The sequence below is a fragment of the Vombatus ursinus genome, unplaced genomic scaffold (assembly GCF_900497805.2).
Source record: "Vombatus ursinus unplaced genomic scaffold, bare-nosed wombat genome assembly UNPS02009132.1, whole genome shotgun sequence".
Taxonomy (NCBI): Eukaryota; Metazoa; Chordata; class Mammalia; order Diprotodontia; family Vombatidae; genus Vombatus; species Vombatus ursinus.
In genome coordinates this window covers 1,739,220-1,883,398 of record NW_020948910.1, presented here as the reverse complement: position 1 = coordinate 1,883,398, position 144,179 = coordinate 1,739,220, and the positions used below count along the sequence as shown (strand labels likewise).

The 144,179-nt window shown below is 36.8% G+C and overlaps 1 protein-coding gene across 2 annotated transcripts; it reads right to left on the bottom strand.

Annotated features, from left to right (window-relative positions):
* Positions 1 to 25,470: 25,470 nt before the first annotated feature.
* On the bottom strand, positions 25,471 to 142,432 carry SHPRH (SNF2 histone linker PHD RING helicase). 2 transcript variants are annotated; one of them, XM_027850653.1, is made up of 30 exons: positions 142,355 to 142,432; positions 127,477 to 128,162; positions 124,182 to 124,311; positions 117,074 to 117,292; positions 114,031 to 114,109; positions 113,148 to 113,298; positions 110,698 to 110,803; positions 109,198 to 109,454; positions 107,380 to 108,060; positions 102,485 to 102,736; positions 101,807 to 101,885; positions 92,477 to 92,640; positions 92,106 to 92,362; positions 89,237 to 89,358; positions 83,777 to 83,865; positions 82,499 to 82,591; positions 81,333 to 81,440; positions 79,420 to 79,562; positions 74,797 to 74,970; positions 74,380 to 74,442; positions 73,029 to 73,254; positions 70,287 to 70,430; positions 69,544 to 69,645; positions 60,286 to 60,357; positions 57,604 to 57,792; positions 36,045 to 36,137; positions 35,224 to 35,310; positions 32,420 to 32,598; positions 27,629 to 27,709; positions 25,471 to 26,298 (listed from the first exon to the last, which is right to left on the bottom strand). In XM_027850653.1, the coding sequence occupies exons 2-30, from the start codon at positions 128,128 to 128,130 to the stop codon at positions 26,202 to 26,204; spliced, it is 5,091 nt and encodes a 1,696-aa protein (XP_027706454.1). In that variant the 5' UTR covers positions 128,131 to 128,162; positions 142,355 to 142,432; the 3' UTR covers positions 25,471 to 26,201. The 2 variants fall into 2 exon arrangements, 1 of the variants encoding a protein (XP_027706454.1); XR_003568152.1 differs by lacking the exons at positions 25,471 to 26,298; positions 27,629 to 27,709; positions 32,420 to 32,598; positions 35,224 to 35,310 and adding an exon at positions 54,079 to 54,230 and having other exon boundaries at positions 36,054 to 36,137.
* Positions 142,433 to 144,179: the final 1,747 nt, after the last annotated feature.

Sequence of the window (144,179 nt, the reverse complement as noted above, 5' to 3'; positions counted from 1 at the left end):
AGGGATCTTTTGTAAGAAAAAAGTCCCTTGGAATTTCCACTTCAATCAAGTCTTTTGGTGCGAGCAGATGATGGTGTCATTGATTTCTGTGTAAGTGTTAATAACGTTGCTGCTCCAAATGGGATCTTCAGGTGCCATGGATGGCATCCTGACATTGGTCTTAAAAGCAATCATTCTTCATAATACTCCTCAAATCAAGTAATTGACTGAGGGCATAGCTCTGAGCACCACCTCGAAAATCATGTTTTAAGATTCATTGTCAGACTTTTGCTTCCCTTGCTGGGAAAGACTTTGTACTCAGTGACATTGATGGGCAACATTTTTTCCCCATAGGATCATAGATTTAGGCCAGAAAGAACCTTACAGGCCATCTAGCCCAACACCCTCACTTTTACAAATGAAGAAACAGGTCAGAAAGGCAAAGTGATTTGTCTGAGATTGTACTGGCAGCAAGTGATAGAGGCTGAGTTTGAACCCAGGATCTCTGCCTCCAAAGTCAGGGAATTTTCCACTGCCCGATACTGTCTTTTTTTTTTTCTTTTGCTAGGCAATGTGGTTAAGTGTATTGCCCAGGGTCACACAGTTAATAAGTGTTATGTGTCTGAGGTCAGATTTGAACTCAGGTACTCCTAACTCCAGGGCCAGTGCTCTACCCACTGCGCCACCTACCTGTCCCTCGACACTGCCTTTTATTAATTAAGCATTGAGTTTGAAGAAAGTAGTAAGAAATGGGCTGATCAGTAAAGGCTTTGTATCAGAAGTGGCACCTGAGTTGGGCCCTGAAGGAAGCCAATGATGATCAGAAGAGGGCATGAGGAGGGAGTGTATTATAGGTGTGAGGAACAGACTGTGTGGATATATGAAAGGTAGAGTACAGAACAAGATTAGAAAACAATCTACAAGTCTACTTGGGATGGAGGATTGTACTTTGAAGGGGAATAGTATAAGGTAAGACTACAAAGGTAAGTTGAGGCTGGAACTAGAACATAGAGGGTCTTAAAAGCCATGTAAGGAGACAATAGAAAGGCATTGATTGTTTTGGATCAAAGACATGGTCAGATTCCTGCATTTGAAAAATTATTTTGTATTTCAGGTATCCTAGTCTCCAACTTGCGTTAGGACATCCCCTACATACATAATAGATGGATGCTACAGCCCCAGAAGACTAACCCAGTTATGAAATACCTTGTGGGTCATCCCAGGATCTATAACTAGGGTTAGTCACCATGCCTTGGTTTTCTTTTGGTGGCCCCGGCCCAAAGGCAACTGTCTCTGATAAAGTCAGAATGTTAACTTTCACTTAGAAGTCAAATACATAGTTAAACAAAGAGAGAGAGACAGAGAGGGACAGAGAGAGAGAGAGAGACAGAGAGAGAGAGAGAGTGAGAGAGAGAGAGAGAGAATGTTTCAAGTCTTGGTCCTGGCATGGGCACAGACAGTTTCTGCCATTACCACATGGCCGTATCAATCAGAGTCTGTTTCAACAACAGTCAGGGGTTGAGTGTGGAGAGGTAAAAACCTTTCTAACCACATCCCCTCAAGCATTCTTCTGTCACCATTCTTCTTTAAACTCAAGTAAGCTGGATGATGCAATGGATAGAGAGCTGGGCCTAGAGTCAGGAGGACCTGAGCTCAAAACTAGCCTCACATATTTGACACTTACTAGCTGTGTGACCCTGGGCAAGTCACTTAACCCCATTGCCTAGCCAAAAACAAGAATAAAAACAAAAACAAAAACTAGCCTCAAGCACACTTTAGCAGTGTGACTCTGGGCAAGTCACTTAACCTCTGTCTGTCTCAGTTCCCTTAACTGTAAAATGGGGAGCATAACATCCAACTCACAGGGTTGTTGTGAGGATCAAATGAGATAATATTGGTAAAGAGCTTAGCACGGGGGTAGCTAGGTGGTGCAGTGGACACAGCACTGGTCCTGGATTCAGGAGGATCTGAGTTCAAATCCAGCTTCACATAATACTTACTAGCTGTGTGACCCCGGGCAAGTCACTTAACCCCAATGCCTAGCCAAAACAAAAAAAGAAAAAAAAAAAGAAAAAAAAAAGAGCTTAGCACAGTGTCTGGCACATAGGTGCTTAATAAAATGCCTGTTTCCTTTCATTAAACTCTATTTACCACTACTCATCTTGCCTGACATCTGAAAGACAAGCTCATGTTAGTACCAAAACCAAGTGAAAGAATATTCTAGTATAAGTCAGAGACACTATCCTCTAGTTTCTGGGATTATATCTCAATGTTTTCCCTTCATTTGGTAGCTGTGTGGAGAATGGATTGCAGAAAGAAGAGATTGGATGCAGGAAGGCTAGTTAGGAAGCCTCAAAAGAGCCTGAAGCAATAGGGCAGTGGCTTTGTGAGTGGCAAGGACGGGGCAAATACAAGAGATGCAGCATGATGTAGTATGTAAAATGCTGGACTTGGAGTTAGGAAGATCTGGGTGAAAATTTTGCCACGTACTAGCCGGATGCTCATCAGCAAGTCACTTAACCTTTCTTTGCCTCATTTTTCTCATCTGTAAAATGGGGAGAACAATAATATCAATTGAGATAATATATGTACAGCTCTTTGCAAACTTTAAAGTGCTATATAAACATTAGCTATTATTAATATTGGCCTGGAGTCAGGAAGACCTGAGTTCAGATCTGACCTCAGATACTTACTAGCTGTGTGACCCTGGGCAAGTCACTTCACTCTATTTGCCCCAGTTTCCTCATCTGCAAAATGAGCTGGAAAAGGCAACAAATGGAGTTGTTGCCAAACAGTGGTTTGGCAAACCACTCCAGTATCTTTGCCAATTAAAAAACAAAACAAAACCCAAATAGGATTACAAAAAGTCAAACATGGCTGAAGTGACTGAACAACAAAAACAACATTATCAATGTTAATTCTATGTTATACACAAATCTACTGTATTATGTATAATATAATGCTGTATAACAACATCAACAATGATGATGATGATGATGATAATGATGATGACTCCTCTTATCTTCAGCTTCCTTACCCATAAAATGAAAGATTTTAATCCGATGGCTTCTGAAGTCTCCTCCAGCTCTGTATCTATGGTCCTATGTTGTGGACACTTTGTTTTAAAGTGGAAACTGAGGAAACTGAGTCACAGAGAGGTTAAATGACATGAGAGATGCTAAAGTTAAACATATGCTTCTAACTTCAAGTCGAATTCTCTTTCTGTTATACCTTCCTGACTCCTTTCCCTCTCACCATCATTTGACATTTTAATATCAGGATAAATTGTATTATAGAGTCTGACTCACTCTGCCTGTTCAGAATCTCTCTGCTGTCAATAAACACAAGAATTATGAACGTTATTGAGTGGACTTTATACATCATGTGTAGGGGGAAGAACCCTCTCTCAGTGTTTACATTAGATGATGAACCATAAACATGCCTACTGCAAACATAGCTGAGTAAATCAAAGCAAAAATCTGCTGCAGAGTTGTACCATCTTTCCTTTCTCCTTTGGTACCTTTCCTTTTTCTCTTTTTCCTTTAGGGTCTGCTTTCAGTAGTAGATTACCACTGAGACAATTCATCGCTGAAGTAAACTCAAAGGCAGAGCTTGGGATGAGAAAACTTTCTAGTAACAGAATCTTTGATACTTTGATGAATCCTTAATACTGATGTTGGCACATTCTTTACCAGTGCAAGTTACAATCAAATCACACCTTCTCAACTTAGGTGACACCTATCCATGCTTTCTCTTAAATCCTTCATAGAAGATATATCCACTATATTGGACAGCTTCCTCTAAATCTCTGAACATCTTGTGGGTACCAGTAGAATTCTTGGGTAGTACATTTATGATCCCTTGACCTTGATATATGACTGGTCCACCTCCTTTTTATCATATATTTCCTTGATATCATTTAATGCTACTTTTTAATGTGGTACCTAGGTGGCACAGTGGATAGAGTGCCAGGCCTGGAGTCAGAAAGACTCATCTTCCTAGGTTCAGATCTGACCTGAGACACTTACTAGCTTTCTGACCCTGGGGAAGTCACTCAACCCTGTTTGCCTCAGTTTCCTCAGCTGTAAAATGAGCTGGAGAAGGAAATGGCAATCGACTCCAGGATCTTTGCCAAGAAAACCTGAAATGAGGTCATGAAGAGTCAGATATGACTGAAGCGACTCAAGAGCAACAAGAAAGTATCCTTTTCCTTCTTTATCACCACGCCACAACTCTACAATCAGGCTTGTGACTGCACCTCTATCCAAAATCTGCTCTTTCCAAGAATCCAATTCTTGATGCCTTTACTGCTTGGTAGGACTTGTAAGAGCTAGTCTTCTTCTGGTATGGCTTTTGAAAACCCAGGCTCTCTTAGAGTCAATCAACCAACATTTACTGAGGGCTCAGTATGTGCCAGATGCCGGAGTTAGTGCTGGGAATACAAAGGCAAAAACTCATACCACGATAAGGCATCTTTGGAATAGGATCTCAGTGGAGGTTCATCATTAAAGAAATATTAAATCATAGTCTATGATATCTAATAAAGCAACAATAAAAACTGATATATATATATATATATTTTAAAGTCTTATTGGTACCTTTTGTTTCTATATTACAGTTATTACTATTTAACCACTGTCCCCTACCTTGTTCTCTGCACTTGTAAGGGAAAAAAAGCCCGTTAAGCAAAACCAGCAGACACAGTGACCACATCTGATAACACTCCACCCCCCCCCCCCAATTTGCATCTAAAGCCTATGGCAGGAGTTCGTAACCTTTGTTATTTCATCTGGGGACTTGGTGAATCTTAGCAATCCCTTCTCAGAATATTTGTTGCCTTCACTTAAAAAAAATTATTCATTTTAAACTTAAATACAAAGATGCAAAAAGAAAAGAACATTTTCACATACACAGCACAACAAAAAAAGAAAATTCAATATAAAACCATGAATTTCCATTTCACACTTTACTTTTTTTTTAAACTATGTAATAAATACTACATACCATTTATACCCTATTTTTCTGTGCTTCCTTCTAAGGTTTTTTTTGTTCTCAGCTGTGCAATTTTTATTTTTTTTTCTCCCTCCCCACTCTGCGCTAGAGAAGGCTACCACTAGCCGCAAATATGTATATATGTACACATATATTGCGTCTAGTGGTGTATATACATACATATGTGCATATATATGTATATATGTAAAATCATACTATACATACTTTTATTTATCAGTTTTTTCTCTGGAGGTGGATAGCATCTTCCTTCATAAGTCCTTTGTGGCTGATTTGAGTATTGAAGATACTCAAAATGACTGAATTATTCAGAGTTGTTCTTAGTACAATATTGCTCTTATTATGTACTACATTCTCTTGATTTTGCTCATTTCACTCTTCATTAGTTCATGACTTCATTAGCAAGTCTTCTCATGTTTTTCTAAAATTCATCAGTTCATCATTTCTTATAGCATAGTAATGTTTCAACACAACCATATACCACAACTTATTTAGCCATTCCACAATTGATGGGCATCCCTTCAATTTCCAGTTCCACAAAGAGAGCTGCTATAAATATTTTAGAACATGTAAGTTCTTTTCCTTTTTCCTTAAACCTTGGGAAACAGACCTAATAGTGGTATTGCTGAGTCAAAGCGTATACACAGTTGAATAACTCTTTGGCCAGAATTCCAGTTTGCTCTCCAAAATGGTTGGATCAGTTCACCCAACAGTGAATTGGTGTTCAACCAACAGTGAATTAGTGTCCCAATTTTTCCACGTCCCCTCCAACATTTGTTGCTTTCCACTTCTATCACTGTAGCCAATCTGGTAGGTTTAAGATGATATCTCAAAGTTGTGCTAATTTACATTTCTCTAATCAAGAATGATTTAGAGCATTTTTGCATATGACTATATATAGTTTTGATTTCTTCACTGAAATCATATCCTTCATCCTCCATCATATCCTTTGACCATTTATCAATTGGGCAATGACTCGTAGTCTTAAAAATTTGACAAAGTTTTTGATCTATATTTGAAATATGAGACCTTTATATGAGAACTATCTATAAATTTTCCCCCCAATTTTCTGCTTTCCTTCTAATCTTGGCTACATTGGTTTTATTTCTATAACTTTTTAATTTAATATAATAGAAATTATCCATTTTACATCCACAATTCTCTCTATTGTTTATTCATAATTGTTCTTTTACACGTCTGATAGGTGCTATGTTTCATGTTCTTCTAATTTTCTTGTGATATCTCCCTTTATATCTAGTTCATATACCCATTTTGATGTTATCTTGGTAAATGGTGTAAGATATTGGTCTATGCCCAATTTCTGCCAGACTGCTTTCCAGTTTTCACAACAATTTTTCTTTACCAAATAAATCCTCCTACAAATTCTTATCCCAAAAGCCTAAATCTTTATGTTTGTCAAACACAAAGTTACTATAACCATTTGCTACTGTGTGTTGTATGTCTCCTCTGTTCTACTGATCTGCTTTTCTATTTCATAGCCAGTGTCTGATAGTTTTGATGCCTTCGTTTTTAATTGAAGGGAAATATAAATTTCAGTTAGCGAAAATAAACATTTTTACGGGGCAGCTAGGTGGCGCAGTGGATAGAGCACCGGCCCTGGATTCAAAAGGACCCAAGTTCAAATCCAGCCTCAGACATGTAACACTTACTAGCTGTGTGACCCTGGGCAAGTCACTTAACCCCATTGCCTAACCGCCCCCCCCCAAAAAAAAACAAAAAAAAAAGAAAATAAACATTTTTAGTTAGTGAAAATAAAGAATTTTTTCCCATCTAAATTCATTGACCTGCATAATTCTAAAAATCTCTGGCCTATGAATTCCTAAAAGATCATTTTTTTTCAAATATTAAAAACAATTTGTTCCTTTCTTCCAAAAGCTTTGATTCTACCATTCTGAATTACAAGTTGGGGTTTGAACTTATAGAAAGACTTGAAGCACACAAACAAAAAACTTGGGAAAAGAGATCTTCTAACATTGCCACCAGGAATTTAACAATCAATCAATCAATCAATCGACATTTATTAATCACTTATTATGTATCAGGCCCTGTTCTGAGCTCTGGAAATACAAAAAGAAGCAAAAGACAACCCCTGCCCTCAAGGAGCTGAGTGACACTGATTTTTGCTATAAAATAATGAATAATAAATTGATGGATCTTTGGGTTCACAGATGCAACTGTTCCCTTAACTGATACAGATAGATGGCTATCACTCATCCTGTGTGATTCTTATCTACTTCTCTCCACATATCCACCAGAGAGGATATAACTGGTGGGACTGATTGCCTTTGGTGTGCTTAAGATCTCGGGAATAGTTACCCAATATCACCCTCTCATTCCCAGTACACAAGTGGCCCACTTCTTTATCTCCTCAGTGATGTTTTTTTATACCAGTGATTGTGTGCTAGTTATCACTGATGATACAGGCTACAACCTATTTATGTCCACTATGTATCTTTCCATTTATTGTCTTTTATGTTACTCATAATTCTGATTTTTCTGAGATTATGATGTTCCATGATTTGCATCCATAGCCTACTACCACACTGGTGTAATTGAGATAGATTTCTGTGCCTTTGGGAATCAATGAAAGCCCTGGGCAATTTCCCAAAGCAATTCAGCTCAATCTCTTTCTCCTACTGAATTCTGGGACAAGATCCATAGTCTAATTAAAAACTAGCAATTGATAGACCAACTCAGTGGATTATTTGTCTAAATACATGTGATATTTTTAAAAAAACCACACATTATTCCCCTTCTGGCACTCTTGGGTGCACTTAGCCTGGCCTTCATGCTTTTCTTCACATACAACATTCCATCTTTCACCTTTATGCTTTCACCTGAGCCCTTCCCCTTGCTTGGAACTCCTAGAATCTCTGGCTTCCTTCAAAGCTCACCTCTAGTACTATGTCCTACATTAGGCCTTTCTTAATTTCCCTCAGTTTCTAGTACCATGTTTGCCCCACTCCTCCTACAAATTAGCTTGCATTTACTTTTGTGTATATTTTGTATTTTCTTATATGTGTATGTGGTGCGTCCACTAAAAGAATGTAAACTCTTTACATGTAGGGTCTATATTATGTTATCTTTGTATACCTAGTGCCTAGCACTGTGCAAGTTATATGGTATAATAGGCACTTAATAAATGCTTGATGGATCAATTGGACAATATACACTTTTCATCCATTTTGGTTTTTCTTCTGTAGAAGGTTAGATTGATTTCATGCTATTGTTGACTATACCAAAGAGGTTTTGTAGTGTTCTGGGTCTCAATATCCTTAGGATGATGAAAATTACAAATGGGAACATTTAGAAAATGTCACCATCAATAGATAATCCTTTTGCTTGTGTTATCTTTGCAGGACATACTCTATGACATTGGCAAATACCTTAGGTGAGTAAGGGTCTCCTTGTTTTATACTCCTCTTGTTGTCAGTCCTCAACAGGTCATTGCATAAAGTCATCTCTACGGTCACATCTGTCAGAATCTTATATAATTTAAATGCTTGGGTGGGAAGTAGCTGGTTTGTAGAGAGTCTACAAGTATTTGGTTTTACTATGTCAACTTAAAAAAGTCAAGAAAAAATAGACTCAGAAGGATCTTTTCCTTTCTGTGTTTGTCAGTTAGATAACCATATTGGTCTTGTGCTGATGCCTCACTTTAGTGTAAAAGTGACACATTTCTTGAAGGCCATAGAGCCAAGTTCTGGAAGGTTCTACCAACTTAGAGAGGCTTCAAGTATTGGAGCTGATGCCATACTGTTTCTGCTATTCAAGGACTAGCCTAACTAAGTTGGGAGAGTCTCACCAACAGAAAAAAGGCAGGCTATCAGATGATTTTTTTTAACCAAATTGAGCTCAGAAATGGACAGAAATGCAATGGAAAACAATAAAATTCTTATAATGGAAAACAACAGAACTTGCCCATATGAGATAGAAATTAAGCAGGTCAATGTATTTTTATGGAAACAGGTTCAGGCTTTCATTTTCTATTTAATCAATGACATCACAGCTCATACTCACATTGCACTTATTTAATTGAGCCTTATTGTTCAGTTGGTTTGATTCATTTAGCATTTGAGTGCCAAAGGCTGGTGGCATTGTGGCTCAGCTGTTTTGGGGAATGGAAAAGCTCAATTGAGGATGCCCCTTTTATTGCTATTCATAATGCCAATTGGAAGGCTATTTAATTCTTTATTAGAAACTAGCAATTTCACTGGGTTTAAGTATATTTGTAGGAATGGCAAGTGGGTTATAGTGTTGGGTTTCTAAGTGATAAGTCACCTTTATTTCATAGCAAAGAATTCTCCATGTGGTTATGTATTATGTATTATTCAGTTATTCTGATCTCATGCCAATCTGTTCAGTGAATGTCAACGTCAGCCAGCATATCCAGATGCTACATTTTATTTGGTGCTGCCAGAAAAAGAGGCACAGTAATCCACAAGTGCTGATGCCATCCATATTGCAGCAGGGGATGCCTGATATTTCGGCAGTAATTCTGCCTTAGCTTAATCCATTCTCACTGTGGGTCTTACATGCTTAATTGGCTTTCCAAATGTCACCGCAGTAATCAGTTTTTTTTTTTAAACAAATTTTAATTTCAGTTATGGCCTGAGAATTCAGCCTCTGGGTTACTGGAAAGGAAGATAAGCTACTTTCCTGTTTTATAAGGATTCCTGGTATTTATTCCAGGTCTAATCAGTTTAAAGAGTCAGCCACCGAGGAACCATACTAATTATTTCCCAGGACAAAAGGGGCAAGTGGGAGTGGGAAACACAACTATAAGTGGAAGATTTCTCTTTAATACTTCTTTATTTTTCTAAAAAAAAAGAAAAATACTGGTATTTAATTAACTTGTTAGAGGCAAGTCGTTAGACCCTACATATGAGTGATTTCAAGATTAAAATAAAATAGAAACAAACATTTTTCAAATACAGTGGAGGAAGAGAATGCTTTAGATTTTCTTTTGAAATGGGAAGGATCAATTACATGGAAATTTAAGTCATTCTTCACACATTTAAAGTTGGGTAGTAAGGGAGCATGAGTTATTCCAAGATACTTTGAACCTCTGACATGGGAAGGCAAATAACAAAGCATTTGATAAAGTTTCTCATGTTGCTCTTGTGGAAAAGATGGAGACATAGACTATTGTACTAATGGTACAATTAGATGGACCCGGACCTGGGTAAATGGTCAGACACAAAACAGTCATTGGTGGTTCACTGACAACTTGAAAATGGTCTCCAGTGGAGTTCCTTAGGGATCTTTGCTTGGCCTTGTGCCACTTCACATTTTTATATTCAGTGACTTGGGTAAATGCAGAGATATCATGCTCTTTTTCAGGTGATGCAGTGCTGATAACACACTGGCTGACAGAATTAGGATCCAAAAACATCTTGACAGACTAAAGCACTGGCCCAAACTGAGAAAGATCAAAAGTAATAGGAATGTCTTTTTTTTTTCCAACTTCAAGCGTGAAGAGTATTTGAGCCATATCTGGAATAGACAGATGGGGAATGACAGAAGCTTTTGTTTGCATCTGGCCCCACATAAATAGAAGCACACATCCTACTGAGGAGAGAGAAAAAGAGAGGAAGAGGAGGAGGAGGAAGAGAGAGAGAAAGAGAGAGAGACAGTGAGACAGAGAGATAGAGACAGAGACAGAGAGAGATATGTCACTAGAAAAGAAAATTATGCTTGGGGTGTGATCGACTGCGTGTGCTCAGCAGAAGTGAACTGTGAAATGGTTAAGTAGCAAAACTGCCAAACTGTATTATGTCTTGAAGCTTACTACCAGTTTGTCTGTAGAATGTAACCTAGATATAAATTGAATTTCTGAATCTTGTTTAAATTGTTCTGTTAACACACGCTGCGATTCTCTTATGCTTATCATTATTTTTCTTGTGAATAATATCATTGTTTTTCTTGTAATAAAATATCGCCAATAAAATGACATCACCAATAAAATAATCGATCCTTAAAGTATGAATATGAAAAGTAAAGTTAAAAACAAGCTAACAAGAAACTGGAATTTGACTCAATATAAAGAATACAGTTTGAGGCAAATAGGATCATATGTAATTTTGAGTCCCTTGTAACACTCCTGCAAATACTTTGTTAGGGTTTCTCATGCATTGTGGCCCATCATCAAATGGTAAATTTAAAAAAATGTCTCCTGGGATAGGCATGGAGATGGAGAGGTACTTTAATATTATGTTGTATCTATGACTTCAATAATCATGGGTACTATGTCCAAAAACATAGATCATTACCTAGCCATTCTCCCTCCCCCGAATCTGTACAACTTTTGTCATATCCTATAGTAAATCCATTCAAATGCATCCATCTACTATTGTGGGAGCCTTCTTCTAGAATGAATGCCATTTTTTGGATAACAGTGAAGCACATGGGAGATCCATCAAGAATCCCTTAATCCTCGAGCATTTTTATTTTTTCCAGGTATACATTTCCCTGATGATACCCTCATGCTGTTTTCCTTGCTTAGAATTGAAAAGGACTTTAAATTAGTAATAATTCTAAGTCTAAAAAAATGTCTTGGATCTTTTCTATGTATTAAAACATCCATTATTCTTTGGATGATAGGGGAAGAACCCATTTAAGTTTATTATAGCATTAAAGAAAACAAGTAAGAGTTTATGGAAAGCCAAATAGATTTAATGTAAATCTACCAGAAGCAGTATGGCTATTCCCATCAATGACCCTTTAATAGACCACCAAGGTCATTATCTCCATGAGTAGGAAAATTGGCATCAATTTATATTTCACTTGAGAGAACCTGAAAGAGGAATTGCTTACTAAACACTGGGTAACCATCTGTACATACTGGGCAATGCTATTCCCTGAAACAGATCAACACTGTGTAGCAAAGGTTAAGTTTGTCGGATAGCTCCATGGAATGATACCAAGAAAAAAGGAATTAAAGGTAAAAAAAGGATATCCCAAGTAGATGAAGGAGAGAAACCCACCACACATATAATGAATAGCAAAAATAAAGCCACTGACTAATTATATTAATCAATTAGGTGAGTCTTTTTTTTTTTGGAAGGGTAATCAAATACTTCTTTTGAACTCAAAATTAATTTTATTTAAACATAGAAAATGTTTTATCTTTAATACAAGCCATGCTAGCATAGCCACCTAGTTAAAAATAGGACAGAGAATGAAACTGATAGTTACATATAATAAAGTTCAAGTCAAAGCATAAAGAGCAATACAGTAGGAAATAGGATACTGATAAGTTATCAGAGGAAAAAATTATTAGCAACAAAACAAAATTAGGTGTATGACATCATGTTATTTATCGCACAGCATTCAGAAATAGCATCAGGACAATGAAAGACATGGAAAGCTACTAAAACATTAAGGTATACAGCATGTAATAAATGGGTCTGGATCAAGTTTTTTCATTCAGTTGAAGGGGACCTTGCTTTGCCTTCAATTATTTGTCTTTCTTTCAAAAATCCCAAACTTAAATCTTTTTGTGATAATGCTGAATGAAATTTTTCAAAGTTTTTGACCTTGAATTCCAATCACTATGAAAGAATTATCTGCAGTCATTTAAATGTCAATAGATATAAGCATGATTTTATACATTTGGCTATTTGGACTTTTCTCTGATTTTATTAAAGAATTCTGTTAATTCTCAAATGTAAGAGTTAAAGTGCTAAACTCAACTTGTATTTCAAATGGGCCTTCCTAGACTGTTTCATTTGTATTTGTTTCCTAGCACATAGTAGATAATCACTACTTATTGACTAACTGAATCTAATCCAATGAAATCCAATGAAATGCATATATATATATATATATGGGTGTTTTGTGTGTATATATATATGTGTATATATATGTGTGTGTGTGTGTGTGTGTGTGTATATATATATATATATAAGTATATATAGGCAATTGGAGTTAAGTGACTTGCCCAGGGTCACACAGCTAGAAGTGTCCAGTGTTTGGTCTAAAGTCACATTTGAACTGAGGTCCTCCTGACTTCAGGGTCAATGCTCTATCCACTGCACCACCTAGCTGCCCCAGAAATGCATATTTTGAAGTACTGATAACTTATAATAGAGGTTAACCAAAAGGTATACAATTTTTATTTTAGTAAAAAGTTTGGCACTTAATTATGCTCATAATCACCATATCATACAGATAGTTCACTGTCATAGGAAGACACTAGTGTAATATCTATGAGCAGTATCCAAATATATTAAAATGACAAAAAGCTTTTTTTTAGTCAAACACTCCAAGTATAACAATTGTTCACAAGACATGTCTGTATGCAGTATACCTCTTTCTGCCTCATTTTTAAAGTATGCTGAATCCCATGAATTTGAATATTCTTATTAAAAATGGACCTTCAGAGTGAACTTCTTGTGAGTTTTAGTTTAAATAATTATCCTCTCTTAAGTGAGCATATACGGAAGTTGTAGAAATCAGCAGATAGGGCATCAGGAAGACTGGAAAGTGCATTTTCGAGGTAGATGTTTTTAGCCCATTGGGTGGAGAAAAATAGTCTCTCTGTTTTTGTTAAACCACTTCACAGAGTTCAATGTCCCTTTGCCAGAGCCTAGTGAAAAAGGTTAAATGGTGGCAAAATCATTTAGATGTTTATCCAAAAATATTTGTTTTCAATATTTATTATGTGCCAGGCACTGTGCTGGGTAAAAGAGATACAAAGGAAAATAAATAATCCTTTTGAGTTTATATTCTATTGAGGGTCAGAGGATGTGACCAGAAATAAGTAAATACAAAACATGTTCAAAATACAACAGAGTAATTTTTTTTGGTGGAGGAAGTGGGAAATCCTAACAGCTAGAGGAATCAAGAATGAGATATTTTAGTAAGTTGTACTTGAGCTAAGAACTGGAGAGTTCTAGGAGTTTTAAAAGGGAGAGGTAAGGAGGGAGAACATTCCAAGCAAGTATGGTGGACAGCCTGTGTAGGGGCATTGAGATGGAACGTGAAGTGTCCCACAAGAAAATAGCTAGACCAGTTTAGTTGGAATGTAGAATGAGAGCAATGTACAACCATTCTGGAAAGATAGATTGAAACTAGATTGTGAAAAGCATTAAATGCTATATAACGGAGGCTTCATTTTATTCTAAAGGAAATAGGAAGCCACTGAAACTTCTTGAGCAGGGGAATGGCATGGTCTGACCTGTGCTTTAAGAATATCAATTTGGCAACTGTGTGAATGACTTGAAGAGGGGCAAAGCTTCATGTAGGATGGCCTATTAGAATATTATTGCAATAGCCCAGGGAAGAGATGATGATGGCTTGAATTATGGTAGTTGTGGTATGGAGAGTAAATTGGAATGAATAGACTGATATGAGAGAGGAGAGATGTCATGAAGGTAGAACTGATAAGACTTGCAAACTTACTCAATTTGGAGGGCAAGGAAGACTGAAGAGTTGAGGATAATTTGGAACCTAGATTTGGAACCTGTGTAACTGGAAGAATGGTGGTATCTCAATAGTACCAACTCCAGAGATGGCACTTCTCCAGAAATGAAGGTATTAGGAGGAGTGGTGGGTTTAGGGTGAAAGATTATGATTTCTGTTCTAGATATGTTGAATTTGAGATACCTAGGGGACATCCAGGTGGAGATGTGCAGCAGGCAGTTGGAGATAAAGGACCAGAGGTTAGGCAAAAGGTAAGGGCTGGCTGTGCAGAGCTGGGAGTCGCTGCATAAAGATGATAGCTGAGCCAGTGTGAACTTAGACTACCAACAAAGATATCAAAAAGTTAGATAGTTTTTTGTGCAATTAACTTGATAGAGATTACTGATTGAGATACTGTCTTAGGCAGTTTGTTTTTTTGTTTGTTTGTTTGTTTGCTAAGTGATAGAATAAGCTAATATTTTCATGGTAGTTATTGTTGTTACTAATATTATTACTTTTTGTCCACTGTGACTACAAGTACATTCCTCATTTTTGGAAGACTTCTCTGAGAAGAAACATGTATTAAGTTGATTTATTGAAATCCTTTGTGCTTGCATGTTATGAGTTAATAGTTTTTCTTTGTAGCATAGTTATCTGTCGCTTCATAAATCTGAATATTAAAAGTGCAACAGATTTTTTTCTCCCTTCCTTTTGTATAACTTCTGTAAAAAGTTTTGCCACTGTTCCCCTCAATGATAATAAAAGCTTCTGTGGAGGTATTATTGTGGAGGTATCTGAGCTGTGCAGATCACCTGCTTTGAGACAACTGCTACCTCCCCATCTCACTGATTGTACAGATCTGTAGGTTAGTGATGAGGACTAGCTCTTCACACATAGGTTTCTCTTCAGACAAATAAGCTTGAAATGTATGCTAAGGTCAAAAATCATGAGTATAACAAAGACCATGAGCTAGGCTTATGTGCTTAGGTCAAGTAACATTCTGGGATCTTCACTGGTTCTGGAGTCAGGTAGACCTGAGTTCAAATCCAACCTCAGGAACTAACTAAATTACGCCTGAAGAATAGGGTCCTCACTGATGAGGCCTGATATCAGAAGCAGAGCTTTTAAAAAAACAAAACAAAACTACGTAAGCAGTAGCAATCCAGTTTCAAATTGCATTGCTGCTAAAACCTCATCCTGTGACCCTGACATGGAGACTGGCTCTTCTATTGACATGGAGAAGACTAGCACAAGACCAGATGAAATTCTATAGGTCTGGAGGAGTATGCCCTTTATCTGTAACCCCACAGTGGACTCATGGGAAGCATTTTACTCTAGAATTTTCTATACACCCTAGATTCAGTTGCAATTCACCTTTGAAATATTTCCAATGTCCTTCAAGAAGACTCAGCAGAAAATAAGTGAGTCATACTTGATTTTTATTTTCACCTTTTAGTGGCACAGGCATAATATTTCTTGCATAAACTCTTCGTTTAAAGAGCATTAGCTGCTAAGTGTTGGGAAATGGGCAGAAGAATCTATCGACCTTTCCAAACTTTGGAATTATCCCTAGAAAACTAGAATAGGTACTTTCACATTTTTACTTTATAGTCTTCTTAGCTTTGAGAGGCCTACATAATGGTAAAAAAGAGAGTAAGAACACATGTTAAACTGGTGATAACGATAGGAAAGAAAAGCAAATGGTTATTCAGTTTCTTCAGTCAGCTACGTGATTTCTTTGGGTCTTAAACACAGAGTGGGTTGTTATTCACATAGCTTTTATAAAGTTTTCTGGAACTTGAACTCATTGTTATGCTATCCACCGGTATTTTTGTGAGAAAAACTAAATGGAGAATCAAACCACATGTATCAGGGTTTTAGAAATACAGATCTAAAAGAGTATTCAAGAGGTCAACTAGTTCAAAATTCTGTCCCTATCTATGATTAGACTGCATTCAGGAAAACAAAGTCCTCTAGTCTTTTAAAAAAAAGCCTCCAAATATAATTTAACAATCTTCTTGCAAATTTACTTTTTTTCCTTTTGCCTTATAATGCTTCCTAATATCTAACCAAAGTCTGTCCTGGTGCCATTTTTGCTCTTTATCTCTTATCCTGTCCTTATTAACAATGAAGACTAGATATTCACCACCCCCATGTCTGGAATGCTCTCTTTACCTCTGACTCCTGGCTTTTCCTGGTTCATGCCCTACTCTCATCCCTCTCAACACTGCTAGTGCCTTCCCTCTGAGATGACCATCTCCAGCTGTCCTGATCTATATCTTGCCACTGGACCCAGTTGGCTCTGGAGGAGAGAGTGAGGCTAGTGACTTTGTACAGCCCTGTCTCACTTAGATCCAATTCACTTGCAAGTCTTGATATCACCCTCCCAATATCATGGTCCTCTTTGAGAATGAAGGACAAACATCAATCAACAATCTGTGAGTAGTGGTAGCTGCCCCACTGGGGACCCAACTGGCCACTTCCAGTTGGGCAATGCAGCTCTTTCCTTCCTTCTTTCCTCCTCTTCTTCCTTCCCTCTCTCCTTCTCTTCCTCCCTTCCTCCTTCCCTTCCCTTTCTTCTTCTTTTTTTTTTTAAAGGACCATGACTTAAACCCAAATCACTCTGGCTCTCATTGATTGGCCAACAATAAGTTCCAGCCCAAACCTAAATTGGTCATTGTTTGGGCTCTGATGGCTCACAGTGAGTGTAAATAGCAATTGTTTCATTTTGGCCAGAAACTCTGATGGTCTTTTCCACCCAGGCTGATTTTTTTTTTTTTTGACTAGGTAAAAGAGGCCATTCTTTGCCTTACTTCTTACCTACCCTTAATGACTGAATGGGCGTTGCCTCAGACAAACTGAGACCTGGGAAAGTCCTTAGTTTAAAAAGGCCAAGGTCTCCCACTGCATCCAGGGTCATCTCCAGTCATCCTGATCCATATCTTGCCACTGGACCCAGATGGTTCCAGAGGAGAAAGTGAGGCTGGTGACTTTGCATAGCCCTCCCTCACTTAAATCCAACTCACTTGAAAGTCATGGCATCACCTTACCAATGTCATGGTTCTCTTTGAGAAGATAAACATTATCTTCCATTTAAGCTATATATAGCCTGAACCAACCCTGTATTCTTGGTATAAATATAATGTTATACTGTATAAGCTCTCAAAATATGTTGATGTTGCTCTTTTGTCTTTTTTTTTTTTAAAGACTGAGTCTCAAAGTTCAGAAGTCACTCAGATTTGACTCCATTGTTGACTGGCAAGGAAGCTTTGAGCTGGCTCCAGCCTGAGCCAGTTCATCCCTTCTTAAGGTGACCTCCTACTCTCAGGTCCTCAGTATATTGAGGCTGGACTCATAAACACTGGGTTGATCTTAATGCTACTGCAGCTCAAAACCCCTAAACTCAAGCAAATTCTTCAGTGGTAGACAGGTATGTGCTGTCATGCTTGATGATGCAGCATCTTGTGATTTTTTTCCCCCCAATTATTTTTGTATCAGCTTTGTTTTGTCTCCCTGATTTAGGTATCAAAATATTATTTGTATGATAGGAGTTCATGACTTTTATGACTTATTCTTTTTCTAATATTATTTAAATTTTCTTTCTTGTTCTATTAATCTGAGCATTTTGACTGTTGTAAATATTCATCTATTTTATCTGTTATCAGTATTGTTGTGTATAATTGGGCAATCATTTCCTTTATCACCTTTTAATTTGTTGAAAATTTTCATTTATTTTTGATACTGGCAATTTTGCTTTTCCTCTTTTAAAATTGGTTTATAGTTTATTATATAATTTTTAAAAAATCCAGCTCCTAGTTTTTTTTAAAACAATTCAATAGTTTTCCCCCTTACTCTAAATATGTTAATATCTTCTTTAATTTTCAGAATGTTTTTATATTGAACTTTTCTGATTTGTTGCTTTTCTAAATTTTGCATGCTCAAATTATTTTTTCAATCTCTCGCAAATGGATGGATGGAAGGATGGATGGATGGATGGATAGATAAATAAAATTTCTTCTAAGGATTGAATTGACTACATCCACAAAAGTTTTGGTTCATTGCCTTATTGTTGTTGTTTTCCTTGATGAAATTATCTATTGTTTCTATGATTTGTTCCTTTATCAAATAATTCTTATGAATTTATTTCATTTCTGATTAATGTTTAATCTTTTTAAAAAGTACATTTATTGAATATACTTTTATTGCTTCATAGTTTATAAAAGTTGTATTTAATATTTCTGCTGTTTTGAATTTGTTCATAAGATTTTTATCCTTAGCACATGTCAATTTTTGTGAAAGTGCTGAGAAATATGTACTCTTATTTCCATTCAATAATTGCCAGAGATTTATCATATTTAACTCTTTAAAAAATTCTCCCCATTTCATTTTTATTTCTTTCTTGTTCATCTTTTTGTTAGATTTGTCTAGTTCTGAAAAGTACATTGAATTCCCCAACTTTTACAGGTGTACTGTCTTTCTTCCTGTAATTTGACGGACTTGCCTTTAAATATTTAGATGTTATACTATTCATTGCACACACATCACATCATGATGTAATTTCACTATCCATTGTGTTTTTAAGAATAACATAGAGCCCTGTTTATCCCTTTTAACCATTTCTATTCTTATTATTACCTTGAGATCATAATTGGTTCTCTTGGCATGAGTTTATCTTTTTTTTTTTTTTGGCAATTGGGGTTAAGTGACTTGCCCAGGGTCACACAGCTAGTAAGTGTCAAGTGTTGGTCTGAGGCCGTATTTGAACTTAGGTCCTCCTGACTTCAGGGCCGGTGTTCTATCCATTGCGCCACCTACCTGCCCCATGCATGAGTTTATCTTAAGTGTAACAAATTCTCATTGTAACTGTTTTAATCACATGATAATTATTCTTTTCATTTTTATTCTTCTAGCTTTGTATTAATTTACAAGTTGGTATTCTGAGTGTGCCCAGAGGATTTACAAGTGACTACTGCATCAGGAACAAATGCTTTCCTCTCTGCTAATTATAATCATTCTCTTTCTATGTGTCTATTTTTCAGTGTTTACTCTGTCTGGAGCCTTCTGATTCTTTTCTTGAATAAAGTATTCATGGAGCCTAAAAGTCTTGAGGTTAACACAGCATAGTGGAGGAAAGGGACTAGGGAGTTAGGAAGACCTATCTAGGTTTAAATATTACTTCAGAAATAATTAGCTGTGTGACTCTGGACAAGTCACTTCACCTCTCTGACTCAGTTCCCTCATGTAAAACAAGGGGATTATGGTGACCTCTTAGATCCCTTTCAGCTCTGAATCTGTGAAACTATGATCATATGATTTCTTTCATTCCCTACTCTTGAATCATATTTTTCACTGTTCTCCCTTCATTCCCACCTTCAGTGACCTGAAGTCACTGAATATCAAAGTATATGTTGACTTAATTTGGAGGTGGGTCTTATCAGGTCTTAGACTTCTACTTCCTCTTCTGTAACAGATGTTGGCTTATAAATTGCACTTATTTTCATGATAGTTTCTTTCTATGTACCTATTTATTTATAGGGTGTCTCCCCAGATAGCATGTAAATTCCTTGAGGGCAGGGCCTATTTTTGTCTTTTTGCCTTCCTTTACATTTCCAGCTTTAACACAATGCCTCATACATAGGAGGTATTTAAAAGATTTGTTTGGTTGAAATACCTAACATAATCACTGCAATATAAGGTGACAAAATAATCCCACGAAATGCTTTTTTTTTTTTGTCTTCAGACACACAATAAAACCAACTAGTTTGTTTTCTAATTTTGTTTATGGTGACAATGTCAAGGATTGATACAATTCAGTTTCTTTAGTAGTATGTACATTCACTGGTCACTGGACAAGATGACACATTTACATATTACTTATGTATAGAGCACCAACAGCTAAGTTAACGTTTACAGAAAGTATAAAAATTGTGATTTTTAGCACCTTCTGCCTTGTTTCCCTGACATCATTACTGTAGAAGTAGTAGGGGGCCACAGACAACTGAGGGCTAGTTTGTATTATTCTTTTTCATGGGTTGCCATGGCCAAAGAAGTCATTGCCAAGTGGCTAGCCTATTGGTGAGCAGCTGTCCCATAATTAGTCAGCTTGGACCTTGGAAAGCCGTCTATTGCTGGGGCAATAGTTGAAGCTTTTCCAGCTAGGTGGATTCTACCAGAGTTTTCACCATCCTAGTATAGCTTTCAAGAAACCAATGGTTATTATCATGATGCCATGACGAACCACTGGAACAGGATTTTGTGGAGGAAAATGTCACTGTAATGGTATCACATGTTCATTTTGCTGGGCAAGGGGCCATGAAGCAAGAATATCCTGGAATGTGGACTGCTTATTGAGTCCTGGGGTTTCACCACTTCTTAGCTATGTGATCTTTGGCAAGTTTTTTCTACTCTTTCAGCCTCAGTTTTCTCATCTGTAAAACCAAGAAGATAATAATACACAAGCACCTACTTCACATTGTTGTCATTGGAATCAAATAAAAGAATGTGATGTGCTTTAAGACTATTAGACGTTATCCTGGTGTAAGGCGCTGCTGTTATTCTCCCGCGTTTTCATTCAGAGGATTTTTACACAAGTCTTAGTTTCTACAAATCACAGAGTCATCACATAAAGTCTTCCAGTTTATTTTACTATCATGGTGGGGAAGAGAGTATCATTTTAAAAATGGCAACCACTCCTACTCCCACACCTTCTGCCCTTTCTAAAAACAAAACTAAGATGCAAACTTAACAGAGCTAGCTATTCTAGCACAGTTTGTCAAACCTCACACTGCTGCTGTATAGATATTTTCTTTTTACAATACGTTAATGCCTTTTTGATCAAACCAATACATGGCACGTAGCAATTTTCTTCCAACTAGGACAGAAAATATTTTGCCAACTCCATCTGCTTAGTTTTTGCTGAGTGGGAGCAGACTGTATAGTTAAAAACTAAGTCCTGAGAAATGTCCCTTTTTGTATAATGGAGATTGGGTAACTATTTCTATTTTAACACATTACTAGCACCTTATCCAACATACAGAATAAAGAGGTGACTTATCAGTGACCTTTATCATAAAGTGCAAAGGGCACAAAACCAGCCATGAAAGAAACTGCTTAATCTCTTTACATAAAGGATGAATACAAATAAAATTATATATAACTTGAAAATGTCACTGCATAAATTAAATTCACTGTCAAAGTGAGTCATTAATAGCCCACTGATAAGAAAAAAGAGATTTATTCATACTATATTTTACTGCCAACTATCACTCTGATACAAAGAACATGAACATGGAATTAAAAGGAGATATGAAAATATGAATGGTAATTTGATTATTTGCAAGGTTTTTATTTTGTTTTAAAGTAGAAAATATTGCTCAGGCAGTTTTACTCAAATGATTGAACATGGTTGTTTTATTTTAATAATTCAATAGATCAATCATGTTAAAAACATTTTGATAGATTAAAGCTAGATCAGACACTGAAACATACCCTTTAAAAAACACAGTCTCATTTGCATTTACTAAGGAAAACACCTCTTCTATGAAAGTTAAGGGAAAAAATATTCAAAGCTATAAAACAGGTAATAGAGCTCTCTTTATCTATGGAATTTCTGAGGCAGGGTCTGAAAAAGAGTTAAGAAGGAGGTAGGTAGGCTGAAATAAAGGAGAAAGGTTGAGTTAAGTATAGAAAGCAAGATTTGAATACAGAAAGCAATGAAAAGGACACAGGCAAAGGACTAAGAAGTCCAAATGAGGACCCAAGCATGGTGTTTAGAGGTCTTAGAAGGAGAAAAATAAACAAAATCTCAGGTCTTTGACCCCATGTCCTATCCCAGCTCTGCTACTTTCTACTTTTGGGACCCTAGACAAGACACTTAACCTTTCTTCCTCAACTGTAAAATAAGGGGCTTGGACCAGATGACCTCTAATGCTACTTCCAGCTCTAAATCTATCAAATTAGTAGAGACATATTAATTGGATGATTGATACAATTGAAAAGAAGCTAGATTTATAAGAAAAACTGGATTGGATCTTTGTAGTTTAAGTAGAAAAGAGAGGAAGACATTATAGACTGCAAAATAAACAGCAATCAAAATTGCCTGGCTTGAGAATAAGAGACCTGGAAAGACTCCCATGTCCTTGGTCTATATTTCCCCCTCTTTTTTTTAAGGCGCCATAGCTTGAGAATGATGTGGAGAACTTAGGGAGGCTTTAGGAAAGAGAGATGATTAAGGGGTTTGAGAATGTGATCTCTGAAAGAAAAGCAAAGGAACTGGAGAAAGAAAAAGCAGAGGGACAACTTAATAATGATTTTCATGAATACGAATGGCTATTATACAGAAGATGATGACCACTCTCAAAATTCCCACTGAACAAGGGTAAACAAGTTTTTTAACGTTGCAACATGAAAAATATGGATTAAATGTAAGAAATTCCTGACAATGACTGCTGTTAAATGCTAGGATAGGCTGCCGAGGGAAGTTGCAGAATCTCTTCCTCCAAAGTTCTCTGATAACAGAATAGTCTCAACTTTATGAGACACTATCAGAAGGCAGAAGCATAGACTAAGATTCAACTGGTATACTACTTTCTGGATAGCTATTCATCTGTCCTTTAATTTGCAATGGTCACAGACACCCGTCCTGGGATATTTCAAGTTCCCTACAGACTAATTTTGGGATTAATATCACTGCAAGTTACCAACCCCAACAGAGTTGGGATTCCTGCCCCTATCAGTGGGTCATAAAGAAATAACTTTTGTGAATTGTACACAGTTCACTGATGATTATATTATGCTGGTAAACAAATGGGCTCAGAAACTCTTTGGGATCCAAGGTACAATATAAATATTAAGTGATAGCTGAGAATACTTTGAAGCTATAGCTTTAATAAAAAAAAAAAAACAAACCCGTGTCTCTTGGTAAAATACCCTGGATTCTTTATACTGTATTGGTGAGGTTTCAATTTTTATGTCAGTAAATTTCAAGTTTTGATGTAGCTTGTTACTGTCACATATCACTTGGCTAAGACTCTTTTCTTTTATTTCTATTTTTTATTGCATTTAAGTAAGCCTATGGCTACTGAATACAGCTGGTGTCTCTTGCTTTTGAAAGCTTAGCCTGTGGATTATTAAATGAAGAAAGGGGACTTAATCATACTGAAGCTCATGAAGAGAAAGGGAAAGAAAGGAGATTTAACAAGCTGTTGTAAATTGTTCTCTTGTCCATGAAAACAGAGAAAAGGAGATCACTTGGCTTGATAGCACTGCATCTTTGGAATACAAAATAAGGCATTACATATTTTGATAAACATTGGGAGATTTAAACTTCTGTGATTATATATATCTCGAATCTCAGTCACTGACATTAGGTCTTGGTCGACACTATTAATACAATGTGAAAGCAAGGAAATGCTTTCACAAATGCTCTACAACTAAATACACAGATTTTCCTGCTGCACTCAGACGAAAAGTTGGAACTTTAAAAGTAAGTACAAAAAAGTAAATTTGTCCTACAGTAAGGAGATGCTTCTGAGTTAGGCAAAATAGCCTTACTATATATATATCTAAAAATCTTCATTTGCTTCTAATTTGGATTTTTTCATTCCAATAAGTTTGACAGTACTACTGACACTGAAATAAATTTAATTTCTGTAAAAGACTGAATAAGTTGACCTAATTTTCCTTTACTAGTTCATTCCTATAGTATATATTTATGACATAAGAGCTATGTATAAACATATAACATATAAAACCCAAAAGGGGGTGGATTGAGGGAAAGCAGTTTACAGAGATAGTCTGGAAGCTTCAGAAGAGGGATATTTGTCTAGAATAAGCAAAAATATATGAAATATATTAAAGAACTGATACACTTAGGTAGGACTTTATTCTAAAAACTATGCTGAAGGAGAGAACTCATCCTAGTACCTTTGGTTGGGGTATATAAGAGCTTTAGAAAACTGAATGTGAGTTCCATAACTCAGAATATTAAAAATTTCCCATCATTTCTACCTCTACCAAAATATCTTTGTTTCACCTTTGATTTCTTACACATATAAGGAAGAGCAATTTGTTTTCTCTAAAATTCAAGCATACCAGATAATGTCTCTAAAAACCTAGCTCTGGAGAGAATATTGAAAGACCACAAAATAAAAACCCTAAACATGCTTATAATTAAATTACATCCATTGGATTTCATGCCCTTGATGGACATATTCTGATCCCTGCTAAGACAGCCCATGCATATTTTACTTCATTTGAAGAACAGGCACCAAGACTGCTTAAATGGATTTTCTTTAGTTAAGCCAAATGGGGTTGTTTATTAGCCCAGAATGACAGAAAACACTCAAGCCTCTGATCAGATATGCTGCTTGCTCTAACAGCATCTCCACCTCTAGTTTTCTGAGAAGCTAAATGTAAAAGCGAATGAGACACTAGGATGCCAGTGGATTACAAACCAGTCTGAGAGCTTGAACAAAACAACAAAAACTTGAATATTTTGATTGTGCCAAATGACTAGGAAGCAGGCACTTAACTCCCTTGTCCAGGTCATTCTTCACAGAAGAAATATCATGTTTTGATTATTTGCTTACTTGAACATGATACTCTATTGTTCCAAAACAGAAGAAACCAGTCTAATTTTTTTTGGGAGTGGGGAGGGTCTCATTTGGAGAAAAGAGCAATTGAAATAGATTAAAATACATTTAGTGGATTAAAAAGCACAGTCACATCATGCAGAGGGGGCAACAACAACAACACATAATACATTAGTACAGTTTAACCCTCCCCATATTATCAGGTTACAATCACATCAACTATAAAACATAAAAAGTTATAATTAGTAATATTTACATAACTACATCAACATTAAAAAAAACTTAACATTAGAAAAAATCTGAATCAGAAAGAGTTTTGTAACATTCTAAGTAAACAATAAATACATTTTTAAGACTTAATAGAACTGCTGAGACTTAACAGAACTGCTCATGCTAATAAAACCAAGTATAAAATGAAATAAAATTTAGCTAAATATTCTTTTTTATTTTGTAAGAAAAGAAGTTAAATTCTTATAAGTCAGCATAAACAACATGGCTTATTTAAGGGGTTGTAAAAATGTGTAAAATACTTGGATTTCAGTGTTTTGATTTTTAAGAGGAAGATATACATATATATATACATATATATATATATAAAAGGAAAAACTCAACATGAGCAACTTCGTGCGAAGAGTTCTGTTCATATGAAATTACTGTGCAATTTCTATATAAGTTACATTTTAAATCCACTTAAATACTAGTAATTAGGATAATTTACCACTTATTTAAAATACTACTAAGAGGAAGATTGGTGAGTAGCATAATAAAGATACTAGAATCTCTTCCTGCCTAAAAGAACATTTATGTTGACTCAATTCTAGGCCAATTTAAAACTAGAAAAATTAGTTTGCTCGTTAGTTTTGTAGCTTTCCCCTTATTCTAACTAATCAGAATGAAAAGAAAAGCATAGTGTGACCCCCTCCTTCAAAATTATACACTAATATTCTTTGGGACCAAAATGGAATTTTATGTATAGTACTAGAGGACTTTATATTTCGTATGGATTTGAAAAGGATTCACCAACCACAAGAAAATGGTGTAAATCCCCCAAAAGAAGCATTTATCTATCATAAGAATAGAACTGGGTGACATCTACTGGAATATATGACTTGTGACTTCACTTGCACTAAAATCTATTTTTAAAGACTGTGAATACACGAAAGTTTCTGAGTTCAAACGTATGTTAAGTATGATTCATTCAAGGTCTTCAGTTTCTTCAGAAAATAGGTCCGCAAGATCAGCCACTGTCAAGACTGAAGCCTCTGACTGCTTCAATGATGAGCTAGTATGGCTGTAGAAATTTTAGAGAGCAGAGTGAGATTAGCCAAAATCAATTCCCTTGGGAAAGAAATTCTGTTTATGTAATAAATAGCACACAATGCAAAGAGTTATTCTAAAACTTCTGCTATCTATACTCCAATGCATATCTAGAGGAATCTAGGTGGTAAGATAACTGTTTGTTCAAAAGCAGTACACACTACTCTATTTATTAGTTGTAGTCTCTTTTTTGAAAATGTTCTATGAGGAGTTTAAAAGGCATCAGTGAGGCTTGGACCATGTCTCCTCACTATCCAAAGTTAAACTGTCTCAGAGAATTTTAACAGTTTTCTATTCTGAGGATTCTTAAATAAATCAAAGATGATTAGTAATGAGAAATCAACAACAACAACAACAAAAAACAAGTAAAACTGAAGCCTAAAGCTAACTTTTATTTTACTGATGTGGTAACCTCTTTTCTTCCTTTTAGACTTCTAATGGAAGAAAACAATTTCTGGCTTCAAATCACTATTCTGCTCAGCAGAGCCACTCCACAGAAATTACCCCTTTTAAGGCAATATTCTACTTCTTGGATTTTCTCCAATCAGACCTATCATACAGGGATGTCGTGAGGTATCAGTTAATGCTTGTTAAGGACTTTGAAGAGGAAAAACGTATGGTACAAGTGTTAAGAAGTTTTATAATTCCCTAATTGGAATCGTTTGCTGACCAAATCAAGTTTTATTACTATGGTACAGTAGCTTTTGCTGTTAACAATAAATAGCTGAATTCTATGCTCACACTCTCCCTTTTGTATATGACTATTAGACATACAAAAAACAAGTGTTCATATTTATCCATACTAGGCTAAGCCTTTCAATTTTGGGAGGCAGAAATATTTTTTTCACTTATAAATTGATCAAGGATAGCTTTATAATCTGATAGTTTTAATACACATTTTAATCAATTTATAAATATAAACATATATTTCCAATTTATTATTTTATGTTTTGACTTAAAATTCAAAATTAAAGTGAAACCAATGTGTAACCAGTTTTTCTCCTCCATTAAAACAAAGAGTTTTAATATAGTTAAGAGTTTTAATATATTTAATATTGCATGTAATATTGCATTTAAAAGGCACATATGTTTTAAGTTTGTGAATTAAATGTGAAAATATATTAGAGGAGACATAATAACTGCTCTTCTTCCAGGTTAAATGAAGATGAATTATTTTGCAATTTATAAATGATTCTTTTAATGAAATTAGTCATGCCAAATAAAGAAGTCTTAAATTTGTGCTTCTTCACACACACACATATGTATGCTTGACAAAACTGTTTTTTTTAACTGATCATTGTTACCTCCTCTCAGCCGTTTTCAACATTGCCTGCATTCTTTCTTCAATAGTTGCTTTAATTAGGAATCTGTGAACAATGGTAGGCCTATAAGATGAATAAAAATGAAAATGTCATAGGGATAGGAATAAAGACTGCATCGGTAGTTTTGTTAGTATAGGGAACTCCCAGGAGAGGAAACTCCCTTTACCAATCAATATAGATTGATACCTTTTCTGTAATTTATAGCTTTAGAGTTACTTGGATGACTGTGTGACTTGTCCAGGGTCACACAGCTAGCATATGTCAGATGCAGGACTTGAACCCTGGTTTTCTAGGCTAAAGGCCTGCTCTCTATATACTATAACACAAGCTTCATGTTAAAATGTAATAAACATACTAACTAAAACTAATTAGTCACTAACGAATCAATATTGCATGTCATTCTTTAAACTGTCAAAGCAAAATACTAACGTGCATAACAGTTAAGGAAATAGCAAAAATTTCTAAACAGAAACTGATATTATTTATATAGGAAATAAATGTCTTATAATAGTCTGTTGTCACAGCAATGTCCATAGAAAGAGTTTAAGTTAATGTCAAAAGAGAGGGGGGAACACTTAGAGAACTTTTTTCCGGCACAGTACTACTGTCAGTTGCTCAAGGGAAGTGATTTGTATAAAAAACGTCTAAACCAAGTTTAGCACCCTTCCTTTCAAAACTGACTCTCCTTTACCAGCTTCCCCATTTCTGCCAATGGCACTGTCAGTTTTCTGGAGATGTCAGCTTGAAACTCTTTTGGGGGGGAAGAGATTGGTCAAAATGACTAAATGGGGAACTATTCTGGTTTTAGGCTATAAAACTTCTTTTTATTAATGATAACATAAAATAAATGGAAAATCAACATGCATATATTTTGAAATTTCATGTTTCCTCTCTTGAAAAATGTCAGGATTTAAAATCTAACTTTATTTGTCATTTCCTAGAATGAACAATTTAGACAACAAAAGAACAATTGCTGGATCTAGAGTCAGAAGATAGAAGTCTGAGGCCCTGCTCTGGTATTTGCTACCCGTGTAACTGTAAATAAATATCACTTCTCTGAACCTTTCTTATCTACTATTGATAATAATGATAATAATATCTCCATTTTTAGAGTGCTTTACATATTATTTGATCTTCCTGAAACCCTGTGAGGTAGGTGCTCTTCTTACACTCATTTTACAGAAGCAGGAATTGAGGCTCAGTGAGGTTAAACGCCTTGCCCAGTGTAACATAGCAATGAGGTATCAAAAGTGGGATTGAATCCAGGCCTTCTTGACTCAGTGTCAATAAATGCCCATTGGTACTTCTCCAAAATGAGGACCTTTAAGATCCCTTATAATTCTAATATTCCATAATCTGATGGTGACAGAATACATAATGAGTACAAACAAGAATCTGAAGTGAAAAGTAATATGTTTAAAAAAAAAATTCAGCTCTGAAGCCTGCCATCCCCTTGTATTTTTTCATTGTTCATTACGTTTAAAATAATTATTTAGTAAATTGGCTTTAGCTATGAACATATTCCTTTCATGTAAAAGATTATCATAGCATTGTTACACTAAATTTTCTTGCCCCGCTGGTCTTTTGTCTAAAATTAGACCCCTTCCCAACCCCCACCCCCAAACAAAAATAAAACTAAAGAAAATAAAATTAGATCCCATACTTTGAAAATTGACTGGTCCTAATTTTTAGACAGGCAGACACACCTACTTGTTGTGGGGTTATCCAGGGATTCCTGTCTAGGCCCTATGATCTGGAAAGGAAGGAAGAAAAACCTGCCCTAGGTTAAAACTTTATTCAATTTAACAAGCATTTACTAAGACCCTAATACTCAAAGGGTATCATGTAGACCTGGCCTTTAATCTGTAATTGCCTGAGGCTGAACTTTGATCCCAGATACCTGAAGAAAAGAAACATTATTCTACCATAGTTCTATCCTACTGACATCCCTTTTCCTCCTCCTTTTTTATTTTATTTTATTGTTTTGCTTTTTGGTGAGGCAATTGGGGTTAAGTGACCTACCCAGGGTCACACAGCCAGTAAGTATCAAGTGTCTGAGGCTGGATTTGAACTCAGGTCCTCCTGACTCCAAGGCCAGAGCTCTATCCATTGCACAACCTACCTGCCCCAAAATAAATCTTCATTTTTTGGGGGGGAGGGGCAAGGCAATCTGGGTTAAGTGACTTGCCCAGGGTCACTCCTCCTCCTTTTTTTTTAATAGCCATGAGTTGCCAACCTTTTGGGCTTCTGTTACATGCCCAGTACTTCCAAAGGCCAAACACACATATACGTTGCTTGGTTTAATAATATTGCAATTAAAATGCCCATTATGGATGCATTTTTGTAAATATGTATTGTACTGAGAAAAAAACATTGGGCAACATCATCAATCTGATATTTATATCCAGGTATAACTGAAGAGAGATCTTCTTGTTACAAGATTCACTTTGTGCACTGGTCTAAATCTAGCAGATCCTTAGATCTGACCTAGATAGAGGCTAGCCTTTTCCTCAGGGCAAAAGTTGAGAGGGAGAATTGTTTGTTTTCATCTGAATTTGATCTACTTTCTTTCATATGTAGTCTGGACAGTTAACAAATTGTCAACTTTCACCCAAATTATGGTGTTTGCTTTCAATTTCATTGCCAACTCCAGTCTTTCCAGCCCCAGCTGACAAACTTTTTGGGGATCCAAGGGATGAGGATAATTTGAAAAATTAGGAAGATGAGGATCAATCAGGGGAAGTATCGGCATTGCCCACACTACAGATAAGGAAAGGAGCTCTAAAGGACCCCTGGAGAGTCTTCTTGGCTTTCTAATTAAAAGGCTCTCAGACTGTTTTAACACAAGTTAAAGAAGCACAAAGTTAAAAGGGGCCTCAAAGGTCAATTATCACAATTGTTTCTTAAAGCACAGATACCATCTACAATATTACCAACAAGTGATAATCCAGCCTCTGCTTGAACAGTTCCAGTGATTGAGAACTCATTACTTCCTTTTTTTTTTTTTTAAGGCAATTGGTGTTAAATGACTTGCCCAGGGTCACACAGCTAATGAGTGTTAAGTGTTTGGTCTGAGGCCGAATTTGAACTCAGGTCCTCCTGACTTCAGGGCCAGTGCTCTATCCATTGCGCCACCTAGCTGCCCCGAAATGGCAGAATATAGGAATTTTCAGAGGCTCTTCCAAAAAAACTCAGAGTACCTAGCTCTCCTTCTTTCTTTTTTTTGCTAGGCAATGGGGTTAAGTGACTTACCCAGGGTCACACAGCTAGTAAGTGTTATGTGTCTGAAGCTGGATTTGAGCTCAGGTCCTCCTGTATCCAGGGCCAGTGCTCTATCCACTGCGCCACCTAGCTGCCCCCTTGAGAACTCATTACTGAAAAAGGCAGCCCATTTTCATGTTGAGACTGTTCTAAATATTAGGAAGTTCTATTAAAAATATATCTAACTGATTTATGAGCAAACAAGAGATAAAGAATTATGAAATGCAAAATGGATAATTTTGATTACATTAAATTGAAAAGTTTTTGCACAAACAAAGCCAATGCAACAAAGATTAGAAGGGAAGCAGAAAGCTGGGAAACAATTTTTACAACAGTGTCTCTGATAAAGGCCTCATTTCTATAATATATAGAGGAATGAGTCAAATTTATAATACAAGTCATTCCCCAATTGATAAATGGTCAACGAAGAAGAACAGGCAGTTTTCAGATGAAGAAATTAAAGTTTATCTATAGTCATATGAAAGAATGCTCTATATCATTATTGATTAGAAAAATGTAAATTAAAACAATTCTGAGGTATCACATCACACCCATCACATTGGCTAACATGACAAAATAGGAAAATGATAAATGTTGGAGAAGATGTGGGAAAATTGGAACACTGATGCATTGTTGGTGGAGTTGTGAATTGAACCAACCATTCTGGAGAGCAATTTGGAAGTAGGCCCAAGTGCATACCCTTTAATCCAGCAATACCACTTCTAGGTCTATATCCCAAAGAGATCATAAAAATGGGAAAAGGACCCACATATACAAAAATAGTTACAGTAGCTCTTTTTGTGGTGGTCAAGAATTGGAACTTGAGGGGATATCCACCAATTTGGGAATGCTAAACAAGTTTTGTTATGTGAATATAATGGAATACTATTGTGCTATAAGAAATGATGAACAGGCAGACTTCAGAAAAATCTGGAAAGACATATATGAACTGATGGTTGAGTAAAATGAGCAGAACCAGGCAACGGTGTATACAGTAGTAGCCACATTGTGTGATGACTGACTTTGATAGACTTAGCTCTTCTCAGCAATGCAAAGATCTAAGACAACTCCAAAAGACTCATGATGGAAAATGCTATCCACATCCAGAAAAGGAGCTATGGAGTCTGAATGCAGATTGATGCATACTATTTTCTCTCTTTTTTTTCTTTCTCATAGTTTTTCCCTTTGGTTCTAATTCTTCTTTGTAACGTGATTAATGTGGAAATAGGTTTAATATAATTGTATATGTATAGCCTATATCAGATTGCATGCCGTCTTTTGGAGAGGGAGGTGAAGGAGCAAGAGAAAATTTAAAACTCAAAATCTTATAAAAGTGAATGTTGAAAACTAAAACTAAATAAATATGAAAAAATTATATCTAAATGAAATTTGCTTCAAGGCAACAGATGCCCTCTGGAACCATACAGCCTAAGTCTAGAGAAAGAGTTGGATTATTTATTTAGTTTTCTAAATATTTAAAGTCAAAGTGCTTGACTTTGTTTTCAGTCTTACTTTGTTTGTCCAATTCGGTGTACTCTTCCAATAGCCTGAAGCTCATGCGCAGGGTTCAAAATAGGTTCCACTAGAAGAACATGAGTTGCTTCAATGATATTTAAACCATTGGAACCTGTGTGCAGGGGAAGCAGCAAAATATTGATCTTGGGATCATATTTAAATGCTGAGAGGTTTTCCTGAAAGAAAAAAAATAGACAAGTATTTCAAATGTCACCACAGAAAACTGAGATGCTCATTCTCCAAATCAGCAGGATGCTCTGTGGCACCCAGATAATGAACTTCTGTGAAATGTAAAATATTTAAAATGCATCATTTTCAAAAAATCAAAACCTAAATTAATTCAGTGCTGTAGAAAAGTATTCTATGGACCACGTTGGCCACACAAAAAGTATAATATGTATATATGTATATTTCATAGGGGGCTTTCCTATATTAAATTTTCACAATTAAATATATTTACTTTTAATTTTTATTTTATTTTATTATTATTATTGTTATTTTTTTTTGCTTTTTGGTGAGGCAATTGGGGTTAAGTGACTTGCCCAGGGTCACACAGCTAGTTAAGTGTCAAGTGTCAGAGGCCAGATTTGAACTCTGGTCCTTCTCACTCCAAGGCTGGAGCTCTATGCACTGCGCCACCTAGCTGCCCCTACTTTTAATTTTTAAAATTTAATTTAAAGGGGCAGCTAGGTGGCGCAGTGGACAGAGCACCAGCCTTGAAGTCAGGAGTACCTTAGTTCAAACCTGACCTCAGACCAAACACTTGACACTTACTAGCTGTGTGACCCTGGGCAAGTCACTTAACCCCAATTGCCTTAAAAAAAATTAAATTTAAAAAGATTAAGTAACTACTGTTTGCAGAGCAGTCTGCTAGGTCCTGGGGTGAGATACAAACTTAGGTAACATATAGTACATGCCCTCATGGAGCTTACCATCTTAGAGGAATAAGAACTATGCAATGATAACTATAGTAATATAACATTATAGGATGTATCAGGATGGTGTTAATCAAAATACTAAGTGGGCTCTAAGAAGAAAGGCTTGTCACTGATGATGGATAAGGAAATATTTAATAGAGGATATTTCCTCTACTGTACATCCTTCCTAGAGGGTCATCAGAGCGGCCAGGAAGACCAGGCTAGGGAGATACAGAAGATTCTCAAGCAGAAGTGGCAAGATGGTTGATGTATAAAGAGCAGAGCAGATTGAGCAGATTTACAAAGAGAGATTGAGTATACAGATGTACAAATCTCAGAACAGTATGAAGGGAAAATAGAGATGGGAAAGAGGAGCACTTGTTACAATAACAGCAATTAGAGTCTATGCCAGGGTGGTAGAAACAGTAATAGTGGGAGCACATAAATAGTAGAGATATTGCTGAAGAAAGCTTGGCAGGTCATAGTAATTGATTGGATCTCTATGAAAGACAAGGAGTCAGAGATAACATCACAATTTTATATATGGAAAATAGGGTGAATTCTACAGACAAAAATAAAGAAGTTGGAAGAGGTTCCAAACATAATAAACTCAGTTTTGGACAGAAGTTTGAGATCTTGATGGTACATTCAGGTAGAGATGACCCAAATACAGCTGGAGATGTAGAGAACATCCTTGAGACTACCATGACTGTGCTGCATTTCCACCTTGAACTTCTCTCAGCTTCTGGGACCTTCTTACTCTGGCACATTTCTCTATCATCACAGCTTCCTCCCAATGAAGAGTTCCTTCTAAGGACTCCATTTTGAGGACACAGACAGAATGGCCATATTTCACTATCCTCTCAGATATGCTTCTGTCCCTGGACTGTGCCACTCTTATCCCAGCCTCCCTCACCCTGTACTTTTTAGCTCTCTTTTCTGTGGTGTCTTCTGTCAATTAGAATATAAACTCTTTGACAGTAGGGACTGTTCCCTTTTGCTTGTATTAGTAGCTTGGCAAATTTCCTGGCACATATTAGGTGCTTAATAAATGCTTGTTTATTGACAAGTAAACAAAATCCTCCACAACACTATATGCACTTAATGAATATTTGTTGAACTGAAAGATGAGAGGGCTGCTTCAGACTGATAACCTAACAGCTCTGAGTCCAATTTAAATATCTCTAAAATATAGATGTTAGAAACTAGATCAATCATTCCCAACCTCTTAAAAAATAAGGAATTCTTTTTACCAACAAAAAAAATTATGAGCCTATAACTCAGAAACTGCATAATGAGAAAAAATTTATATGGATTTAATAACACTTTAAAATGAATTTGTATTCCTATTAATCATATCTAAATGCACTAAAAAAATAATTATTCCTGTTACATATTTTGTTGGAGCTAAATAAAGATCACTATGATAATGCTTGGTGAACATATATAGGTTCAGGGACCCCATGGCAAACCATGGGTTAGTGGTCCACAGGTTGGGAATCACTGGACTTTATGATGTCTTTCATCTAGAATCCCAGGAATCTATGATTCAAGTTCTAAAGTGTCGAAATAGAAGGCCTGTGAAAATGAGAAGCGCAAACAAGACGATAATATTTTATCTCAATAATTAGGTGATAGTAGGTGTGAGTGAAGAGACTGATGGGACTTGACTGTCATTTAATTACTTTAATTTTAAGCTGATGATCTATATACAGGTTAGCAATTAAGAACTCTATGCTATACAATCTACCTGATGGGTGCTTACTAATTATTTGCTGACTGATTTCTTTTTACTAAGTAGATTGGTTAACAGCAGTATCACTCTACAAATATAGAGTCCCCTTTCAATAACTTATTTATACATACAAAATTTTGTCAGCATACCTGAAATCTGTGAATTCCATTGATTTGTGAAAACACCATGTTGTTATCATACAGAGCTTTTGAAATAATGTCCAGCACATCTTGCCACTGGAACACACAAAATAAAACAAAAACTACTATTAAGTATTAGCCTTATCTTAAGGATACCAAAAATTGTCACCTAGGCATATTAACTGGTTATATCTTGAAAAAAAAGAAAGTTGAGGTTTAAAACACACTAGAGAGTAGTATTGTTTAACTGATTAGCTACAACTGCCTTTGAGAATTAGGAATAAAGAGATTAAAATGAAACAACTTGTTTTAGAAATAGAATGAAACCCAGCATCCTTATTCAGTACTTTATTTACCACATCAGCTTCACCCTACCCTCTTACCCCTCCAATACACACACAAACAAAACAACAACATGAAATCCATCAACCTAGCATGTTATGTGAAAGAGTAGGTAGGCAGTGTATTAAGTTTGAAGGTTACAATTTGTAAAATATTAAAATGTCTCAAACTTAAAATTATGAAATAAAAATCATGTCTTGTTTCTGTGTGTACATTTATAAGAATGGACTAGATGACCCCCCTTAAAAGTCTCTTCCCACTCTGAGATTCTGTGAATGGCTCTCTGAAGTGATATCAGATTACTACTGCCATCATACTGTCATGTAGAATTTGTCTGATTGACCCAAATCTTAAAAAAAAAAATCACTTAACAGTCATTAACATTTAGCTAACGGATCTGTCACATGCACGCAGATTAGAGAGTATTATCAACACTTTATAAAAGAAAAACAGCCAAATCAATATTAAAAAGGAAATATTGATTATACCGTTGAGAAGACGAGTGATTTGGCACCTGGGTTTTTAAACTGGATTCTCTTCAGAGTTCGAACCACAGCTTCTACTTTTGTAGAATGGCTACCCTTTGAACAAAATGAGAAAATATATCACCAACACCAATCCAAAGACAGAGAAAGGATAAGCAACAAGGAATACAACAGTTAAGTATATATGCAGTAGCTACAGAATACTCAATCTAATCCAACTCAATTAGAAATTATCATTAAGCAAATATTGTGTACAGAGAGCACTGTCTAAGGTGCTAGAGTTACAAAGTTAGATAGGACATAGGCACTATTCTCAAGCATCTTACAATCTAATAAGAGGAGGGGGGAAAACATGATATAAAGGGAAAATGAGACAAGTGCAAAAAAAGAAAGAAGCCCAAGCAAAAGACTATGAGAAATGAGTAAATGATCACTCTCACCTGAGAAATGGAAGATGGAAAGAGCATAAAGAAAGATTTCTTGGGAGAAGAGGTAACTAAGTTGGGCCTTAAAAAATGGGAAAACTTCAATAGATGAATTAAAGAGAGAGAGAATCTACTCTACAAATGAAAGATGATGGGACAAGTCAAGAACAGGTGATGATGTCTTGTGGAAGGTTTCATAGGTTCCCAAAGTAGGTGACACCGCCCCCACAGGGCACTGGAACGATCCAGGGGGGTAGTAACAGTTGAAATGACACGAACTTCAACAAAACCATTAAAGGGTTAAAGAAAGTAGATCTTCAGGGAGGTGCTGAGTGATTTTTTTTTTTTTTGAAAAGGGGGCGGTAGGCCAAATAAGTTTGGGAACCTCTGGTAGATGACAATTTAGAATATAAGTGGAAAAGTTTTTGCACAGCCAATGCAACCAAGATTAGAAGGGGAGCAGAAAGCTGAGAAACAATTTTTAATTAATGTGTTTATTGCAACTCATAGAACTGCAGAGTGGAGAGAATGCTGGACCTGGAATCGGGCAGATGTAGGTTTGAATCCAGCCTCAGTCACTGACCAGCTATTTGACTCTGGCAAGCCACAGAACCACTGTGTGTCTAAGCTGTTCCATTTGTAAAATGAAAGGGTTGAATTAAAGAACCTCTAAGGTCCTTTCTAGCTCTAAAGCTAGTTTTCTGGCAATTTTATAAATTTTAAGTGCAGAGTTCCTCTTTTTCCCCACTGGGGTCTGATGTTTTATACTCTTAATCATATTAACCTGAATTCCTCAACAGACATAAGGAAGGTTATTGACATAGATCAAAAAGGCAATGAGACATTGTGTTCACTGGTCTTCTCCAATGCTATATAGCCACATTTCCAAAAATAAAACTACAAAAAACAAAAACATGTTTTATCATTCTGTTCATCACAAAAAGTGACTGGCCTTGAATAGATGGGAAAATTGCCCCTCACTAAAAGCATTTTGTAGACCATACTGAGGAATAAATTTGTGTCTTTATGTGCTTTATTTTTCTGATACAATAAACATTTTTAGGAGGAACTAGATTATATGAGAGAGGGCTGTAATTATCTTAAGGTGAAAAAAATTCCCAAAGCACAACCAATAATTGTGAGAACTTCCTGTTTCCCTTCCACATCACCTCTTCATACCTGTCCCCTTTCCTTCACTCACATAGCCCCTGACCTCAGTCAGATCCTCATTATCTTTTGCTTAAGACAATTATGCCCCTGATTTCAGCCTTTCTAACTTTTCAGTCCAACTGTTACACAGAGGCTAAAATAATATTAAACCACAGTCTGGTCTGGTCATTTTCCTGATCAAGAATCCTCAAGGGCTCCCTACTGCATCGAGGACACATTACAAATTCTTCAGGCCCTACACACTTTGGCTCCAGCCTAGCCTTGCTTTTTCACAGTTTCTGTATTCCAGCCTAATTAGCTGGTTTGCTCTTCCTTGCACTCAGATTTCCAGTTCACAGCTATGGGTTTTTGCCCAGGTTGCCTCCCATGGCTGATACACACACCCAACTCCTCTCGCCCTTTTACAGTCCTCATCTTCCTGGAAGTCCAGTTCAGGTGCCATCTGCCTTTTTTTTTTTTGGAGCAATTGGGGTTTAGTGACTTGCCCAGGGTCACACAGCTTGTCAAGTGTTTGGTCTGAGGTCAAATTTGAACTCAGGTCCTCCTGATCCAGGGCTGGTGCTCTATCCACTGCGCCACCTAGCTGCCCCGTGCCATCTGCTTTTTGAAACCTTTCCTGATCCCCCTAGTTGTCAGAGCTCTCTCCTACCTGAAATTCTGTTGTACTTCCCTGTTTGTATGTTGAATAATGCAAAGTCCCCCAAGGGCAGGGATACTTTCCTTTTTGTCCTGTGTCCCAGCACAAAGCAGATGCTTAAGAAATGCTTGTTGAATAAAAGTGACAGCAGTTAAGTAGGAGAACCAGCACATGGTCCATGTGTACAAAAATTTTTAAAAAGTGAAAAAGGGCAATGCAAAACAACTTTTAATTGTCAAGAAACAATATGGTATAAAGAGAATAAAAAAAATAAGGGCAATCTGCACCAGAGGGAAAAGAATAAAAAATCCCCCCAGAGTAAAAAAAATTCAGAGGGGAACAAGGTAAATGCTTCAGGATTAATATGGCTCTTCTCCTGCTGCACACCTCCCCCTCATTCATCTGTACAGTTCAGTATTAAAGACACTGTTTAGAAAGATACACCCAAGCTTCCTGCCAGGGCACTCTATGAAAATATTTTCAAGGAAGACCATAGCAATTCCAATACCATCTTTCATTTGCTATGAACTATATTCCACATTAAGGTGATGGCTCTATGAATAATTAAAAAAAAAGCACTTCCTCCACCTCCAGATAGGTTAAAAAACAAAACAAAACAAAATCAACCTTGCAAAAATACAGAACTACCTGGCCCCAGCACACTTGCTCCTCCAAGCTTTGAAGGGTCAATAACAAGGAGTTCCAGAATGTGAAAACCCTGCCTGGCAAAGAGCCCCAAGAAGCTAGGGCCAGTAGGACTTAATTCCTGCTTCTTACATATGATGAAAAAGTGATTGGGGGATCCTGAACCTGGAAAATAAGGAAGGGCTCGTGGTCAGTAGATGACCCTATCTCGGTGAGATTTCTGTAATGTGAGTATGTTTACTTTGGGCTACCTTTGAAAACATTTCCAGTAATCTCTAAAGTAGCTGTGCTAGGCAAAAGGAGAATGATTGAATTAGGATCATATTAGGAAGGGAAATTGTGCAATTAAAATTTTCACATTCTATTCTATCTATGGAGCAATGTTTGGAGCGGTCCCATGGTTCCCACATGAAAAGAAATAGATCACTGTGGATTATTTTTTCCCTCTGCCTATTTATTTATGATGACTTTTTAAATTCTACCAGTATAAAAACATAGATTTCTTTCCTTAAATCACAAGAGATGATTTTTTAAATAACCATTGCCTATGCATTTCTATTTAAATAACAACATTTTGTTTACAGGGTTCTATGACACCTCCGCCCCCCTCACTTCAATGCTACGAGCAATAAGAAACAAATTAAGGTTGCAACCTTTAATGTTACATGTGCTGTTTATAACTCACAAAGAGTCTGGTTTGAATCTATTCATTAATTACATGTTCTGAACCTTTAACAAGTATCAGTCACGGAATTTGAGTTAGAAGAGATTTCAGCAGCAATCTGGGCCAATCTGTACACAAAAGATACCCTTTAAAACACACCTAACCACTAGTCAACCAGTCTCTGCTTGGAGGTCTCTAAGCAGAGGGAGAATTCATCATCTCTTGAGGCAGCCCATTCTACTGTTAGAAAGCTCTAATTGTTAGGAAATCTTTCCTGACATCAAGCCTAAGTGTATCTCTTTGTAACTTCCACTTATTGCTGCTCCTGCTTCTGCCCTCCAGGGCCAAATGGAACAAGCCTACCCCTCTTCCATATGACAGCCCTTCAATCTCTTTAAGACAGCTACCACATTCCCCCTAAGTTTTCTCTTATGCAGGACAGACATACCCATTTCCTTCAACCAATCTTCATAAGATAGGGACTCAAGGTCCTTTATCATAAGGGTAACTCTCCTCTAGACACTCTCCAGCTTGTTCTCATCAAGTTATGGTGTCTAGATCTGAACATGGAACTCCAGCTGAGTTTGGATGGGAGCAGGGTACACTAGGATGGTCACCTCCACATTCCTGGGAGTTATTTCTCTTAATGCAGCATAAGACTGCATTAACTTTTTGGCTGCCATATCATATTTATCTACAAATGTTGTGTACAGATCTCTGTTCTGCTCCTGGCATTTTTCCTGGAGTTGCTGTGCAGCAAACACCCTATCAACCATTTCTTGGCCCTTTCTGAAGCCACACTGGCTCTCAAGTAGAAGACCATCTTCCAGGTGAAGGATCAGCCTATTAAGGAGGACTCTGGCAAGAATCTTGCCAGCAATTACTAAGTCAGAGACCCCCCACTCCCACCCTGTGATTGCCACAGGACAATCTATTTCCTTTACTTTTATAGAGGTGGACAATGGAGGCAGAACTCCTGGGGGATAATCTCCTCTTGCCATATAACCTGGAAAATTTCAGTCAACTTTTGTATGAGCAATGGACCCTCTCTACCTTGTAAATCTCAGCTGGAATAGAATCAGCACCAGGTGCTTTGACACAAACTTCCTGACTCCAGGCCCAGGACTCTCTACACTGTGCCACCTAGCTACCATAGAGGATATAACTATGAATGCTTATAGACAAGCTGCCAAATAGCTACAATAGAGGGCAGTCATCTTTGACTTTGTCTTGATACACACATACACTTCTCGGTCTGGCATTTACAGCATTCCACATTCTGGCTACGGTCTACCCCTTCTAGTCTTATTGTACAGAAATCCCCTTCAAGCACTCCACATTCCACAAACAACCTCAATACCTAGTTGTTCTCTGATCCTGCTCTAAACCACTAAGTTGGGTTCATTCACACAGACTGTCTCAACCATCTATGGGAGGAACTCTGTTCATCACTTCACCTATTGAAATCCTCTTCTTCCTTAAATTCAGGTCAGGTATCACACTAAAACCTTTCCTAATTCCCCCGAGCTCATAGTGATCTTTACCCAAATTTTCCTTAGGTGCTTGATCTCTCCTTTGTCTTTATCACATTATATATTTTATCATACTTTCTTGGGCAAATCATAACTCCTGCACACCATCATACTGTATGATCTTTATGTGAAGGGAGTATGCAATTTTTAATCTTCGTGTTCCAGTGTCTAGCCCACAAAAAGTACTTAATAAATGTTTACTGGATTGAATACAATGGTAGTTCAGCTGAGAAATTATTTCCGAGTAAAGAATCATGGAAGGCTACAAGGCATAAACATCACTCAGACGGCCTTAAAAATGGCTAGGATTTAGACAAGTAGAAACTGGTAGGGGAGGGCAGCATTCTAGGTAGTGAGAACAGTAAAGGCACCAAATCGGGGAATCATGGGGTAAGTTTAGTAAATTTAAATATGGAAGGAGTGCTATTTTGTTGCAGGACACTATCTCACAGCTGCAAAACCACAATCTAATGGTGAATATGGTGAATATTGGGAAGAGAAGGTTTGTGCTCAATGTAAATGACTCTGTCCTCTGTTTACATTCAACTAAGGAATTTAAGAGAAGTTGCTGTTCCAGATAATCATATAAATCTGACTACCACCTGCTACAGTGTTGTTGCATCTTTTGGAGCACACTATCCTTCGTGCTTTATGGATTTGCACATTTTTGAGTTTCATCCATATAAAAATACTAGTGAGAGAGATAGAAAGAACTGGGCTGAAAGCAGGTTGTGCTATCATTTGAGCTCAAGACTTGTAAGAAAACAAGCCAGTGATACTGTTCATTTTGCTGCTTCTCCAGTGAAGATAAGGAAGTTGGTTAATAGCACTGCAGTTTTGCAAATTTAAAAATAACTGTAATTTTACTTTTATTTTATACCCAAACAAATACAAATACTTTTCATGAGGACTTTTGCTGAGATCGAATAACTACTGCTAATGAAACAAAATAGGTGCCAAAAAACTACAAGCCTACAGCCCTTTGCCTTTCTAGAAGACAAAGTACTTAACAGCTTCAGACTTCTGAGAAGGAAGTAAAAGGTTCTGGAAAGAGCAAAAGAGATCCATTAACACAAAAGAGGATATTTTTTAGAGTTTAGTGTGGAGGTCATCAGAATCTTAAATGAAGATTGGAAATGTCATGAATCAGCCTCTCATTTATCATAACAGGGGCACCTAACCAAATTTATTTTCATCACCAAGTTAAATTTTATCTGGAGTGACTCTATTGTGAGAGCCTTACAGTAAAATCCTCAGAAGACACAGTGTGAGGCAACAGTTTAGCAGGTAGCAAGCAGTAGAGAAGAAAGATCACTGAGTGGACACATAGTGCCTGGCACAGTCAGCAGTTAAGAAAAGCTTGTTGAAGGACTGATTGGACTAGAAGTTCCATCCTGGCTCTGCCACTACCTAGTTGTGTAGCCTTGGGTAAACCATACCACCTCTCTGACTTTTAATTTCCTACAAACTAACATCATAGGTTGTGAGGAGAGTGCTTTGTAAACTTTAAAGTACTACAGAATGTGAATGAAGAGCTAGATGATGTGTAGGTCTTTTCTAGCTCTAATCCATGGAAGTCATTTTTATCTGGACAGAATGTCAGACTATATGACATTACTACTGTAAATAAAACATTAACAGGAAGGAAAGCTACTATTTTGTCTCTGTGATGTGTTAAATAGATAAAAACATGATTAATTAGAATGATAAAACACTCCAATGCTGGTAAAACTAAGGCCCAGTTTGAATGGACAAAATGGATTGAGGGTTTTGCTGACTGCTGACTTCCCTTCCCCTCCTTGATGGGAATATGAGCAAACTAGAGAAGGCATGGCACAAATGGAATAAGACATTAGCAGCCAGTTTGGGGAATCTATTAGATTAGGTTTCAAGACAGATCTATATAGGCAGTAAATATAGCACTCTCAAGTCTGACAAGTCCTTATTTGCTCATTCATTCAACAAACATTTACAGGGTACCTCCTATGTGCAAAGAACTAAGACAGGTGCTAAGGAGAACAAAAAGACAAATTAAACGTTGTCCTTGCCCTGCTGCTCATATTTCTTCAGAATAATTTGCAAATTATGCTTGTAAAAAGGGCTGCCAATCACCCACTGATCTGTTTTAGAAATACTGCCTTTGGGCAAGTCATTTAATCTCTCAGCTTTAGTTTACTCCTACAAAATGTGGGAGCTGGACTACATCAGTGCTTCTTAAACTGTAGGTCAGGATCCCACAGTTTAAGAAGCACTGAAGGGGTTGCGAGTGGGAAAAGTTTAAGAAGCCCTGGACTAGATGACCTCTAGTATCCCACTGCAGCTCTAAATCTATAATCTTATAACCAAAGAAAGCATCTCTAGCAACAGTAACAATGTCTTCTTCACATTAAAAATAATGCATAGAAGCTCATGTTAGATATTTTCCTGGCAATCTTTGATCCTTGAGGCAGCTTGAGCTCTTTTTTTTTTTTTTTTTAAAGTGGAATCTTCTGAATGGAAACACATGATTAGGTGGAACTGCCCAAAGCAGGGGTGGGGAACCTGTGGCATTCTAGGTCCTCCGGCACGGCCTTTTGACTGAGTCCAAGTTTTACAGAACAAATCATTTTATTAAGGGGATTTGTTCTGTGAAGTTTGGATTCAGTCAAATGGCCGCACTCGAGGGCCTATAGGGCCACCTGTGGCCTCAAGACCACAGGTTTCCCCACCCCTGGCCCAAAGCTTTTTTGACTCTATACCCATATATAATACAACACAGTTCAACAAGAAGACTGCCTCCTACACTCACAATTTCCAGGACGCTTTCCTATAGTTCAGCTCAGGAATCAGAATACTTAAAGCAGGTTAACCTAGGCAAAGAGCATCAGTGATTGCAAATTCAAGTGAACAGAATGCAATCACCTCTATTACTTAAAATAAATGAGACTTTTAAAAGTACATCTTTTACTCCAGGGTCTCAGAGTATATAAACAAAATTTATTTTAAAATAAAATCAACCCTGATATAAACAGCAACAGGGGTGAAAAAATACTGTAACTGGCAAGTTACATTTGGAATACAGCAGAGAAACTCTGGAGTTCTGAGAAAAATGAGGAAAACCAAAATAACAACATACTAAATAACTATAAAAATATAGTAAACAAATATAATAAAAAATAAAAAGATAGAAAATAAAAAGATCCACAAAAGGAAGCTGAATTCTTATTAATGGGAAAAAATAAGAGAAGAGAATGAAACATTTCTCCCACAGCACAGAGGAAGGGGAATCACTGGACAGAACAGCATCTACATTTTCAGACAAGATTTCTACATTGGATGTTTTTGCTTTTTTTCCTTTCTCACAATGGGGAGCTCACTGGGGATAGGGGTGGTAGATGAGTAGGAAATGACTACAATATAGAAATAAAAGACATCAATAAAACAAAATTTAAAAATATCCACTTAAAAATATTCAAGGAATATATAATTTCATTGAAGCAGACTCAGTAGATGGTCTCTGAGAGTTGCTATAGCCAAAAGAATTTATCATTTTGAAGCCCAAACAGTGATAAGTCTCTCTAAACTTAGTCACCATTGTGGATAGACATAAATAAACATCAGATATCTACAAAACTGAAACAGCAAAACAGAAGTCTTCTATGTTGGTTTTTCGAAAGGAGGGCAAAATTTGTAAATCACCAGTTGTCTTTAACGTCATTTTCTCTCATTTCACTGATACAGAAAGTAATTCAATCCAATCCATCCAATCCAACACAGACTTAGTAATGACTACTATCTGCAAGACTGTGTTAGTGCCTTGGGTACATAAAGACAAAATGAAAAATAAGTCACTGTACTCAAGCAACCTGTTTTCTACTGGAGGGATTCAACATGTAAACCAGAAAAGCATATACATGATCATTTTAGGAGGGGGACAGCAAAAACTAGAGAAAAATGAGCTTTGAGAGAGAAGTGAGGAGGGAGTATTTTCCTATGCAAAGGCTTAGAAGAAGGAATGGAATTTTACGTTGGGGACAGTAAGCAGGCCAATTTGGCTGGAGCAGGACGATGCACAGTAAACCTAAGAGGGGAAGATGAAGCAAGATTGTGAGGGGCTTTAAATGTTCAAGTGAAGGAGTCTGTCTTCTATTACAGAGACAATAGGGAGTCCTTGGTGCTTCCTGAGCAAAGCTATACTATAGGCTGACTTATGCCTTGGTTAAGACTCCCTCTGCAACTGTACAGAGGATGGTTTAGAAAGGGGAAGCTAGTGGTCCAATTAAGACACAGATGTGGGAGTAAGAGAGAAATCATCTAATAAAGGGCAATCAGGCTCTCCTTAGAATCAGAGATTTTCACATCCATCTAGAAGGGACCTCAGAAATCATCTTGTCCAATGCCTAATTTTATAGCTGAGGAAACTGAGAAGCAAAGAAGTAAAGAGACTTGCCCAATGTCATGTATGGTCAGTAGCAAGAAAAGTTGGAATTCAACCTGGACCCTCCAATTCTAAACCCAGTGGGGCTCTTTCAACAGCATCCCACTCCTTCTCAGAGGGGACTGGCATGGCTGAATTTATCTGAAAAAGTTTGATATGATGTTACATTAAAAAGTGGTTATTAATACTGCTGAAACAGTCTACATTATTCAGCATGATTAAATTACCCTTTCCCTAGTAAGAGTTCGAGCCTCAGCTGTATAAAGGATGCCCACAAGGCTTAGTGCAGTTTTAAACTATAACTTCAGAAGCATAAAAGCATCAAACTAACAAAATATACTATTTGAAAATTTATTTTTCTTTTATACTTAGTGAATTCTGAATAACACAATTTTAATTTAAACACAATTTAAAATAAAAAACTTAATTTAAACAATTTTAATTTAAATTAAATTTAAAATTTAAATGGGGCGCATTGTCATTAGGCATGGTATGAGGGATAGTTGTGGGACATCACTTTCTCAGACCAGTGGACTGACAGAGGAGGTCCTCTTGTTTGTCCATCTCACTCACATGATCTATTTCCATTAGACTTTTTCTTGTGGTGCCATATCAAAACTGCTGTATATGTATTAAAACCTCACTTTTTGGATGATATTGAACCTAGGATTACAAATGCAATCTTTTCAGTCACTGAGCAGTAGATAATGAAAGTTTTTACAAAATTTGAAAATCTGTTATAGTGATGTGTAACACGAGATAGTTATAAAGGACTGAATTTTAATAAGAAACTCAGTATTTTTTAAAAATCTAAGAATTAACCTTTCAACTTTGGGAGGTAAATTTGTAATATTTATGCTTCTGAAGTTATTAAAGCTTAAAACCGCACTGAGATTTCTGGGACATTCTGTATTGATTTAATGAAACTATGACCTAATTAAAAGAATGTGAACAGGAACCTATGACAAGAGTCATGATTGATAAAGTCTTTAGACATTGGTAATATCATGAAAGGGTGATGGTTTTATTATTAAAAACAAGGTTTCAATCATTGCTATAGCTCTTACTACTTTTGTCCAAAGCCATCAAATTTTAATTTTTAAAAAGCTACTGCAGAAGACATTGGTACTAGTACCATGCATGATTTTTCTTGGTCCTTACTCTTCCTAACAGTGATAATAGCAGATGTTTTCATAGATATGACCTCATTTGACTTTCATTTTCTTCTTTAAGAAAATTATTATTTATCTTTAGCACTCTTTTCTTTTCAAATTTTGAGTTCCAAATTCTCTCCCTCCCACCCCTTCTCCATCCACTGAGGGGGCAAGCAATATGATATCAATTATACATGTGAAATCATGAAAAACATAACTCAACCTTCACAACAGATATGACAGAGGTACTACAGAAGGACATAAGATTATGTCCATTTAAGGGATAAGGAAACTTCTGGCTCACAAAGGGTAAATGACTTCCTAGGGTAACAAAGGCTGGTGTACATCAGAGGAAGGATTTGAACACAGCTCTCTCCTGACATCAAGCTCAATGCTTTCTATTACATTATGCTGCTGCTGCTGCTGTTATCTGCAGGCCCTTGAAAGAAATTGTTTTCACAGACTATTCTGTTTATTGTGTAGTCCTGACCTTTCCCTCCAATAATCTAGCAGAGGCAACTATCTTTATCATAAGAGATGAGGGTGCTCTGTCTGCTTGTGGTCACAGCCTGGAGTAACATAACAGTGACATAAGGGACATGAAGCCTCTCAAGAGCTCTGACAATTCCTGTGAGTGTCAACTCAATCATAGGTAAATCACTGACCTTCACAACTGAGCACAAATAACACTTTCATCTCCTAGTGAAAACAATCTCGACAAACAAACTAAATGTCCTTACTATTCACTGATGCTTTGGCCAAGGAGGCAGTTAGGGAAGATGGATTATATTTTCAATTGGAATGACTAGGAATATTTGGGTTGATCCTCAACACATTTTCTCTGGGACTCCATGGCTGTTTCTATATAGATGCTTCAGTTCATTCATTTTTTCTACTTTCTATTCTATGCCCCCACAAAAATCCTTTTCTTTCTTGCCCTCCTCTGTGTTCCAATTCTTTTGAAGTGAAACTAATTCCTTCAATGGCCCTTTGCTGGTTATAAAATTTCGGGCCTACAAAACAGTTTCAGCTGGGAAGTGTTGGCATGCATTGTTTTATTTCTGTCTGCACCTGTTCTCCACATGCTGAACAGCCTATCTATGTTGGTGGTGCTAACAGTGACAGTCAGATCAAATTTAGTGCAGTCATGCTGCATGTGAGCTTGGTAGGGATGGGTGAATACTGGTCCAAGTACATGCTTGATGCCAATGTTGGGTACTATGAGCATTCACAAGTTGCTACTTGGTATTACGCTTAATTACTCATCTAACTTTATGAAAGATCACAGCTGCCACAGGTTGTAATAAACTGTCTCATTGCTTTTTCTATAATTTTGCATAATTATTTCAAAAAAGTAAAGTTAGGAATTGCAGAGAGCTTTTATATTTTCTTCAAGTTAAGCACACTTCTGGGCACTATCTGTAAACACATGCAACTCCCTGTCCCTTATTAGTAACAATGTCCTTGCACTCCCAAATAGCACTCTGCTCCACACTAAAGATGTTAATTTTATATTAAAGCTATTTGTGTCTACTACTAGACTCCAATTAGTATGTATTTCTGAAGTGCCTACTATGTGACATGCACTATGTTAGGCAGTGGGGATACAAAGAAAAACAGTCTTGCCCTAACGAAGCTTATATTCTATAGGGAGACAACATGTATACATATACAAACATATACAATGAATACAGGATATGCTATTTTTTTTTTTTGGAGGGGGAGGCACTATCAGTTGGGTGGACCAGAAAATGCCTACTGTAGGAGGTAGCATTTGAAGTGATTCGGAGAACACTAGGTATTCCAGAAGATGGAGGGAAAGAGAACATTTGAGTGAAAGGGTGTAATGTATTATGGAGAGGTAGGCTGGAGATGGGTTGGAGTCAGGTGGCAGAGAGCTTTAAATGCTAGAGTATAAAGTTGATGCCAGAAGCAACAGGTAGCCATGGAGGAGAACGACATGGTCATACCTATGCTTTAGGAATATCACTTTACCAGTTATGTGGAGGATGGAATGGATAGGGCAAAAGACTGGAGGTAAGGAGACCAATTAGGAATCTATTTCAATAGTCTGAATGAGATGTGATAAAGGCCCAAATTAGGGTAGTGGCTGTGTGTGAAGGAGAAAGAGAAAAATATGAGAGATGTTATAGAAGTATAATTGACATAATCTGGCAAGTGACTGAATAATAATAACAATAAGGCACAGTAGATAAGAGTGCTAAACCTTAAGTCAGAAAGATGTGAGTTCAAATCCAGCCTCAGACACTAGCTGTGTAACTCTGGATAAGTCATGTAGCCTCTGTCTCAGTTTCCTCATCTGTAAAATGGGGATAATCATAGTACCTACCTGGCAGGGTTGTTGTGAGGATCAAATGAAATAATATTTGTAAAGAGCTTACCATAGTCCCTGGCCCAGAGTAGGTATTATGTAACTAATTATTCCTCTTCTCCCTAATATTAATGATGATAATGATGACGAGATGACAACAACAAACAATTACTAAGCTTTAAGATTTGCAAAGCACTTTATAAATGTTACCTCGTTTTGTTCTCACAACAACCCTGAGAATTAGTCCCACTATTGTCCTCATTTTTCAAATGAGGAAATTCATGTTCACAGAGATTAGTGACTTGTCCACAGAGACACTGCTAGTGAATGACTGAAGCTGGATTGGAACTCAGTCTGTACTGGAAAGTGAGGCAGGAAAGAATCAGGAGTCAAGGATGACTCCAAGGTTGTGAACTTAGGTGGCTCCCTCCATAGAGAAAAGAAAGGTCTATAAGGCCAGGAGCTGTGTACTCTTCCAGCATCCAGCACAGTGCTGTTACACAAATGGACACTTACTAAATGATTCTTGTTGTTGCTATTGTTGAATTAAAGGGTAAACAAACACTTCATAAAGTGAATTTAAGTTAAAAGCCCTTTCAGTACAATGGGTTTACTACTAGATAAACAAGTTATTATGGCTCTAGACCAACTGTAACAGAATACTAAGACTGAATTGAACAGAAGGGAAACTGCATAGTGGATGTAAAACATTCTAAGATGTTTATATTTGTGTGGCACACATTCTGCGTAAGATTTCATTTACTAACAATGTTCGTGTTCATTGTCTTCTGTAGCTTCTAAAATATTTTAGACAATTAGATCTGTATTTGTTTGGGAGTGAAGTTTGTTTAGTTTGCCAATCTACTTTATATTTATTTGAAAAGTTAGAATTTTTCCAATCCACTTAAAGATATTTAATCACTTTTAGCAGTGACTTCAATGAATGACCCTTAATCAACTTTAAAAAAACAACAGAATGAAAGCCACATAGAAACTAATAGAAAGTCTCTTGGGAATTTCAAGAGAATAGGTATTTTTCCTATAAGATGAAGAGTAGAATATTTTTATATCAGCCTGCTGAAATTGCAAAGGATTAAAAAGTTGGAAAGAAATTTGATTCATTGTGGGTGAATATCCACATCTGTGCAGTATTTCCCTAAGGGCAAGGAGTCATTTATACCAAGGATCCTTCCCCACTAAGGGGTCAGGGCTCTTGCTGGCAAGAAATCTTCTGTATGTAATGCAGCCAGATTTAGGACATAGTGAGCACACCACGTGGGGCATGTATCCTGCCAAAGAGGGCCTCTTCACAATCCAAAATGCCTGGTGTCTGTCAGAACTTGCTGGGGAATTTTGTTTGCTTTATGAAGTAACTACTGAGTTCCAGAGGTCATTTAGGAGTACTGAAAAAAAACTGCCATGTGTATTGTTAAAGTAAGTTAATGCAGAAATGGTTTTAATGTTTCACTCACTTAATGTAAGTACAGTCATAAAGAACAGATTTGCAAATCCAACTTACAAACTGCAATTTGCAAATAGACTTCCCAGATCAGGTAATGGGGTTGTTAATGTAGTACAGTATCGCTGGATTCCAAATAACCCAACAAGTAAAGGTCTCTAATATTCTTTCAAAATATTCTTTTAGATCACTAGAATATTTATAATCTATACATCACTGCATTCTAGAGGATACCATTTGAAATTATTTATACTGTTAAGTTTCTGAGGTAGGCCTGACATGAAACTCTGGAGTAAAATGTGCAGTATAGACAATAATAATTTCCATGTTTCAAATAACTTCTCGAAGACTGGTTTTCTAAAATGTAAGGCTTGCTGGACAACATTCTTTAAGGGGAAAAATCCTGAATTTGGAGATGGAATGACCTAATAATTCTTTGATTTAAAAAAAAAACTTAATAGATATTAAATGATCAAATACTGTATTTACTCATATAACAATGGGTTCACTTAGGCCATTTTTTCAGCCATAAAATAGGGGAGGTGGCCACTAGGTGGAGAACTTCCTGAGGATCAGCAGAAAAAACAGTGGGAGCATGAGAAGACAGTAGGCAGAAGCAGCAGTAAGAAGCACTTGCAATAGCACATGGACATCATGACAGGAAGCAGCAAGCCAAGATGGCAGAGGAGGCAGAGGCCAATGTGGTGGGAAGTAGTCTGAGGTGGGCTGAAGGAGAGAGGAAGGGATAAATCCTTTTGCTTCATAAGAGATGCCATGTTGGGCCACCTGTGTGCCCTAAAGAACATTTATTGGAATTATCACATAAGAGGGCACCTAATATGCAAGCACCTTTGGTAATTTTACAATCCTATCAAATGTTGTCAATTATTTCTCACGTTTGTTAATAGTAATAAAGGAAAAAGCTAGAGCACAAAAAACAAATAAATGGATAAATATTGACTCCTGCCCAGCACATCATCAAATATAACTGTTTCTGACCTCCATCTCAAGCTTTTGAAAAGGCTTCTACCAAACGAACAGGTATTCTGTGTCAGAGATCAGCAATTCAGGTTCATAAAGGCTGTGCTATTTATTCATTGATGGCTATGCTAATCACCTCCCAGATCTCACTGCATGAAGTCTGATTGCCAGGTTTTATCTGTATTAATAACTTAGATTTGATTTCAGGCTTTAGTAAAATGTCTTAAGCTAGGGGACAGCAACTTTCTTAGCCCTGAGCACCAGGTGTACTGGTAAGGAAAGAAATGCTTGGGTATTCCCGCAAACCTACAGAAAGAGGCAGAGAAGGTAGACAGGAAAGAAAAAATGGAGAGTAGCAACGAAAAGAGGAAAGAGATAGTGAAGGGGGTGGAAAGCTTCAATTTCTCTCTCCCCACTGTCTACAAGAATGCTCATCATCTATCCTCAGGTACCCTTCCCTGACCCTGTCAGTACCTCAGGCTGTTGTCCTACATCTTTCCTTTCCTTCACTAGTAAACTTTCAGAAAACGAAGTCTGTACTCTGCTTCCTCATCCTCCACTTCTTCCTCAGCACCTGTAATGGCTTTTTTTTTGTTCCCGACGTTCTACTGAAACCTTTCTGTGAGATCACCAGTGACCTTGGCCAGTGCCCACACTGCTTGAACTTTCGTAGCAGCTGACAAAACCTATTTCCTCTGCTTCTATGAACATGGTTCTATCTGCTGATTTAATTCCTGGTCTTTCTCACTGTTCTACCTACCTGCCTTCCTCAATTCTTCCTTACTCTCTGCTGCCTTATACCCTTCTTTTGGGTGTTTTCTTCTCTCATTAGAATGGAAGTTCTTTGAGGATGGGGACTTTCTTTTTGCTTGTATTTGAATCATCACTGCTTAGCATAGTATGTGGTGCAGCGTAAATGTTTATGAAATGATACCTTGATTCCTTTCTTCCTTCTTCCCTGAGCAAAAGTGTCCTTTCCTCTTATCCCTCAATAAGGATCATTAAGTGGCTTAATGATCTACTGGCAGCAATGAGGGGGTGTAGTAAATAAAGCAATGGGCCTGGAGTCAGGAAGTCCTTAGTTCAAATCTGGCCTCAGACACTTACTAGCTGTGTGATCTTAAGTGGGTAAGTCACTTAATCTGTCTGCCTCAACTTCTCCAACTGTAAAATGTAGACAATAATAGCACATATCTCTTGGAGTTGTTGTGAGGATCAAATGAGATGATATTTGTATGGTGGTTAGCACAGTGCCTGGTGCATAGTAGGTGCTCAATAAATACTTGTTCCTACACCCAAAGGACTATAAAACCATGCATATCCTTTGACCAAATAATACCACTACCAGCTCTGTATCCTAAGGAGATAAAAAACAAAAAGTAAAAGAATCTATGTGTACAAAAATATTTATATTTTAGTGGTGGCAAAGAAGTGGAGACTGAGGAGACACCCATCAACTGGGGCATGCCCGAACAATTTGTGGTACATGATTGTGATGGAATACTATTGTGCTTTAAGAAATTACAAGGAGGATGTTCTTGGAAAAATCTGGAAAGACTTACATGAACTGATGTAAAGTGAAATGAGCAGAACCAGGAGAATACTGTACACAGTAACAGCAATATTGTATGATCTTCTGTGAATAAATCAGCTATTCTCAGCAATACAGTGATCCAAGACAATTCTGTAGGACTTACGATGAAAGATGCTATCCATCTCCAGAGAAAGAACTGGTAGATCAACAATACTTTTTCTTTATTTTACTTTTTTTTTTTTGGTCTGTGTTTTTTTTTTCCCACAGCATGACTTACATGGAAATGTGTTTTGCATTACTGCACATGTATAACTTATGTCAAACTGCTTGCCTTCTCAATGGGAGGAGAGAATTTGAAACTCAAAATTTGAAAAAAATGTTAAAACTGTTTTTACATGTAATTGGGAAAAAAATAAAATATTAAATAAATGTTTGTTCCCTTCCCTTATGTAGAAGACTATTTATATATGTAATTCTTGACCTTCCTCCTCAGCTTGAGTCCAATACTTCTAACTACTTTTTAGAGACTTAGCTTGGATTTCTTATTGGCAGATCTAAATCACTATGTCCCAAGGTAAACATCTTTCCACTAAAACCTATCTACCTCCTCTTTCTAGGAGCCACCTCCAGTCATCCTGATCTATAGCTTGCCACTGGAACCGGAAGGCTTCAGAAGAGAAAGTGACGCTGGTGATCTTGCACAGCCCTCCCTCACTTACATCCAATTCACTTGTATGTTATGGCACCACCTTCCTGATGTCATAGTCTTCTTTGAGAATGAAGGACAAACAATAACACTGCCACATTCCCAGTTATACCTATTAGAAATCTTACAGTCCTTCTCCTTTACATCAAATCAGTTATTTAGTCCTATTGAGTCTACTTCCACAAAGGTCTCTTGAATCTCTCCCTTTTCTCCACTTACAAAGTCACAACCCACACCTTCAGCATATCCAGTGGAATAGGAGTCCCCTGAGGGCAAGGACTATTTCATGTGTGCCTTTATATCCCTCGTACTCACCCACAGTGCCTGATACAGAGTAAGGACTTTATAATGTTCACTGAGTTGAATTTAATTGTGTCTTACCTGGACTACTGCAATAGACTTTCTAACTGGTCTGTCTACTTCTAGTCTCCTTTCCAATTCATCCTTGGTACAACTGACAAATTAATCTTCCTAATGCACAAGTCTGACCATGTCTCTTCCCTGATGAAAAAGTATCAGTGGTTCTCTATTCCCTGTAGGATAAAATACAAAACCTTAGTTTGGCATATAGGGCACTGTACAATCAATAAATCAACAAATACCTGGTAAATGCCTATTAAGTACTAGCCACTGTGCAAGGCACTGGGGATACAAAATAGAAAATGAAAAGAGTCCCCACCCTCAAGTAGCTTACATTTGATCACCTAGCTTCAACCTACCTTTCCAGCCATATTTCACAGTAATTCCTCAGCTTTGCTACTTGTTAGCTGGGCAACCTTGGACAAGACATTTGATCTCCTCTGACCTCATTTTTCTCATACATAAAATGGGAGGACTGGGTTAAATGATTTCTAATGAGTCTTTCCAGCTCTAAATCCCATGATCCTTCAAATACTCTATGTTGCAGCCAAATGGGACTACTAGCTAATCCCCAAATTTGCCCTGTACTTTATTGCCAGTATGGCTGTGCAGGCCACTTCCCATGTCTCAAATACATTCCCTCCATAGCTACGTGCTGAAATCTTCCTTTTTCAGCTGAGTTGTGATGGTGAATGCCTATAATTCCTAGTACTACTGATGGATTGGTTGAGCTCAGTAGTTCAGCTATAATGGACTAAGCCGATCTGATGGCTGCACTAAATATGGCACCAATAAGGTAAGCCCCCAGGTACAGGGGAGGTAAAACTCCCCGGCTGGAAATGATACAGGTCAAAGCTCCTGTGTCAGTCAGCAGTGGGATTGGGCCTGTGAGAAGCCCCTGTACTTCTAGCTTGGGCAAGACAGGGAGACCTAGTCATCAACAAAAAAAAGTAACTCTTTTTCTTTCTATATGACTTAAGTCATATACTGTCTCCTTTGTAGTCTGTGATCTCCCTCCACTGAAAGTTAGTTGTCCCTTCTCACATTTTCTTATGGTTCTCTGGAATTTTCCACTTCCTTTATCATGTTCTACTTCCTACCATATTTACTTATGCACCTGTTGTAACCCCACTATTAGACCGAAAGTCCCTTGAGGTCAGGGACAGCACTGTTTCTAATTCTTATATCCTGTGTGTTTAGCATAGTTCTTTGAGCAAACTAGGCACTTAATTAGTGGTAAGGAATAGAGGGAAGAGAAAATTAAGTATTACATATGATGAGGACTAATACTACCAAAAAATATCTTAAGTGCTACTTAGGAGCAGCGGTGAAATCATACCCTTTGACTTAATAATTTCATTATTGGGAATATGCCCTGACAATGTTATCAAAGATTTTATAAAAGCTGTTAAAACATTATCCTAGCAGCATTAATTGTAATGGCAAAAAACTAGAAGCAACCTAATGCCTAGCAATAGGGGAACGGTTGAACAAAGGGTGGCACATTAATGTAACAAAATGCTATAGCATTAAGACAGACAAGTATGAGGTATACAAAGAAATTTAGAAGGAACTTTATGAAACAATACAAAGTGGGTAACAAGTAGAACCACTACACATGAACTACAATCACATAAGGAAAAATTTTAAATAAGAATGAACAAAGAATCTGGATAAAAATCTTGAGAAAATGAAAAACATGAGATTTTCTGCATTGAAATTAAATGTAAATAGTAACTAAGAAAAAAGATACATGCCAAACTTACAGCAAGCACAGGAGCTACAACACCAATAAAATATTCAGGTTTTACTAGAGATAACTAAAAAAAATAGCCTCTGTGAAATGATTAACATTTCAGTTCCACTTTTATCTTTACCTTTTGCATATAATAACTTGCATCAGCATCACCTGTCTAAACTTTTAACAAGAGCAACTGACTCTACTCCATTAAGAAAAATGCAGACCTTTTAAAAAAAGCCAGAAAGCATCAATATTGTTGTTGTTCAGCCGTCTCAGTCATGTCTGACTCTTTGTGACCCCCATTTGGAGTTTTCTTGGCAAAGATATTGGAGTGGTTTGCCATTTCCTTCTCCAGCTTATTTTACAGATGAGGAAACTGAGGCAAACAGGGTGAAGTGACTTGCCCAGGGTCACACAACTAGTAAGTGTCTGAGGCCAGATTTGAATTCAGGAAAATGAGTCTTCCTGACTCCAGGTCCCGTACTCTATCCACTGTGTCACCTAGCTGCCATAACATCAATATTAACAACTCCCCAAAGGAGCACTAATGGAAATTATTACTCTCTATGACCCAAGGCCAATGCTGATACCCCTAGATTCTCCTTCCCAACTTTGCTGTAACACAGTATAGGATAAAATACAAACTCCTCTGTTTAGCTTTTTAAACTTCTACAACCTGGCACCAACCTCTCTTTCCAGCCTCACTGGATATTACTCCTCTTCTCACACTCTGTGATTCTGCCAAACTGGTTTTTTCTTTCTTATGTGCGTGCGTGCACACACACACACACACACACACGAGACTCCATCTTACTCCCATATCTTTGCACTGGCTGTCCCCTCTGTCTTCCCCCTTCCTTACTTCCACCTTGCAGAATCCCTCTACTCCTTCAAAATGTGGCTGAAGCATTGCCTTTAACATGAAGCCTTTCCTAAGCCTCCCAATTGCTAGGACCTCCCTCCCAGAAATACCTGGAGCTTAACAGCTTAGTATTTATTTGTATTTATTCAGCATATCCATTTAAATGTATTTGTTGTCTTCTCCAGCAGAATGACAGCTCCTTGCTAGCAGGGATTATTTCATTCATTTTATATGCATCCCTAGAAACACAGTTTCTGGCACACAGTGATTTACTGGAAAGAGAAAAGGATTGGTAATCAAAAGACTTGGGCTCAAATCTTGTCTCTCCTACGTAATATCTGTATGATTCTGGATAAGTTATTTAACCCATTGGTTTAAGCCTTTTCATCCACAAAATGAGGACTAACTCATCTCTAATGTTCCTTCTGAGAGTAAATCTATACTCCAATAGCTCATGGCCTCCCTCTTGTGGCAACCTTTACTCACTTAATGCCTACATTTTAAATTCAGCTTTGCTACAAAGGAGTAACAAACATCCGATGCCCAGGTCAAATGGGGAAAAAGGAGAAAAATTTCTATAAACAAGACTCCTATTTAACCACAAATCTTATCTACTTACAGAGGCTAAGAAGGTGACAAGAAAACAGAACTCTTTAACAATGCTCCTTTTTCTGCCTCAAGTTTCAGGGGTGTTTGTGTTTGTGGCTGTCCATGCAAGAACAAGGACACTGCCTCTGGTCTTCTGCAAAATGAGAAAACCTATGACAAAGCTAACGCCTTCAGAGCCGCCTGGCAGAGACAGAGACTGTGCCTTGAATGACTGTTAATGCCTGTAGCCTCCCTATCCAAATCTTTTCTGATGAGTCCTGTCATTTGGCAGACATAGTGGCTCCCATCGTTTTGTTCCAAATTGTGCTTTAATGTGCCCTTGAATTATTGTTACCTTCACAGGAATATCCTCTTCCTGGTTTGCAGTCTCTGCAGTGAAGACATAGGAGATTTCTTTATGTGAAGTTGTCTGTCGGCAGATGGCACACTTAATTGAGCTTCGGCGGGTGCCCACGCTATACTGCTCAATGATAATGGCAACGCATTCATTACAAAAACAGTGCCCACAGGTCAGTACTGCCCACTAAAGGAAAAAACAAAGAGCAACACTTTTGCTATCAAAGATTCCAAAAATGTGAAAACATTCAAATTTTTGATCTAGGTGAGAAGGAAAAGTTTGAAAGTTATAATTCTAACTCCTTAATAATGAACAGCCCTAATATTCTTTAAATACAAAGTAGAAATACAACATATGATTATTTTTGTTTGTTTCCTTTTTTAAAGAACCTATCTCTATCACCAGCAGGCTCAAATATAAAATTCTCTGATGTCCAAAGCCATTTGTTACCTGACCCTCTCCCACCTTTCTGGTCTTCTTATACCTTACTTACACATACTTTGTGGCCAGTGACACTGACTTCCTTGCTGTTCCTCACACAAGACATTCCATCTCTACACTCAGAGCATTTTCACTGGCTGTCCTTAATGCCTGGAATCTCTCTCTCATCATCTCTGCTTTCTGTCTTCCTTCAAGTGCCAGCTAAAATCACTCGTTCTATAATAAGCCTTTGCTGATCTCCTTTACTGCTAGTGCCTTCCCTCTGTAGATTATCTCCAATATACTTTGTATATCTCTGGCATGTATAGAGTTGTTTGCATGTTGTCTCCCCCATTAGACTGAGCTTTTTATGAGGAGACATTATCTTTTGCAAATCTTTGTATTCCCAGCACTTAGCACATAACAGGTGCTCAATAAGTGCTTACCTGACTTATTCAGGCAGAGCCTGGATAACTACTTTTTACATCTGTCCACCACCATTTTCCTGCTTAACTTTTGGAGCACATTCTCTGTAGTCAACCAAAGCATCCTCCCATTGTCCAAAAAATGCCAGAAATTCTACCTTTTCTACAAAGCCTGGAAATTAAGGGACATCTTTTCCTGATCATCACATTGTCTGATTATGGAACTCACATTTATCTTTTCACTAACAGCCACAAAACACACACATGGACTTTTTTAATATTAAAAATATTTGTCTTTTTGTTCAATATTTGTATAATTGCACATAATGATGTACGTAAGTTTGTTTGCAATGATCTCCCAAAGATCAGAGATCATGAATTGTCCATTTTCTTAGTTCTACACAGACTGGATGATGGAACTATACACATATAGGAAGACATTTGGTGAGGAAAGGTGTGGCACAGTGTGAAGGGCACCACTTCTGGAGCCAGCAGATATATGGGTTTGAGTGCTACCTCGACCCAACTAGCCATGTCATTCTAGTCAAATCATTTTTCCTCATTCGTAAAATGAGGATGCTTTGTAATATATCATGTATTATACAGGGAGAGGGAACAAACTTACAATTTTGGAAACAGGTCCACAGAAGTTTAAGTAACTTACTCAAGGTCACACAATTTAGCAAGTGACAAAAGCAATATTTGAACCCAGGTCCTCTGTCCCCCAAAGCCAGCACTTTCCACTGTTTCTATTCTTTAAGATTCCTCCTACAACACTATATATGGCAAGAGTTTATCCATCCTGTTGATATAAATATTGTTGATGTAAATATTTTACTCCTCTGTAGGAAAGCAAATACTACCTTCATCTTAAAAGCTTCTGTGAACTAACATGCACAAAAGAAGGGTTACTGACATTTGTTGATGGGTACAATACACTTCTAAAAGGCATTCTAATTCACCACAAGAAAGAAGTTATGTTTTTGATCTGATTAAAAACTGGAACTCATGGCATTTTAAAAGAGCTAAGTACAGTACAGAGCTCCCCCAAAAGCCAGGCAAGTATACCTTTGTAATATCAAATAAACACATTCTTTGTGCTCTATTTCTAAACAACTGCCAGGAAACCAAGCAAACACACAAATTCAAGTCAAGCTTATTCACATTTCAAATTAAATCCTTGGAATAAAGCAAGGAATATAATTATACATTCTCAAAACTTGATTTAAAAAAGATGGCCCACTCTAGAAACGTCTGACCTGCAAGTAGTAGACAGAACACAGTTGTTGTCAGAATCATAAGACCTGGGTTCTGATACTAGCTCTTCCACTAATTAATTAGATGACCTTGTGCACAATTTAACTTTCTCTGGGTCTCAGTATTCTCCTCTGTAAAAGAGAGAGCTTGGACTAGATGATGTCTACCGTTACTCTTAGTTCTAAAAACATGCATTTTTTTCTAAGTAATAACAGATGGAAACTAAGAGATACATGAAAATGTTTTCTCCTTTTATTTTTATTATCTTTTGTATAATCCACAGCCCTCAAATCTCAAGGATTTACTACAAATTGAACAATCTTGAGCACTGGTAACAAGGGGCAGTGCAGAAGGCAGGCACTATGCATAGGAAACCTGCCCCCAGTCTCTGTAGTGGCACTTAGCTATGGGATCTTGGCCAGGTCACTTAACTCCCAAGAGCCTCTGTTTAATTACCTGTAAAAAAAGGGATAATGATATTTGCCCTGCCTAACTCTAAAGATTACTTTGAGGTTCAAATAAATTAATATCTGCAAACTGTAGACTGTTATATAAACGTAATACACTATTATTTTACCTGTTTCCCCAGTTGCCGAGCACAGATTGGACAAGGTTCTGGATTTATTCCTCCAGTGGTCTTATCTTGAGACTATAAAATATTAAGAAAAAAAACTATAAAAATACATCAAATGTTTTCAGGCCTAATCATGCAGCTGAAATATGACAAATAATCCCAGAGCTCACATTAAAGTATAATTCAAAATCAATCATGTGGTCCCATCTCTTGTTGCCTTTACTATTCCAAATGTTACTTAAAAGTATGGTCTTTCTGCTTTTAATGTGTCCCACTTCCAATTTCTCCTCCATATTCCTGCTCTAGTAGTATTTCTAATGTTGTAATTCTGTGATTCCATAATGTGTTATGATTATATCACTATAGGTTACCCAATATCTAAAGCATAAAATAGAAAGCTCATAGCACTCCCTTTATTTTAGATTCTAGGTAATATGAACCATTCTCCATTTCCCATTTCCCCTTTTATGCGTTTAGATTTCACTTTTTTTGACTGCCAATCTGTAAATGTCTTCCTTCCTTCAAGGCCTAACTTTGATGCCATTTCTTCGATAAAATAATCTCTTGATACCCTCTGCTCTCAGGGTAAAAGTGGAAAGTCATCTTTTCCTTCTTACACTTCTCAGGACATTTTATCTGGCTCTTTCCTTTGTACTTTCCCTTGTGTCATCTATTTATATACATGCTATCATCCAGTCATTAGAATGTAAGCACTTGGAGAGCAGGACTTGTGTCATTTTTTATTTATAAATATATTTTTACACACACATACACACACATACATACATACATACATACGTATATTTATTTAAAATCTCCAGGACCCAAAACATCTTGCAGGTATTTCATAAATATGTGATGACCTGAACTGACAACATTATGGAAATAATGATTTCCCTGGTATAATATCAGAGGCATAATTAAGATATAATCTGAACAATCTTGGTAATTGACACATTCTGCTATCACTAAGGCCACAAAATATTTCCTTAAGTGGAATACTAGTGCTCTATTTCAAAATCAGTACTTTAAAAACTTTTATGAATATGCTAGGGAATACAATTTGAGGTAATATATGATATAACACTGCTAATTTTTCAAAATTCCATTCCAGTATGGATTCTACTGCAAAAGAATGTTGTTACCAATTAAGATGTGAAAATAAAGGAACACTGTGACTATGACGGAAGTCTTCTTATTTATTTTATGTCAATACTTAGGTCATTAGTTGTAAATTTAAAAAATAAATTCAGAAAAGCAACAGTTTGATATGTATTCTAATTATTACTAGCTTCTAAACAGAATCTTTTTACTTTCTTTAGCAAAGCAAAAGAAATTAGAAGGAAGGAAAAGAACTTGCTGATGTGGAAGGAAAGACTTGCAAATTAGAACTGAAAATAATATTAACTGTTCAAAATCTCTATTAAATAATTCAATGCAAGGGTACAGCCCCCAAGGGGAGGACTTAACTGAATTTCCTAATGAAAAATTAAATTAAATAATCACCTAATCCTTTAGGGGTTGGATGAAAGGGATAGTAATCTAGGTAAAGAAATAGAATCATTTATCTGGAAATTATCTTAGGAGATATTTTTAGAATAACCTTAATAACAATAAATCCAATTTTAACTTTTAGGGAAAACATTTTCTAAACCTTACTGAACTACCAAAAAGGTTCTCTGATCTCAATGATTCAGGAGATAAAAGAACTGCTATTAACACCAACTATAACAATTTTATACAGAAGCTTAATCAATGGAAATTCATTGCTATAACTGGGAGACCAAGAGTATACCAAGTGCTTTAGTAATTAAGTAAGTAAACCCAGAAGTTCTATGTGTAGAAACACTAATATTTTATCTGCTCTATTAAGTATCACTAAAATTTCTGCTTTTTCCTATTGATAAACATCTGCAAATATTTTCAACTGATTCACAACTAAATGTATACAGTAAGCTAATCTTTAGAAAACAAGCCTTGACAGAATAATCTATTCTAGGCCTACACCACCTGCAGCCCTGGCCAAGGAGTTCCTCTACATACAAAGGATATTTTCCTCTACATTTTTCACAGGCTGCCTGAAATCCTTTGGCATGCTGCAAGTAGTCCAAGGGCCGTTAAGTGGCCCATGGGTAGCAAGTTGTGCAGGCCTGATGTATACAAATACATGCATCTATATATCATCAAAAAATTGACTCTGCTGAACAATGAACCAGACCCATAACTAGACTGCAACAACTGGTCTGACAAATGATAGGAAGAAGGCAGGGGTACAGGGATGGAAAGCTGGAGAAGGAGGCACCTGGTGTTGGGGTGGGAATAGATCAACAAGCAGAGATTGTGAGAGTGAAGTAGGGTTTCTGTTACCACAGTGGGAGTAGTTTATTGTATTCCCGGGTTTCTCAGGTCCCAGGACTAGTGGGACACAAGGTCTGGCCCAAGCTAGGAGTGAGGAGGAAAAGCCCAGCTCTTGCCCAGTGAGCCTGCATCCTTAGTGCCAATAGCAGGACACCTTGCAGTATGTTTTTCTCCCTGCAGAGAAGGGGTAACTGGAGGATCATGACAGTCCTTCAGGACCCCCTTCTTTCTTCCATCACGATCAGTCTCTGGAGAGAAGGGTCTTAGGGCAGAGGGAAAGAAACAGTGCATCTCTCCCTCCTTACCTAACTGGATACACTTCTGCCTGTCTCTATCCAAGTTTTGTCCTTCCTTTCTTCTCAAGCTTTCCCAAGTCCCCTGAGTAAGGAAGGGCAAAGTTGCAAGTGTGGTGGATCAACTTATAACGGGAAAGGGGGATTCTAGAATCTTACGGGGCCTAAGGGTGGAGGAGAATGTTTCCCTAGGCCGAGAGTTCTCTACTGCTTCTAAATATGACTTGCCCTGGGAGAAAGGCATGGGATGGGCAGGAGCATATCAGGTGGAGAAAGGCAGGGGAAAAGGCCCAGTCCCTCAGCCGTTGTTAGAAAGTCACACCATTCTGGGTATGTCTCTGCCTCCTTTCCTTGGGACTTTTTTCCCTCAAAACTTTGACTTTTCAAACTGAGGACAACTCCACATATCTCTTCCCTCCCACCCCAAGGTATGCCTTTTGTGCCAACTGTCCTGGGCACAGTTTGTACTATTTGTACTAGGTGCAAAAGCTCTTAGCTATAGGCTTCACAGAGATGTTTAAATTCATGACTATCGAAATTTGTGGGATTAAAAGAAAAAAAGACAGATTTGAGAGCAAGTATGGTTCATGTGAAATTTCAAGTCAAGGACAACTGAGGATAAATTTGTGTTATACACTTAGCCTTTTCCAAGTTATAATTTTCCCCATATAAAGCCCACAAAGTCAGAGCCAACCTTTACAAAAAAATCAATCGGGGTAAAAATCAGTTCTCAAGTTATACAAGTATAAAGGCAGAAAAGTTGTTGGTGTAAAAAGATTCAACTACTTCCAAGGTTCTCCAAAAATCCTGTTAACAAAAATGGAAATTTGTGGGCTATTTAACAAAGTACATTGTGGAAAAACTTTTAACAAAACAGTTTGATGTGTTATAGTGAATTTCTGTGGCAGTTCTATAGTGACAAACATTCTCACATTTGTGAAAAGTCATTATATCTAAGAATCTGAGTTGTACCCAAAGATATCCAATCAACCATTAGCATCTAACAATTTAGTTATGTAGTTAAAGACAGCACATAACTGACATACGGTAATATAATTATGACATTACTAGGTAATAATTCACACTACTTAGTCAAAATTATATGAATGTCTCACTACTAGAGGCAGAGTGTATTCAAAGCTAGGCCCACAATATCCAGGTAATTTGGTAGTAGAGTTGTGGGGAAAGTGAAAGGAATAGCATGCTTTGCACTTTTATCTTATTTGATCCTAACTCACAAGAACCCTGGGAAGTAAATGCTACTATTATCTCTGTTTTACAGTTGAGAAAAGTGAGGCAGACAAGCAGCCAGAGGTTAAATGACTTGGTCACACAGGTGTGTCACACAGCTAGTAAGTGGCTGAGGGTGAATTTGAACTCAGATCTTCCTGACTCCAGGCCCAGTGCTTAACTCACTGTGCCACCTAGCTGCCTCAGTAAGAGATACAAATAGTCCGGTTTATTTATACAATACAAAACAATGTGAGTGACAGTTTTTGATTTATCTGACTTGATATTTCACATTTTGTAGGTATAGCATGTATCCTTTAATAACTACTTTTAAATAAGTACATAGTATCAAGAAACTTGATATATAATTGTGCTAATTTACTATATTTCTTAACTTCACTGTATGGTAGTTATACCTAGATGGCATAATGGATAGTGTGCTAGACTTGATGTTGCGAAAACCTGAATTTGAATCTTATCTCAGACGCTTACTAGCTGTATAGACCTGGCGAAGTTATCCAAACTCTCTCAACCTTGGTTTCCTCATGCATAAATGGGGATAACAGCACTTCCTTCACAGACTTCTTGTGAAGTTCAAATGAGGTAATATTTGATAAATGCTTTACAAACCTTAAAACACCATAAAATGTCATTTTTGTATTATCACACACAAACACATATAACTGTCAAAACACAGTAACTAAATTCCACCTTTACTAATAAGCTATGAGATGCAATTTTGTACATTATAGTGAAAACTAAAGTTAAAAAAAATTTGGCAGAGAGCTATAGTATCATAGTTTATGTTTTGAATACTTTGACAGATCCATAAATGTATTACTGAAGGAAAGCAGGTATGGGGTGGAATCACATTCTCAAGCCTTTAAAGTTGAACCTGGTATCCCATAATACCTCAAACTCTATTAGGATAGTTTTTCTACTAACTTCTTTAAAAAAAAAAAGGGAATAAGGTAAGGGAAGCAAAAGATCTTGTGGGAAAAATAGGGAATTCTGTTTTGGACATTTTGAGTTTGAGGTACCAGTTCATTAAGCACAACTTTAAAAGCTTAGGGATGTAACTCACCAACAGACCTACTCCCCATGAAAAATCTATCATGGATCTATCATCAATTGGTCTAAACTAGGTATTTTTGACCTTTATGATAATTTGCTGCAGTGAATTTCATAAGCATGTCATTTATAGTTCTTTAATTTTCCCTCTTAAGTTTCAATTGGTGTCCTTCAGTTCTAGTATTTCAGGATAAGATAACCTCAAAAATGGTAGATGCTTAATAAGGATTGACTAATTAATTGGGTAAAGAAAATCACTCCACTACAGCCCTATATTCTGATGTTTCATCCTAGTGTGGCAGTGAGCCTAGGTTCTGACTGTGCCAGGAAAATAAACATGCTGGAAGCAGGAAAGGCTTTGAGTACAGTCTCAGTAACAGACTGTCACCCACTAATCACTAGAAGGTTATCTAGACCAGTGGTGTCAAACTCAAATAGAAATGGATCCCTACAAGTCACACACTGATTTGAAAGCCACAAATTATCATTATCTGTGTTTTATTGCATTTTTATTTTGTTAAACATTTCCTAATTACATTTAAATACGGTTCTGGTGACACTCAGACAGGCCACGAATTGACATCTCTGGTCTAGAAGATGAATTATTTTGGTCACAGTAATTCACAAAGATTGTTTACTAAGGTGTAGAAGGGTTGTGAGAAACATGAAATGGTCAGTCTTTTGAAGAAATGATAAATAAAAGTGTTAATCTTGCGCATGCCATGTATGATTTTATACTATGGTTATACTTCCACTCTCAGTCTATCAATTTATTTATTAAGCATTTATTATGTGTTGACTACAAGTTAGGCACTGTGCGAGGAGCTAGAGATACAAAGACAAAAATAAAAATTCCTGCCCTCAAAAAGCTTACATTCTATCAGGAGGAAATAACATGTACATTATAGAGTTCTCTTAAACTTGGTATTTTTGATCATTTTATTTTGCAATTCCCTGGATATTTTCCATTTTAGAGTAGCTTTCTTGAGATTCGGTGACTTTACCGGTACACAGCGCACGGGATACAAGTGCATCTGGTTTTGTACAAGGTAAGATAATGCCTTATTTTTCAACTGCTATGCTGCTTATGTCTCACTTTTGGGAGGTTAGAGCAGCACACTGAGCTGATGTTTTCAGGGGAAGTCTATGAAGATTCTCAGCTCATTTTCTTGGGTCATAATAGATAGCTCAGAGCCCTTCATAATATAAGCATAGATTCAATTATTAACACTGTTTATCTCTTGTCTCTATCTATGAGAAAACAATTCTCCCATTCAGCTCACTTCTTCTTTTTCTTTTTTTTTTTAGTATGCAATCTTTTGGAAAACCTAAAATCTAAATAAATTACAACTAGTCAAATTTCTGTTATCTGAATGATTACTTACATTTTCAAGAAATCTAACTGATTATTCAGGCATATTTTCCTCTAAAGAAACAATGTCCTCTTTTTTAAGGACTTACGCTTGCTTAAAGGATCCAATGAGCCTACCCTTTCTTATGGATTCCAGCAGCTTTCCTGGATTGAAGTGATCCTCATTTGTCTACAGTTCCTAATAACCACTCTAAAGTCCTTCGAAAGGAATGGAGTCACAATGGCAATCCACCAGCTCCCTAGCACACTGTCCATTTAAAGTAACAGTTCACAAATCTTGGCCAGAAATTTCACAATTCAACTCTTGAACTACTTCTGAATACTTAAATCATTTCAGGTTTAAATGATCTCAATGATTTTTTCATATCTAGTCTGTCAATTACTTCCTGTCTAGTTGAACAGTATATGCATTTAACAATATTCAATCTTATAAGTCTGCATCAAAAGACAATGGGAATCTTCTACTTTTTTATTTCCTATTTTTCTCAGAACAATCATTTTGTACTATGAGGATTAGGACATCCAAGTGACTAGTGAAAATTAAAATAAACTCATATTAATAAACTTTGCAGTTCTTAGAAAGCTGTAATTTCAATTCCTTTTTGGCTCCCTTAATTCACACATGATTTCCTATATTTTGTGCTTTTTTTTTTTTGAAGGAGTCATCTTTCCTCTGCCTTTATCTTTTTATTTAGGTATTTAGACATGCATAGATTTATTTCAGCACCCATTTAAAAAAATCTATTAGCATATATTTTTCTAGGTCACTTTAAAGATGGTATTTAAAATAATGTGCCAAATTCCTAATGGTTATTTAATTAGTCTTTTCATTTTTTCCACTGTCTGAATTTTGCCAAAGCTATATTTTAAAAAATTGAATAACAGTTAACTGGCATTATTATTTTTACCTCAAGAATAATGAGTGTAGAAAATATATATATATATATACACACACATTTTTTTTTTTCCTGGTGAGGCAAGCGGGGTTAAGTGACTTGCCCAGGGTCACACAGCTAGTAAAGAGGGTAATAAATACTACTTAAATGGTTGAACAAAATACATTTCCTATACCAGTTCTTGTCTACTACTTAGGATCAAATCTATTATATTTTTGTTCTTTTTAGTTTCTAAAATAATCTGTTCTAGGAAGCAATTAATTGTCTCACCCAAAAATCTTTCCCCTTCATTGTATCCTAATGAGATATTCCACCAATCTATATGTGGATAATATGAGGTATTATCCAATTTTAAAACCTTCTAAATATAGTAAACATTTCTAGTTCAGCCTTACTCTCTTGGTCAGATAATCTATAATACATTATATTCCCTACCATGATATTTTAAGAATTTAAGTATGGAATTCCTAAAGCACAGAGATACTGTAAGCTTCCATTTTTCAGCACAGTTTTATACTAAAGTATTAGGATCACAGAATCGCAGACTTAGAGCTGGAAGGGATCATAGAAGCCGTCATTTCCAGTCCTCTCACATTGTCTCTGATATAAAGTACTCTTTCTTTAAGGTAATGCCCTTTCATTTACAGCAGTTTGTTGCTAAGTTAAGTCTACCCTAATGCTAATTCTGAAACATGCAGCTGATCATTTTGAATGTGAAAACCTATAGTGTATTGGAGATAAGGATCCCAGAACTGTTCTCTTAAGAGATAAATGTAACTTATTTAGTTATAGACAGAAGATGAGATTTTGGTTTACTAACCATAAGCTAAGATAGGTCCAAGGAGAAGGAAGTGGAATGACAGATTTTAGAATCGTATCATTAAGTTTGAAGCTGGAAGTGATGGATATTCCTGCTGCTGCTGAGAAGTAAGTTCAGCTGATCAGACAAATAACTGAGAAGCAAAAAATCATAACAATCACTCAGCAGATCCACTAGGCTGAGATGTCATGCCTAGTAAAGTTAGTTAGCTTGGCAGGGGAAGCATCTGTTCCACACAGACATTATATTTACCAAGGAACTTGTATGAATAGTTCCTGAGATGGAAAGAAGACACTGAAGTTTATCGTGCCAGAGTTGTTACTCTGAGGACATTAGCTTTCCTTACTTTTGTTCCTATAGCAAATTTCAATAAGTGTAAGTACGTCTACTCTCCCAGAAATACTAAATGCATTGGTGGGAAAGTATGATCAGAGCTTATGTATGGATTGTGATGTAATTATTATTCCTTTATTTACTTTAATGTATGACTACACTTCTGATTACATTATTTTTTTCTTTTGCTTTAATGTTAAGTAAATGCTTATATTTAAGATCTAAAAGTATCATTTTTGTGAATGGCTGGTTTTGTATAAATAAAGTACATTAATGAGTGCTGAAGAGCTGGAGTCAAGAAAAGGGAGAACGTATTCCCCCACACTGTGTTATCCGTAAGATTCTAAGAGAGTTTCAACGTAAAATAGCAGTTGGTAGTCCTTCTCTGAGAACCTAGACCTGCCAGTGTGAGGAAGAGGTATAGTAACTGAAGCAGCACAAGGAGTGGGAAGATACTCAAGCATCATAGGTGAAAATTATGAGGTACTACAGTATGCATGGCACCCCATACACCTGTCAACTCACATGCAGTGATATATTCCTTGTTCCATGTGACTATCTTTAGATATCCGAAGGAGATAGGTTCTTTTTATACCCCTTTGGATAATATTAAAAATAGCCAGAGTTGACTTCAAAACTTTTTTTTTTTTTGAAACTAGACCTGTGATTTAATCTGTGTAGGGAGCTCTCAGTGAGGAACTCCTTGACCGATGCAGATCATCACCTTCTCTGAAACTTATAATCTTAGCGAGTTGCCTGGGGCACTAGATATATCTTTACGATCTAAATTAATAGTGTAGAAAATCACTGTTATTAACTGTAGTATTGCTTGACTTCCACTAGAGGGCACCATGACAACACAACATGCATAAAGGGAGGTATTACAACCTTTTCCAAATTAGTAAGGTAGAGAAGCTGGCCAAGTTTCTTCTGAAGCTGGGATTTGGCAACTGCCTTGTCATTCAGTAGCTTTACTCGATTTTGTTCCACCTAAAAAGAAAAAAAATCTTGTTTCTACATTCTTATAAAAATGGTGAAATCATTTAAACACAAACATTAGCTTAAGTTAGGTAGGGGTATGTGCACTTTATTGTGTTCTAGCTTCATGAAAGTAAAATTTGCAAGCATTGAGAACACGTAAAAATGACTGAAATGTTTAGGAAAAGGAACCTATCAAGAAACTGTAAAAGAATTAAAATTATTTTGCATGAAAGTAAAGATTCTGGAATCAATTAAAATAATTTATTTTTCAGATACACAAAGCGATTTACAATAGACAGAACAGATATCAATTGTTTCTCTTCTGGTAAAGAGCTAAAATAATAAAATATGAAATTTAAGTAGAAGATTTTCCTAGCCTTGAAAGTGTGAGAGATATTGGGGCAGAGGCTAAAATGCTCATATGACATCTTTTCTGAGACATCTCCTGTAAGGAATTATCTATCTGAAATGTGCAGGTATAATCCTGTAGCATATAGGGGTCTGTATACCTAAACAGTAAGTGCTATGCATATAGGTAGGCTCACTAAGACTTATGGATTGACTAATTGCTTATACTACATAACCTCCAGGTCTCTGGAGGTAGAGTTTTTTGAGCAATACTCCCTGGGTCAGATTCACTGGCAACCTACTTCATGAGGTTCAATTATGTGAAGAACAGGAGGATTGGGCTTTGGTTCATCAGGATGCCGTACTCTTAGACGTTCTGTAGCCATTGCAAGTTCATCAATAGCAGACACGTGGTCTCTCAGAACCATCCAATATTCATGAAGCAACTGTAAAAGAAAAATCAGAGCAAAAGTTGTACACTGAACCCTAAGGTGGGATAATTCATCAAAAATCTTCACTGAGATCTTTAGGGAAATCTAGTGTTATACTAAGACAGAAAGCTCATGGAGTTCTCTGGCCATGTAACATTTAGGAGATGATACCAAGCATCTATATAAGATGGATCATTTATTTCCCTATCCACACAATTTTAGTTATGTAATTTGGAAACTGGCAATTCCAACATAATATAGATGAGCCAAAAAGGAAAGAAAAACCAAACTCTCAGCTAATTCAGATTAGTAATGTGGGAAGCCTGGGCTAACACCCTTTTCACAAGCTAAACATATGATATCAAGTTCTTACTACAGTTTCCTTGACCATCCACTGCCCCTTCAAGGCCACTTTAGCAGGGAAAGCGCACCACAAACTGTGATCACTGCATCAGGTATGGATCTGGAATCGAGGTCCCCGGATCCAGTGCTAGCACTTCCTCCCCTACAGTACCAAGCTAGGGAGTACACAGCAATATAATATACAGTAGGAAAGTGCTGGACTAGGGATTAGACAATTGGGCTTTGGTTCTGGCTCTGTTGCTAACCAGCTGTGTGACCAACTAGGCAAAGTCACTTCCACTTTCTGGACCTCGTTCTCCTAATGTTTAAAATTAAGGGGCTAGTTTAGACAATCCCTATGGTACTTTTCAACATAAGTAGATTAGGAGCACCTGGAAGGTTGGGCCCATATCTTATTATTCAAATATTTCCAAGCACTCTCTCTTCATCTCCGCCTCATAGAATCCTTTACAAGAATTTTAAAAATCTTCAGATTGACTGACTTGACTCCTTTGTGACCATGGGCATGATAGTTACTTATCTTTTCTGATCCTTAGTTTCTCCATCTGTAAACTGAAAGGATTGGACTAAAAAGTCTCAAAGGTTCTTTCCTGTTCTAAATCCTAGAAGTTTTGGAATCAATATTATTTATATAGACTGTTCAATGCTCTTTTATAACAGAATCACCACTATAATTTCTCTTGTCACATGCATTTTTACATAACCCACAATATCTTCCAGCTGACTGATCTAACTGCAATTATCTGTTCAGAATGCTCATTTCTACCCAAATTTACCATTTGTATATTAAACTCTATGCAACTGCTTCATTGATATAAGGTAACTCAACTACTTTGATTATCTTTTGTGGCTATGGGAATTTTTTGTCGGATTTTGAAAAGCAAGTAAACTGTTTGTTTTTCTACAAGTAAGTCTTCAGATTTCCAAAATTGTGTCAAAGGAGCCTATGATTAGACTCCTCCTTTCTCCAATCCATTTTAACAGAAAATCAGGGGTGGTGGCAACCAGTCCATTACATTAGAGTGTATAAATACCTAAAGAACAAGTGCTATTACTGGGGAACAAAAGATAAATGGTTATGTGATTCTGCAGTTACTGTAGGATATAAGATAAATGCATAGGTGTTTATATTAGAAAGGTGAGGGAGAGAGAAGTTCCATAAGAAAGTTTACAACAAAGTGCAGTGTACAGGTATGAAGCATTATTTTTGGTTGGGGAGAATTGGCCCAAGTTTCTTGGGGGAGGTAGTATGTGAGCTGAGACATAGAACTTCCTTCTCTTCTCCAATTTCATAGAATTGTACTAAGAGTGGCAAAAAGACATTAACAAAGATACATATGCCTGAAAAAGGGGGAGTGGCTTGATGAAAATTAGACAGACAGGTAGATATATAGATAAGTAACCAGAGCTAGCATTTGTTCAGTACTATACACTTCAGGTAATGTGCTAAGCATAAGAGATATAAATAAAAGCCAGTCCATAATCTCAGTCTGAAGATGGAAGACAATACCTAAAGCAATATAAATAAAAGGGGGTGAGAGGGTAGAGCTAGCAGTGCTATGTCCTGCAGATGTCCAGGAAATGTGGGTAGAGGCCTGGAACTGAGGAAGTTAAGGCCAAAGCAGGCCTCACAAAGCCTAGGATGGCTCCCAGGGCACAGTTCTAATCTCATATGGAAAGTGAGTGGGGATATTGGCCCAAGTGGGGTGCAAACAGAATGGAGATATCTGAGAAGAGAAAACAGATGGCCAGCCTGAGTGGTACAATGGCATAAGAGAGAACGAGAGGAAAGCTTCCAGTATATTCAGTGAAAATGATGGAGAATTTTTGAAAAGACAAGAATCATACAGGATGAGAAGGCATGGAGGACTTCTAAGCTCAACTGACTAACTGCAAATTTGAATGTGAAATGAAAGGCTTGATATTTACATGATCATTTCACTAGTAATTTGCTCATAGTCATTCAATAAAGGAGAGAGACGAGAACTGAACCTATGATTCCATTAGCACAGGGAACTTCCAAGTGAGGAAACTCTCTTGACCACAATGCATGCAGGCACTTTCTCTATAATTTAGAATTTTAGAGCTGTCTATAGTGCTGAGAGAATAAGTGACTTGCCTAGATAGTCATAGAGGCAGGGCTTAAACCTAAAACGTAGGTCAGCTTTGAGGCCAGCTCTCCATTCGCTCTGCTATGTTGCCTCTTGATCATTCAGTGCAGAACTCAAATAGAAAGTTTTCCTATTCTACCTTGTATTCCTTCTTCCACACTTCAAAGAGTTCCATTGAAGTATTCCCTTCCTCAATGAGACTGAAGTCTAGTCGGTGTGCTTTGGCAAAAGACAGGATTGCTTTCAAAGAGCGCTCTGTCTCACTTGTTGCCCACAGTCCTCGGCTTGTGGTAGGCAGCCGATCATCCACCAGGCCTTCTTCATCTTCTATCATCTCCTCAAAAATTGCAGTTTGGCCTTTCACCCTTTGAAATACACAAAGGGAAAACAGCTTTTACCATGATACTTCCTGAATTTGCCCACATTCTGCCTTTGATGGAGAAGCAGTATGACTGGGCAATGGTTAGGGGGAGGGACAGGAGAAAAACAAAATCGTTGAGGTTTGCTCTGTTGCATTCCCACTATAGCTACAGATATTTCTTTGTTTGGCTCTGGGAACTACAGCAATTTTGAAAATTATCAGTCTGTGAAAAGGGAAAGAGGAACACTGGAAGGAGGAGGGGAAACTGTTAATAATTATGATGATACTAATGATAGCTAGCATTTACATAACACTTAACATGTGCTAGGCACTGTGCTGAGTGCTTTAGACATATTATCTCATTTGATCCTCACAACAATCTTCAGAGGTATGTACTATTCCCGTCTTATAGTTGAGGAAATTGAGACAAACAGATGTTAAGTGACTTGCTCAAGGTCACAAAAAAGTGTCTGAAGCCAAATTTAAAATTAGGTCTTCCTGACTTCATTCCTAGCACTCTATCTACTGCTCCATCTAAATGCTAGCTACTATTATTATTATTTGCTTCAGGATTAACTACTACCACCTACACATTGCCTAGTGGGGTCCTTAAGAAGCAACTTCAGGTTGGGGAACCCCCTCTTTCTTCATTGCCTCCTTAGGAAAACAAGCACCTGACTTCATTTTACCACCACCCCCTTAGCTGATGAAAAAATGTTTAAATAGCAGATGATTTATTGCTGGGATTGCTCACTGCAAGTTTAATCCATACCACTTAAAAGTAAAAAGAAAACTATACATTAAAACTCTTTTATTGGATATCTTTATATTGTCTATAAAAGAGTTAAAGGTTTTAAAAATATGTGTATATGTACATAATGTATAATATTATGTATATATGTATACATATACACACATATGAATTGTGTGCACATACACTCACAGCTACTCTGGGGGGGAAAACTGCATAACTTATAAACATTGTTGTCAATCCCTTTTTTCCAATGGTTAATTTTCCAATAGAAAACTTGGAAGCACGGTCATTGTGAAGAAAATATTATCTCAGACTCAGAACACTATACCCCATATTTCATTTTCCCAATGGGAAATAAGCAATCAGAGAACTTACGTGTGAGAAAATAGCTTCGACTCATACTCTGTGAACAATTCATCAGCTTTGCAAAAGACACAGCTGGAAAAGAAGAGATCACCAAGAAAAACATTTTCAGCTGTAACTAGCAATCAGGTAATCTACAGGAGAGTGTTGCGTATTGAGCAACCCACTTGTTCACTTTAGGAAAAACACATGCACATATTAAATTTTCAACTATTTTGTGGGGAAAAAAATGAATGCAAATCACAGGTTGAAAGTGGAAAGTGTTTAAGGCTTGCTTAAACAAAACAAGTTAGATCAATACAAAGTTTACTTTTCTTTATAAAACCAAATGAAAAAGCTTCACTGCTTTAGTCATTATTTATTCTATCGAAATAAATCTAAGATGATAAAGGCATGATAGCTCAACACATGCTTTCTTCTTTTACCTACTTGTTGAGGGGCAGTCTGACAGGTCGAAGGTGGCAGATCGTGGCAGCTTCAATGACATCACGGGACGGAGGTCCCTCCAGGTTCTTCACGGCCTCTCTCACAAGTTTCTGGAATTTCTTTAGCTCTTCCATTTGTGTTGTGAGTAAGTACTGAAGACCTCTGCAGTCCCGGAACCTGATCCCCAACAATAACAACAACAACTGTAACACCACCACCACCACCACCACCACTGATGACAACAAAGCAGGTCAGGGTGCTCAGGCAATGGTTGCCAACCAAAGTATTACAGTGGCATCAGAGATGCGGTGAAATTTCACCCAGGAACCCTGTAGTATGAAGCTTTTCTGAACGCCTGGCATTCAGAAAGTATTTATACATTCATTTATACTTATCACCAAGTATTGATGGAATGCCTATGTGCATAACATGCTAGTAGCTAAAGAGGATACAAAAGTACTAGATGACACAGTCCTATCCTAAAAAAGCACACAATCTTCAATTTAATTCAACAAAAAATCATAAGTTCAGATCATGTGCTAGGCCTCAGGGATACAAAGCCAAAAGCAAAACCAGTTCTTACCCTCAAGAAGCTTAGGTTCTACTGGAGAAGTACAACATCTATTCTCTGATGCATTCCTCCCACACCTTTTATGAGAGGACAACACCGTCATCAAAAAGAAACGACCTACAACAGTGCTGTCAAACTCAAATGGATATTGAGCCAAGAAACTGCCCATAAGGATCCCTGTGGGTCCCATATTAGCTTAGAAAACTACATCATAACATTATGTTCTATTGTATTTTTATTTCATTAAATTTTTCCCAGTTACATTTTAGTCTCCTGCCCTCTGGAGTGATGTGTGTTTGACACCTCTGACCTACAACTATCTCCCATTACTTTCCCCACTTCTAGGCAATCTTCTTGTTCCTCTTTTTTAAGATGCAGGAGAGGAAGGAAACTGCTAGAACTTATGTGAAGACTGAAAAGCTTAGAAGAGGAAAGAAGTGAAATCTTTCATGAAGATAAATGACTAAGGGGAATACAAACAGGTAAGAAAAGTAGGTAAGCAACAGGGGCTACAGATATAAAAAAGACGCTCAGAAAGTTGGGAATGAGAAAGAAAATAATAGACCCTCTTCGGAGGCTTATAGCTACCAAACCTAGCATGGAGAGAGAAATAATGAAATATAAGTACTGCAGGATATCTATAAATTTAAAGATTTTAATTTTCTCTACTCTACTTTCCAAACTCTACAACCCTTTTAAGGCCCATCTTGAGTTCTGTTCCCTTCACTTCTTCCCTGAATAATACTAATCAACAATGGCTTCCTTATACCAAAAGAATTTGGGTCCCATTTGTTTGAGGGAGGGATTGATGGGGTTGGGATCTGGACTCCAGAAAGGGGCTATAATTCCTATGGACTGGCCTTTCATAGTGGCTACACCCAATCTCCCAATTCTCTGTTACCCTTAACCTAGCCTAGCCCTCCACTGTTACCTCCCTATGGCCCCAGGCCACTTCCCACCCATAATCCTATCTAGGCTCCATTCTCCCTTGGTCACAGTGGTCCAGGTCCCTGGAGTTCTGTTACCTCACAGACTACTTGGCCACCCCTAGATCCCTCCCATAGTCTTTCTCTATATAAGGTCCATCCTGTCTCCATTAAGATGCTCTGATTCTTATAATCTAGCCATTGCTCAGATTTTTAGAATCTAGCCAATAGCTCACAGGTTCTCAGATTCCTTAAGAGTCTGGCTAATATGGCAAATCTTTAATAAACCTTGTTTTTGGCTGAAAAAAAAAAATGGCTTCCCACTTTCCTGACTTTCCAAAACATTCACCAATTACCTAATACATGTTGGCATTCAATTATATTCAAATCTACTCTCATAGTATTCTTTGTTTCATGTGCAAATTTTGATTGTTTACTAAGACTGTAAACTCCTCAAGGTGAAAAAAACAAATAAAAACCAACCCAAACCATGTCATACACTTCCATTTTATAGTATGTGTCAATCCCAGAACTTTCTAGTGTCAATCCCACAGAATTTGTTTGGAGACGTCCTGAGCAAAAACAGGTCTAAGAACTATTGGTTTAAGAAATCATAAACAGAGGAATCTCCTTTCTGATATACTAGAAGCATATTTTTGTCTTTTAAGTATGAAACTTCATGTTTGAATACAAAGGAAAAGTCACTTCATATATATTCTCTTAGGTATTTACATATTCGAGTGATTGGATTAAATCTTTCCTCACTTCTTCCGAACTACTGAAACAGTCCTCTAACTGGTTTCCCAGGATCAAGTCTCTTCCCTACTCCAATCCATCCTCTCCTCAAGTGCCATGGCAGTTATTCTAAAGTGTAGGTCTGGGACTCCCTATCAACTCCACCTTCCAGAACCAAATACTAAGTGCTCTGTCTGGCATTCAAAGCTCTTCATAAACCACCCCTTTTCTACCTTTCCAGCCTTCACATACTTTACTCCCCCACTTCCACATACTCTGTAATCCAGCTATGCTGGACCACTTGCAGCTCCTCTAATATAAGATTTTGTCTCCCATCATTCTGTCTCCGCTGTTGTTCCCCCACTGAGACTGCTCTGCCCACTCCACTTTGCTTCTTAGATTTCTTCTTTGGCTTCCTTCAAGGCTCAGCTCAAACCTCACCTTCAGCAGGAGGCTGGTCCCTCCCAGCTGCTAATGCCATCCCCTTTTAGATGACCGCAATCTACTCTGTATGTATCCCCTATGTACCTAATTATTTACTTTTTGTCTATCCTCTATTGGAATGTATGCTTCCTGTGGGCAGGGACTGGTTTTTTTTTCCCCCCTTTTTTCATATCCTTATTGCTTAGTGCAGTTACTGGCACATTATAAGCACTTAATGAAAGCTTGTTGACTGTCAGAGTTGAACCAGACGAACAAAACCATAATCACAAAATAACTCTGCACTAGTATCTAAGTGTATACTCTTTTCTCACTTAGATCCTATAATAAAGAAAAGTTTACTTAAAAAAGATGAGTGGTAATCAACTTAATGGGACAAAACAAATGAGAAAAACCCCCATGATTTTGCCTTTGAAAACACGTGCAATGACAAGGAAAACAATTCTGAATCTTCAGTGGCTTCTTATCGCCTCACTTTGGCATTTAGAGCCCTTCAGAATATGCTTACAGTTCATTGATTTAGAGGTGAAAGAGACTTCATGTTCCAAGTCTGAGAGAGTGACACTAAGTTATAAGACACTAAAATGTCTTATTCCAATATGTCTCTCACAGTATCTGGTTTACTAATTGCTCACATTTTTGAGTGGAGGCCCTGAAGGCTTTTGTTAAAATGAGGTTATGTTATCTGAGAAAGGGAACTTATTATCCTCCATTAACAATATCACCAAGCATAAATCTCTAGAATATCTCCTCTTATACAGCAAGGAATGAAACAAGAGACAGATATATTCTTATGGAAGGGCATAAAGGTTGGGAAAATGGAGTAAGGTGAAATGTGATAATAGAGGCAGGTAAGTGGCACAGTGGATAGAATGCTGCACAGGGAGTAGGGGAAACCTGACTTCAAATCTCGCTTCAGATACTAGCTATGTGACCCTGGGCAAGTCACCTAATCTGTGTGCCTCAGTTTTCTTATCTGTAAGATGGGGAAAATAATAGCACCTCACAGAGCTGTTGTAGGGATCAAATGAGGTAATATTTGTAAAGTGCTTAGCATATTGCCTGTCATATAGTAGGTACTTAATAAATGCTTATTTTCTTCCTTCCTAATAGCAGGGAACCTTGACAGTCAATGGAGAAGCATGAAAATTGGGAAATGTGGGAAGTGTGTGCATCATCAGAAGGGGGTAGAACAATGACAGCAGGATGGAGTGGGACAGGGGAGGAGTTCCCAAAATATGGTTCAAGGATAGCCTTGCTTGATTACAACAGACATAAGAGAAACAACAAAACAAAACTCTGCCTGGTACAAAAGAAAGAATTTGTCAAGGCAGAATGGAGCTGTAGAGAGAAAGGCTAGAGGCTGGAGAGGTTTCTTGAAGCCAAGAAGACCTGGGTTCAAGTCTTGCTTCTGACACAAATCTCCTTGTAAACCTGTCAAGTCAGGTAACCGCTCAGTGATAGAGCAATTCTCTAAGACCACAAGCTGCAGAGAAGAAATCAATCTGTTTTGGTCTAAGGAGTTCATTCATCTGGGAGGCTCCCTAACCAATGAAATCATAATCCCAGTTCCTCTCCATATCCCTTCTCTGGAACACATCTGTGATGATTTCACTGATGTAAGAAACTCTGCATATGGGTGGTTACACTACAATTTAGAGCCTTAGAAGTTTTGCTAGGCTACTGAAAGGTTAAGTGATTTTCCCACAGTCACCTAGTCAGAAAGAGTCTGAAATGAGACTTGAACATCTTCCTCAATTATCGACCAGCTCTCTCTTCACCATGTCACACTGCCTCTAAGAGAGGCACTGAGTACTTACAGGCAGGTATTCTCTGAAGTGCTATGAGCAATTTAGAGATTAATAAGATAAAAAGTCTGATCTCAAAGCTATTACAACCTAACACATATTTAGTTGGGTTTTTTCTTATTCTTATCTGTGCTATTTTTCTTACTTTTCCGCCATGGAAAGTTTACTAGTTTGTTGCTTGTAGTTGCTGGTTATTTCATTCTGCACACGCTGAACAAGGTCCTCATCAATAGCATATTGAATTGCTGATTGGATCACATCTAGCCACCAAGGTGAGCCTGAACGAATCTGTAACGGAAACCGCCCCCCCCCCGAAATATCAATCATTAAATTAATATTTACTGAGTGTGTACTATAAGGCTAACACTACGCTAGGTAATGTGAGAGTTACAAGGAAAGGATAAAACAGTTCCTGCCCTCAAAGAGCTTTTCTGCTTATTTAAAAAAAAACCCAAAACAATGATAAATGCACTAGGAGGCTGCACAGCAGAATGGAGCAAGTGATAGACCTGCAGTCTGACAACCTGGATTCATACCCCACTTCTTTTTTTTACTAACTGTGTGACCCTGGGCAAGACACTTAACCTCTCAGCTTCAGTTTCCTCATCTGTAAAATTGAGAGACTAATAATACTGACAGTATCTACCTCACACAGTATTGTAAGGATCAAATGACAATGGAAATAATGATAATAGATAACACTTCTAAGGTTTGCAAAGTGCTTTATCGATATTATCTCATTTTATCTTGACAAAAACATTGAAGAGGTTAACTGACTTGCACAGTCACATAGCTTATAAGGGTTCGAGGCTGGATTTGAACTCATATCTTCCTGTTTCCTGGTTCAGTGCTTGATCCACTGATACCTAGCAGCCTAGCACTTAAAAATTTTTACATGCTACATAAATGTTGGGCAGCTAGGTGGGGCAGTGGATAGAGCACTGTTACTGGAATCAGGAAGACCTGATTTAAAATCTAGCCTCAGATACTTACTAGTTTTGTGACCCTGGGCATGTCACTTAATTTTGTTTGCCTCAGTTTCCTCATATGTCTAATGAGCTGGAGAAGGAAATGGGAAACTACTCTAGTATCTTTGCTAAGAAAACCTAAAGAGGTTCACGAAGAGTCAAATACAACTAAAATGACTAAACAACAACATAAGTGTTAATTATTATTATCATTATCATTATCATTATTTTTATTATGACTTGAACAGGGAGTTCTTTGTTTAGTCTACTAAAAAGAACACACTATTGCTCAAGCATTCTGGATATATAAATATTGTTTACACGTATGGTAAAACTATTATAAAATATACCATTGATTCTGGACTATTAAGGGGCAATTATTTGATTCTGGCAATCTATAGTCCTTCTTTGTAGCTATAAGAAAGGCAGTATTTCTGATCATGTAATACCAGTGGCATAACTGGATTTTAAACAATATAAAATCTAAGATAACCTTATGGAGACATTCACAAAAATGCAAAATGTTTGGTGAAGAAATATGAAGAGAGAAGTGACTCAAAACTTAAATAAAAAGCAGTTATTTGTTTATCTGGGGCTTCCATTTTTACTTATTTTACAAAACAGAAAGCTTGAAAAGGGCAAGATGTTCTTGTTTCACCCCAAAGTGGGTGTAACATTACTGTTTTTTCAACCCTAAAACATCTTTTTGGAAATCACTAAGTTTCAGGTTAAAAATGCATCAAAATGTTGGGGATTCACACTCTTAGAAAAATCAAATACACATAATCTCACAACCCAGTATGTCAGATTCACAATATGTCAGATGAAGTGGTGACATCACACTACAGGTGATATTCATAAAACACTATTAACTTTTAAGCCCTTGCCACATAAACATCCCATAAAACAGCAAAAGCAGGAATTGTCATCCCTGGTTAAGTGGCAGAACTGGGATTCAAACTTGGGCAGGTCTTCTGACTAAATACTGCAGAACAATCTAAAAACGCTGATGTCCAACAGGATCCCCAAACTAATCATGATTACAGATTGCCAAGTCAAACCGTGACTTAAATCAATAACCACAGCTTGCCTTCCTCTGAAGCTCCCGGATGTTCTGCAAAACTGGCTGTAAAGCTTGATGGGCTTCTGCAACCTCTGCATTAGATTTACTCATGTAATGCTGTCTAAGTTGTTTGGCCTGCATATAAAAATAAAAAGACCTTCATTCAAGAGCTTGAATGCAATTTTGTATGATATTTTAAGAACATTTCTACAACTGATATTAATTAGCTACTTAGCTTAAACATGTATTCTAGTGTGTACACATGTGTTCTTATTTGAATGTATGTGGCATTACAAATACAGCTGGGATTAGCAAAAGGAAAATAAAATAATGAATTACCTTTATATAACAAGCATCTTTACTCCTCTACTTGTTCTCTATTTGTATTCTTCTTGTCAAACCCAACATTTGCAATATGACTATTTGTTGAAGGCTAGCACTATCCAACAGACTAAGCTATCACAATAAATAATGGGCTCCCCATCACTGGAAGTATTTAAAGAGAATTTGAATAATAGTCAAGGGTGCTTAAAAAAAATCCCTGTATTGGGTGATAAGTTAGGTTAGGATTATAGATTTAGAGTTGGAAAGAAATTTTTCAACTTTCCTCAGGGACATATGGAGGACCCTGCCCTACTGCTAAGGGTTCTTAAAAGGCTGGAGTAGCCTGGTGGGGAAGGAAGGGGTGAAGCACCAGTTGTTGCAGGAGATAAAAGATATTGAGGATGGGGGATGGAGACAAAAGGGAAAATGATAAGCAGGGTATATAAGATTTAACTCCTTTACAATGTTTCTTGCCCTGGTTTGAGGTAAATTTATTTGGTAATAGTAAACATTTTAGAATATGGAGAAAAAGACCCTCTCCCTAAACCAAGTCTTTTACAGCTATGCCTTTATAAGTTCTTAATTTACTGCTTATTTCCAAACTATGCAATTGGCTACCAAAAGTCAGATTCTCTTCTACTTACTTCAGATTTCTTCTACTTACACAGTGGCAAATAGCTCAAGAGAAAAAATAATTACAGGTGCTGACATTCTTCATCTAATTCAATCCCAGGAAAATTAAAAGCAGTAAAGGTAGCAGGTTAGCTATAGTCAATTCATTTGGAAATGTTGCATGCACTTAAAAATACAATTATAAAAAGCATAAAATCTGAAAAATCCACTCTTCCAGAGTGAATAAAGATAATTACCTCTTCCTCAAGTTTGCCATCTCTCAAGGTAGGAGGTATTCCTGGGTGTTTGGCTTGTAATAATTCCATCAGGTTGTGTGTAGAATGAAGTCTCTACACATACAAAAAAAAGCAATAACTTTAATATTCCATTCATGGAACAAGTGAGCAGCAGCTTACTCTGGGAAAACTTTTTATCATCATATACTGAGCACCAATAACAGTAGGCTGTATAAAGAAGAAACCTCTCATATGAACAGAATTTTAGTGTCAACCTTCCGAAATGCTGAAATCTATTTCATGAAAAAACTTCAGAAGTCAAACTTCTATCAAATCCAGGTGGCACCAGTGTGCCCATCTGTTTAATAAAGCTTCCCTCATTAACTTTATCATTTATCCAATCTGTAGTAGTAACAAAAAATGTGATGGACAAATTAAGAGAGAGACTTTTCAAAATAAGAAAGGTCAAAGTCAGATGGACAGGTTTTGTTTTTCTTTTGTTTTGCCATCCAATAACTTTTCTTTTACATACATAGGTTACAGGTTTTCACCTGTTTTTCCCAATAGTAGTTATAGATTTTATTGTAATCAATGGACTGCAAGACAATTAGCCAAAGATGGAGTTGTAATTTGTGGCCATAGTAGAATGGAGTGAAGTTTCTAAACGCCTTTCTCTGACCCTATTCTCAGTCAATTAGTCAATAAACATTTATTAAGCGCCTACTATGCTCCAGGCACCATGCTAATCACCACACTTGGAGCAGATGAACTAAGAGGCCACAAATTGGTGCCATTCGCCCTTTGTCCAAAGTGATGTGAAAGTTTAAAGGAACAGTAGGTAATATTCTTCTACGTTATGTCAGATTCTAAGATGCAGAGAAACAAACATAAGATTAGTAGTCAGAAGAATTGAGTCTGAAGCCCTATCACTGCCAAGACTTACTAGCCTTGGACAACTTTTGGCAAATCACTCAAGCTCTCCTGTTCCTTATCCATAAAATAGGGATAATAAAGTGTATACTACTTAAATCAAAGGGTCATTGTGACAATGAAACAAGACTGTATGCAAATTACTTTGTGAAACAGTGTTACCTACTATTATTATTATTAACAAAGTATTAAGATATGCTTGGGTAAGTTGTCTTTTTTTTTTTTAATAAACCTCAACTGAAATGTTCTGTTGCTCTATAGTAACATTTAGTGGCATTCACAAGTTATCTCAAACATCCAGGAATCCTTATTTAGAAAAAAAAAAAGAAAAGAAAAATATACAAACAAAACTGTTAAATATTTACTTACTTGTAATGAATCAGTTTTGAGTTTGTCTTTGTGTTCCTCAGATGAACGTAATACTTCTCTGTATAGGTCCACTGCTTGGGCATACTCATCTGAAGAATTAAAGTTCATTCAAAGCCAAGAATACATATTTTTAAGCTAAAAATTTCCTTATCTGCTATATACATAAATGGCAATTACAATTGTAAATGTTGTAATTTAATATTCATTATTTTTAAAGAAAAGGAAACTTCACAGACTCCTGGAGTTAGGAAGGATTTCAGAGATCATTTAGTTGAATTCTATTATTTGAAGATTTAATTTAATTTGGTGTGGGTTTTATTTTAAAAGATAATGAAAGGCCTTTTATTAATTTTAAGGAAATACAACAATACAAATGATGATACTGGTAAGAGAAGCTAAACAAGTCCAAAATTTTTTTACCTAGCTTTTAATAATATAAAAATAAAAAAAAAATACAATGTTAACCTGCAATTAATTCCAACAAATGTCACTTTTATTAAAAGCTAAAATGATGGGGGAGAGGAGAGGAGCTTGTGATGCACTTGAAATTAATGGCAGGCTCCATTAAGTCAATTTTAACTTGATTTAATTACAACATGTCATATAATTTAGCAGATTTTTGCAATATCCTCTTACCAAAGCACACAAATGTAGAAGAAAAATAATTTCTGTTTAAATATTATTTTAAATGCCAAAGTACTTTATCATTAACTATAGCTTAGTAACTTAAGACTTTATCATTTCTGCCAACAGAACTCACAAGTAGTAAAAGATGATTTCTTTTTCTATCACTTAGTATGAACAGCTCAAATGGATGTGAACAGATCATTTCTAGGTAAGCCGAGACTAGTCTGGTGATTTGAGTGAGAAATCTCATTTGTTTTTTGCTTTTGGAAGCAAGTTCAAAAAACAAAGCTGAAGACAGCTGAAACAGCATCTGTTCTGCTGACATCATCGCATGATTTTTACAAAACTGCAGCACTTTAAATATTCATAATTCACTGAGTTCTAAAAGTTTTATTCATATAAATAGTTGGGGAGGTTTTTTAAAATGTCATTTTAAATATTTTCTAAACACACAGTTTCCATCTTGTTTTTATTTTTTTTTAAAAATCTAGTTCCAGCAGTTTCTTTATTCAGGACTTTCCCCCACATAATGGAATACAATTTCAAAACATGTTAGTCATCCAGTTCTTATTCAATTTGGGGATGTAGATCATCAGGCTAATAATTAAAACAAACAAACATGGATAGCCTTTGATAATTTAAGCATAAACACCCAAATAATTATGTTACTTCAAGATGGAGTTACATAGTTACTCTTGTCTAAATTCTTAGGGATTTCTGATAAGGGTTCTTCAAAGAGCACATGGATTATACAAGCATTTATACCATCCTTTTGAAGATGGAGAGTTTTTAGTTAATCAACATTTCCAAGTAAAATGATAGACTACCTTAAGTTATTTCCAACAAACTAATATACATGTTTATTTTCTAAAGGAAGCACAGTGATTGTAGCAGAATTAAAAAGGAGTGGAACTTGATTTTAAACATGCAGTCTAACATGCTTTATTTCTGCAAGAAAATATAAATGTGTAGAAACATTCCAATTAAGAATACTGCCTATTTCTGGCCATCTGACAGCACTAAAATGTCCAAATACTCACTCTACTTTACACTGCTGAGTCCATTCTTTCTATTAATATCTGCAAAAATCATGCTATTCAAAAGCTGAACATAACTTAATGAAGGTATCAATACCTATATGTATTATATTTGTGTATGTACACTCACATTTCATATAAACAGACTAATATAAAGGTTAAAATTCATTTTAGAGTTCCATAAAATTAGTTACAAGAGAAAAAAACCTTCAAGTTTCTTTATAAAAGGTATGTGATTCTATGTACTTTTCCAGTAAATTAACTCTATTAGATACGTAGCACTAAATTCCTATTAAGCTTATTTCATTTACCATTTCATTTTCAAACAAATGTAATTTAGAAAAGATATCTTTAACTGAGAAGCATTCTGGGGCGGTTTTCTTTTGATATTTAACAACAGCTGACTATGACTCTAGCCCACAAAAAGGAAATACACCATAAAAAGAGAATAAAGAAAAATAATTGGAACAGAAGACACTGAAAACATGTTATTGGCCAAGCTGGAGTTATGAAGCCTGCTGATCTTGCCATTTGCCAAATATTTTAGAATAAGATCAAATGATCTACTTTTTCTTGCAGTTATAGGCTTTTTTTTTTTTAACTTTCTCAATGGGGTAAAAAGGAAAACAGAAGAGGGAAGGGAAAAAAATGTCAAGAGAGGAAGAACACTTAGTGTACCTGAGTTACATAATCACATCTCTCACTCACACACACACACACACACACACACACACAGTTCTAAAGCCCAGAAAGTGTAAATTTCTTACACTTTTGCTAATCTACAAGGGAGAAATGACTACTTTAGACATTTTGAGCTGTGCATTTTGACTTCTGTCAGACACTTCACAACACAACACTGTATTACTTGTGACTATATTTAATGAAGGCAAAAACATTTCAAGGCATATTTTGTATTCTACTTGTTTTCATACCTGTCCAGGACAGGCAGTTAGAGAAAAGCATCAGCCTTGTAGTGAGATGTGGGTTTACAACCCATCTCAGACCTTTGTAAGCTGTATGGCCACGTACAACTCTTAACTTCTCAGAACCCATTTTCCTCATCTATAAAATGGAGATAATAATATTTGCACTATCTGTCTCACAGTTATTGTGAGGAATACATTATATAAATCTGAGTTGCGGATGTTATTTGTCGCAGCTGCTGCAGTGGAGAGCATGAGACCAGCTCAGTACTCTGTAACCCGGAGACGCATGGATGAGGTGGGAGACAGCAAGGTGGCAGAAGCTCCGTTTATTGAGTGCAGATAGCTGTCTTTTATAGCCCTAGTGATGCATGTTCAAAGCGTGATCCCCTTGTGATAGCCAATCATCAGGTCTGCTGGAGCTCACGTCAGGACTCATCTCCCAATGAGAGGAGAGCCAAACCAACCGTGGGAGCTGCATGTCAGCAAAGGAGAGGTCCTGTGAGACTTCCTTATTTTTGCCACGCAACTATGTTGTGACCCTCAGCTTCTGCTGATAGAAGCTAGAACTCCCATGGGAAAGTTCCCTCAACAGAGCTCTCATGAGACCGTGAGACATTCACCCTAACAGTTATTCTTCTACTATATTCCTACTCTGATGCCTCAATGAAGAAGAAAGCTAAGCCTGGTTTCTCAAAGGCTATGTAAGATCACAAGGTCTGGTAGGCCCTACCAGCTGGAAAGGTTTGGCATGTAGAAATATATCTATTGTATGAGGACAACCTAAACAGGTTTTGAGGCTGAAAAGTGATGAATTTTTTGGCCACAGTAGCTTTCAAAGACTGTCTGATAAAATTATAAAGAGGTTGTGATCTTCATTCATTGAGGAAGTTACCCACAGCAATGGAATCACAGATCTCTGAAGTACTGAACTACTGAAATATTATTTCTAAGTTCTCTCTTCTATCTCAATTATACCACTTTTTGTTTTGAGACTGGCAGAAAATGATATTCAATGTAATAGATGCTTGTGCTCATTTTAGATAATTCTAAACTAATTTAAAGGAAAAAATTATTTTTTAAATTTGCTAGAAAAGTTCTAACTACTTCCTCATATGTTTGTGATGACATCTCCACTAAACAGTCACTTGGTGTTGGCTTTCATTTCATATCATAAACTCAAAGTAAGATAAAAGTTCTGGGCCTGGAGTCAGGAAGACCTGAGTTCAAATCTGGCCTCAGACAGTTATTAATTGTATGACCCTGGGCAAATCACTTAATCCTGTTTGCCTCAATTTTCTCAATTGTAAAACGAACTGGAGAAGGAAATGGCAAACCACTCTATTATCTCTGTCAAGAAAACTCAAAATGGGGTCACAAAGAGTTGAATACAACTAAAAAATGACTAAACAACAAAAACATTTCCACCCATAAATTCTGAAGAATAAAATCCTAATTAAGTTGCTGTATGTAAAGGGTGGTCACCTGCTGGACTCTTGATGACTTCTAAGGTCTCTTCCAACTTTAAGCTTCCAAGAACTTAACAAAGCAATGGGTGGGCACTTTATGTTCTGATTTCTCTGAACCTATATTGTGTTCTCTGAGATATCTGGGTTGATGTTATGCATGAGATTTTAAGACAGGGAGGGAAAACATCCCCTTCTTAGAACAACAATAATAACTGTCCACACATGTTGATTACAACAATGAGAGCTATATGAAGGTGGGATGGGTTGCCTTGGTAGGTAGTACGTTTCTTCTTCCTAGAGATCTACAAGCAAAAGATGACTATTAGTCAGGTATGTGTGTGGGGGAGGTCTTCTTTGGGAGTAGCTGGGCTTAGATGGTTTCTGAAGTTCCTTCCAATTCAAAGATTCTGTATTACTCAGTTTGCAATATGGGAGAGGTGCTACTGTCACTGATGGTTGCAGAAGATCCTAAACAGTCTCTTAACAAGGCCAATGAATTTATGCCTCAGGAGTCCCTTCTCTAGCACTTCAAGTGTCAAATCATAAACCTTCAACATTTTCTGCTAGCTAGATATAGCCTGCTGCATATGACTTACCTATAGCCTATCTTGGAGTTAAAAAAAAACTTTTTTTTTAAGTATGCTTACAGAAAGTAGGGAATAGTAAAGTTTTCTGCATCATCCTTATTGTACTTAGGCCTGGTGCTTGAGGATAAACCAAAAACTTTGCTTGGAAGAAATGAATGGCATAGGATATGTTTGATGTATATATCTTACATATCACCTTGTCTAAAATTGTTTAGATTGCTGTCTAGTCAAATACTATTTCACACATTTTTTAAATAACTACATTTTCCTTTGATTTAACTTTATATTTTTAATAATAAAATTACCTGAACCAAAGCAAATACTGTTTAAGAGTAGGTGGGAAAACGGAGAATAAGAAAAGGAAAACAGTATTAGCTTCAAAATCTAACCTAAATCTCATGAACAGGCTACAGAAAATAGCCAAGGAAGATAAACGGGTGAACTAGAGGGAAGGAAACATAGAATTCATGCTAAGGTTACTATAAAGCTGAGTAAAAATGGTGAAACTGTCTAATTAGAAGGCATTTCTATTTGTTTGTTGTCTTCTGGTAATTCTTTGCCAATGACAAAAATTATTACACCACTATTAAAAGGTCAATTCCTTAATTGTTTTGTGGTTTAACAATATTTCTAGGCTAAACAGCACAAGGCTTCACAATGCCAGCTGTAATAAAAAGTTACTACTGATTTTGAATAGGCTGCAAAAGGAGACATCTATAATATTTATTTATAACTTATTAAAGTACCAAGCTCCACATTATCTCCTTCAGAACTTTTTTTTAAGGGAATCAGAGGTAACAAAGCAATCTGCTTCTACCTTTAATGATATGGATGCCAGCTAGGCCATTAAGAGCACAAACCAGTTGCCGATGTGCTTCTTCACATTCAGTTCGACATTTCTTTTGCAGTGAAGTCAGCAACTCTTCCATGGTCATGGTACTGAAAGAAACAGCAGCTTGGTCAAACTTACACAGAACACACTCAGGTATGTCTTCAGTGATAGCAGTACAGCAAGCAAGAATAAACTATATGAATCCTGGAAGGGGAGTGAGGAAAGGAGACCTGCCAACTTATGATTCAACGGCTAGAACTCACAGGGCATCCTTCCCATGACCTCAAGGTTAGGGTTACTTCTTATAATAAAGCTCTACTAACTTTTCTGGCAAACAATAGAAGATTTAACTTCTTTACCAAAGAAAATAATGTATTATAAGCTTCACTGACTCTGTTTTGATTCTCTGGTTCATCACAGAGGTATTGGGAAAAAAAAATTTTTAATTGACATTTGTACATGTGTATACAGAGACCATATGCCAATTATCTTGTCTATTCTAGGAATGGCCCACTGAAGCAGTAGACAGGATTATCACAGAAAGTAATACATCACAATCAATGCCCAGAAAGGAGCATCTATCAAAACAGCTCTTTTTTTCCCTTGTGTCCAGAAAAGAAACCAATTTATTTCCAGTCCACTATTATATCTAAGCTATAATAGATAAGAAATGTTTCCTCATCAAAATCAATAAAATTTAAGGTAGCACTTGGAACATTCAATAGCAAATATGTATATTTAACTAAGACTATTCAGTTACTTCCTGGGAAGTAATATTCATCCAGGGTTAAAGGAATTTTGTATTTCTGTTTATGATGAATATTTCTTCTTAAAACCAAAGGGGAAAGGGCAAGTTCCTTGAACCACTACTGCTACCACAGAGGGCCTATTAAATGCTCCAGAATGAAAATGACCATATTTGCATGATGTTTGGCAACTTCACAGGGTTCAATAGTATCACCAAGCAAGAACCAGCATAGAAATCTAGAGAACACGAAGGGTTCCCTACACGTGGCAGAGACGTGAAATTCACAAATAGTAAATTCATAAATAGTAGGAAGAGGGAAGAAGTAGAAAGTAGACAGACAATCCTCATGAAAGTAGAAAAAGAACAACCATTCAGGCTTGGGACTGAACTCAGTTATCTGAACAGAAGGTAGTGTGACAGAGTAGGCAATTGGATTCCAAGGACCAGTATTAGAATCCTGGCTGTCTTATCTACTACTTAGGGGACACTGGTGAAAATGACTTCACTTCTCCCTGTCTCAGTATCATCATCTGCAAAATAATGGGGGTTGAGTAGATGATTTATAATGTCTATCCCAGCTCCAAATCCTATTAACCTTGGTTTCTTTTGAAACAGAAGATGTAGGAGAGGGAAAGTTAATTTGGACAACAAAGTAATGACTCACCATGGGAAGTTACAGTGGGGAAAATGTCTTAAGAGACAAAGAAAGAAGAATTTCTGTAAAAATACAAGTGGGGGCATTCAAAACCCCCAAACACCTTTTATGATAAGTGCAGTTGTAATGCTATACTTGTCAAATAGACAGGTACTCAGCACTACATAACCAAGAAGTAGAGACTGACACCGAATTTCAACAATGCCATTGATTTTCCTTGTAACCAGGAAAAGTTATCTTTCTTGTCTTAGTTTCCTGATTTATAATGCTATTTGCATATACAAATCTGTATATATCTATGTAGATATGTGTGTATATATAGATCTGCATTCTAAATTGAATGCTACATTTATGGGACAGTAGGCTTAAATGCAGGAAAAGAATGAATTGTTTACAGCAGTGATGTCAAATGCAAATAGAAACGATCATAAATAGGGATCACCATAGGCTGAATATTGACTTAGAAAACAACATATTAATATTATCTATGTTTTATTGTATTGTTATTTTGTTAAATGTTTCGTTACATTTTATTCTGATTTGGGATGCGCTTGGGAGTGTGGTGGGCTGTATACTGCCTGCAAGACACATATTTGATACCTCTGATTTATAGAAGCTGAATGTTCAGTCTCTCAATCAAAATACTAGGTGTCCTAAAAGTTAAAAAATTTTTAACTGTTAAAACTTTAACAGCTTAAAACTGTACTAAGCCTTTTGGGACACCTATATATCTCATTTTGTAAAATTATTAGTCATTTTGACTATTGAAGCATTGCTATGAAGAGAGGTCTCCTTGGCTTATGGTCTATTTTCCTCTTGCTTTTAAGTTTTGAAAATTTAAGGGCATTAAAGACAAAAGCTACCAAGGCAGTACATTTAGAGAAAATAAAATAAATGCAAAAGATGAAATTTCTTTGAGTATTAATCATTTTCCTAAAACTACTAATTGCAACAATCGACTATGGCTTGTAATTGAGTTTAACTGTACAAATTTGATATGACCTATTATAAACATTAGTTGCTTTGAGAAGTTCAAATATATAAAAATTAATAATACTAACAATAACAATAACACCCAATACCTAAACTATATGTAGCACTTTATACTTTTAAAGTGCTTGTAAATAAATTCTCATTTCATCTTTGCACCAGTCTGTTTTACAGATATGGAAACTAAGGCACAGATAGTTGAGTAACTTGCTCACACAACAAGATAGCAAAGATTACAATCTAAATCTAATTTGTAGTTTAGATAAAGTAAAAAAGATTTCAATAAACAGATTTGCAATAGAGTAGTCTAGTCATTCTTTACCCTAATAGTATGAGGGTTTGAGGCAAAGGGTGGGTCAGGAAGAGTCTAATTTGTACTTTTACCCCTAGAGTGATCACTTTAATGAGTCAATATTCCTTAAGTATTATCAGTAACAGAAATAAAAGAATTATAAGTAAACCTTTTTTGCAGTGGCAAGAATTCTCCTCGAACAGCCTGTGGGTGGCAGCAAGCCTGTCTGAGTCTCAACAGCGGGTAGAGAATAGATGTGACGGTCCTCCTGTCCAGGCTGCTGAGTTTCAGAGCCCAATCAGATATCTTTCTAAGCTTTGCCAGGGCATCCTGACAACACACCTCATGCTGACGGTGATAGAAATGTCTTTCCACTGGAGAAAAGTGAAGCCAGTGAATATCTTCTGTCTGGGGGGGAATCTGGATCTGAAAATGAAAAGCAAACAAGATATTCCATGGAACATTTTTTCCTCTACAAGGATACTGGTTGTTGTTGTTTTTTTAAACATCCTTAAAAGAAAACTAAAAAATTTTACTAACTTGGTCAATTACATCCTTCTTTGCAGACCTCCACATTATCTTGGCAATAAGGTCGTAGAGGGGTTGAGGATTTTTCCTGCAGTAAGGACGATACAGAAGTTGATCCCACCAGTGTTTGACCCAATATGGATCAACACCAAGGAATAGCACTAACCCATAGAGATCTAAAAAGAAAGGAAAAAACAAAGTCATTTGTTTCTATGTTTCTTTGTTATTCTTTAGAAGCACTATTTTCAATGGAAGTTTGTCTTTTTTTTTTATGAAATTATTCATCATTAGTTATACAGGGCACAACACTTTTCAAGGAATTAAAATGCATATTAGACAGGGCCTTAAGGAGTTTATACTACCGGAGTACAACTTCAATGTGGTACGTGGTTATATATATGATACGCTAGAAAATTTCCAATTATTATTCTAAAGATCCTAAGACCACAGCAAAAAGAGAAATTCAACACCTATTTAATCCAGAAGGCTAAAATTCCCCTAACATGTAAAGTCAGAGGCACACTTGCTAGAGACACGGGAGATTCTAGTTGTTGAATGAATGAGTGGTCTTAAACTAACACAAAAACCATATACAAAACACAATGTCTGCTGGCTCAGAAAAGACCAACTAAATGGATAAGGATGGTTCACAGAAAATATTCTGCCTCTCATTTTAAAGATTCAAGCTAAAAACTATTAAAAGAATTGTTGGTAGCTGGTACTGATTTTAATTTCCTTATTAATACCAAAGAAATTGAGTTATAGTTAAGAGAATGAGTCCTGAATAAGTTATTCTAAAGCTGATATCCTAAAAACCTCAGAAAAAGCTAAAACTGAGTGAATATCAACAGGAATTCACGTAGGCCACACTACAGAGCACACAGTGTGAGGGGAAGGGAAGGAGCATTTCTGCCTTACCTGTAGTTTCCAAGTGTTCTTCAAGGAGAAATAATCATTCATAGAAATCATTTGGTAATCTTATGCTACTAGATAATATGTACTATGATTTTGAACTCTTAATTTTCAAATGTCTGAAAATTTTGATGCTGTCATAATAAACAGGCAAGAGATTAAAGTTGGGCTTTTTAACAACACATTTCTATAATTTGTTTCTTTAACTAGATTGTAATATTCTGGAGGGCAGAATCTGGATCTTATGTACCTTTGTACCCCACCTGTCCCAATATAATGCCTTGAACATAGCAGGCATTTAACAAAGATCAATTGCCTTAAATGTTTAATTCAAAAGATTTACTGCCTTGCTGCTTTATTTCATAAGCAAAGATTGGCAAAACTACAGATACTTTATTAGTAGAGGCTATATTTTAACAAACATTTCTATAGTACTACTGGATGATGAATGGAAAAACGTGAGGGGGAAATGGTTAAAAATACATTGATAAAAAACAAAAGACCACAACAAGCTTCCTTATTTCCTAGAGTACAGTGATAGAGATTCTGCTCTCATTTCCCATGAAAAGGGTACTGAAGGCAAATGTCATATGGTTTAACATCTATGTCTATTATGATACTGTCCATTTCTGCCATAAATAAACTTGAGCTAAAATCTTTATGAACTTTTCCATCTACATATCATTTCAGTTTTTATCTCATGCCTCAGGGCAAGATGCAAAACCCCTAAGTGTAGTTCAACCAGATAAAAATGTAATTGGGAAATGTTTAATATGATAAATAAAAATATAAAACAATTGATATCCAAGTCAATATGCAGCTCCATTTCAATTTGAGTTTGACACCACTACCACAGAGAATAAGCAACCATCTTCTCTAACCTGAAGGTGTCTTTGTAGAAGATTTTAAAAACACTGAAGGCTAAGATGGTTATATCATCAAAGGCTCTACACTCAGATTAAAATAATTCATTTAGCAAGATTACATGGAAATTAATCTTTAGGATGCTTTCTAAAAATCTAATTACATGGAAATTAAGGAAAACTAAAAATTGAGTCTAAAAATTAAACTTCCATAATAATTTTCCTATATAAAGATTATGATTTATGACTCAAACACTGGCTTAAATTTCTGAACTTAATATTACAGAAAACAAAGTTTGAAAAAGAATTTAATAAATAATAGAGATTATTTCTAAATTATATATTATCTTGGCAAACTTTAGCTATTTCAAACATTTGCAATTTTGACATTTTATGATTATTGAACAGTTTCTTAAATTTGTGCTTTTAAAAATCGGGGAATTAACCTTTAAATAAATACCTTCAAGCTGTCCATATAAATTATGTGTTTTTTTTTTCTTTGCAATAAGGTGAAACTGTCTAAAACTGATCCTTATATATTGGTTTTCAAATTCTACTTTATGAATGCATTCAATGTTTTCAAGTTATAGTAACTGATATTCACAATTTTACTTTAATAAAATTACATGGATAGTAGCTATTCACTTCATACAAGGACCACTGACTTGGAGATGGAAGGCTCCTTAAAGGTCATCTAGTCTAAACTCATTTTTTGATTCTATCTTCCTGGTGGTCATCATCCTACATTATCTTATATCTCTCCTTCCCTTCTTGACTAAATTCCTTGATAAAGCCATCCACACTAGGTACCTCCACTTCCTCTCTTCTTACTCACTTTTAAAACTTCTACAACCTGGCATCTGACTTCATTATTGGTCTGCAACTCCTCTTGCCAAAGCCACCAGTGATTTTAACTTGACAAATATAATGGCCTTTTCTCAATCCTCATCCTTCTCTAAAACTTCTTGATGTTGTTGGATCACCTTCTTCTCCTGGTTCTCCTTCTTCCTGTCTGACTGCTCTTTTTCAGTCTCCTTTGCTAGATCTTCATTTCAGGTCATGCCTACTACAAGACTATATGAGACTTCTCCAAGATTCTGTCCTGGGCTTTCTCCTCTTTTTCCTCTATATTCTCACTTCACGATTTCATCAGCTCCCATTGGTTCAATTATCATCTCTATGCAAATGCTTCCCAGATCTATAAATCTAGCCCTAAATAACACTACTGTCCTTCATCACCAATTATTTGTTAGGTATCTCAAATTGGATATGTGGCAGACATTTCAAACAACACAGCCAAAATAATACTCAGTATCTATTCCTCTCAAACTCTCCTTATCTTTCCAACTTTCTTACTGCTGTAGAAGGTTAGTTCCAGTTGGGCAACGCAGTTTGTTCCTTTGTTCCTTCCTTTCTTCCTTCCTTCCCTCCCTCCTTCTCTCTCTCCTTTCTATCCTTCCCCTCCCTCCCTCCTCTCCCTCTGTCCACACAGGGTATAATACCCTTACCTGCAGGAACTCTGCCCAAAAGTAACATAAATTTTGATCCCTGAAAACTCAAAAGATATCTTGGGGTTTCTTGTCCAGATTTCTTTCTTAAGAACCATGCCTTAAACCCAAATCACTCAGGCTCTCATTGATTGGCCAATAATAGGTCCCAGCCCAAATCTCACTTGGTCATTGGGCCCTGATGGCTCAGAGTGAGAGTAAACAGTAAACAGTAGTTGTTTCTGTTTTGGCCAGAAACCCAGAGGGTTTTCCCCTCCCAGACTGATTTTTTTTTTTTTGACTAGGTAAAAAAGGTCATTCTTTGCCTTACTTCTTACCCAGGCTTAATCACTGAATGGGTGTTGCCTCAGTCAAACTGAGACCTGGGAAAGATCTTAACTTAAAAAGGTCAAGGTCTCCCACAGCATCTGGGGCTATCTGCAGTCATCCTGATTTCTATCTTGCCACTGGACCCAGATGATTCCAGAGGAGAAAGTGAAGTTGGTGATTTTGTACAGAGCTTCCTCACTTAAATCCAATTCACTTGCAAATCATGGCATCATCTTCTTGATGTCATGGTCCTCTTCAAGAACTAAGGGCAAACAACACCAACCATTCTCCTAAATACTCAGGCTTGAAATCTTCATTCCAATTCATTTTCTACTCACCTGCCAAAATGATTTTCCTAAATTGCAGTTCTGACCATGTCACCCCACCCCCTCAAGAAAAACAACAACAACAACCACCTTACTCAATAAATTATATAGTCCTTCTACAAAGGCTATAATTCAGCTACAATGGTCTGCTTAATATTCCTCTCACATGACATTCCATCTTCTGACTCCATAAGTTTTTATCAGTCCTCTGGCTGCTAGGTCCTTCCTTCTAAGATTACTTTCTATTTACACTGCGTATTATTTTATATATTCATAGCTATCTGCATGTTGTCTTCCTCATTAGAATGTGAGTCCCTTGAGTATTATAGCTGTATTTTTACCCTTTTGTTTTTTTAAATCTCCAGCACTTAAGTGTCTGTCTGGCACTCTGAAAATGCTTAAATCAGGCTTACTGAGACTGACTGAGATGAAGAACTAAAGGCCCAGAGAAGTTAAAATTGCCCAAAGTTACATATACTTGATGTTCAAACAAGGATACAAAGCCAGGTATCCTGACTACATACACAATGCTCTTTCTAATATAAAAACATATTTTTTGCCCAGAAATATGTTCTAGAAAAATAGTTTACCACAAATACTATTTATAACATTACCAGCTATTTTTAAACATTTTAAACTTTTTTCAAAAGGCTTTTTCCACATCTAATATTCCTTCTAATTTTTGATTTCTGATCCCATAATGTATAATTCCTCTCTCCTTACATTTAACAAGATTAGCAATTGTAAACCATTTCTGGCCAATGAGGAAACAGACACAGAAAGATAGAACAACTTGGTTAATCGTCAAACTAATTAGCGACAGAGCCATAAATTAGAACAGAGGGTTCCAAAGTCACTGATCTTTCTACCACACTTTGCTTCTCATAGTGACCTCTTAATCTCTTAATTACTGTCTTTCATTTCCCATTGTATGTTCCACGGGCACTTCAAGCCAATATAGCTTAAACTTAATTTATCAACACTTCACCAAAATCTATTTTCTTTTTTTGATTTCTCCTATTTTTCACTGGAACCAACATCTTCCCAATCTTAGAATTATCTGATACCTCTTTCTCTCTCATTCTACACATTCAATTAGTAGACAAATCTTAGAGATTTCATCTTCACAATACAGTGAGCTGGCAGCCATCTCCTCTACACTACCACCCTGGATCCTATTACCTTTTACCTGAGTTATTGCAATAGCTTCTCCGCTCCTAATCTCTTTTCTGTCCTGTTGATGCTACATACTACTGCGAAATTAATCCTGTTGATACACAAATTATTCTCGTCTCCATCTACAGCTCAAAAACTCATTCTCCTTTACCTACAGAACAAAGTGGGGCTGCCTTAGTCTGGCATTCAAATCTGACAAAACCCATGTTTACAGCCTTGCCTCACACTTCTCTTCCTTAAATTCACTATGCTGCAGACAAACTGGACTATTTACCATGTCCTCTGGCCTGTGGTAATCTCACTCCCATCTCAAATCACAGCCCTGGCTTTTAAAAAATTTCTCTTATATGCTTAGTAGATGAATAGGGACAGGGGCTGGATCTGTGATTTCACTGATGTAAGGAATTCCCAGATGATTCAGTTCCAGAGCACTGAGATGCCAAGGGATTTGCTTAGGGTCACTCAGGAAGTACATGCTAGATGGCACCTGAACTCAGGTGCTCCTGGCTCTAAAGGCAGCTCTTTACCCACCATGCCATGCTGTCTCTCCTTTTGTACTTAACCATTTTCAAATGTGCAGTATATTTTTGCATAGATATCTTATCAAGCTCCTTTAGGACAAAAACTACATCATCTTTATCTTTGCATCTCCTCCAGTGGCTAGTAGAATATGTTGCACATGATAATGTGCTTAATTTGTACCAAATACACAAATGAATCCCTGCTATGTTTGCAGTCACATATTTCAGAATTAATTTCACATCTCAGAAGTCCCAAGAGCCAAAATTTCCTTAATTTCTTACCATCTCACAATGCATTTAGAACTAATATGCTATGTGCAGAGGTTCTCTCTCCCACATGACACACTTTGTAAACTGCCTGTGATCGTGTTAAACAGGTGGTCATAATGGGCATGCTCAGATGCTTTGCTTCTCAAAGATTAAACAGATACTTTGTGAACACTTACGCAAGCAAGTGGTTATACAAAAAGGCACCACCTTGGGTTCATTATAAATAACCATGTCAAACAAATCTCATTTCCTATTTTGATAATGTCACTAGAATAGCTGATCAGAAGAATGTTATGGATGGAGAATACCTTGATTTCAGTTGGGCATCTGACATTGTACCTTTTAATCTCCTAATTTGTAATACAAATAAATTTGGGGTAAATAACAACCAGATAGGTAGGGTATTTGAACAAAGAACCCAAAGAATGTTGACTAACTGATCTATGCCAGCCCCCACAATCTGGAAACTGTCTAGCCTCATACCTCATATTATTCTCCTCCAAACAAACAGGACTACTCTTTTCCTTAACTCCCTCACCCCCACCCCAATGCAGTGCTGTTCTACTTCCATGCCTTTGTTCTGACTGCTCTCTGTGCTCATCACAATACCCTTTATTTCCCCCTTTTGGGCTGTTGAATAATCCTACCCATCTTTTAAAGTTTAATTAAAATGACACCCTATTCATGTAACCATTCCAAAACAATCATATAGGATATCAGATAGTAGTTTGTTTTGCAGTTCTCTAAAGCTCTTCAATATAATAGTCTATTATGTTTTTTCTGTTTGCCTATCACCACCCCAGACTGTAAACTCAACAAGGGCATGGATCAGGGATACTTTATTTCTCCTTTGGTGCCCAGCAGAAAGCTCTTCATCCAGTAGGTACTTAATAAGTACTTTGAATATATGAAATTATATGAAAGTTAGTTGTTTGCTATAGGACTCTTGCCCTATCTATTTTATGTCCACAGAGATATTTTTAAATCACTAACTCAGATGAAGACATAAAAGGCACGCTTATCAACTCATCAGCTGATGAAAAGTCAGGAAGGTGGGTAAAGTCAGATGAACTTTAAAACTTCTGAAAATATTCTTACAGGACCATGTGATGCTAAATAATAACCTCGCACATCTGCATTCTCTCTTTTGTCGTTATAACTGTGCCATCTACCCCGAGCACTAAGAAGTCTTAACCCTTCTTGAAGTATCTTCTTTTTCCCCTAAGTGAATACAACAAAACCAAAAACATCTTTTGTTTGTCCTTAGCATCAGCCTCAGCTCCTGTTGAGCTTGAGCACTCCAGATACTTTTATGGGATTGTGATATACATCCTCTGTCATCTTCTTGCAGCTAGGTGGTGCAGTAGGATAGAGAGCTGGGCCTGAACTCAGAAAGACCAGAGTTCAAAGCTGGCCTTAGACACTTACTAGCTATGTGACCCTAATAAATATTTTGGGATTTGAAGATATACCTGCTTGTTACTTTCAACATCATAATCCTCCCAACCCTGTTCCTGGCTCTCAGACTTCCGAACCATGCGGTTTTATCCTAGAACTTCCCTCAGTGCCTAGGGCCCCTTGGTGCTCCAGAACATGCAACCATGTCTTTGGTCTTCTCTATATGGAACATATCTCTGAAAGATCCACTCCTTCTGAGTAGATCCACTTCATTTTGTGGAGGGGCCCAGGCTAGCTGTAATTTCCCTGCCATCATTTTGGGCTGTGCCCCTGGCTCCCAAACTTCAAAACCATGCCTCCAAAGCCAGATACTTTGCCTGTTGAGGAATTTAGGTACTTTCTTTTAGCTTATATTTATATCCCCAACATTTAGCATATATTTTGCACATAATAAATACTTAAATGCCTATTTTCTTCCTTCCTAAAATAAGAATTAATGAGGGTCTTGAATTCAATCACATAAAAATAGAGGAATTTAGAGACACTTAATTTAGGGATAAGAGATAGTAACATACCGGTCAGCTTTCAGTATCTAAAGGGTTATCATGAAGAAGAGGGATTAGGATTACCCTTTAAATCTTGGAAAGAGGAGCAAAATTAAGAACAAATAGTAGATGTTATAGGGATAAGGAGATTACAAGGAAATAGACTGTTGGTCAATATAAAGAAATAAGTTCCTAACAATCTAAGTCATTCACAAAAAGAATGGGCAGCCTAGTAAAATAGTTTATTACTCAATACCGGAACTACTTAAACAGAAGATGGTTGACAACCCCTCAAGGAAGTTAGAAAGGGAAATTCCTATATTAAGTAGGAAACCTTAAAAGCCTCTGAAGACCCTTCCAACTTTGAAAAAACTAATACTCAGAAAATTTGATTTTCTAGGTAGAAAGGCTCAAACACAAGTGGATATTCAAACTACTTTAACTGTACTTAACCTTGAGAGGAAGCAAAAGATACTCCACAAAACTCCTTTTTGCATACATGCTTTTTCACTACATGCTGCCTCAAGCAGCATGAAGTAATAAAGACGTGGATAGATCTGGATTCATGTCTTCCATCTGCAACAGTCTGGCTCTGTGACCTTGGGCCGGTCACTTACCTCTGAGTGCTCTAAGTGATTCTCCAAGATAGTAAATTGCAGAGGAGGTGCTGACCTACATAGTTAGTAGGGTGGATTCTCATCTACAAGTTCCCTATATCAATGCAATCACAGGGCCAGCCCCTATTCAAGTTCGTATTCCTATTCTACCACCTTCTAGGAGTGAGTAAAATAAATTACCATTCTTTACTACTTCCTAGAGTAAATCATTACTCAACTTTGAATATATTCCAAAGTTATTTTTTGAATTTTTACATGTGTTAGGTAATAAAATATTTCTAATCAAAGTAGTGCTTTGCAGCTACAATTTATTTTCACAAAATAAGGATTCTTTTAATGTTGAAACAACAAGAAGATCATTGTTTATAGTATTTAAAATTTTTATGGCTACATATATATGTGTATGTATGTGTACACATACACACACAATTTTCCTTTTTTTTTTTTTTTACAGGTTCACTTCTAAGTCTTTGTCCACTACCAAAGACTTTGGAACGCTTAAGTTCCAATTATGCTCCAAAAACATGATGGGAATTGGCTTTGGGTAATGAAGATTTATGGAATATTGCATTATTAAATGGTGTATCACAGTTACTGTTTATAGAACTGCATGAATATAAACCTGTTGACTCATAATCAAAGATCTCATCTTCAAAAGGAAAATTCATGCTTGAGCTTATTTTTTAAAAAACCTGTATATTCATGTATGAGTAATAAGTTGAAAAAGAGCCAATCATTTGAATAGGGTTTAGCTTCCTTACTTTCAGTGAAAATATGAGAAAGCACTTTTGTAATATACAATTAAAATCTTCTACAAAAAAGTTAATCTTCTCAAACTAATATGCACACAAATACAAAAAAATAGAAAACACAACATATAAGCAAATTCTACTTCACCTTCTAATCCTCTCTGTACTGGAGTGCCACTGACACACCAGCGATTGATTCCACTCAAGCGCAGGGCCATTTCAGCAGCCTAATGAAAGGGAACAAGAATTGTGTGAAAAAAGCAAGAGTCAAAAGGAAATGACTCAGGAAAAAAACCATGAATGTCTGTACTCCAAATTAGATGTACATTGCTATTACATTTAACTGAAACTATATATAAATTTATATATTTTTTTCAATGCATAATCACCTAGTAGCTTCACAATCACGAATTCAGTTCACATTACACTATAGTTACAAAATTCTGGGAAATTAAATAAACAGGTATTCATATAAATATTTATATCTACACCTTTCTTTCTTTCTCCCTCTCTTTCTTGTCATTTTTTCCAACTCTGAACTGTATTTTACTCCAATCTACTGGACACAGTATACAAAATGATTCAAGTGTTTAAACGAGAAAGTAAAAACTGACCCCAAAAAATACCTTTCAGTCACATACACTGACATAGCCTAAGACACAAACAAATATAAAATGTTTATCTGCAACATTCTGGGTTGGTGCATGTTAAATTTTGAGAAGCAATTTCATTTTCTAGGAAATTAAATGCTAGTCAGAGAGATGACAAGAAATTCCCCTCCCCAACCCCTGTGCATACCTAAAGCTTTTCCATGACTATTTCTCACCTTTGCTGTGGTACACTCAACCATCTGAGCTTCATCCAGACAGATCCTCCACCATTCTACTGCTACCAGGGGACTTGGTATGGCCATATACCGCTTCTGATTGCGGAAGCGACGCCCATCCTCACTGTTGCTGTGGGGGATATCTACATAATTCAATTCTGACCGAAGGACATCATAAGTGGTGATAACTACATCCTGCTCTGCCAACATATGAGGCTGCAAGAAGCCATGTTTCTTCACCCCTTGATACACCTAGAGAATAATTAGCAAAGACACAGATATAGAAAGACTCATAGATAAGAAATGGAACATCTTTAAGCTTTCAGCTAATAAATGTTATCAGTAAGAGCCACACATTCTCTTGGTTCATCATACCTATTTTGAGATTATGTACTATATCAAAATGTCGGAAGGGACATGAGCGCTGAGAGTAAAATAGAAAGAGTACTCAACTCTAAGTGTTGGATTTGAGTTCCAATCATGCCACTATACCTCATAGTGGTATTGTGAGGATAAAAGATAGCTCCAGGGCTGGTGAGGCCCCTGGGGTCACTAAGTATAACTCTCTCATTTTCTTCATGAGGTAACAGAAATACCAAGAGATTATGTGACCTGCCCTTGTTCAGACAGGTAGCAGTCGTAATATTAACGCTAGAGAGTTCAATTTCTCCTACACAAGAACTGCTCCAAAGCCAACCACAATAAATAATGATTCATTAAAGACTCCCAGGAAAAGAGAGACTTCTTATTTCTTCTGGCTCTTCCTTCAGATATATGGATACTAGCTGATTCATCATCTTATTTATCATGACCCTTCATAGAACTGAATCCTTATTATTACAATCCACATTCCTATCTTCAAATTGAATAAGCCTTTTGGCTTTGTGATTAGAATTTCCTATTGCCCTTTAATTATTTTCATTGCTTTCTTTTGGGGTCTCCCTGATTTCTCCACATTTTCTCAAAAGCTGGCACCAAGAAAATGGGTACAATCTAAAAGGTGTTATCCAGCTGGTCTTAACTTTTTATTCAATGACTCTATCATGCCAACATTGCCCTGCGATCACTTAAAAAAGTGTTATAAAATGCCCATCTGAAAGGGAGAGCAGCAATAACATGCTTTTGCAACCTGGAGTTAAAAGCATTTTACAGTTTATAAGTGCTTTCTTCAATATTCAATTATTCAATATTCACTGAGAGGTACAGCTTCCGCGACTAGGGAAGTAACAGTCCTATTGAACTCTGTGCTGCTTAAGAACACATCTTAACTACTTTGTCCAGTTCCTGGAGCCACACTTTAGGAAAGGTAGTGACAAGCTGAAGGCTATCTGGGGGCAGTCATAATGGAGAAGAGCCACAAATTCACTTAGTCAGTCAATCAACAAAGTATTTGTTAAATGCTCAGTATATGCCAAGCACTAGAGATACAAAACCAAAAATGAAACAATTCCTGTTCTCAAAAATCTTACATTCTATTGAAGGATAAGTTGAAGGAACTGGGGATGTTTAGTTGGGAGAAGACTAAGAGGGACAGAGGGGGTTATGTGGAAGAGGACCATTATGTGGAAGAGGGAGTAGATTTATGATTGGTCACATAGGGCAGAACAAGGAATGATGGAATAAAGTGGTAAAGTGGTGAATTCAGGCATGATATAATGAAAAATCTTCCTAACAGTTAAAGCCATCTAAAAGTAGAATGGGTTGCTTGGGAGGCAATGAGTTCCCCTCACTGAATGTCTTCAGGTCAAGGTAGATGTCAAGTTTGCTGTAGAGGACTCTTGTTTAGGAATGGATTAAACTTAATAGCTGTTGAGATATCTTCCAGTTCCGAGTTTCTAGGAAGCTATGTGAATAGTTTGCACTGAACAGGCTCTCTAAGAAAGGTACCTCTTTCTTTTCACGGATAGTTTTTAATCTCAGAAAAATCAAAATTGCAAGTGATCCAAAGGACAATGGAAAGATACATGGTAGCTATTAATAAAGTACCTGGTACTCTAGAAGTAGTAGAAAAGATGCCATTAAAAACTTATGGCAAGGGAGTTAGGCTAGTTGTGAGAAAAATTAACAAATGAAGAAGCTAAATGTTAATATGGTTTCCTTGAGATATTTAAAAACCACAACAACAGCAACAAAGGAAGGTCTTCAAGTGAATTGAATGGATCCTAGAAGATCTGCTTAATAGCAAGGGTGAGAACTGAACAGGATGGGAAGGCCTGGCAGAACTGATGAGAAACCATGAGGTCTGCACTGATACAATATACTCATTTTGATGAAGTCACAGGACCATCTAAACAAGCATTCATGAGCTATATACTAGAAGGTAATTTTTACCTTGTATTTGTGAATAAAACTAATAAGTGTTTACATTAATAATAGCTTGTTTTATATTTTATTACATATAGCTGCAAGCATTATGATTCTCATTTTACAAATGATGAAAATCAGAATTGGAGTAATTCACCCATTTCCAGGAGCTGATACAAATGGGGGCTAGACTCACATCTGCATCTCTGAAGCCCAGTACTCTAGCTACATTAGGGCTGCCCCTTAACAATATCTCTAACAATGAAATATCTGGAATTCAGTGTGCCTTCCTATATATACTGTGGCACAACTTGATGTATTAAATGTGATATTTTAAACTGAACTCTTGATATCATTCCTTAGTTTTCTTGCTAAGAGCTCAAATCAAAAAGCTTTGGAAAGCAAAGGTCTTAGTAGTAATAATTTATTTATATTTGTAGTTACTCTAATAAGCTGATGAAAATTTCATCTGTCTATTTATCTGTATCTTTATACATCTAACTAGCATGCCTATATTTTGGCCTAATAGGTAAGTTAGTTTCACTTAATCCAATCAATAAATGTTTATCAAAAAATGTAATTAATTTAAAAAGTCATTATAGTAACCTTCAACATTCTTTGTGATTCATTAGATTTTTAAGAATACAATTATGTGGTTAGAAATCTTCTGGGGGAAAAATTATTAACCTGACAATACTGACACATATTTCAATTATATGAGCAATCTCAGAGGAAATAATCAGTACTCTGGGGAATAAGGTAGGAAAAACTGAGACATGAGGTGTGCGGCATATATCCTAATAGAATTATCTTTTATCGTGAGCTTCTAAAAAAGAAGTATAAACAAAAACAAGTAATTCTCTGTGGAAGTGAACTATCATGCAATCTCATTTAATCAGAACACAGGTGCAAAACAGGAAGTTAAAAAAAAAAGCTCTAAGAAGTAAAATAGATTTTATTCATTTAAGACTTACTTCTTTTTACTCTATACCCAACTGTAATAAACATTCTAAGCCCAGAACAGAGCATAAGCAATAAATTAGGAGTAAAAAAGATTGCTATCACAAATACAGGGCAGGTAGGTGGCTCTGTGGATAGAGCACCAGGACTGGAGATATCTTCCTGAGTTCAGATCTGGCCTCAGACACTTACTAGCTGTGTGCCCCTGAGCAAATAACTTAACCCTGTTTACTTCAGTTTCTTCATCTGTTAAATGGGCTGGACAAGGAAATGGCAAACCACTCCAGTATTTTTGCTCAGAAAACCCCAAATGAGGTCACAAAGAGTCGGACATGACCAAAAACAACTGAAAGAATATGCTGACAGCAAGAAGTGGTAGCTAACAATGAGAAAAAAGAGAAAAACTATACAAAACAGAGACAATAATTCAAAACTTCCTAATGACAACTATATGACCTTCAGTTACAAGTTCTTAGAGCTTTCATCAATTAATTCAAGAAGAGAGTGGAGGACTTAGAAGGGAAATAGAGAAAGTAAAAGCCATTGTTTAATGGGTTTTTTACATGACTGTACAAAGCCAAACCACATGTGTATTTATCATCTCAGTGTTTAGAATCTATGGACAATTACTTTATTAAATATAAAATATCTAAAATAATAATAGCTGGTATTTATAAGACATTTTAAAAGTTTTTTACATACCTGATATATATTATTTTATTTCCTCCTCACAACAATTCTGTGAAGTAAATACTTAGATGTGATCCCCATTGTACAGATAAAGAACATGAGGTTCAGAAACATTAAGTCAATTGCTAGCAATTGTTACATAACTAGCAAAAGTCAGAGGTATGAGTGAAACCCAGGTTTCTTTTGCTTCCAAGTCCACCAGCATATTGAAATATTAATAAGTCATAGCACTGAGAAGTAAAGACTATTCACTTTTCAGTTTTGTAGTGGTTTTTAGGTTGGAAAACTAAAAAAGTTGTATTTTTAGTTACTTCTCAATTACAATCAATTAACTAATTGAGAATACATTCCTTAAATTCTGGCTTTGGGTGTTACATTTTTGTCCCCATACTTACTGTCAGTAGATTCTATATTTCACAGTAGATTAAATAAAGGAGGTTTGATTTTAAAATATCTTTCAAAATACATGCTTGTTGACAGCTGTCATTGCACATGTATACATGTTTATTTTCCAAAACATGCAACCCTTTTCTTTTTACCAATATTCAAAAGAAACACAATATTCTATGCCTAATCATGCTGTATTTTCATTTTTGGCTAAATATGAATTATCCCACTTTGCACCTAGGATTTTCCATTTGGTTTATTACATTAATACTAAAGTTTCCTAGAGATGGCATGCCAGATCCTTTCTGAATTCTTGAATGTATATATAAATATTTATTCATCTATATTTTTTGACTTTTTAAACTGCTTTACTTTTTGAACTTCCACTGTTCAAAAAGAATAATATAAAACCCTAAGTCCTGTTTCTGAATTTATTACACTTGCCTTAAAATTTCTGCTTTAAGATTCCCCTACAATTATCTACTTATAAACATTTCAGGGAAACCTGAAAAAAAAATCATATTTCCTGTCTTTTCAAAAGACAATTATCTTACCAAGACCTGAAGAGAAGACGATCTCACATGTCTGTTGATTTCATCCACCCACTGGTGACAGATAGAGCTTGGAGAGATGATCAAAGTTGCTCCTGTGGAAACTGGTTTCATTGCAACTAGGCAATGGGGGCAGTAAAAAGGCTTAATTTTCAAGTTTTCCTCCTTGTAGTTCACACATTCTGCATGTTGCCACAGGTGGCATTTCAGACACTGAACACGGGCTTTACAGTCTACTAGGCCAAGTTCACCACAAATACACTCAAAGCGATACTCAGAAGTATTGAAGGGACTTATAGAATTGGCATGTAGTATCTCACGACCAGCATGGTCTTGAGAATCAGATACCTGGTCCTTCATGTTGTCTTCTTCAGAATTTGGTGTAGTTTTAGAGACAGTAGCATGAGTACTTGGGTGATCACTGGATGATGGACAGTGTCTTTGCAAATCAGCAGTATTTAACACTTCAGCTTCAGACTGAAGTTTTTCATTCAAGTGTCGGTCAAGTTTTTTCCTCAGTCTGCCATGGTATCTATTGACTTCACAATAATTATGCTCATCCTCAGTGATGTCTAATGATAGGGATTTATCTCCCTTATTTTCAGAAACTGTGTCATTGCTCTCTGATTGATGTTTTTCTTCATCAGAAAGTTTATTCTGACTCTTTCTAGGACTCTTTGTTACCTATTGCAAAATTAATAAAGAGAAGGGTTTTTTAATGGCACTCTAAATCTAGAAGAAATAGAAATAAAGCAGAAAAACACAAGTTTTTTTTTTTTATTAAGTAGGTCAAATTACAATTTGTTACTTTTACTCGAGTAATATCATTCAAGAATGGTTTTTATCTTGTGCCACATAAACATCCTCAAATGGTCTTCAGGTCTTCCAAAATAAGTAAGGACGTATTGTTATCTAAGTCAGGTGGAAGGAGAAGGAAAGAAAGAAAAAAGGAAGGAAGTAAGGGAAAGAAAGAAAGAAGAGGGAAAGACAGAGGAAGGGAAGGAGGAAAGAAAGAGGGAGAGAAGGCAGGAAGGAAGGAAGGAAGGAAGGAATGGAAGATGAGGGAAGTTCTTAACTCCTTGCAACTTTATTGATGGAAATACTTCAGTTGCAGTTTAAAGCACCAGGAACAATCCTTTTACCCTCTTACTTGACAAAGAAAGTTACTCTGTTTTTCCACTCTGCTTTCTCTACTTCTGAAGCCCCAAAATTCAAGGCACAGAGTGCAGTGGCTCATAATGCACTGATCTGAAGGGAGTTTTCACTCAGAAAGCAAATAAGATCAGTAAGGATAGACTGTCTAAAGGTCTTTTGCCCTGTCTCAAATAAAATATTTAAGAACCACTACTCTACGAACCAAAACTTCTTGGTTTGCTAGTTCTTAAAGGATAAGATTCTTTCATAGGAAATACAATGACTACACCAGGACCTGCAAATATATACATACTTTTATTTGTAAAGAAATTATTCATCTCAATTTGCAAATACTTCAATAATGATTTTTCCTAAAAGCAAACTGATGTATGTGGCCCAGTGAAAACAAGGCATTTAGTTATTTTAAACACCATCTGCCTGGCCATTTCATTAAACATTCACAAATCACTTAATTAAAAAGCAGGAAACTTGAATCAGAATTGGAAAGTATACATAAGTATTTTATAAGCTAAATCTTCACTTTCAAAACAAAAGCTCCTAAAGGCAGATGCTATATCTTTCTAAAACAATGAGCATAGACTAGGCACTTAAATATTTATGGGTGAAGAACAAAAAAGATGTTAATGGGCCCCTTTCCTCTAAAAATAATGAAATTCATTATTTTACCTGTTTTTTAGTTCTGTCACATGTCTTTTGTTCCTTGTAATTCTTTCCCAGTTTAAAAGATCCAGCCAAGCCATGACCTTTGACTTGTTCCACAACTTGTTCTGCAATTAATTTTTCCAAATTCTTCTTCAGAAGCCGCCGATTCCTCTGTACATCATACCTGTATATGGTGCTGACATACTTGAAGATGGCAATGATGGAAGCTCCCTTCTTCACATTCATTTCTTTCACAGCTGCTAGTATCATCACACGCAAACCTACATATACAAGAACACAATGATTCAAGTAAAATAAATGAAAAAAATTCTTAGGGAAGTGGGTCAACATGGGAAATAAAGGTTTATTGCAGAAATGCTCACAGACAAGTATACAAAATTATTTAAAGCAGCTTTATCTGGGGCAGCTCAGTGGTGCAACAGATACAGCACCGGCCCTGAAATCAGCAGGATCTGAGTTCCAATCTGGCCTCAGACACTTGACACTTACTAGTTGTGTGACCCCGGGCAAGTCACTTAAATCCATCGCCTAGGCTCCCTCCCCCCCAAAAAAATAATAAAGTAGCTTTATCTATAACTGTAAAAGATGAAAATGACTTCTATACTCAATGATTAGGAAATGACTGAACAAATTTTGGCACATTAATGTAACGAATTATGATAATCAAATGAATCAATAAATTTTGGTTATCAAAAATGATAAATAGGAAGAAGATGAAGAAACTTGACAAGACTTATATATGAACCGAAATAGCAAAGACAGAAAATCAGAACAACAGATAACTATGACTACAACTTTTATTTAAAAAATTTAACTTTGATAAGAATATAGGAGAAAAAAGACAGGAAGAGACATAGAAGTAAATAAGATACCAATGTTTTTATTTTATTAAATTTAATTGCCTTTATTCATTTTAGTAACCTGTAAGTAGTTTGAAGTTTATTAGTTTTATGTATGATTAAACATTTTATTTATTTGAATGTTTTGTTGATGGTTATATAATAAACACTTCAAAAAATATAGAACTTGTAAAGAAAACTAAGCTGTCAACAATATGGAATTAATCATCACAATGCTAAATTTTATCGACATAAATGCTATTCATGCTAAACTAGTGATCTTGAAGTCTGATATGAAGTGATCATATGAAGACTCTCCATATGAAAAACTAAAAATGTTTTTAATACTAATTACTACAACATTAGCTTATACTTAAACACAAAATATACATAGTATTCTAATATGATCAAAAATATTTTCAAAATAAACTTAAAAAACTAGAAAAAGTCAAATATAGTAAACTTTGCCAAAACATTAATTGGATGAAGAGAAACATAAAATTCAACCTGAAGATTATATGAAATCAGAAGAATTACTACAAATGTTCTTGAAGACTACAAGAAAATCATCAATAACAATAAAGTGTCTCTAGTGGAAGGTTTCTAAGAATTATGACAAACATTGGAAACATAAGTATTTAAAAATATAAATACAAATACTTACTGGGGTACTGTACTTTTTCCTTAGATTGAAACTCCATCATCTTAAGTTTCTTCTTTTTGCCTCCTTCAGCAGGTTGTGGAGGTATGAAGTAATTTACCAGTTTTCCCTGATATGAACAATATCCAGCAGTCACTCATTGGACTTTCAGGTTCATCATTACAGACTGCTTAATATTAAACTTTAAAATTTGGATATAAGTTATCAGATTATAAGGAGATATACAACGTATGAAATACACTTTGAAATGAAGTGATATGCATGTACTTACACACAAACTGGACTTTTTTTTATCTTACCCAAAGTTTAGAGTCTAACTACTCCCTTTCTTAATGCTATGTATGTATTTTAAATATTTAAAAATAATTAACCTCATACATTTGCATGGTATGATGGAAAAGCACTGCTTTTGGAGTCAGAGGAAGACCTGGGTTCACCTTCAGCCTTGGCACTTACTACCTGCTGTGACCTGGGGGCAAGTTACTTTTTAACATCTCTGGTTCTCTACAAAATGAGGGGTTGGACTAGAAATGGGTGGGGAACCTCTAGGTCCCCAGTGACGTTCTTTGACAGAATCCAAACTTCACAGAACAAATCCCCTTCATAAAAGGATTTGTTCTGTAAAACCTGGACTCAGTCAAAAGGCCACACCCAAAGACTTAGAAGGCCACAGGCTTCCCACCCTGGATGATCTCCAAAGTCCCTTCCAGCTCTAATCCTATGACATGAAGACAAAATTTTATTTCATATAATGCAGTGTGCAATGATTGTCTCAATACAACTTCACCCATTAAGTGTATAGTGGCATGACAATAATCAACTAAAACAAAAACAGTAAAAATCTCCCATCCAACAAAAGGTTACTGTTATATATTTTTGAGTTATATCTTTCTAAGTAGGGTTGACAGACCTAAATAGATCCATTCACATTTTCTTATACATGGTGATCAAGAACACATATTCATATGAGGCTTGGCTAAAGATAGGCATGTACTGTGATCCTGAAATGGAATGCAGCTAATAAAACTACATCAAATCTGTCCCTTGCACTTCAACTATATAATCATGGACCAATATTTTCCAATAAATTAATGAAAAGTTATCATCAAAAATGTCCACTTAATTATGAGAAATTAAAGGAAATGTCCCTTTACAAACAAAGACGGCACTACCAATACGCCTTGAATTTTTTACTCAGTAAGAAGAGGGTGGACTAAGCCAATCACACACTCAGATGATCTTGGAAATACTTTTATAAAATAAACGTTTGGGATTCACATATCTCTCTGAAGTGTTTCCATACCTTATCTTATTTGAGCCACATAACAACCCTATAAGATAGGTGCTATTATTATTTACATTTTACAGATGAGCAAAAAGAGGCTGAGACTGGATAAGTGAAGTGACTTGCTCAAGGCCACACAGCTAGTAAGTGTCTCAGGCAGGATTTGAACCCAGGTCTTCCTCACTCCAAGTCCAATACATCAGGCTGCCTTATAATCTAATGAGGGGATAAAATATAAGTATGATACAAAGTAGATGGTGAGAAAGGCAAAAGAGAAATCTAGAAGAAATGCATTAAAAAAAATTTAAGGTGAAGGTAAATTACTTTCCACTATGGGGATCAGAAAAGACTTCAAGGAGAAGTTGGCACCTGCCCTGGGTCTTGAAGAAAGAGAAGGGTTTTGACAGCGGAGAAAGGGTATTAGAGGTACAAGGGATGGCTTTCATAAATAGCCAGTAGTCCTCTGTTCTGAGAGTAGATTTTATGAAATAAGTTTGGAAAAGTAGGATGGAAGACAGTAGAAGGTTCTAAATGCTATAGTTAAAGAATTTAAATTTTAGATATCATTAAATAAAACTTTGGGTTTGCCAATCTCAAATTGGGTTTCTTTTGCACATAAATTCTAAATTGGAATTTTTCAGAGGTTGAGGAAAAGTCAATTTTGGTAGAAGGCAATGGCCTAAGAAGATACAGTCTACTTTAAAAAATTGGACTCTTAAGCATACTAGCTGTTTACTAAGGTATTCTAAATAAATGTAAGGGGTTCAGGTATGGGTTGGATCACATGACCTCTAAAGTCCCTTTCAACTCAGATTCTGTTACTCCCATGTCTCAGATTTGTCACATTGCTTCATTAAGTGCCCGTAACAGTTCTCAAGTCATTTAGGTTACATTTTTGCAGGTAGCAGATCACTGTCAATACTCAAGCAAAGATGTTTTTATTGCTAACCTATGGCAACAATGAAAGCGGGAACATTTTAGTTGGCCAGTACCAGTGGCAAACAGCTCAAGTGTCACAAAAAGGTCTAACCCTTCCAAATTAACTATCTTCAGTTCCACAGGATATTAAAAGCTTTGACTTTTGTGTCAAAACAAGCATTCAGAACATGTTGCTTTTCTTGAACGTAATAAGTCCCTTGCTTCCCTAAGCTTGATAAGGTCATCCTACCTCAGGCAGTGTTAGAACATCCTGTTTGACATCTTGTCGAGTGTGTGAAAGAATCAGAGCCAGAACCTCCACTGTCTTCCCCAGTCCCATCTCATCTGCTAAGATGCCACCAGGCCACTGTGGCCCAGCATTTGGGTATTCCCGGATGATGCTAAAGGAAAGGTCAAACAAAACAAAAAAATATGTCAAAGTAATTCAAACAAAGTAGCTACTCTAAAGAAAACGGCAAGAACTGCATTAAAATGAAGATTCTTGAGACTATATTACTCTGTAAAAAGTGAAAGTACTTAGAGTTCTAGAAACCTAAACATGGAGACTATGATATTCAATCAAAAAAGGCAACCAAGTTATAATACCAACTAATCTTGCAATAGGACACAAGGGATTGTGTTGTTAACTATAATTTTTCTTCCTTATGGTTAAAATACGAAAAATGCCCATCTCTTTACTGTGACCTTCAAAATAATCTCTGAATAGAAAAGATAAAGAACAGTAGTCATTCAGGCATTAAATCATCAAGTATTTTCCAGTAACTACCAAAAAACTTAGCACAGAGGTATACTTGAATTAAAAAAAAAAACTGATCCACAATAAACACAATGACACAGCCTCAAATTATGCTCACTCTAATTCTTTATAGTATCTTGAATCCATTATTTGGCATTTACTAAATGAAAAGGGACAAGTGCTATTTATTCTATATTTGTCCTTTGTGTTAAAGCCTTTAGCAAGATTTTCACTAAGTATTCTTTCATTAGGCAATGCTATGGATAGTGAGGTTCTCAACAAATCTCTTCTGTAGGCTTTCAGTATGGATATATACATGGGGGTACGGGCTCTGGGAGAGTGAAGAAGCACATTTATAAATATAAAATTGCCTTACCAGCCTGTAAATGGATTATAGTAAAATTTCATCCCTTCTGTTGTAATGACCTCTCTCCATAAGAAATGTAAGGTATTTTCTAAAGAAGAAAAGAGCCATAAGAACATTCTCTCTCTCTTTTTCATTTTCCTCCCAATTATAATGCTTTACCATTTAAATAGCGCTTTACAATTTTTCAAAGCCTTTCATGCATACCGTATAACTTCTTGGAACCCCTCTGTGAGGTAGGTAGGGCAGGTACTGACTCTACCCTACCTTTCCATGCTTATTACCCATTACTGCCCTTCACCAGCCAAGCTGTCCTGCTTGCTATACCTCCCACAAATCCTTTCATCCCTTAGCTCCAGAAGCACTGCTCGTCCTTCCCTAGAATGCACTCCTTTTTCACCTCTTAAAATCCTTAATTTCCAGCAAAGCATAGCTCAAACGCCATCTCTTGATTTCCCCAATTGCTACTGCCTTCCCCCCCAAATGCTTTGCATTTAATGTTCAATATTTTGTACTCACTTCGATGAATCTCTCCCCACCCCCTCAAAGAATGAAAGACAGAAACGACTTTTTTTCCTTTTATCCCCATCACCTAGCATAGTGCCTGCCATGGATACTTTAAATGCTTGCTGATTGGTTGATACTTTCCTCACAGATAACCGAGACTCAGAAAGGTTAAGATGCTTGACAGGTGAACCACAAATTGAAGTGAAAATGAAGTTAAATTAACTCATAGCTCCACCAGGATATTGACCTGGATCTCTTAAAGTTTCATGGTAACACTGAGCCAGTATATAAGCACCCCTTCCATTTATTTCTGTTTATTTCTCTGTTTATTTCTACCAATAATTCCCATTTAGCTTGTTTCACTATGGACTTTAAATATTTCTTAGACAAAGAAGATGAAAGAAAGATAATTTAAAAAGCTTCAAAACACGATAGGAAGTGATCGGGAAGAAGAAATTCATATGCATAATTTTAAAAACATTTATCCAACAAGGTGCAGAGAAATATAGTATAAAGAGTCAACCTTGGAATCAGGAAAATCCAAGTTCAAGTTCTACTTCTGAAACATATTAACTGAAAATGGGAAAGTCATTTAACTTCTGAGTGTTTCAAGTAGGTATCTAAGTCTATAATTTTAAAAAGTTGCTGATTACACAAGTGTAGAGCTTCCATACTAAGAAGTCTCAAAACAAATGAAATCACTGATTAGAACCCCCCAAAATGGGGAAGATTTTCACAAAATCCTCAACAATAATTTTATGATTAAACACTGAACAGAAATTACAATTCTCCTACTCTTACCTCTTAGTGCTTTCCCCAAAATAAAACCATACATTTTCCATGAACACAGGTAGAAAAGGTTTGGCCTCATTTGGGAAAATTCCAAATATTAAATTAAAATACAGCATTTTATTTTAATAAGATCTACCATCATATATCTATTCACTGACCACTACTGTCCCTAGTTTGACCTAAAAGCAAAATAAATGTATCTGAAAAAAAAAACACAATAGCCAAGTAGAACATGACAATTTGGGGGATGGTCCTATGTGTAATTTATTTATTTTCTAACAGATATTTAAAATTCAGTTCAACTCAATTTCACAAATACTTACTGTCTACAATGTGCATCACACTGCGCTACAAGCTAGATATTACAAATTTAAGCTGACACAATCCCCTAACCTCAAGGATATTATAATCTAGTGGAGAAATACAACATGTATACAGATAAAGTATAATGGAAATGAGAAGATGTAGGAGCAAAGAGGAGAGTTAAACAAAGTTCTCAAAGAAAATGTGAGAAGTCAAAAAACATTTTTAGCTGAGGAAGGGGATGAAGGGACAGGCTACAAGGAGGAGGTGGCACCTACATTGGCCCTTAAAGAAAATGAAAGATTTCAAGGGATGGAAATGAGAAGAATGCATGTTATAGGTATTCAGGATTCAGACTACAAAGGGGCTTTTTAGGAGGGGTTGGGACAGGAAAAGGTTGACAATAGGGGCCTTAGGAGCAAGGTCTAAAAGACAAGGAACAGATATATTGGCCTGTGTGTTCCTCTGACTACAAGGAAAGCAGGGATGTAAGTATAATCTTTGATTATATTAAATTATAATTGAATTATAAATTCAATGAATTTACATTTGAATTTGAATTAAATTGAATTAAAATATCAAAATTAAAAAAAAGGTCAGTTGTAGAATATGGAAATGAATGAAAATTTTTCTAAAAAGATTTAATTCCCTCAAAAATGTAAACTACTAAGCAAAAGGGAAATTAATAACAGATTACTGATCAATTTCAAGAAATCTATAAAGGAGCTGTGATAAGACAGTCAATGTTTTCCGCTCAAAATCATGCCCATTTATTCCAATCTGTATTAAGATGGTTATAAAAGCAGGAGTAAGGTCTCTGGAGGCATAAGAAAAGATAAGGAAGAAGAAGTAAGCAATCTTTGGAAATTCCCTGCCTTTTTGAGAATAAGTAGTCCATGAATAACGAATGGGAAATTGCCAAAAGAACAAGGCCAAGGAAGTTAGTATTTATTGGAGAATATCACACAAAACCAATCATATCTCCCCTTTTCTCTACTTCATCAAGAAAATATTGTTTAAAACATAGGATTTTGGAGCTAGAAAGGTCCTTTCAAGATGAATAATCTAATCTAGCTCCTTCATTTTACAGGGAAGTCACACTACTCTTTACCATCTCTCATCAGGTTTGTGAAAGCCACTCCTAGAGGGCTAATCCACTAGTGATTAGATTTCTTGCTTCTTAAACTGGATCAAGACATCTTAATTTGGTACAGGAAGAAGAATCACTCTAATACATTTTACAAATAAGCCCTAATCATACATGAATGATACTGATCATCTATATGTCCAAGGAATTCCTTAAAAAACACATTTTGTGCATAAACCCTTCTGTTTTATACTTTTCCTTTTGACATCCTGCTTGGTGACCAAATCTCTCAGACCCCTGTTCCTCCCATCCCTTCCCAGAATACTAAGATTGCTCTGTGCCTTAGCTTAAATATCTTATACTTGCCACTGGCAGGAGAGTTTCTGAAATGTTCTCGTAGCAGCATCCAGTTAACAGCCTCACTTTGGTATGGCCTCAGTACAGGAATCAGTGCAGGATGCTGGACATCTTCTTGTAGGTACTGAGCTTCTTGCTGGTGCGTATGTCTCACAAAGTCATATAATTCCTCAATGTTCTGTCTCTCCAGCTCACTATCAGACTCTTCTTCATCCTCCTCCAAAATATCTGTGCAAATTGAAAATTAAGCATTCGTTAAAACCTAATTTATTTTTAAAAGACAGGAACAGGAACTCATAGTACTTTTAATATATCTATGACATATCTAACTTCCAATGAAATTTTTCATGATTACATCTTCTTACTACATAACCTTAGAATGTAAATAGGATTTCTCTACCATTACCCCATATAAGGTAATTTCAATTCAACAAATATTTTTAAGTATATATAATGAATGCAAAGCATTATACTAGGTGCTGGGGAGTTTCCAAATTTAGATGCAATATTATCCTGTCTTTCATAGAGCTGGCAGGCTAGTGGAGAGGAAAAGGTCTTAACCATACATGATTATAATACATCTTTCAGTTCTCCACTTTTTCTTGATATGGACAAATTTCTATTTTTCTGACTATTTTATGATTATGGCAGAAATACTAAAACAGAAGTTCAACTCAGCAATAGAGCATTAGAACCAACAGAGCAAAACAAGCAATAGGAAAGATCATAGAAGCAAAATGTACTATGTTGGCTATGGAAAACTAAAAAGGTTTTGAGTAAACAAAATCAATGCAGTGAAGATTAGTTAGGAAATAGATACTTAGGGGGGAAAAATCTTTGCAACAAGTTTTTCCAATAAAGATTTCCTAGTCAAGATTTAAAAGGAAATTATTCAAATCTGGAAGACTAAAGAGTTATTCCCCAATAAATAAATGGTCAAATTATATAAGTTTTAAAAGGAAGAAATCCTAGTTACTGACAACTACATGAAAAAATGCTCCAAATTACTAATAATTAGGGAAATGCAAATAAAACAATTCTGAGGTTCTACCTTATAGCTCCAGTAGCAAAAATGACAAATGTTGGAAGGACTACAGGAAAATAAGCTAACAAATTCACTTCTGAGGATTTTGATAATTGGTCAAGACACTATGGAAAGCAATATGGAACTATTCCTCCAAAGTTACTAAACTATGCATATATTCTTTGACCTAGTAATACCATTGATTGGGCCTACACCAAAGAGATCAGAAGACCTATATGGACAAAAATATTTAAAGCAGCTCTTTCCATGGTAGCCGAAAACTGGAAACTGAGGGAGTGACCCCCTACTGGGAACATCTAAATATTATTTTGCCATAAGAAATGATGAAATGGATAGTCTCACAGGAAATGCGGAAGAACTCTATTAACTATTAACAGTGAAGTGAACATAATTAGGAAAACAATTTATATGATAACATTATAAAGAAAAATAACTTTGAAAGTTTTTTTAGTACTCTGATCAATGCAATGATAAAATCACAAATGCGAAGCCAAGGGTCAAACTTGAAGAGAAAGGGATCCCTGCAGGTGACATACTAACTTAGAAAATCACAGTTAACATTATCATTGTAGTATTGCATTTTTATTTATTTTGTTAAACATTTCCAATTATGTTTTAGTCTGGTTCAGGCTGCATGTACCAATTTGACACCTCTGGTCCAGAAGACTGAAGATGAAACATGCTATCCACCTCCTATCAGAGAGGTGACAGATTTTAAATGCAAAATGAGACACATTTTTGGACAAAACCAATGTGGGAATTTATTTTGTTGAACTATGCATATTTTATGAGGACTTTCTTTTTCTTTTTAAAAAATATTATTCAGTGGGGGGCAGTGGGAAGGGAAGATAATAAATAATAATAATAATTCATAATTTTTTAAAAAAAGAGATTAAATGTATACAGTATGCAGCAATAAAAGGAGAATCAGGGCATGGCAACAATACTGGGCTTGTAAATCAACTATTGGATTAAGTTAAACCAGATAGAGACTATGGTTATAAGGAAATAATATTTGTAAAAAGCACTTAGCATAGTGCTTAGCACATACTAGGTACTATAATAAATGCTTATTCCTTGGCCTTCCCCTAAACTGCAAATATAGTACAAGGAAGTAAAATTTATAATCTTACAAGTCTTAGACCCAGCACTCTCTACCCCTACAATACAGCTAGTCCCACCAAGAAAATCAGGCTGTGACCATGGTCCACTGGCCCTTGGCTCTGCCCTGCAACATCACCCCATGGAGACTCTGAGCATAATAATTCATCTGCCACAGACTATTATATGTATTGCTAGCAAACTCCTACTACCTATTATTACTCCTAGCCCTGTATTACTTAATTACTAGCTACCTGGAAGTCAATTATCCGCAACTTCCATATCTTGTTCTCTCATCCCCATCCTCTTCAATCCTACCACATCTATGCCCCACTCTTCCTCCAATTCTTAACCCTTTCATTTTGCCCTATACAACTCCTATTCCATAAAGAACACATTCCCTTCATTCTGGACCTCTTCCTCTGTTATTCTTTCCATCTATATGCAATCAGTGAATCTGGACTTCCACCTAACAACACTGCATCCCTGGACAATCTCCCTAACACTATCTATACCTCTTTTCTTTTCTTTTCTTTTTTTTTTTTGGCTAGGCAATGGGGTTAAGTGACTTGCCCAGAGTCACACAGCTAGTAAGTGTTATGTGTCTGAGGTAGGATTTGAACTCAGGTCCTCCTGAATCTAGGGCTGGTGCTCTATCCACTAAGCCACCTAGCTGCCCCCAAATCATTATTTTTCCCCTCTTAGTCCTGATGAAGCTATTAAAGTGTTTTACTGTATACTTTTTTTTTTAAGGCAATTGGGGTTAAATGACTTGCCCAGGGTTACACAGCTAGTAAGTGTCAAATGGTTGGTCTGAGATTGGATTTGAACTCAGGTCCTCCTTACTTCAGGGCAGGTGCTCTATTCACTGCTACACCTAGCTACCTTTATACCTCTTTTCAAACCCCCAAAGCACATGGTGGCCATTATTCTTCTTTCATACAACCCTAACCTAATTCCTCAATTTTCTCAAATATATGTCCTACTTCTTTATTTGACCTCAGCCATGAACAGGGGTAATCACACCTGGGAATTTACCATTTCTCACAGATATTCTACTTCCTTGTTCAAAAACTGACATTCCTTTCTTCTATCTGACCAAGGCCTGCTATCTTTCCATTGTTTTTGTATGCCTCATCTCTACTAAATCTACCACAGAAGACCTCCAATTCCTCCATCCCTAAGTGTTTTCTTAGACCAATTATCATCCTCAAATTTCATTTTCCTTCCTTAATAATCATGACACTATTTTCAGCCAGTCTCTGATAAAGGCCTCATTTCTAAAATACATAGAGAACTGAGTCAAATTTATAAGAATACAAGTCATTCCCCCAATTGATAAATGGTCAAACGACATGAATAGGCAGTTTTCAGAGGAAGAAATTAAAGCTATCTGTAGTCATATGGAAAAATGCTCTAAATCACTATTGATTAGAAAAATGCAAATCAAAATGACTGACGTACCACATCACACCTATCAGATTGGCTGACATGACAAAACAAGAAAATGATCAATATTAGAGAAGATGTGGAAAAATTGGAACACTAACGCATTGATGGTGGAGTTGTGAACTGATCCAACCATTCTAGAGAACAATCTGGAACTATGTCCAATTTGGAACTATGGCTATAAAATTGTGCATACCCTTTGACCCAGTAATACCACTTCTAGGTCTGTATCCCAAAAAGATCATAAAAATGAGAAAAGGACCCACACGTACAAAAATATTTATAGCAGCTCTTTGTGTGCTGGCAAAGAACTGGAAATTGAGGGGATACCTATCAATTGGAGAATGGCTAAACAAGTTGTGGTATATGAATGTAATGGAACACTACTGTGGTATAAGAAATGATGAGCAGGCAGATTTCTGAAACACCTGGAAAGACTTATATGAACTGATGCTCAGTGAAATGAGTAGAACCAGGAGAACACTGTACTCAGCCACAATATGAGATGACTGACTTTGATAGACTTAGCTCTTTTCAGCAACACAAGGTTCTAAGACAACTGCAAAAGACTCACGATGGAAAATGTTAACCACATCCAGAGAAATAACTATGGAGTCTGAATGCAGATGGAAGCATACTATTTGGTCTCTTTTTCTTTTGTCAGTTTGTTTTATTTCTTCTTTCTTGTAATTCCTCCCATTAGTTCTAATTTTTCTATACATCATGACTAATGTGAAAATATGTTTAATAGGAATGTATATGTAAAGCCTATATCAGATTGCATGCTGTCTTGGGGAGCAGGGAGGAAAAGGAGGGAGAGAAAATTTAAAACTCAAAATCTTATGAAAGTGAATGTTGAAAACTAAAAATAAATAAATTAATTATTAAAAAAAAATCATGACACCATAGTTAACCACTTCAACTCCATACTGTGCTCTATTCTCAAATTCCTTGCACTACCTCCTCAACTCCAACACAAGTGCTACTTAAAAGAAATGGTAGAAATCACACAACAGTGTTGACTGGATCTACTACAAATTTATGTTAACTAACTTTAACTAGGCTCTCACTGACACAGGGCATTCTTTTTTATTCCTCTCTAAATGATTACCTACTTTACTCCCCACAGAATCAATTCCAAACCTTTTCTCTCATCAAGCTTCCCACAACTTCCCTTCCCCCCTCTCAGCTGGGGATCTTAATTTTAATTTGACTGGGAAAACTGATGTCATCTGCTATGAGCTCCCTCTTTCATTCTCTTCACTTTAGGACCCCTTGATAACATCTCATGTCCTCCTGTCTCTGATAATGAGGTCACCCTTCTCACCAAGGCCAACTCCTCTATATATGACCTTGACCTCAACCCTTCCTATCTTCCCCAGGAGTTTGCCCATTAACTCCCATCTCTCTCTAATCTTCAATCCCTCCCTGTCTAATAATTCTTTCCTTGCTGCCTTCAAACATACCCAAATCTGTTCTTAACTAGGCTCTACTCTCCCTTCAAGTTGTCATCCCATATCTCTCCTCACTTAGGCAAACTCCTAAAAAAGCTACCACCTATCACCTCCACTTTCTCTCCTCTCATTCACTCTTTAACCTTCCACAATCTGAATTCTGACCTCATCACTCAACTAACCTTGCTGTCTCAAGTTACTGATAATCTCAATGGACAAATCTGATGGTCTTTCTCACCACCATTCTGAACTTCTCTGCTTTAATTAATGCTATTGACTACCCTGTCCTCCTAGATACTCTCTTCTTTCGGAATTTTCATGACACTATTTTCTCTCGGCTCTCCTATCTGTGCAGCTGCTCCTTCTCTGTTTCCTTTGCTGGATCATTAATATCCTGAACTGAGCATCTTCCAAGCCTCTATCCTCAGCCTTCTTCCTTCTCTCTTCACTCAGTGACTTCAACTTCTTCTGGTTTAATTATTATCAATATGCAGATGATTCCTAGACATATATATCCAGCCCCATATCACTACCTCTCTACCAAACTTCTTTATTTCTGTCAAAGGTACCACCATTCTTCCAGTCTCCCAGACTTGCAATGTTAGAGTTATCCTTGACTCCTGACTCTCCATCCCACAAATCTAGTCAGTTGCCAGATCGTGTTGTTTCTGCTTCCATAATAATCCTCACATCAGACCCTTTCTCTCTACTGAGAACCACTGCTGTAGTTCAGGACATCAACTCCTCTTAGGAGCCAGGTGGTGAAGGGAAGAGGGTGCAGGACTTGGGAGTCAGGAAGATCTTATTTCAAATTCAAATTCTCACTAGTTATGTGACCCTGGGCAAGTCATTTAACCTCTGTCCTCCTCAGTTTCATCATCTATAAAATGGAGATAATAATAATCTATAAAATGGGGATAATAGTAATGTTGTGAGGATCAAATAAGCTAACACATGTAAAATATTTTGAAAACCTTAATGTGCTACAAAAATGCTAATTACACTATTGTGTAATAGCCTCCAATTTGGTCTTTTTGCCTCAAGTCTCACCTCCCCCCATCCATCCTCCACGCAGCTGTCAAAGTGATTTTCTTTTAATATAGATTTGACCAGGTCATTCTCCTACATCAATAATTCTCAATTGCCTCTAAGATAAACTCCAGTGATTCCTTATTGCCTTGAGGATCAGATATAATATCCTCTTTTAAAGTCCTTCACAATCTGGCCCCAACTTCTCTCTCCAGTTTTATTACACATTACTCTTCATTCTGATCTCCACAGGCCAGCCACACCAGCCTTCTCCTTGTTCCTCATATGTGGTACTCCAGCACCCATCTCCATGCCTTTGTGCTACCATCACGCCTGTGTGGAATGTGCTCTTTCCTCACCTGTGCCTCACAGAATCCCAAGACACAGGCCAAGAACCAACGTTTACACACTTTTCCTAACCCTAAATCCCTCTCAACTGCTTAACAGTGTCATCCCTCTCTAACTAACTTGTATTTATTTGAGATTTACTGTGTATGTCTGTGTGTGTAAATCCACCTACACACATACATATATAAGTATATGTATGTTTGGGGGTTTTGTGTGTGTACATATGTATATATATGTATGTATGTACCTGTTGTCTCCCCCTCTAGAATGCAAGCTCCTTGAGAGTAAGAATAATTTCATTTGTTCTATTTGTTCCTCCAGCACTAGTAAAATGCCTCACTCACAGCAGATGTCTAATAAATGCTTGTTAATTAAGACAAAAGGTAGACTTTATTTAACGTCAAAAAAAAATGTCTTTTACCTCCCTGCTCTACAACTAAGCTTAGATTTAAATGAGAGGTCACCAATCAGTCTCTTCCATTCTTCCTATTTCCAAGTTACTCTCTAGTAACCAAATATTACTAACAAACATAAGGTGATTTCAATTCCCATTATTAATTTTGCCTAAAGTGATTCAATATAGTTAGTTATTAAACTACTATTATTAAAGTTTTGCTTAACATAGTTCTTACAAAACTAAAATATTGGCAAGTAGTAATAGTTCAAATACAGATTTTTAGATAGAAATTACCTGGAATTATAAAGTTGTAAAACTTTTCCATTAATTTCTGGATCAGCTGATTGGCCTTTTTTATTCTTCCACTTCCATCACTGAGAAAATCAGGCTTGGCTAAGCCAGCTTCCAAGAGATATATTCCAACCTACAGAAACATATTCACCAGTAATATAAAAAGTTCGGAATTTACCAATATTTAAAAAGGCATTACGGGAAAAGAGGAAAACGTACTCAATGAACATGACTGTTCTTTTGTATCATTTTTCAATGAAAATCTCAACACTGCTTTGTGTAATTATGTTAGATATAGTACCTATTGTATATATACTAATATGTAATATTCTCTTTACAGTAAATATCAATGTGTACACATACACAGATATTTTCCCACTAAAATGGGAAACATCTAAATATCTATCCTGTCCTTGGAACTTTTCATTATCTTTAAAGCTCTTAATACAACAAGAACAACAAAGCTCTTACATTCATTCACTAAAAAAGGATGACTCATCCAGAATTACACAGAAGTTAGTGACAAAGTAATTAAAATCTAACATTTCTAACTTTTTTCTTTCAGCAATTCCTCAATTTTGAATCAAGGCTACTATTTTATGTTTTTGAGAACTCCAGGGGAAATATACAAAAAAATGAAGAGGAAATTTAGGATTTCCTTTCCTTTCCAGTATTTATTTTGGGACCTATGCAATTTTTATCTAAAAGAAAAAAGGAAGGCAGCTATTGTGCTCCCATTTCAATATTACTATTTATTACAGAGGGACAGGTAGGTGGCACAGTGGATAAAGTGTGGGGTCTGGAGTCAGGAAAACTCATCTTCATGAGTTCAAATCGGGCCTCAGACACTTACTAGTTGTGTGAGCTTGGGCAAGTCACTTAAGCCTGTTTGCCTCAGTTCCTCATCTGTAAAATGAGGAAGAGAAAGAAATGGCAAATCACTCCAGTATCTTTGCCAAGAAAACCCCAAATGGGGTCACAAAGTGTTGGACACGAGTGAAACAACTGAACAACAACATTTAATACAGAATGTTAGTACACTGGGATGTCAACAAGCTTTCATCTCCATCAATGGGGGTGGAAAGAAAAGAAAGATGGATGTTAGATTCTTGTAGGAAAGCCAGCTGACTTACCATTCTGGAATCTATCTAGTCTGGGTTAGAAACAAAGGGAAGCATCTGGGCATTTATTTTTTTACTGGTAATCTACCCAACTTGAAATAGAGAATTTTTCTGTTCTTCTCTTTATTTTCAATGTAACTGATCTCATTTGCTGCCTCTGTTTCAACCCAGAACCTCGTTACTGTGGTTATGACCGTTCCCTGATTAGTGATCTTGACTGCTCTCTTGGAATAACTGTTTGACTTTAATTTTCTTAAACCAGAACTGTGCTCTCACATTAATTAACTAGACCAGAAAGCCTCATGAAGAAAAATGGAAAATGTCAGCAAAAGGAGATAGAGAAGTACTGGTTAATTCTTCTATCTCTCTATCCCAGCCAGAGGGGCAGCAGCTTGTTGCTTGTTTAAATCAAAACTGTCTGACCAGAAAAGAAAAAACGCTTGACAAATACTTTGGGTTACTTTTCCAAATGAGAAAAAATGGGATAAGAGATATGGTAATTAATGCAAGGAAAACTTCTTTCTTAACTTTCTTCTCAAAGTACTTATGAAGAAATATATGGAAGTGAAAATACTTTTGTAAATATGGTACAGTAATTATAGAGGCTGCATAGTACAACATAGGAATTAAGGTTTTAAGTATTGCTCTAATACTCAATAGCCATACGACCTTGGGCAAGTTAAGTAATCCTTCAGGCTCAAAGTTCTCGACTGTAAATGGGGATAATAAATATGTACACTAACTATCTTACAGGGTTGTTGTGGGCAAAGTACTTAGTACACTGCAAAACATTATGTTAAAATGTGAGCCATCAACATAATGACAATAGGTAGTTAGTATAGTTATTATAATAGAGATGAAGAAGATTAGGCACAGAGAAAACTAAATTCAGTAAAATGAAGGACAAAGTCAAGAACCAAAGGGATCATTGTGTTTACAAGCCACTAATTTTCCTTATAAATGTTATAAATAATAAGTAAAATGTTACTTTTAAAATTAACAAGTAAAAAAAGTTTTTTTTTAAAAACCGCAGAAGACACACTCCTGTTACAAGAATAAATTCTTGTACTTTCAGAGGCTAAGAAATGACTAATGGATGATGGAAACCATTTTAGTATTTTCTACCTTAAAAAAATAGGATCCATCCTAATATTTGTGTACATTTTTTGTTAGGAACTCAGTGAGTTTTCACTTTGATTTGTTTTTATAGAAAGTACAAGATATCACTGTGATAAAAGTTTTGCACTGGCCAGGATTAGTGACAATTATTTGCATTTTTATGATACTCTTCTTTTGGAGAGCCTAAAGAGAATATGAACTTTAGTCAAAATATCCCATAAATCTTTAACACTACCCAAAAAATCCCAAACATATTAGATTTCAAGAGAGTAAATGCTTGTATAGACAGTTTGATAAGATAGAAAGAACAATGAATTAGAAATCAGGAAAACTGGATTCTAAACTTGAATGCTCTGCATTCTCTCTAGCTGTCCTCTCTGCCCAGAATGCTCCTACTCCTCATCTCCCCTATGGCTTCTCTGGTTTCCTTCAAGTCCCAGCTAAAATCTCATTCGCTGGGCCACCTCCAGTTGCCCTGATGAATATCTGGCCACTGGACCCAGATGGCGCTGGAGGAGAAAGTGAGGCTGGAGACCTTGAAGAGCCCTCCCTCACTCAAATCAAAGTCAACTGCAAGTCATGTCATCAACTCCCTGATGTCATGGTCTTCTTCGAGAACGAAGGACAAACATAACAACAAAATCTCATCTCCTGTATAGGAAGCCTTTCAAAACCCCTCTTAATTCTAATGCCTTCTCTCTCTTAATTAGTTCCTACTTATATATAGATTCTTTGTACATACATGTCTTCTTGTTCTCTCCCCTATTAGAGTGTGAGCTGGGACTGTCTTTTGCTTCTTTTTGTATCCCCAGAGCTTAGTACAGTGCCTGGCACATAGTAGCCATTTAATAAATGTTTATTGACCTTAGGAAATTAAGTCTCTTAACCTTGTGTGCTTCACTTTCTTCACATATTAAATTAGGGTCTTGACTAGAGATTATCTCTAAGGTCCTTTCCAGCAATAATATTCTATGAAATTTAGTTTATGCAAGGTTTTCATATCTTTTTTTAACCCATAAAAACTTATTGTTAAGTTAAGATAAATTGTTATTGAGCACCTTGATGGTTTGAATCCCTTCAGGTCTGTGATAAAGTTCTATTATTTTCTTCTTTTGCAGCCATCTCAGATCTTCTAACATTTCATTACTGAAGGAGGATTCCACCAAAATACTCTTTTCAGAAACACTGTCAGGCTCTTCAAGTCCTTCTTGTTGGTTTTCCACCTCTTTACACTTTGGATGAACAGAGATCTGCAACTGATCACTTGAATCTGCTGTCATTAAAGTAAACTTTCTTTCATGAAAACTTTCAATTAAAATCTCCTCAGCAAGAAGCTGTAGAGTTAGCTCACCTAAAAATGCTTTCCAGGAATTAGTTAGGTGATAAGGCGAAATGACAATATTTAATTTGACAAATAAAGACGGCAAAATACAGGCAGTTTCCTCTTCCTCTGTTAATGAACTCCCTGACTTGGAACATCTTTTTTTGGTCTTGTGTTCTTCTTCTTCCTCTGGACTATCATCATCTATAACAATTAAAGGGATAGATGAGGAACTTGGGCCTGGGACAGGTTCTTCATCATCATCATCATCATCATCATCATCAAGGATAATCACGTCATGTTTTCGGTCTTCGTGCATATTCCAACGGAGTTGTCGCTGCTTCTCCTCATCCACCCTGACTGGAGGGGCACGCTTCCGTCGACTGCTCATTCTGAAGGTTCTTCAGGTGAGCAACACAAAACCTAAAAAACAAACATAACAGGTAATAATAGTTTCATTCCAGCAAAAGATTTAGATTATGAGTATGTTGTTATATAAAAAATGTAACAAGAACTCTTCCATGCTCATAATCTAGTCTCTGTTAGAAAAAAGCAAGAGGTTTTTTAAAAGTCAGAAGTACTACTAGCAAAGATATAAAATATAACTAATATAGTAAATACTTTTTAGAATTTAAATGTATTTTAATATATAAATTTAGTCAAATCATTTTGATTAAAATAATAAAATCCCTACCAAATAAGAACAACTTGAGGAATGCAATTTTCTCAAAGACTTGTGAAAAGCTTGTTTGTGGTAATGGGCCATTCCTTTTCCCATCACTTAAAAACAAAAAACAAGTAAACAACAAAAACAAAAACTTCAATCCCCAAAATATTTCATGTCAGTCTTAAAAGGCATCCAAAATCCTCCTCAACCCAATACTAAATTTATAAAAACTAAACAAAAGTCCAAAACCTTATCTTCTTGCTAGAAGGGATAACTAGGTAAGGAATGAAGTGATTAGCAAGGAATGAGACTTTAAAAAAAAAATCAACCAACACTTAAGTGCTGTAGGTATCAAAGCAACCAAAGTGACTCCATTTTATAAAATCCTTCCACATCTTGTCCCTGGTCCTTATGTACTCCAGGGTCCTGTACCCTTCTTACTAACAAATATGGCAACTTCTCTCCCAAACCATGGAATGTTTTAAAAGTATGCTGTCTGATACCCATGAGACAGACTGAGGCCACCTGTAAAGTCCCTTGCTTCTTTACTCCCGTATATAAAAGATCATCTCCACAACCTGTAGACCCTCTTAATCATAGTCTCATATGGACTGCCCATGCATGAATACTCCGGGTGATTGCTATTTGTTGAACCCCATTAAGTTGTTCTAATTTCCTTCAAACTTCGGTATCTAGACTGGAATCTAGATATGTGCCTATATTGATAGTAACCCATTGTTTCCAGTTCTGCTTATCAACCAGCGTTAGGGGGAGGCATCACACAGTCTGCAGCTTTTATATAACCTGCTATCTAGCATGTATCCCCACCTGTTAGCATCATCTCCTACCTGTTAAACATTATGTACAGGCAATTGCGGAAGAGCTGAAATGCAATGGCCCATCCCCTTTGCTTGAAATGGACCTATCTAAATTGTCTTTATCTCATTATGAAAGTTATCAATAAAAGCTGGCTCCATCTTGAAACCCTTGCTTAGCTCCAGTGACCAGTCCATCAATGTGAAATTTTTAATAAACTCTTCTAATTCTCTTTAGCTCTGCCTCATTAATCAAGATGAAAGCTGGAACAACGAATTTTCCTTTTAACACCTACGCATACAAAGTATAGTATTAGGTATTAGGGACATACAAAATTTTTTTTTTTTTGGCTAGGCAATGGGGTTAAGTGACTTGCCCAGGGTCATACAGCTAGTAAGTGTTATGCATCTGAGGCCGGACTTGAGCTCAGGTCCTCCTGAATCCAGGGCCAGTATTCTATCCACTGCGCCACCTACATACAAATTTCTAACTCCCCACCTATTATAAGTTACAATCTAACAGAGCAATATGGTAGGTACAGTGGAGAAAGCACTGGTGCTGGAGTCAGAAGACATGAGATACCCAGCCAGTTACTATCCGGGCAGCCCCTCTTACTTTTTGCCTCATCTGTACAATAAAAAGATTGGATTAGATGACAGCTAAGGTCCCTTTCAGTTCTGAGTCTATGATCTAATGAACTCAGGGAATAAAACATTCACAGATAATTAGAGTATAAAGCAAGGAACAGGCAGGTGTCTTAGAAGACTACAGGGGTCAGTTAATGTTAAGTGACCAGGGTCACACAACCAGTAATGTATCGGAGGCAGAATGTGAACAAAGTACAACGTGAAGTCAAAGAAAGAAAAGGTAAGTTAATTGACAAAGAATTTGGGAAAGACTACAGAGAGAAGGTGGCATCTGAATAGGGCTTTAAAGGTTGGGTTTAGTCAGTCTAGGAAGAGGGAAAAGCAATTATTAAGTGCCTATTATATGCCAAGCACTGTACTAAGTGCTGAGTGTATGGGTGTTCAAGGAGGACTAGCATCTCTGGCCTGAGGGCCTGCCAAGCCCTTTTAGAGCTGTTCATCCACCTTTGGTGTTCACCTGGCATTCAACTCTCACCTGTAGAAGCTGTAACAGGTGCAGTGGCCACAGGCTAGTAAGTCATTTCAGCAGACAGGCTAAACCAGGTTGAGAGTAACTTAAAGGGCACAAACCCCTTAGTGAGATAGTGGAGTATTTACCCTATGCACGTGAAGACTTCCTCCCAGCAGAATGTCCAGAAGGGAACAATTTGTTCTAACGGCCATGAAAGTAGTTGAAGCAGAGCTGTGAAGTGCTGAGAGCTTGGTTAGGCATCAATTGCATCCTGGGGCAATAGATAGTCCTCCTGACTTTTGTCTTGCCATTGAAGTTCAGTGATTCCGCAAGACAAAGTGAAGCTGATGACTTTGTGTAACTCTGCCTCACTTAAATCCAATTCACCCAGGAATCAAGATATCACCCTCTTTGAAAATGAAGGACAAACAACAACAACTAAGTGCTGGAGACAAAAATACAAACAAGCAAGATTTTACCCTAGCCTTGAGGAGCTTACAGTGTAAAGAGAGAAGGCAACAAATAAAAGGGAGGTAATACTGGGGGTGGGGAGGGAGATGCAAACTCTATGGCATCCTGATCAGGGGGTTCTGATAAAGGTCAGGCAAAAGTTCACTTATCAGAGCCCATAGTCCCAGGAACAGTCTGAGTTGTAGTGGCAAGTTAGACAGGGAAGGTGACCAGGTTTGGAAATAAACATAACAGAGAAAAAGGAAATTTCAGGGTATGTTTAGGGAACAGAGAGTAGTCCAGTTTGGTAGAAGAATAGTGTATGTGGAGGAGAATAATATAAGCCTGGAAAGAGAGGATGAAAAATTGGGGAAAGTTTTGAATGCAAGGGCAAAGGAATATGAATTTTATTTAGGAAGTAATGTGGAATCACTGAATATTTTTAAATAGCAGAGTGATATGACCAGCTCTATGTTTCAGGTACTGTTCTTCCCCTCCTTTCCTCCCCTCATGCTTATGAAGCAGTTTAGGGCAGAAGAAGGAAGAAAAAGAACTTATTAAAAAAAAAAGAGTTAAATCAATTGGTAAAGGATGTAAAATAGTGTCTTGTTCATAAATAAACAATCTGATGCCTGAACTAGGAAAACAACTCTCATTTAATTAAAAACTGCTAAAATATGTATGTAAAGAAACATAGCCATTACACGGAAGTTGAGCAATTTGGGGCAGATAATGAATTCAGGCATAACTATAAAGGTTTGTGACCTTATAAATGATACAGGGTGATGTTTCATTTGTATATGAATAGTTTGTATAAAAGGGCAGAGAAAGAACTTTTATTTATTAAAAACTGGAAAAATGTGATTGTGAAGAAGGACAGTTTCAACAAGGACTCAGAATGAGATGCTGGGCCATGTTGAAAACAGATAAAATAGCTAGATTTGCAGGACACTGTGGTCCCTTGGATCTTTTACATGTAATTATTTTAAGACTATGCTAAAATTTTTAAAATGAGAAATGATATAACAATTTTGAAGACCAAGTGATATTAAATATGGAATATTGATTTCACAGGGGAAATTTAATGAGTTGTTACCTCAAAAGTGAAAGGTTCTGTTCATTTTGCTCTTCATTATTTCATGCACGTTTTTCTAAAATCAATGAGGTCATCATTTCTTATAGCACAGTAGTATTCCATCACAATCATATACCACAACTTGTTCAGCCAATCAATGGGCATCCCTGCATTTTCCAGTTCTTTGTCACCACAAAGTAAACTGCTATAAACAGTTTTAGAACATATAGATTCTTTTCCTTTTTCCCTAATCATCTCTGGAAATAGACCAAGTAGTGGTATTGCTGGGTCAAAGGAATAGATAGTTTAATAACTCTCTGGGCAGAATTCTAGATTGCTCTTCAAATAATGAAGACAGAAATGAACAGAACCAAGAAAACATTGTATACATTAACAGCAATATTGTTTTAAGAGTGATTTTGAGTGAATAAATTATTTTGTCTATTATTAATACCCAAATTAATTACAAAGGGCATATGAAGATACTATCTGCATTCAGAGAAAGAACTGATAAACAGAAGTATATAAAGAATCATTTTACACACATATACACACACACACACACACACACACACACACCCTATTTGTATCTAATGGTAGACATCTGTAGGGTGGGGGGGATGGAAGAAAAAAGGGGGGGAAGAAATTAACATGATAATTTTCTTGTATATTTAAAAGGAATAGCAAGTTGTGCATAGTAGATTTACACTTTCATGTGCAAACATCTTTTTTTAATGTACTATGTTATGGAAATGCTTGTTTTATTCGTGAAAGGTTAGTCAGTTCCAGAAGGCTTTGATTTAAGCCACTGAGGGTAAAGGAAACTAAGGCTGGTGTGAAAAGACTCTAGAAGCAGGCAGAATATGAAGACTCGGCAGAAGATTAACAAGGAGCTGTTTGAAGACAGCACCATGGAGAACAGTCAACTGACAAGAAGGCTTATGCTCTTAGTTTCTGATGGGCTGAATGAAGAGTTAACTTCCAGTTATTTCCTTTCTGTGACACCTAGAGCTTAGGAGAGGTGAAACTTCTCAGAAGTAAATACCTGTTGTTTTTTGCTCACCCACTCTGGTTTGTGACAAAGGGAAGGGAAAAGAGAGTTATGCAGGAGGTTTAATTAGACAGCGCAGATGCTAGGTTTGTGTGCCTTGATCTGAGAGTCAATTGAACTGTTTTCTGTTTGCTGCCATTTGACTGGACAGCAGTACAACATCCTGGTGAGTGAATAGCTGGGTTTGTCTTTATATGCCAGAGAGAGTCAGCCTGATGAGCTCTGCAATTCTCAGTCTTAAAGGAATGTTAACTAAGCCAATAGAGTAAGACTTTTCTAATAATCATTTAAACGTAACTATGAGCTGAAAGAGCTTGTAAAGGTTACATCCGTTTGAGACTAGAAGAAAAGAATTGCCCAGATGAGAACAGTTAGGACTAGCAGGCAAGCTGTTAGCAGAAAAGAGACTTCAAGAGGTGCAGATGCTCTTGAATGGATCACTGAAACCAAAGTCAGCAGTCCCTAGCTAGTTGTCCTAGGCATATTGGTTTTCCTCCATCATGTGCTTCACTGCTAGGTTCTTGTAAGTGTATATCTACTTTCCCCCAAAGATATTAGGTGCAGAGGTGGGAGAGTGACCCAAGTTTATATATAGATTGTAATGTACATTAATATTTTTCTTTAATATGTGGGTACGAGAGTTGGTAGTATTATTTCTTTTGTCTTATTAATTAAATGGTTACATTTAAAATCTAAAAGTATCATCATTGTGAGTGGCTGTTTACTTCTCTTTTTATAGAAATAGCTTGTCTTCTGTTTATAGCTAACATCTAAATGTTTATTTACAAACCATTAATACACATATATACACACATATGTGTATATTTGTAATATATATGTACACACATATGGGGGAGAGAGATTCATATGGATATGTATCTATGTTTGCCTAATGGCTCGCAAATTAATCAAAAGAGCTTTAAACTGACATGGAAGGAAGAGGGAGAAAACTGCTTACATATATCTACCACAGAATACGTAAAAATTCAGAAAAATATGAGACAAAATTTTAAGCAAGGAGTCAGTGATAAAATGCATGGCTTCAGATGCTTAAATACAAATCCATAAAGCATGTATTACAAACAAGGAGTACTGGAGATACTAATACAAGGAGACAAATTTGACCTCATCTGGCATTAAGATTTGGTGAGATGGTAGCCATTACTTCCTTATTTAAAAGGAACAGGACAGGCAAAGGGGCTGGGAATGGAATAGTACTGAATATTATAAAGATATACTAATGTACTGAAAACCGGAAGATCAATTATAGCAGAGAATGTCTGAGTGAAAATCAATACAGGCAGAAAGAGAAGCAATACTGTTGTCAGAGTATAACACTGACCATATGGACAGAATGAAGAAAATGATGATGAATGGGATAGCTAAGTAGCATAGTGGATAGAGCACTGACCCTGGAGTCAGGAGGGCCTGAGTTCAAATTGGACTTCAGACACTGACACTTATTAGCAGTGTGATCCTGGGCAAGTCACTTAATCCCAATTTCCTTACCCCCCCAAAATTATGATGAATTCAGGAAATAGAGCATAGGTTGGTATGGTGGCATGATTACTGAAGTTATACAAGACTTGTTTGTCTCAGGGAGCTTTCTCTAAGTAATTTTCTGAAATAACTTCATCTTTTAAGAGATAGTAGAATCAATGAGAATTGCTAATCTAGACCTCATTTTTGCCAAGAAGAAGAAACCGGTTACTAAAGTGCAAGTAACAGGAATTAGATGGGAGAAGAGAGCACTGAATCTTAGAGTTTATGATGGGGGAGGAGAAAGCTGGGAATGATATGATTGCTCTCCTAAAATCTAGGTATAGCCAAAAAAAAAAAATTAGTCAACAATCATTTCTGATTTATGTTTTATTGTTAATAGCTAGGCACTGTGCTAAACAATGGGGATCAAAAGAAAAAAAAAATCCCAGACCTGAAGGAGCTTACATTGTTTAACAGGAGAGAACACACACACACACACGCGCGTGCGCGTGCGGTACAGTCAGAGTAGATAGAAAGTAACTTTAGAGTGGACAAGACTGCTGTGGGTATTGGGAATGGACTCCTAAAGCATTTGATCTCAGGCTTAAAGGAAGGAGGGGTTTCTAAAAGGCAGAGGTGACCAGCAAGAGCATTATGGGGAAGGGGAAGAGTGGGGTATAGTGCAAAGGCCTGAAGCCTAGATATGGAGCATACTAGGTGAAAAACTGCAAACAGGCCAATATCGGTAGACCATAGGGTATGTGGAGGGGAGTAATATGTACAATTTCAAATGGAAAGATACAATTTAAAGGGAAGATAGGAACCTGTAGCTTAAAATTATATGCCCTCAGATTCTACCCAAACTGTCCCTATTGCTCACATACTACATTTTAGGTCCAAGGCTCAGATAGCATTTCTAGCAAATTTGCCAATGATTCAAAGCCAGGGAGGATGGTTATCAATACACTGTATGAGTGAGTAAATATTTAAAAGGAAAAAAAAAAGAAAAAAAAAAAAACCTTGGCAGGCTAAAACACTGCACCAAATCTTTTAGGATGTGTATATGTATATGTATGTATGTATGTAAATTGAGTAAATGTAAAATCTTATGCTTAGATTTTAAAAATCTATTCAACAAGTATAAGATGGGGGAAGTGCAGCTAGATAGATTGTCTATAAAAAACTTTAGTAAGTTAAAAGTGTTATGGCAGCCAAAAAAGCAAATGGTTTTTGTTATGGTTGGTTTGCTTTTTGGTGGGGGAGCATTAAGAAAGGCAGCGTAGGGACTTCTAATAAAAATGACAGTATGAAAGCTTACAGCTACACAATAATTTTATAAACAATGGAAAAAACATTTTATCCATTATTAGATTTCTTTTTTTCCCCCCAACATAATCCTCCCTGGGTCACAGCTCTAACAAGCTGTAGTGGCCTCTCATATACCTTCTAGCTTGAAAGTTATGATATCACAATGCTATGACAGCTGTGTAACCTAATGCAAGTAAATTACTAAACTCAGTGTCAGTCCCCTCATCTGTAAAATTGGAGTTAATAATAACAACACCTATGTGTATTAACAATCACACAACATACCAATCATATGATTGCCGTGAGGATCAAATGATCTTATATATGTAAAGTAATTTGCAAATCTTAAAGCACTACATAATGTAAGCTATTATTAACTGATGCAAAGCAAAGTAAGCTGAAACAGAGGAAGAATTCAAACAATGACAATAATGTAAAAGAAAATATTAGAAGAATGAACAAAATGCAATGAACAAAAACTGAAACTGAACACTGCATAATTATACTTAACCATGACTGCCCTGAGAGAAGAATTGAAAAATGGCCTCTTTTCCTTCATTGCAGAAAGGATTATCAATATGGAATTTTATAATACCGATAGCCATGGTGGTCATGCTGCTTAGTTTTGCTAAACTGTTTTTTTTTTCCTCCTGCCTCTTTTGAGGAGGGGCTCTCAGGAAAAACAATGTAGAAAGTGGTACTTGAATGGATCCTTGAAGGGAACTAGGCAGAAGAAGCAGAGGTGAACAGTACCTTGCTTATTTTAACTTGTAAGTTAACAACCTTAAGTGTTTACTGTGTTCCAGGTACTGTGCTAGGCACTAGGGTACAGAGGAAGACAAAAACATGGTTCTTGATTTCACGGAACCCCTTTTATATTCTAATGGAGGAGACAACATGCAAACAACTAGTTATATTGAAGATGTAAACAGCATAAAGGCGAGGTAATCTCAGGGAATGGGGCAGAGGTTGAGGGGAGGGGTTGAGATCAGGAAATACAGGTGAGGAGGGAGAGCATTCCAGTTATGGGGGACCATAAGTGAAAAGGCAAGAGATAAGGAGATACAGTACCACGTGCAAGGGAAAGCAAGGAGGACAGTGTCAACTATATCTCATTTTATATGGAGAAAAGTAAAAAGTAAAAAGTAAAAGTAAAAGTAAAAAAACCAGAAAGGTAGGAAAGGATCATGTTATGAAGGGCTATAAAGGCCATACAGGATTTGATATTTGATCAGGGTAAGAGAGGGCAGTAATAGCAAGCCATAGAGTTTATTGATTAGGTCAGAACTGTACTTTAGGAAGATTACTTTGACAGCTGAGTATATAATGAGGTTGAAATCCAGGCTGTAGAAGGTCTAGAAGAGAATGAGATGAGAGGAAGTAGAGGCACCAATTGTAGGGTTTCTCAAGGAGTTTACCTACAAAAGGAAGGAGAGATATAGAATGAAAGCTAGCAGGGATGGTAGGATCAAGTGAGGGTTTTTTTTTTAAACAATAGGCATTTTTGTAGGCAGCAGGGAAGCAGCCAGTACTCAGAGAGAAATGGAAGATTAGTGAGAGTGGGAACCATAGAGGAGGAAATCTGCTGGAGATGATTTGATGATATGGGAGTAAGAGTGAATGTGAAGGGGTTTGCCTTGGCAAGGATAACAGCCATTTTGTGCAGAACCAAGGTGGAGAAGGAGATAGCAGGGGAAGATGCCAGTGATTTAAGATGAGTGAATGAAGAAAAGGGAACTCTCCTTAAGTGGTCTCATTTTTTTCAATGAAATATGAGACTAGGTTCTCTGCTGAGAGGGTGGGATAAGGGAGTGACATGTAAGGCTTGAGGAGAGATGAAAAGGTTTGGAAAACCTACTGTGATATAATGTTTTCATAGAAGCTCCAAAGAAGGATTAATATTCTATGGCAGGCCTGCATAACATAAGGCCAAGAGCTACTCGCATCCTGCCAAACTGGCCTGCAGGTGGTATGCTGTGCAGGGGTTGTTTTACATCCTCAATATTTTACTTGGGGTGGGCCAAAAGAGGGCGGGCTGAATGTTGTGCAAGCTTGATCTATGGTCTATACTAAGGTTGCAGGTATGGTTTGGATCACTGGGAATTCCTGTACATTGAGTAGAAGCTTGATGATAATCAATGAATGCAACTTTTTAAGTTACTCTTAACTGTTTTTCTGATATGATGAAGGAGTTGGGAATCTTTAGGCTTAATAGGGTTGGGGGTAGGATAACTACCTTCAAATTTTTGAATGACTAACATGTGGAAAAAGGATTAGACTTGTTAGTTTGACCCAAAAAGGCAGAAATAAGAACAAGAACTAATGTGCAAAAAAGCAAATATCTGCTCAACATAAAGAAAAACTTTAACAATTAGAACTATCCAGAAGTGGAATGAACTGCCACAAATGGCAATGGGTTCTTCCTCATTGGAAGTCCTGAAGCAGGACTGTATAACTGTTTGTCAGATTGTTGTTGTTTGTCCTTCGTTCTCGAAGAGGACCAGGACATCAGGGAGATGATGATATGACTTGCAATTGACTGATTTGAGTGAAGGAGGGCTGTGCAAAGTCACCAGCCTTTCTCCTCCAGAGCCATCTGGGTCCAGTGGCCAGATATTGATCAGGGTGACTGGAGATGGCCCAGGATGCAGAGAGAGACCTTGGCCCTTTTAAGCTAAGACCTTAAGGTTAGGTAAGAAGTGAGGCAAAGAATGGCCTCTTTTACCTGGTCAAAAAAAAAAAAAATCTGTCCAGGAGGGGAAGATTCTCAGGGTTTCTGGCCAAAACAGAAACAATTGCTATTTACATTCACTTTGAGCCACCAGAGTCAATGACCATATGAGTTTTGGACTGGGACCTATTGTTGGCCAATCAATGAGAGCCAGGGTGATTTGGGTTTAAGGCATGGTCCTTAAAAGACATCTAGCCCACTCCAAGATATCTTGAGAGGTTTCAATGACCCAACTTTATATTCCTTTGCACACAGCACCCCCTGGTAAGGGTATGATTCTCTAGGTGGACAGAGGGAGAGAAGGGAGGGAGAGAAGAAGGGAAGGAGGAAGGGAAGTAAGAAGGGATAGAGGGAAAGAAGGAAAGAAGAAGCTCTAAGAGTTCTAATCACACCTGTGCTGAAAGGTTTTGATTTGGGGTGGGGGTTAAGAGCAAGTAAATTATTTTTGTAGCTAGGCCCTGATCAATGACAGCAAATTCCTTATGAACATGACTGTAATCTAGCACCTGCCAAGGGCTTAAGACATCAAAATACTTGAAAGTAATAAACTAATAAACACATCAACTACCTATCTATTCTTGTAGATTCTCCAAATTCTCTCTATGTCTTAAAAGAAGGGGCAGTTAGGTGGTTCAGGGAATAGAGTACCAGGCCTAAAGTCAGGAAGACTCACCCTCCTGAGATGAAATGTGGCCTCAGACACTTAGTAGCTCTGTTACCTTAGGCAAGTCACTTAACCCTGTTTGCCTCAGTTCCTCACTTGAAAAATGAGCTGGAAAAAGAAATGGCAAATCATTACAATATTTCCGCCAAGAAAACCCCAAATAGGGTCACGAAACAACTGAACAACAAAATTAAAAGTAGATCATTAGAAAAGTAAGGAATCTGGAACTGTCTCCTTTCCCCCCTCTCCCCACTTTAAAATTCCTTCATCAAGTTACAATCTAGGCATTTGGATAGCATTTCTGTATCTTCTGCAGTCAACTCCAGTTTGAGTCTAGTTTTTTAAAAAAGTTTATCTGTAAACATTTTTTCTTTTGTCAGTAAAGGAAAACTATGTAACACAATGTGTCTTCCTTTTTAATTTAACTGCCAAGAAATTCTAGAGTGCAATTCAGAGCTCCGTTGTTAACAGTTTAATATAGGTACTAATGCTCCACATTCTTTTCTATCCCTAATTGTTTTACTGACATCCTGTTTAAAATGAAAACCAATTCAAATCCTTTTGGAAGAGGGTAGTATCGAACTCTTAAGTAAATAAAAAGATTCTGAACCAGTCATCAAGGTTTCAGAAGTGAACTTTACTTTATTAAGGTTAAGTCCACACAAAAACACATTATCTTCCCTTTTACATGAACTGCTCTGTTTATTTGGAAGTGAGTTTTCTAGTACTCCCCAAAACTGGAGAAATGCAAACTGCTGAGTTCAAGTTCTCACAATAAACATTTTCATCAATAAATGAAATGACAATAATATCTGCTGATCTGATAACCAACAAAGTACTCTGTACCAAGAGGGTCTGGCTCTGAAAAGTCTTCACCATACTAGGGATGGAGAGGGATTAATTTTTCCCTCGTCAGAGGTTGGCCAAATTCTAACTCAATCCCAGGGGTATGAACAAAAGTCAAGTGTAGGGTTTGGTATAGATAGACCAGGATGGGAGAAGGTGTTGCAATTCAAATTTGTATAAAGTTTAAATGCCCAATATAGCCCTAGTTCACATGACTAACTTGGGTTCATTTAAAGAAGATTTCAGGGTCTCAGATCAAAACAGATCATGATTCCTCTCATCTGAAAGCAGGTCTGAGTCATGAAGTCAATCCCACAACTGATCCAGGAGCCATATTAGGTTTTTTAGATACTTCAGACAAACACAAACCCAGGGATAGAAAGGACAGATCCTACCAGTCTAAGTTTTCATCCCTCCATAATATGTTTTGGATTAGAGAAATGATTATGTATTCTACTTTTATAACACCCCAGTGTGCTTCAAAATATATAAAAAATGATAGATTCCCAAATAATTATATTTTAACTAGTCAATCTTAAAAAAATACAATACATATATGCCATTGAAGTACTTACTTTTAGGAAAGAAACTCAGAATGATCTAACCATGGTGAGGTCTGAATCTAAGCCTCAAATCAGGAAACATCAGATTTTCTTTTGAAAAAATGTAAATCTTCAGCCCTGACATCAAATTGATGATTGAACTTAACACTGCACCCACAGGAAAGACAAAACTACTAAAAGAGCTAAAAATGGTTTCCTAGCTCTGACCCTGTTTAATCTTGATTCAATCATTTCAATCTTTCTGTGTCTCTATTTGTACATCAGTTTTTTTTTTAAAAAAGAATACTTAATTTTGCTCTACTTTTGTGGAATGTTGGGAAAATTAAAGAGAGAAAAGACCTTTGAATTTCTTCTGAGCCATAAAGGCACTAAATGGAAGGTTTCACTGTTACGCACAGTAGAGTACACTCAGTTGTGGTCTAATCTCCATTGAGGTAGGGTAACAATATTCACTGTCATTTGAGAAGTGCCAGTGTAAGCAATGTATTTGATTTCTACTTCAAAGAATGTAAAGAAGGAAAACATACAAGGAGACACTCAAAAACATCTCACCTTTAAAGATCACGCTGGTCTAAAATAAATTTAAGCCATTACGTTAAGATAAAATGTTAATCTTTTTTTCCCATAAAAGAAAATAGAAAGGGGAAAGGAAGAGAAATCACTTTTAAATGCACAGTACTAGTCGTCCGTAATTCTTGGGATAGGCTTAACAAACACCATATTTCAGTTACTTGTATTACAGTAGATTAACCAAGGAAAGTGATCTCGCATCTAAAACTTAAGATTTCGATGTATCATGTAAAAAATCTGATCTTTAATGAGGTTTCTGAAACAACCATTGATTTAAAACAATACTAAATTACTTTATTTCCACTTTGGCCATTTCTACTCTTCCACTGGCTGTAACCAAAGTTACCTATACTGATTCGGAAAAGTTTTTATGATGAGTTAAGAACATTAAGAACTGTCTCCAGTCTTTCACCATTCTATACTGGTGCTTTTAATACTTCCAGTGAAAGTCACAAATAAAGTTAATCACTACCTACGGGGAAAAAAAAAGTAACCAAATCCAGTATTTCCATCTTGCTGAATACAGCAAGTGCCATCGGTAGTGGGATTACAACTCTGATAAGCAGTATATACTTTAACTATAACAACCATCAGGTAAATAAATACAGGGGTTTGGGGGGAAAAACATTTTTTCCTTTTCAATAAATCCATCAACTCCAAGGGAGCATATAAAAAGCACAATATTCCCGAAAGTTCAGATGAGTTTAATTGGACACCAAGAACTGCTTTCAGATAAGAAAGACTGTTTGGGGCCTAAGTCTCTTCTTTATCTAGACACAGCACAGAATAATTGCCCATTTGGCTGTCAAACTCCAGCCCAGACTAAGCAGCAGTATGTCCTCAAGATAGTAGAGACTCACAGTTTCCTGCGGGATCGCAATATATGTCAAGGCTATCTGCCAACAATGCAATCGCCTATAAAGGCTGTAAGGCTTTTTAAAGCCCCAGTACTCCCCCTGGGGTGGTTTAAAAAGCAAAAGCAAAACAAAAGCCTTGTCTCGGCGGGTTCCCCCCCACTCCCCGTCCCCGTCCCCGCCACGGAAAAGCTCTTTAGGCAGTTCCTTCCACAAACCCCACCTAGCCCTAAGGAAAAAAAGGTACCAGGGGTAGTAAGGCTTGGGAGTGGGGTGATGGATGCTGCGGGCAGCTGCGGGGATGCAGGACGCCGGCCTCCCCCCCCCCCACTCCGCGTTCTCGAGGCCGCTCCGGGCACCAGCAGCCCCCGCCGTTTTCGGTCCGAAAGAGATGCCTCGCCTTCCCCTGGACCCCCGGCCGCCATCGCCAGGTAACCTACCTAAAAGTGTCGGCGGCGCCGCGTCGCTCTCCTCTCCCAGGCTCTCCAGCCGCCCTGGGCCGCTCCGAGCACCGGGGCTGCGGGGAGGAGCTGGCGGCCGGGAGGATCTCCAAGCCCGTTCGGCCGGGTTGTCGCTTGTTGGGGCAGCTGGGCTCGCGCCCCACGGACTTCCACGGGGCGCGTGGGGTCGGGAGGTCGAGGAGAGCGCGCGCGTCAGGGAGAAGCCGCGGCGGCTCCACCTTCCATCACTCGGACCACCTACCTCCCTTCATCCCGCCCCCTCTCGGCTTCTCGTCAGCCTTCTGCGCAAGTGCCAGCTAGAGGTAAAGGGGCGGGGGTGGGGGGGAGAAAAGAGGGCTAGTCTCGCGAGAGGACGTTCGTCGCAGAAGGGACGATGGGATGGGGAAGGCTGTGGAGTGGGCGGGGCTTCTTAGGGACTGACGCGCCTTGTGTAAATTACAAGCCCACAAGTTTGGGAAACCTTGTTCTGTCGCAAGTTATTCGTTTTCTGGAGCAATGACTTGTTAGATCCTGATGGAAGTTTCCCCTTGATCTAGTCTTTTAAAAGAATGAGTTGGGATGTGATAATAACCATTCTAATTTCTATAATGCTTTAAAGTTTACAAAGAGTTCATTTTGTAGCAATAGTTCTGTGAGATTAGCTAGTGCAAAGAAAAACTTTCCCCTTTTAAAAGAATGTCTTTGGAAATAATAATCATTCCCATTTCTATAGTGTTTTAAAGTTTACAAAGAGTTCATTTTGTAACAATAGTCCTGTGAGATTAGCTAGTGCAAGGAAAAACTTTCCCCTTTTAAAAGAATGTCTTTGGAAATAATAACCATTCCCATTTCAATAGTGTTTTAAAGTTTACAAAGTGTTTATTTTGGTACAGCAGCTCTGGGAACACCTGGTCAAATTCAGGAAGGCTTAAGCTCAAATGTGGCCTCACACACTAGCTGTGTGACCCTAGGCAAGTCACTTAACCTCTGTTTAACTCAGTTTCCTCATCTGTAAACTGGGGGTAAGAATAGCACCTATCTCCCAGGATTGTTGTGAGGATGAAATCAAATAATAATTGTAAAGTGCTTAACACAGTAAGCACTATATAAAGATTAGCTGTTGTTGAGATTAACTGGTACAAGGAAATTTTTTCCCTGATCTATTCTTTTAAAAGAATGGCTTGGAAAATGATAATAACCATTCCCATTTCTATCGTGCTTTAAAGTTTACAAAGTGTTTCGCTGTGTAACAATAGCTCTGTGAGATTAGCTGATGCAAGGATTTTCTATCTATTTTACAGATGAGGTAACTGAAATACCTAGGGGGAGAAATGGGTACTCACCCAAAGCTAATATGTATGTGTGAGGGAAAGTCTCTAACCTAGTACCATATCTCATAGAATCTTAGGATCACAGATATAGAGCTGGAAGGAATCTTAGAGACCCTGACCCCCATCCCCAGTGGTAGAATTCATCTTGGGACTGTAATTTCTCATAAATCTGAGGAAAGGTATTCATAGCTATTGTACAAATACTCATAGACTCACAATTGGAAGGAACTTCGGAGGTTATAGACCAACCTGTACTTTACCAATGCCTCTAAAACACTTCAACAAATGGTCTTCTGGCCTTTGTTTGACAACCTACAGAGGGAGATGCTACCAACACAGCCCAATATCTCTTTTGGTTAATTCTAATTATTAGAAAACATTATCCTTGTAGCAAACTTCTTGAGGGGACTGTAAAGTTCATTAGGTTTGTCCCAGAGAGAATTGTGTCTCTTACCACACAGGAAAAACTGAATGTTTCCTGCAACCCCACCCTG

Excerpts from the sequence above, each read along its gene's own strand:
- SHPRH (XM_027850653.1), bottom strand. The coding sequence starts at position 128,130 with ATGAGCAGTCGACGGAAGCGTGCCCCTCCAGTCAGGGTGGATGAGGAG. Across the intron at positions 92,641-101,806 it reads AGTACAGAGAGGATTAGAAG|ATCTCTATGGGTTAGTGCTA; the intron begins GTGAAGTAGAAT and ends CTTTCTTTTTAG. Across the intron at positions 81,441-82,498 it reads ATGGCAAACTTGAGGAAGAG|GCCAAACAACTTAGACAGCA; the intron begins GTAATTATCTTT and ends TTTTATATGCAG.